The sequence below is a fragment of the Protobothrops mucrosquamatus genome, unplaced genomic scaffold (assembly GCF_001527695.2).
Source record: "Protobothrops mucrosquamatus isolate PMUCROS unplaced genomic scaffold, P.Mucros_1.0 scaffold_277, whole genome shotgun sequence".
In the NCBI taxonomy this organism is placed as follows: domain Eukaryota; kingdom Metazoa; phylum Chordata; class Lepidosauria; order Squamata; family Viperidae; genus Protobothrops; species Protobothrops mucrosquamatus.
The window spans coordinates 733549-871843 of NW_015386353.1; the positions used below are offsets into that span (position 1 = coordinate 733549).

The 138295-nt window shown below is 38.1% G+C and overlaps 1 protein-coding gene across 1 annotated transcript; it reads left to right on the forward strand.

The window, feature by feature from the left end:
- The first annotated feature begins 30605 nt into the window (after positions 1-30605).
- CD82 (CD82 molecule) lies at positions 30606-101693 on the forward strand. The gene is made up of 9 exons (XM_015831715.1): positions 30606-30801; positions 64123-64206; positions 79517-79589; positions 81305-81429; positions 82688-82762; positions 88447-88554; positions 94395-94583; positions 98138-98221; positions 99651-101693. The coding sequence occupies exons 2-9, from the start codon at positions 64144-64146 to the stop codon at positions 99726-99728; spliced, it is 795 nt and encodes a 264-aa protein (XP_015687201.1). The 5' UTR covers positions 30606-30801; positions 64123-64143; the 3' UTR covers positions 99729-101693.
- Positions 101694-138295: the final 36602 nt, after the last annotated feature.

The following is a 138295-nucleotide window of genomic DNA, read 5'->3' on the forward strand; positions in this document are numbered from 1 at the left end:
TCAAGCTGTCTCTGCTCCTTATCTCTCTCCCCTCTCATTTTGGAGCGATCTCTCAATCTGCATTTCAAACGCCCTGTAGGGCTATCATCCTCCCCTAAGGCCACAGTTGTTTCGCCCATAGCTCTCTCTCCCCCATACTGCGAAGAGCAGCTGTTCGGATGTTCCTGCTCCCTATTCCCCCCCTTTTTGTCTCTCCTTCCGAGCCGCTTCCGTGCGTCCATTTCCAACACCCGATCTTGTCACATCGTTAGTTTGTCATCTCCTCCCATAGCAGCCATTGCCGCCTCACCTGTAGCCCTGTCGCTCCAATCTTGCCGGTTGCTATCTCATTGTGGTGTCCCCTGGCCCCTCCCCTTTTGCCACTCGCTGTCCTCCCTAGGGATTGCAGCTGGCCCCCCACAATGTGAGCATTGCCCATAGACCAGAGCAGACCCTAAGAACCAAGATCATGCATCCCAAAAAGCCGTTCCCCAACAGTGAACAGTCTTCCATAGTCTATAGAATTAATTGCAGGAACTGCCCCTGCAATTACGTTGGGGAAACAGCTAAAAGGCTCAGGACTAGGGTCCATGAACATGAACTGGCAATTAAAAGGCAGGAGCAGCGCTCACAAGTGTGGGCCCACATGGCCAAGTTGGACCACACATTTGATCTGGAAAACGCACAGGCCATATCCCATGAGACCACTAAGGGTGGCTGCCTTCTTAAAGAAGCCTGGCTTTCAGATGAGAATTCCATATAGACCTCCTACCGGCGTACCAGACTCTTAGAAGGTGGGAGAGACAATGTTGCAATCCACAGAGCAGATGGCCACCCCGCACAGTGCAAAAGCAGGACCATGGCTTTGCAAATGGGGAAGCTGCGATATAGATTTATCTATTTTGACAATTATTAACAGGGTTGAATGCCATCTGTAAAACATACCAGTTCTCTCTCAAACGATAGCTTGGGTTAAATTTATATTCTTGTTCCAGAGTTCTTCCCATTGTTTGTTAGAACGGTTTCTTTGAAGTTTTGCACCCAATTTATCATACATGTTTTTATTTACTCTGTTTTCGTACCATATCCAAGTAGAGGGTTTTTTTAATATATGGGGTCTTGATTATTCATAAGTATTGCAAATTCAAATTCTGATTTTTTTTCTTAATGTCTCTTCCTCATTTTAGAGGTCAGACTACTTTTCCAACAATGTGTAGATACATCAGCCATGTTATAACCTGGCCTTCGCTAAGTAATTCTTGCTGTGTTCTTAATCTGTTCATGGGGTTTGGGTGGTCCATGTTTGCATATGTAAATTGTATTTTTGTTACTGTATCTTTAACCAGAGAAGCATTTAGAGAAGAGGCTAATGGTGAAATTGTTGACCTTATTATTTTCCATAATTTTAGCAAGCTTCGACTTATAATGTGTCCCTTTAGGCTTGATTCTCTTTTGTTTCCTTGTATCTTTATCTACGGTCCCCATTAAATAGGCCAGCTCCTTCCATTATTGATATCCTACTGTTTAGGGATTTAATCAGCTCTGTTAAAAAGCTTCATCTATAATACAATCTGAAATTTGGAAGAGTAAGCTCTGTAATATTTCTTCATGAGTAAAACAGCTAAATATTTCTAACGTGTTTTCCAAAAATCTTGTCCTGTTGGCAGAAATTGGACTGTCCTGCAAAGACTCTCATCAGTGAAGAACAAATAGGGGATTCTACCATTTAGAAAGCAACCTTCAGTGAATTGACAAGGGAAGATTCTTTGAGTATAAGTGGTTTCACCAGAACTAGTGTTTTTGTTTAATGATGGATTTGCTGTACAGCCATTTAGCTTTTTCAGAAGAGTTATTTTCTACTTCCAACAGCATCCTCTGCTATTCATAGCAATGTCAGATGTCCTACACATGTGCTAAATCCCTAGGGTTTCATCCCAGAGTGACAGATGTGTGGCATGCAAAGATGTCTTCAGTCATGTCTTGGAGTAGTTTATATATTGGTTTGGGTTCAATGCACCGAGGACTTGAATGTTCATGTCATACTCCTAATATTTGGCCTCATCTATCTCTTTTCATCTCCAGAGGGCTGGGACTAGTAAGATCATCCTAAAGATACAGTTCAGTGCTAATTAGAATAGCTTTCGTATGGTTGGTTTTATGCAAATCACACAAAACATATTTTTAATGGATGCACCCTGGTAATCTAATCTCCCTCCAAGATGAAATTTCTTGAGTGGCCTCTGGAATAGAACATTCCATTAGAAGAATCCCTCCAAACTTAAATGCACCTCTGCAGGGCAGAATGACAGACGTATCAAAGTCTTTGATTGTGACTCCTTGCATCCAGATGCCTCCTCCTTTCTAAGCCCAGCCAAGAACTGGCTCAGCATGGAGTTTCTCCCCTGTTTCCTAAAGATGTCAGTCAAATGCAGATCCTTGAAAGTTCAAGCGTGGCAAAAGGAAGCAGATTTCAAAACACCCCCTTCCCTCCTACTCCCCATCACACTCTATCTCTCTCCTCTTGGTCTTTCATTTCTTCCCTTCCCCTGCAATCATCAAAGGAAGAAAGAAAAGAAGTTTGGAGAGTCATCAAATTATAATCTGTCACTCCTGTGATATTAATGCAGGCAACCCTCACTCAACTCCTCTGCTTCCCTAGGGATCAGCTGCTCTAGATGGGTATTGCAGGTTTCTGAAGAGGTTGGGGGGAAATTCCTTAGTTTTTTTCCTGGCAGTATTGGATTATAGTTCAGACCACTGCCAGATTTTCAAGGATGTTAGAAGATTAATGGCTTTCTTTCACTTACAGCCATATTGCATTAATGAATAGAAGAGATGAAGTTCTTTCTCATGATACTTACATATATATCTTATGTATGTCATTCCAATTAAACAGACCACTATCTGTTTCTGTATTAAATGGTACTCTGTGGATTCCAAGTTTCCCTCTGCCTGAAGGATCTTCCATGGTGACCTGAAGAGAGACGTAGGCTACAGCTTAACCTATTCTTCACTTCTTGGAGAGGATTTTTGGACAACAAGAAATAGGACATAGAGTGACCCTTGTTTGTTTGTTTTTTTTTAATCCTGGAGCAATGTTTTTCACCTTTGACAACTTTAAGAGGTGTGTGGACTTCAATTCTTAGAATCCCCAGTCAAGGTTGAAAAATACTATTGTAGAGCAATAGCTCCTATGAATCTGAAACTTGAGGGAGAAAAAAACCAGTAAGCTGTGTTACGATGAATTGGTTCATCCATCTAGTTGGTTAGTGCACCCTTGCTTTCTCCAACTTGCTACCTTCTGGAAGGACTGGGATTACAGCTCCCATAATCCCTCACAGTCATGTTAATAATATTGGTTCTTGAGTTATTTATGCATTTTTTATTTTTTTAAAATTTTTATTTATTCTTTTTTCACTATACAACAAAAATAAAAACAAAAATGAAAAAATACATTTTTTCCTTTAACAGAACTGTGTTATACATCTCATATATATTATTTACAATTTATTTACATCAGTAATCATATCTTTTTCTTTCTCTGTTCTAGCCAATTATAACATTTGTTCCATATTTCATAAAATTCTGTTGCCTCCTTGTCTTTTAATTTATTTATGCATTATTACAGGGATAGGCATGTCAATAAATCATTCTTATTTTTTAATATTTCAGCACTTACTTGAAATGCTCATAGCAAGAGTGCTTCAGTTAATTGACAAATTTTGGAAAATGTATACTATTTTTACTGCATGACAATAATACATGCATTTTATAAACATACTTTAGAATTGCATGCAATGACTTCCATAAATGATATCTGAAATTTTCAAGGACTCACCTCTGTATCTTTTGGCAATATGTTTTATTTCCATGGCTAAAGGAGAAACTGGACATGCTCTTGAAATGTTACATATACTGTAGCTACATTATCTTTTCCATTACTTAAAGGGCTTTTTCTAAAAACTCAGTGATGGGAGTAGGAGATTTATCCCCTCTCCCCTCCCCAGTGCAATCAACTTAGTGTACCCCACCTGGAAGACTAGATCTGGTAAGCTGATAGATGCCTTAGGAAAAATTGGTTTTCAGTGGTGACCTAGGTGGCCTTGGCTGATCTCAGAAAGATAAGCATGACAGATATTAGTAGAGTCTCGTGAATATCAGTGGATGTCTAGAATATTGCAGAGCATGAAAGTGTGGTAGTTAAGGAAACATTTACATAAATCAGATGCATAGAACTATCAGTACAAATTGCTAAAAGCAAAATATCTGTTTAGTCTTTATAAATTCCCTTTGGCTCCTTTAAACATGTTCAAAGCCTCGTAGTATTCTCTAGTCAGGCAGCATCGGCAGAGTGAAGTAACAGTCACAGGAAGGCAGAATGCAGATTTTATATGTAACAAGAAAGTATAGTTTAATGCAAGCCAATATTTGCAAAATAAATTCAGACGATGGTTTCAGATCCTGTTTTGCTAGCAAGAATTAATTTTGACAGGAACAGACTTCAACTATATAAACTGGTATTTAGCATTGTGTCTTAATCTGGTCTACATCTGAAGAAATGTAACATTTTTAACAAACAAGGTCTTTGGATGAGCAAAATTGTGAGCGTCTGCAAAACTCTAAAAAAACCAGCCAAAATAAAAAACAAATGTTCTAAGCCAGGTTTTGTTTCCATTATCATTTGATGTGTGTGTGTACATATACATACACATATATGAAGTCAACAAACTTCTTTATTTATTTCTTTTTTAAGCGATATAGGCAGTCCCAAGAATGTTTTCTTTTAAGAGGAAGAATTCTGTAATAGTAAAAAAGAATCTTGCTGCCAGCATTTTTAATATATTCCTTATTATATAAGACAGTTCGGCTGACAGCCTTCTGAATTATGTGGTTAACTGGCTTCAGGCATGCATCATTATACTATATTAATGAGATGTGAACATTATTTTGCTGGACACAATTCTCTAATATAGTCTTACGGAATACCCTTTTCTCTAATGTTTCTCTAAAGCCCCAGTTGGGCTCATTCCTAGTCATTTAAAATTTGGTACTGATTGGAAGGAAAGAGGGCAGTTTGTTTTTGAATTCTAATTTGTTACAATGAGATGCTTCAATAATCGTGGCTTGTGACCATGTTTAGAACAAGAAGAAACAGCAAAGCTAAATTCTGGGTTGGAAAAAAAAACTTTTTAGTAAGCTGATATCTGGCTTTACTCATCATGCCAAGCTATTATTTGCTTTAGCCACAGTTTGGTGAACAAACCATGATGGCCTGGCTCACCAAAATGCTAAGCCATAAAGTATGACTTTCAAATTATAACGGAGGCTGATGGGAAGGGAATAAATCAGAGGTTATACTGTGTTTAGTTGTATCTATCTATCTATCTATCTATCTATCTATCTATCTATCTATCTATCTATCTATCTATCTATCTATCTATCTATCTATCTATCTATCTATCTATCTATCTATCTATCTATCTAGTTGCATATGGTTATATAGAATATGTCTCTAAATTTAAGATTAGTATCTTTTCTCCAACTGCCAAAGGAAAGTTAGACAGGAAAAAAGGCTTGCATTTCCATTGCCAGCCAATCTAAAACAATTACTGTACATCCTTATTTGGGGCTTGGTAGGAATAGCCCTTTTTTAAGTTAAAAAAAGCAACTACCATTTGCAGATAAAGCCTACTATATTCTTAGGGATTAGAACAATCAAGAGTCTATTTGGACCAGTATCAAGGGATAATTTCCAGTAAATCTTTATTTTCCCATTTTTCTTTCTGTCCCAAGTTGCCCAGTAAAGTTTAACAAGCAGTATTTTAGCTGTTTGGTGTGTATCTGTTCATAAACAATATCATCTCTTCCTGAATTGTGCTATTCCAAAGTGGTGTGTAATAGCAACATTTGTAGAATTCTTAAGCTTGAATCCTTTTTAAACCCTTATATTCTTTCTTTGTTCTTAGTTGAAAAATGTTGAATAGTATAACAACATTTAACAACAACAACAACAATAATAATGTTGGAAGGGACCTTGGAGGTCATCTAGCCCAACCCCCTGCTCAGGCAGGAAATCCTATACCATTTCAGACAAATGGCTGTCCAGTCTCTTCTTAAAAACTTCCAGTGTTGGAGAATTCACCACTTCTGGAGGCAGGTCGTTCCACTGGTTAATTGTTCTAACTGTCAGGAAGTTTCTCCTTAGTTCTAGGTTGCTTCTCTCCTTGATTAGTTTCCATCCATCCTGCTTCTTGTCAGGCGGACATTTTATGGAGGATGAAATGGTCCTCCTAGTATATTATGTTGGTGGAGCAACTTATATTTATAAGTTATATTTATAAGTAACTTATAATTGGGATATGAAAATTATTTGAAAACAACCAATAAGTGCATACTTTGGAAACAATATTTTAGTAGGTTAGTCATTTAAAATTTTTGATAAATATCTGTTATAACCTAACCTAATAGGTAAAACCCAGTGTTCATTTTCCATCCTTAATGGAGGTAGGAAGATGCTATTTGACCTTCCTTACTTTTCTTCAAAATTTACTCTGGAGCATAGAGGAACGATCTACAACATACTGTAGGTATCAAACTCGATCACATCACATGACGTGTCATGACATATTGTGACTTTTGTTTTGCCTTTGTGCAGCCATGGTGGGCATGACCTGTGTGTGACACATCCAGCCCATGGGCCACCAGTTTGACACCCCTGATCTACAACAAATTTGATGACATAGGAGTAATAGCCACCTCCCATTGCTTGAAGTAATTCCATCATCTGGAGGCTTATGTTTACTCCCTCTATTGCAATGAAGTTGCTTTCAATATGTTCCATTTCCATTTTAGAATGAAACAGGATTATTCCCTTGGAAGTGAATGACTTTTAATGATGAAATTATTCACATTTCTTTCCATTTCTGTTTTCTGCTGCTCATCCTTTATTTGTTGCAGATTTTTGGAGATAGTTTTTCCGTTATAGCTTCTACTTTGGGGGCTTAATTACATGGACCCACAGCCGATTAGCAGGTACATTGTCTGCTAATGCTGCCAAAAGGTGGCTATATGTACACTATGAGACCTTGGCACAAGCTGACAAAAAAAACATAACCAATAGAAGAGAAAATTTGTAGCTCAGGGCTTAATTGTGAAATCCTTGGTTCTCTCTGAGCTTGGTTGGTTCATGCAGACATTTCATTACCCAGCTAGGTAACATCTTCAGGGCTAGAAGGGAGTGGGGCTTGCTCTCTTATTTATTTACAATTGGTTGCCCTATCAGACCTGGTGGAAGTGTTGTTTTCTCCTTCATAGTTCCTTGATTAGGCTGTTGTTTACTGCTTGGTTGTTTGTCTGAGTGGGTAATTCCTGACTAGGGTATTGTTTGATTGTTTCTTGGTTGTTAAGCCTGCTGTCAATCCCTGCTTATCTGGTTGTTGATTGCTGGCGATAAGGTGTTCTAGTCTTTTATTTCCTTTTTAGCTTTTTGATTGTTTCTGTTGAGTGGTATGTAAATGTTGTTTACATACTTGTACATTTATACTGTTATATACGTGCCTGTTGATCGCTGATTTGTCTGAGTTTCCAAGAATTCCCTAGTCATTTTGGATTTAGTTTGGTTTATTCAGTTTCCCAGCTGAAACTATGGTTAAGTCTGTCCATATTTTGTGAAATTAAAGAGTTTTCATCATGTTTTCTGACTGCTAATGGGTGTTCATGGATACGCTCTGCTAGTCTTCTGCCTGTTTGTCCTACATAGTGGCTGTTACAGTCCTTAAACTGTATGTTGTAGAGGATTCCTATTTTTTCTTCTGAAGCTCCTGTGTCTTTTGGCTTACTTAGGATGTTTTGGAGGGCTTTAGTTGGTTTTTGTGCTACGGTGATGCACTGTGCTTATAATAATCTGTTGGTGCTTCTGATGTATGGCAGTGTTATCTTTTTCATAGCTTGTGTTAATTGTACTGCTGTGGGTTGGATAATCAGGCACTTTTTGATAAAGTTGTGTGGATATTCATTTTTTTGGAAGATGTTGTATAGGTGAATTGTTTCTTTACTGGTTTTCTAGATTACTATAGTGTATTTGTGCTCATCTGAATAATGTTCTTACATGCCTCTTCTTATAGGATGTTGGGTTCTTACTTTGGTAGTGGAGCACTAGAATGGGTGGCTTTACAATAGACTTATGTTTCTAATTTGCTGACATTTCCTCTAATAAAGAGAATATCCAGGAAAAGTAGTGTGTTGTTGTTTTCTTTTTCCCTTGTGAAAGTTACAATAAAATACAATAATAAAAAACTAAAAAGGAAACACAAAGACTACAACACCTCATTATCAGCAATCAATGATCAGGTAAGCAATGATTAACACATGACAATCAAGCAGTAAATAATACCCTAAACAAGGAGTTACCAACTCAGACAAGTAAGCAGTAAACAATAGCCTAGTGAGGGAACTATCAAGGAGAAAACAATAAACCCACCAACACTGACAGGCAAGCTACTGTATGTAAACAGAGCAAACCCTATTCCCTTCTAGCACTGAAGATGTTACCTAGTCAGGTAATGAAATGTCTGCACAAAAACAACCAAGCTCAGAAACTCAGAGACAAAAATAACCAAGCTCCATTAAAAGCAACATGTAACGGACCCCCAACAATTCTGAAATATTTCTTTTATTTAGTGGTTTTAACATTCTTATCAAAAGAAGCACCCCCGTGGTTCTGAATGCCTTAATAGTTCTGGAGCTAATGTTTACCTGATGCTGCAGATGCTCTAGCTGCAAAATATGACACCCACATTGATGGCAACGAATCTCCAGCCATCAATTTACCACACACACCATAATTTAGGAAGACCTCCAGTGTGTTACACCCAAAATGCTGGCACTGAGCCCCGACTCCTTTCGATTTGTACCATAATCTGCATATTTAACACTTCATTGCAGATCCTAGCCAAGCCGTAAATCCCTTTTGGGAGCAGAAATATGAACGCTTCAATTGGCACACTGCATCCACAGCTTGAAGTACTTCTGTTGACCAGAGTAGTTGCAAACTGCCCCTCCTTATTTCCAGACATGTAGTTGTACAGTGAGTAAAGAGAGAACTGACAGCTCTGTGCCCTACTGTTTTGTCTTCCAAATTGCACTGAGCAATCCTATCTGGGATAAAGCCATCAACCATACAGAGCAATTGCTTCTTGGTGTTAGTTTCTCCATTTGTCCAGAAGCTGACCACAACATACTGATACAGAGTTTAGCTGATTAATAATACATAAAAAAGGTGAGGAAATATTTCCAAACCACCAATATTTTCTGGATTGAGGCATAGAAATCCAATTATTAACAGCTATTCTTGGAATATTTTAGGTTTTGGCCATTAGTTATTGGTTTTATGGCAGTGAGTTTCAGCTGCTCATACTTCACATTATGTCAGATGCAACATGTTGGGAGCTCAAAAAGTACTGCATTGTTTGAAGCTGTCCTATCTTAACCCATTAGTTCATTTTGTTGTTATTTACTTGCAGACATTTCATTACCTGATTAGGTAATATCATATGGGGGTGGTTTTTTCCTTGATCATTCCCTGATTAGGATATTGTTTTCTGTTGCCTGGTGTTAATCCCTGCTTATCTGGGTGTTGAATGCTGGCAAGGAGGGCTTTTGGTCTTCTTGTTTCCTTTTTAGATTTTTTTATTGTCTTTTTCTAATGGCATGTAAATGTTGTTTATGTGTCTGTGATGGCTGATTGGTCTGAATTCCAAGCTTCCAGGAATTCATGTTTTTGGGAGATAGTTTGGTCTAGGATATTTGGTTTCCAGTTGAAACTTGGTTGAGTCTGTATTGTGAGATTTAAGGAGTTTCCTTTGTGTCTTCTGACTGCTACTGGTGTTTGTGGATGCACTCTGCTGATTTTCTACTGAAATTTCCTACATAGTAGCTTTTATAGTCCTGTATACTGTAAATGATTCCATATTTGTGTGTTTCTTTTGCATTGCCCCGCTTTGGTGCCAAGTTGCCCCATAGATTTTCCGATGGCATGCCCATGAAAGGAAAGGCCTGATAAACTTTTGTCCTTGAGATATTGCAGCTGTTTTCTACGTGCCAAGGAAATTGTCGTCACAATGATTATCCTTCTCAATCTGAGCTTCTTTCAGGTAATGTTTGTTATCAACAAGGTGATTTTTGTGTGTGGCCATTTTCATGATTAATTGCTTATATAAAAGAGCAACTTTCTCAAACAGTGCAACATTGGAATGCAGGCTTTCACACTTTTCTAGATCAATCTCTCTGGGCTGGATCCACTCCAGAAGAAGCAGTTCCTGCAAATGCTGAATTTGTCAATGTACAGGTCAATGGCTGAATACAAGTAGTTGAGGACAACTACAATTGAATCCAAAATTTCCAGTGCTAACCAAAACAGTTGCTAATTGTGTTTGCCCTCATTTTATGACCTTTCATGCCACAGATGTTAAGTGAATCTCTGCAATTATTAAGTGAATCATTTCATTGTTAAACGAATCTGGCTTCCCCCATTGATTTTGCTTGTTGGAAGGTCACCAAAATTGACCATTGCAATAGTCATAAGTACATGTCAGTTGCTAGGTGTCCAAATTTTAATTAGGTGACTACAGGATGCTGCAATAGTAGTAAGTGTGAAAAAGTCTCTTTTTTCAGTGCTGTTGTAACTTTAAATGGTCACTAAACAAATGATTTTAAGTCAAAGACTACCTGTAGTTTATTTTCAAGGCATTTCAGTGTTAAATATAATTGTCACAATATGACAATGAATGTCCCACTCCAGCTTTCTGAAAATGTTCTGAATCAAGCTATTCTTTTTTCTTTTTTGCAGAATATGAAGCGTTTTTTTCAATCTCCCTCCATCATATTTTAAAGGAAAAGTGGAATGCAGACTTTGCTTCAATTAGTCTTTTTCAGCTGGCAAAAGAATTCAATCAACTAAACAAAATGTTGCTTGGACCATGACAATAAGGACGGGAATGCAGGGAAATTGATAAATGAGGATGTCATCATATGAAAGATATCCATAATTTATTGCAAAGTAAGGATTGTACATAATAATATTATTAGCTTCAATTAAGGAAAATAACTTTTTTTAAATGAAAACCATTTTTATGAGCTCTTTACACTCCACACAGTTTAACATAAATTTGCAACCAGCTGAAATGAATAGAATATTTCACTTGGGTGGCCTTTAGTAAGCATTGGCATGGATAATATCTATTGTGGTCTCTGATCTCCTCATCCTTGATTATTTTTCAGGTGTTTTACAAGAAATTTCAATTGTTACTTGTCCTGTTGCTTGGGGTCCCAATGTGGGAGTACCACACTGAAGGTGGTTGATCGTCCAATAGCAGCTCCCATGTCCTCCTCCCCCCACATTGTTCTCCTTTCCTCCCCACCTTTTGCATTTAGTTATAATTTGTAGATTTTTATTTTGATTTTATTGTGAATTTATACATTTGTATGCATGTATGTATGTATGTATGTATGTATATGTATGTATGTATGTATACATATACATTCTAACTGCTGTGCTTCCAGGGCTGTTTAATATTAGAATAAATAACATTTTCCTCTGCCATTCACTGTCCTCTTCCTCTCAATATGATAAACTGGCAATTTTATCATATGCATTTTAATGTGGAATAATTGATTGAAAATTAATTTTTGGCAAAAGCCAAAAAAAATGAACAAAGAGAGTATTAAACAACAACAACAACAACAACAAAATCAGAAAATTAGAGTACAGAATGGACATGAGGTACATATTTAATGGCTCATCTCCTCTGCTGTGTTCCAGTTGTTACTGACTCTAGTTTGTAACTTCATATATAATTGGAGGAAGCTATGCCAAAATGTCTGGAATATGGTTTATGCATTTAAAATAAAAGCCGCTGAAGCCAAATTGGAGATGGTAAGGAATGATAACAATAGTAATTATTTTTATCCCTAGCCAAAAGAGCACATATCCCATTAAAAAGAATGGAGACTGATTGCAAATACAGATCTGAAACCCTTGTAATTTGTTCTTAATTGTATATATTTCAAAGAAAATCTTTTCTTATTTAAGGTGGTTCTTGTTATTATATGGAGAGGTAGTAGGTTGAGCAAAATGGCACGATTCCGGTTTGTCAAGATGCTTTCTCCTGACGTCCTATGGCACTCTGCCTTACCCAGGGATTAAACTGAGATTGATTTTTCATGACTGTTTCCCTCAGTAAACAAGGTTTCTCTGCGTCTACTTTGCATTCAGGAAAGCCTTTTTCTCTCTTAGACTATCCAGTTTTCAGAGGAGAAAGACCATTCACCTTGTCAATAGACTTTGAAAGATCATTTGAAAGGTCATTTGAAGCTCTGCAAATCTCTCTTATGTAGCAGTTGTACTAACAGCTGTTCATTAGTTGCTGGGCTGCCCATTCGACTACATGGCTAGGTCTGTGTTATTCTGGAAGTGCAGCAGCCCTAAAGTTTGCGTCTGAAAAATTTTAGTGCCGTCTTCTGTTCTCTAGCACAAGGGAAATTTAAGTGCTTAATGGTGCCTTTAGTCGTTCCAGCTTTTTTTTTTTAAACCAAAAGTGGGCACCATTTGCTAGGATGATTAAATACTGAGGTGATAAAATTTCATAGCAATTGATGCTAAATTGACGTACATTCCTTCAAATTCTAGTTTATTCAAGTAGCATAACTGGTTTTTTTTTCTTTTTTTGCTTTTCTCTCAGAACATAGAGAATATTGCAGGACATTATGAGGGACGATTTATGGCAGGGTTCGTAGAATTCAATGGTTTCAAGCAGCATGGCATTTTGGCTGCCACAATCTTATCTTGCGCAGCATTCTCAAAATTGATCAGTAATCTTTTGCTAGCACAATTTGAGTTGTATGCACAATTCTCACTCTCTCCAATTACACTATGCATGCATGGACAGACTTACACACATACACGCTTTTAAAAAAAACAACAAGCAAACTAAGGAATTACAGTATCTGTGAGAATGATTAATGAATGATTAATGAATGATTAATGAACAAGGGAAGTCATGCAAGAAAAAAAGAGTTATGCAACTCCAATTGTTTCTACTGATACAGGGAGATTAGGCACAGGTTCCAAGTCCCTTTGATTAAATTGTGTCACCTATTGGGACTTAGGAGGTGTGCCTTCTCTGTTGTGGTCCCTGTCCTCTGGAACACCATTTACCAGTGGTGGGATTCAGCCAGTTCGCACCACTTTGGCAGAACCAGTCGCTAATTTTTTGTTGCCCAGGCCCAGAGTGGAGTTTCGGAAGCGGCATCCACACAGACAACCGGTTGTTCACATATTTGAATCCCACCACTGCCATTTCCCCAGAGATCTGTAGGGCTCCCACCTTGATGACATTCTCCCAGGCCTTGCAGAAGGTGGGTTGCTGGGCCTCGCTTGGTTGTTTTTTGTTATAGTGCATGTTTTTTTTCCTGGATATGCATAGTTCCTTTCAGTTTTTACAAACCTCTCTTAACTGTAATTTAGAAGCTGTCCAGAATCATCTGGAATTGAATGGCCTCTAAATAAACACCAAATAAATACTCTCTCCTCCCCTCTCCAAAACCTGGAACAGAATATATTGCAAAAAGAAGAGAAGGAAGAAAAATAGAAGAAAAAAGAATGAAAGTTAAATAAAGAAACACACTGAAGGAAGATCAAAAACAAACCAAATATGTTACAGAGAGAGAGAGAGAGAGAGAGAGAGAGAAAGAGAGAGAGAGAGAGAGAGAGAGAGAGAGAGCGCCTGGGAAGGCATCAATGAGATATGAAGTACTGCACTGAACATAGACTTAGTTCTCCTTTCCTCTGCCTCTTCTGATGTTATCACCCATCCGATTACAACTGGGGCATCCAGTCACAACTGGCAGTCGGATTATTATTATTATTATTATTATTATTATTATTATTATTATTATTATTATTATTATTATTATTATTATTATTATTATCAATAGCACTTAGACTTATATACTGCTTCACAGAGCTTTACAGCCCTCTCTAAGTGGTTTACAGAGTCAACATACTGCCCCAACACTCTGGGTCTTCATTTTATCAAACTCAGAAGGATGGAGTCAACCTTGAACCGGTCGGGATCGAACTCCTGGCTGTGGGCAGAGTTTCCTGTAATACTGCTTATTAATCCGATATTCTTCTTTCCTGTCCTCCCCACTAAGTTGCTTGCTTCTTTGCTTTCTCTCCTCCCGTTAAGATTTTCTATACAAAAGTGCCTCTGTTGTGGCAACAGCATAGTTATACAATAGGCAAATATGCAACATTGCTGGTTCAAAATGATGGCAAAGCTGTTAAGAGGCTGGCATTTCAGATTAGCAGGGGTGGCAGACAATGGTAATTAACACTGGCTTTATCCCTGAAGGAAAAATTCTCTCTCAACATTTGGATCCAGCATTTCCTATGGTCCTTTAGATGTTTTTACAGAAGCCACACAATTGCAAAACCTGTCTACATCCAGCTGAGTAATTACTGAAGATTCTTGCTGAATACAGTCTCCAACAAACCTTGGCTTGATGCTATCAAATGATTTGGGACTTGGAAGAAGAAACAGTGATGGATGGATTTGCTAGGACGGTTAGACTACTGAGATTAGAACCAAAGACAAGTTTTCTCACTTTTCACTAGTACTTTGGAAATATCATGGAGGGATGAAAGATGGCTTGCCCTGCAACTATGCCTATAATGGGAGAAGAAAGGCAATCCAAAACCATGAGCTACATCAGCACAACTGATTCAGCTGTGGGAGAAAGCCTTGCATTTCAAAGTTTCCACAAGCATCAGTTGCTCTTTAACCAGAATTGTGCTTGCCAGGCATCATCCCAGTTCCTTTTCCATTGTGGGAACTGAGCCTTTCAAACTATTTTGACTGTAACCAAGGAATTAGGGAGATGGATGAAGGCAGCCGAATGTGTGACAGTTTCCTAAAGAATCACAGATGGAGAGCAGGCTGTAGGACTAGAATCATCCAGGCACATCTTGGGCAGAATTCATCAGGAAAAAAAAATGACATGGGAAGAACTCACTTCTCTGCCTGAATCCTGAGAAATAAAATAGCCTTTCCTCTTCCTTTTGCACAAGACTGGGATAAGTTTATACATTTTCTCTCTCTCTCCCTGATTCAACCCATAAATATTTACAGCATTTTCCCCTAAACTTGTGCTCTCCAGATGGAAGAACAACTCCCAGAATTCCTGACCACAATTTAGTGCCCCTTTATATTTCTACTTTTAAACACCCCACTTTAAAGAAGCACCCATCCCTGGACTCCAGATTGTGATAGTTCCCAAGTGAGTCACTGCCTCAGAAATTGCAAGATGGGGGAGAGCCTTCTTGGTGGTTCCCATCCTTCTTGAATTGATACATGGGAATGTTCCAATATAGCTGAGCAGAAGGTTTGTAGAAACAGTGTGAAATACAATAATTGCTGCTCTTCTGCTCAGGGGCCTCTGCTGGTGGCAAGGGGGTGGTGGTGGCTGTTTCACCACATCTAAAGACCTATGCTTAGCAGTCTCAGTGCAGTGAGGAAATGTTAACAACAATTGTTTGGTATATTTGAAGTATACAAGTGCAAAGGAAGGAGAGGAGAAAATAAATGCATAGAGTGATCCAAGTGAGCTAAAATAAGATGATGTAGAAAAAAAAAGCAGGCATGGAGGCTGGATTAAGGGAAGAAATTCTGTACAGGAGGGCAACAATCATAGTCACCTCTGGAACACTTCCTTCCTTCTTATAACATCAAATTTAGTTCACTTCAATGCTTTCATAAACAAGTGGGACTTGTAGCAACCAAGAAGCTTATGTACTTATGGCCAGCATCAACATCTAAGATAATTAGGTCATTATTAAATTCATTCACTTCAGAAAAACAGGATAGAATGACGACTCATGACCTTCTTCTACCGGTCTACTATTGAAAGCTTTTTCACATATTGTATTGTGGTTTGGTATGCTGGCCTGACAGCCGCGGACAGGAAGTATTGCAGAGGGTGGTGAGCACGGCACAAGACATCGTGGGCTGTTCCCTGACTCCACTGGATGACATCGCCAGGGCCCGTTGCCTTGGCAGAGTGAGGAAAATTCTCAGGGATGACTCACACCCTGGTTGGTACCTTTTTATTCTCCTACCATCGGGTAGGAGATACAGAAACATAGCCAGCTGTACCAACAGGCTGAAGAACAGCTTTTATCCATGGGCTGTCAGGCTTTTGAATGGGACATAACTTTATAACTTTATGCATGACAGACTCGTGAGGCTGGCATGATGTGCAATTAGTTCACAGGGTGAAATAAGTTGGGAGTTTGTAATCACCGCAAGTTTGTGGTGGTGGGGGGGCACAGATGGAGGCTCAGCCAATTTCACTGTATACATGTTATACTTTGATAATAAAGGGTTTATTATTATTATTATTTGATAACATCCATAAACAATTTCTTGGTACCTGGTTCTCTCACATGGGCTGAACTCAAATCCCACCAATACCAATATGGCCTGTGAACATATTCCCTGATGATCACTAAATTGTTATTCCAGACATCTAGAAAACATCCAGTCAAATCTATTGATTCTAGAGCAAAGATTGGCAACCTGCAATCTGTGGGCTACAGGTGACTCTGTTTTGCAGTTCTGTGAATTTCTCAAAATTATAGACTGAAATTTGGTGCAAGCCGTTGAATAAGTGTAATACTCTTTCTTAACGGTTGTCAATAGGAAATAAAATAAATGTATCTATCTACAATAGATTCAGATTCTGACCCCAAAATGATCTCCCTCCCTAATGATAATGCACCCTCCAAGGAACTAGTAATAATAGTAAAGGAGTAATTGTAACAGTAGTAATGCTATCTGTACTCCTAAAAATATTGGCCCCTTTCCCCTTGAGGGTTTGTTTGTTTATCAAATTTATATGCTGCCCATCTCACTGAAGAATTCTGGATTACAACCAAACTCACCCTCTAGACCAGGGGTAGTCAACCTTGGCTCTTTTATGACTCGTGGACTTCAATTCCCAGAATTCCTGAGCCAGGTTGACTACCCCTGCTCTAGACCTCTTAAGTCCCTTGATTTTAATAGATCCACGCCCTTAATTCTGCATTACATTATAGCTTTTGACAATTATCCACGTAATATTTACAGGGCTTTAACTGGGATTAGGATGATCCTAGCCCTGTTAGCCTTTCATAAGACCATAAATACTTGGTTATGTGCCCAGGCCTGGGGGGGGGGGCAAAGCTGCTAAGGCCCTGTTTCAAACAAACAAGTAAATAAAAATCCCTATATCACTGAGTCAGAATAGTTCTAGAAAATTAAGTCTTCAAAATTAAGATTTTGAATGGCTTAGGCGGCCAGAACTTAAAGGTTTCAAACTGAGCAAGTAAAAGTTTGACTACAGAACATGACAACATCAGGTGAGAGCATAAGTACTGGTGAAAAACAGAACCATTACATTTCTGCCTTAACATTTCTTCTGTTACATTTGCTCCAAAGATCACACAGCACAATGTATAATTATCTGCCTGAAAAGATAAAATGAATATCAGAAATGAGAAACGTTTGTACTTAAACGTTTGAACGCATTTTAAATTTCCTTGTCTGCTACTATTTGGTTTTACTAGAGTCTGAAACCAGGGCAATTTTCAGATGTTTAAAACAACCTTTCTTTGAAGTTGAGCAGTTCAGCTTGAAATATTTGAACATGCCATGATGCAAGTTCCTTATTTCAGTAAATGCTCTTTTAGCATCAGGCCTTTGGTCTTCTGTGAATGGCTAAACATTAAGCAAATGCATATGGTTGGAGGAAAAGTGAAAATATGGAAGCAAAATAAGCTAATATTTTCTCTATAATGCTAGGGAACTTGCAGGTAGCCTGTTCCTCTCTTTTGTTGGGGGTCTTGCCTTACTGAATCTCTTTTGTTGGGGGGGGAGTCTTGCCTTACTGAATTCATTTCAGCTGCCATAGCAGGTTTCCAATGGGCAAAGTGGCTTCTCAAATATCTTTGCATAGAACCAGAATCAGAGAATATACAGAGACAATTATAAACCCTTTATTTTCCCTTCGGCATGAAGTGTGGTAGAGAGTATGATGTTTTTTTAATTGACACAAGACCTGGGGAACTATCTTGCGCCTCATTCTCACTGAAAGAGAAGAAGATAGTAGATCAAACTCTTTCTTTATTTTTATATTTTAAAAATAAAAAGCCACAAGCTAAAAAGATGCAGAATTAAAAATACTATAAAACCATAATAAAACAGAAACTTAGAAAGAAACATAACATTGGGTATGTACACACACACACACACACACACACACACGGGTATTATAGATACGTACATATATACATATAATCAGTGAACTACAGAAAAATATAAATATTTTAATCCTTCACATTTCTTATTGTGAATGTTCAGAATGACATTTCAATTTAATTTGTTATTTTGTCAATGTAGATATTAAATAATGAGAACAATTTCCTTCAGCATAAGATTTTTCAAAATCCCTTATTGTTATATTAATTTTTCAGCAAAAGTAGTTTCCTACATGTTGAAATTCTAGGAATCTCATAAAAAATGTATTTTACTTTTCCAGTGTTTTAACAGTAACACTTTTGGCATATAACACCAAGAAGTGAATCAATATGTTATATAGTAATGCATACCAGCAAACAGAATAAATTATGAAAGTTTGTTAATTTTTCCATTTTTTTCAGATGTTAAACCAAAAGGAGAAATTATGCATGCTCACAAAATATATATGTAATACATCCTATCTTGCCTACAACTGCATCAATAGAATCTAGAAGGACCAAAATTAATGTGGTACATTTTTAGTGGACCTTCACACCCCCTATAGGTCATCTTTATGATAAATTCCTGATAGCTTGTTAAAACAGATTTAAAAAGGGCTTGAGTGAGACTCTTATTCAGAACTCAGATCATTCTCTCAAGATAATTTAAAGATTTCCAAGAGGACCTATTGCGATTAATATATGAAACTGCAAAATATGTTTGCTCGTAAATCATAGAAATATACACAATTCTAGGTCTGTATCAAACATTGTTTCAACGCTGGTTTTGAAACTTTCAGAAGCTGCATCATGAAGCAACATGCCTTCTTGTTTCCAGAATGAAATAAAGCTGTTTTGTTTTTTCGATTCACTTCACACTGAGTGATTGTCTCCTCGAGCATTTTTAGTAACTGGAAATTGTCTCCTAGTGCTATGAGGAAATTTCTGGCAACACAATATCACAGTAAATCGCTCTTGCTTTATACAGGCCTAGACTATTCTTCAAAGGCGGTTAATGTCTTTCATAGATGTGACTCCAAACTTGATTCATTTGAAACCTTATTAGTATTTGTGTTTATTTGAGGGTTTGGGTAACAGAAAAAATGATGCTGTTGAAGGAAAAGTCTTCATCAGGATCCAGTCCAAGCTGGGAATAAACAACATGGTGACTGATTCAGAAAGAAGGTTGTAGTTTATTGAAGAGCAGAGCCAGACAGAAAGATGGCTCTGGAAGAAAAGAGAGAGCATATGTAGTAGGGAGTGGGTTTTTATACCTTCTTGGGCTTTTGTTTGGAGTTGTTCCTGTGTCATGAACTTTGACCAGAGTCTGGGTGTGCCTTTCTGATAGTGTTGGGTTAATCCTATTATGTCTTGTCTTAGTGTTTGGGTGGGGTATGTAGATTTTAAGGGTCTTTGTCTTCCTGATCTCTTCAGCTTCTAGCTGGAGGGCTCCAACTTTCCTGAATGAATTATTACATCTGCATTTTTAAAAGCTGGTTTCTGCTGAGTTGTCTGGCTGTGTGTGTGTGTGTGTGTTTGTGTGTGTACGTGGAGAAGTTTCTGCCTTTTAAAAGATCTTCTCCATTATTCCTTTGGGGAAATATATTCTGCCTTTTTAATATTCCCCAAAACATTTCTTTTCTCTGGATTGTTCCCACAATGCTTTAGAACAGGAGTGTCCAACTTTGACAACATTAAGACTTGTGGACTTCAGCTGGGGAATTCTGGGAGTTGAAGTCCACAAGTCTTAAAGTTACCAAGACTGGACACCCCTATTTTTGAAGCATTCCTAGAGGTATTCTGGTACTGAGGTATTGTCAAAAATGGTAGCTACAACTGCATGATTGATGCCTTACCATTTTTTACATATAGAACTTTCATCACATGGTCTGCTGCCATCCTGACTTTTTTGACCATCTCTCTATGGACACTCTCTGCACTCTTAGAGGGAAAATTAAAAGTGTTCTGTTCACCATTTGAATCTGTATTCTGTTTATCATCCAGTGAGCAGAGGGTGTGTTCTGTGTGGTTTTTATGTTGTCTGATAAAAATTCTAAACCTAGTGGGTTAGACCAACAGAAAACGTATGCCAAAAGTAATTTGCTGATCCGACTCAATAAACCTGAGAGTACCATTTGCAAGGCCAACATTTTAGCCACACCATTCTACTACAAATACCAATGAGTTGTTATACTTCTTTCTGTGATTTTACAAAAAGGATTCATAACCATATTTATATCATTCCATTCCTGTTTGTCACTTGAATTAAGGTCTCAAAATGAATGCAAGGTATGCTTAGGATTACATAGTTTTTTTTAATAGTATACACTGTCTTATTATAAGTTGTGTTTTAAAAAAACACTTACTTAAAAGGCAGGACAAAAACTAGATAGATAAATAAAAAGATAAAGCCAGTTTGATCTGATGATTAAATCACCAAGCTGGAAATGATGAGTTTTAGGCCAGCCTTAGGCATGAAAGTTGACAGGGTGACCTTGGACCAGTCACTTTCAGCACAACTCACCTCACAATAATAACAATTACAGTCTGAGTTGGGCTTACAGTTTGGAGTTGATTTCACAGCTCAATATATATGACACACACACAGAGACACACATATAATGTATTTTTATATGTATGCATATATTTAGTGGGTGTATATTGCAACTGATTAGAAACAGACCTGTATAAATTATTGTAAAGGTTATTCTAGTGTTTTGTAATATATTAACGTGTAGACAATTGTAAACATTGCCTACCCAAATTCCTTATTTTATTAAAGGGGGAACCTAGTTGTTTAAGATAACATTTGAGATTACAGAGTGACACCCAGTGAAATTTGAGCAAATTGCAGCTACTTGTATAATTTGCTATTTTAAAAAAATCTCAGTTATACAGTACACAAACACTAAAAGCTTTTCAACCCGTTCAAAACAACATAGCAAGAGATAAGCAGATGTGGAAAATGCAGACTTTATACACAACGGAATAGCTTGTAGTGATAATTATATTTATAGTATTGAAATATTTTAACCATTAACTGGGAAAACATGATGACCAAAAGAGAATGAAATAGATTGAGAGAAAGAGAAAAAAGGTTTCTGGGCAGAATTCCAGTAGCCTCTTTTTTACAATTAGATAAGTGCACTTCACTGAAGAATGAATCATGTTTTTCTCTATTTTTTCTCTCCATTCATATGATTATAAATATTTTAACACATGTGCAAGTTAAATTTGACCAGAAGGTGGCATACATTGCTATCTGGAAAACAATTGTGTTATAGCACTGAGGAACTTTGAAATGTTCCAGTTGTCTATGGGGTGGACAGCAAAGCCAAAGGAATCAATCAAATGCTTTAGTTAGTATGAGCAGCACGTAAAGATACCTGGAGCACAGGTATTAGTAGGGAGTAAGAACAAATTCCTAGAGGCAAGATAAGGCTTAGGAGGGGAAAACAAGAATGAGCAGATGAGTTCTATTAAAGCCTTCACATTTCAGCCCCTTTTTGCTTTGAAAGTAAACACAAATGATCACAGTTGAACAACAGATGTGAACAAAAGGCTTTATGTAGGGGAAGAATAAGTGAACCATAGCACTTATTGATCTTACTCTACCCTCCCATGATATTATGAGCAGCTAAAAAGTACTAAAGACTTCTACACCTTTCAAGAGACATGCTTCAGGTCCAAGTCTTTCTGGATAAACACAGAAAAGCAGATAAAGTCTGCAGTAATGAAAAAGAAAAAATGAGATTATTTTCCCAGAACGCTCATGAAAGTATTGTAATGATTTTCTGCCATCTGTAGGAGCCTAACTTCTTAGTGACTCTAAAATAATTTTATGATATTAAAATACCTCTACTGGGAAATTCCTGGGGGAAAAAAAACAGAAGTAACTATCTCAAAAGTACAAGAAAAGGAAGCCCTGTGGCTTTTTAAATCTCTGTCGGAAATATTAATGTAATAGATCATCTGCAGTTTTTTATTGAGCATATAGTTGGATGGTTATTAATGTAGTGAGGGGAAATTCAGCACTAAGATTGAAAATATATTTTCCTCCATTATCCAACAAAGAACAAATTCCACAGTGCAATAAATATTAACACTTTTATTACTGCTATTCATTGACAAGGATTTATGTGTATAAGCTGTAGTTTTCTATCCACTGAAGTCTCATTCCTTCATAAAACATAGAATAACAGGATTGGAAGGGCTCTTGAAGGTCTTCGAGTCCAACCCCTGTTCATACCATCCTGATCAAATGGTTTTCCAGTCTATTTTTATAAACTCCAGTGATGGAGCATCCACAACTCCAAGAGGCAAACTATTCCACTGATTAATAGTTCTTACTGCTGGAAAATGTTCTCCTTATTTCTAGGTTGGATCAGTCTTTAACAAGCTTCCATCCATTACTTCATGTCCTGCCCTTTGGTGCTTTGGAGAATAAGTCAATCCACTCTTTTCTGTGACAACCCCTCAAGTACTGGAAGACAGTCATCATGTTTCTCTCCCCCCCCCACATTCTTCTTTTTGATAGGCTATATACCTAGCTCCCTCAACCATTCTTCATATGATTTAGCCTCCAGATCCTATATCATCTTTGATGTTCTTTGCACACTTTCTAGGGTCTCGATGTCTTTTTTCTACCATGGTGATCTGAACTGTACACAGTATTCAAAGTGTGACTTCATTCGTGCCGTATAAAGCAGCATTATCACATCTCACAATCTTGATGTGATGCAGAGGGATTGCATTGGCTTTTTTGGCAGTTGCAGCACATTGCTGGCTCATACTTAAGTGGTGGCCCACTAGGACACTTAGATCTCTCTTACTGTTACTACTGTTCAGCCAGGTACCATCTATTCTGCACCTATACATTTGGTCTTTCCTGCCTAAGTGAAGAACCTTACTTTTCTCATCAATGAACTGCATCTTATTGGATAGGGCCCAGTGTTCAAGTCTATGAAGATTGTTCTGAATCTTGAATCTATTTTCCAAAGTGTTAGCAATTCCCCCAGCTTGGTGTCATCTGCAAACATGACAAATTTCTCTTCTAGCTCCTCATCTAGAACATTTATGAAGATGTTGAAGAGTACTGGGCTTAAGACAGAACCTTGAGATACCTCAGTGGATACTTCCCTCTTTGTAGAGATAGTTCAATTGAGGACTACCTGCTAAGTGTGGTTGGTCAGCCAATTGTGAATCCATCTGCTAATGATGCTATCTACGTTTTCTAATGCCCTACTGAAGTCTAAGTAAACTATGTCCACAGGATTTTTCTGATTCACTTATTTTAGATATTTTATCAAAGAAGGCAATATGGTTAGACTGGTATGATCTGTTTTTAACAAACCAATACTGGCATCTAGTAATAATCTTGATTGCTTCTAGGTGCTTTATTTATCTCAGGTCGTATTATAATTACAAGATGGATACACCATAGTAACAGATAACTTAAACATACCAAACAGTCAACATTATTTTAAATTATGTAAAGAAGAAGACATTCACTGGCAAAGGTTGATGAATATCCAAAGGAAAAAAAATACCAAGGATCACAGAAAAACAGAAACAATTAAGGAATAGAACCCTGTGTTTGTGAAGCCATAATAGAAGTAAAAATAGGGAAAATGTCTGGTGAGATTATCAGCCTCATTATAAATATTTTAAATTATTACATCTGCATTATGAATTACATTATGAATTTTATTTTACAGACTGGAGAGACACCAGACAGTTGAATATAAACTAATATACTATTAATACTTAAGGAAAGTCAGCATCTTACTTTACCAAAAAGCCCAATATCATTATTAAATAATGACAATAAGTTATTTATGATGATTTTAGCTGAGAGGATGAAAATAGTATTACAGGACCTTATTGGTGAAATTAGTGTGTATTTTTACTCAAAAGCTAATTGAGAGACAATAGTAGAAATATATTAGATAGTTTGGAATACCTAGAACAACACAATGGGTAGCAAGCTGCATTGAGTTTTTTTAATGCAAAAAAGGCCATTGGCAATTTGAACTGGACACTCTTGTATACAATTATGGAAGATATGAACATTGGTAAGGGTTTTATTAAAATCAATTTATGTCCCACAAAGGGCACAGAAAATTGTAAATGGACAATCAACAAATTTTGTGAAATACAGAAAGGGACAAGACAAGATGTCCCATTAACACTGTTATTCATATTAGTTTTGGAAGAATTGAACAGAGACATAAAACATTAGATGAAAGAATTGTTGAAATGAAGATTAAAAGGGAAACATGTAAATTGTTGGTGTTTACTGATGATTTGGAAGGAATAGAAATGTTAATGGAAAAACTAAAGGATTTTGGTGCATTAGCTGATTTTATAATTAATAACCAAAAGACAAAGACATTTTTAAATTTGGGGTCACACTTTTACACGAAAAATTTAAAAAAGATTTTCAATTCATCAATGATTTTTTAAAATAAAGAAATTATTTACCTTTTGCACGTAGTGAATCACTCTACACACACACACACACACACACACACACACACACATATCAGTTGTGTAACGAAACATAACGGTCAGGTGCCTGCAGTAAGCATTCAGCATGTGGCCACATGACCAATCACAAGCCTAGCAATGCCACAAGCTGAGCAGCGCCATCACAACCAGTGCGGACGAAGTACACATACATCAGACTCGACACACAAGCAGCCCACATGCACTGTTTTAATGATTTTGCTGCTGACCTGCTATGCTCGACAGGGCGATTCAAGTCCACGTGGACTAAACATCTAATTTTCAAAAGTTACTTTTAAAACTTGGAAAATCCATCGAAAAAAGGTCCCGGAACTCCATTTCAGTGCGTTCTATGACAAAAAAAAAAAAAGCACTGGCAGTAAGATATATCTAGATTTGCATGGCAAGAGGAGAAACCAAGGATTAGATATAAAGTCTTGCAAGATGCAAAGGAATAAAAAATATTGGGATTTCCTGATTTAAATTTAAATGGCTTATAATGAAGCATGTGAGGAGTACAGGCTGGAATGCAGCAAACATTTGGAGCATCATCGCTAATATAAAACATTTTCTGGGTACTACAGTTTCAGACTGTAAATAAACATATGACCTGTTAAAGAAAGAGTGAGAAATGTTTAGTCTGAACTGGGCTGCATGTATCTAGATGTCGGGCCCTTGGTTTTCTCTGATCTTGGTTGCTTTCTTGCAGTCTGTTTCATTACCTAACTAGGTAACATCTTTAGTGTAGTAGATATCTAGATGCCCATTAGATGGCAGCAAAGATTTAGAGCAAGCTATTTGATACTACCTACTGGTGCTCTCCATTTTTGCAGCCCATTTAATGTTTGGGGCCAATATTTCTGCAACCACATATAGATAAAGAAATTGAAACATCATTTTTTTTCTTTTCAGTTTTCAAAAAGTAGAAATTTATCAGGCAGACTGCTCTGATTTAAAGAAGTGATGAGAAAAAAAAAACATTGCCTGTTGAGTGCCTGCTGATTGTGCAGCTGTTGAAGGCAAAGGAAGACCGTCAGATGACAGCTGGCAATTCTTGCTTAAACATGCACTTAATGGTAGCACAAGCAGCCAAGCATTTGCCTGTTTGTGTAACAACTGAACAGCTTGATTTTGCCTCCAAAAGGTGGAATCATCCTTTAAGGGACGATCTGGAGAGAAAGCCTTGTAGGGAAAGATAGGGGGAGACCTGTGCTGGTCTATTGTAAACAAGGTTCACAAGGAGTCTAGTAGCGCCCTTTCAGGCAAACATTCCTTTTCATTAAAAGGCATTTCTGATATCTTTTTCTTAAAAAGCATCAGCTTTTTTTTTAAAGATATCTATTGAAATGAGCTGCAGTTCACAAAAGCAAAGGTCTTTTTAACCAAATTTGGTAGTCTGAAAACTGCCTGATTCCTCCTAAATTTTGCAAAACAAGATGGTTGCCAGCAAGCCAATTACAGTACGGCAATAGCCCTTATCGCCTTGATGAAGTAAACTGAAATTAAAAAAAAAATCAAACTATCAGTTTCTGTAACCCTATTGTGTCTCTTGAATTTGCACTTTAGTTGCAAAGTTAAGTCCTCCAAGCTGGAGAGATGATAAATTGACAACTACTATTATTGCCCTGTTGCTAGGAGGCAGATTTTTCAGCAGAAGATAATGTGAAGTTGCTAGCCTCTAGATGAATCACAAGTACTGGACTGACAAATAAAGATTATGTGTTCAGAATATTGGTCTGAATTGGTTTTGTTTTGTTTTTTACTTAAAATAGAAAAGGGCATTTTAGCCTGGGGTTCATGGATTCCTTCAGAGTCTGAATAGCTTTCTAAAGGTCTGTGAACCTGAATGGAAAAAAAAAGTTACAACTTTATTTTCTCTAACCTTTTACTGAAATTTCGCTTTTCATTCAATTAAATGTAGATAAACAACCTAATTTATGACCTCCAGATTCCAAAACTGTTAACTTTAATAAACCTAATTTATAATGTTATGTATTCTATCCTATTATAAATTTGAACATTGATTTCCTTTGTAAAGCAATTAAAAACATTTTTCAAAAAAAGGATTCACGGATTTCACCAGACTCTCAAAAAGCGCAAAAAGAAAAACTCTGAAATACCCTAATTAGGGATATAGTATATTAATGGAGAAAGTTTGTTCAGTTTAAATCTTTGCATTTTATTTCAATGAAGCCCCCTAGAGGCTTCTCCCAGGTCTGGGGTTTATTTGGCATTTACCATGTCTGGGTTGCACTCTCAAAATGGTTGCCATATTTGTTTGAATTATATCCAAGATCTCACAGCACCAAGCATAGCCCTGTCCCAAAGGTGCTTTTCCAAAAGGCAACTGGACTTCCTTTGTTTTTTCCCTTGAAGACGTTTCGCTTCTCATCCAAGAAGCTTCTGAACAGAAGAAGCTTCTCGGATGAGAAGCAAAACTTTTTCAAGGAAAAGAACCAAGAAAGTCCAGTTGCCTTTTGGAGAAGCATCTTTGGGACAACCATGACCTGGATGAGAATCTCCATAGACAAGCATAGCCCTGGACTAAAAGAGGAAGTGTAGCTTTAAAACACCTAATGTATTTCCATAACTGAAGATGGACTTGAACATGAACTTCCCTCTCTACAATGCTTGCCCAGCACTTCAGCCCCTGTGCTACTTTGTGTTATTTGCAGAAAGCATATGAAAGAGATTGTCCCCAGTTACAAGCTTAACTTCTCCTGGACTGACACCAAAGGTCTGCTTCACCATATGATCCACAGCAGCCTTTCCCAATCAGATCCCTCTGGAACTTGGACTTCATGTTGTCTATGGATTCTGGAAACAGAAGACCAACCCATCTAATCAGTACCAAGATGCAGAAGGCTGCTTTGGTGTAAGACAGCTACAGAAGTAAGACATATGAAGTAATTGAGACTGTAACCTGTATAGGTTGCCCTTGAGGCCCATAATCTTGATAGCTTTAGAAAACTGATTGTAAATTGTTTTCTGGAAGCCTCCCTCCCTCCCTCCATCTATCCATATCCATATCCATATCCATATCCATATCCATATCCATATCCATATCCATATCCATATCCATCCATCTATTGATTCATATCATTTATCCATCCATCCATCCAGTTCACCTCTCTTGCCAGCACTTTCTAAGGTCCAGTTACTGGGAACACAGAAAATGTCTTCTCTTGTATTGCTCCTAAGCTATAGAATACATTCCTTCTGATTTAAAAAACAACAACATTAAAATCTCCATTATTAACCTGCCCTTTTCAGTCTGGTTAAATTCATAGTTGATTTAAAATTTATATTAATTTTTGGAATCTTAAAGTTGGAAGAGGCCATTTAGGTCCCTTTGTTCAATCTCCATTTGGGGCATACATTTAAACAAAGGCTATGCAGAAAGATGGCTATCTACTCTCTGCCAACATCCAGTGAAGGGATCTGACCACCACCCCACTCTCCCTGGATAGTTGGTTCCTCTGTTGATCTGCTCTTTTACCTTTTGGTTGCAATCCCTCTTCCTGTAATATTAACCCATTTTTACACTCTCAAACAAGAGAACCTATTTCAACACACACTTATGTGGAAACTTACAATACTTGAATTTGTTTTTCAAACATTTGTGAACAATGATAACACACTCAACCACCCTATACATTTTTGGGTATATACCATATGTAAAAGCATAAAGCCATTCAGATGAACCCATTTAATGGGGTAATAAGTAATATAAAGTAATAGTGCACTGAAATCACTGCAGAAAGCATGTTTGATAATTTACCAGTTTTGAGACATGTTGGTTCCTTTTTGCGTTACTTCTCTAAATGTCTCAGTTTCTTGGAGGCTAACACATGACTTCCCACCAAGGATTGGAGGTCAGAGGTTTCTAAGGGCTGCAAAAATGGGTTGAAAATGGAAGTTGTTCAAGACAGTAAAAAATTATATATTGGACGGTAACTGAATAGTGAAAACCAATTCAACAAAAATTATAACACACATCCCATCCTGAAAAGAAGAGTTTTTTTTAAATACAGTACAATAATTCCCCTATTTGGGGAAAGGCATGGAAGCCACAGAGAATTCCCAAAATTTATGTAACAGTGAAGAATCTTCTCTTCCTGGTTTTCTCTAGTTATTTGGACCAAGGAAGATCCCCAGATTGAAGCTTAGAGGGAGAATTAATGCTTGGAATTCTCTAAAGTGCCACACCCACCACTTACTTGCAGGTGCGAAACCAACCGATTGGAAGGAAAATAGGATAAGCAACAAGTGGTTGTTTCGATGAATCATAGCACTTGCCCAGCTGTTGGGCACAGTTGGCAATCAAATACCCACTTGACCCAGAATAGATTTTTTTTTTTTATTTTGGATTTGCCACACATCCTCTCTGATGGCAGCTGCTGGCATATTTGTGACCCAAACCGATATTCATGAAATATTATGCACAGGCTGAAAGAAAACAAGGCTGCAGCTGCCATGACCTCCAGCTGGCAGCAGAACACGCCCTACTCATGCATTTTAAAAACCTCGGGTGCGTCTGTCAGTTTATACTTTATAACTACAAGATTATGAAGCGGCCATGAAGGTTTCCCCCTCTCCCCTCCAAAAAAATAAGCAAGGTTTAGCAAATGTTTAGCATTCCAGAAAGTTAGACATTCCCATCCCCTGTTGAAACATGTAACTCTCCCCATCCCGGCGATGTGTTCCACAATGGGGGAGCTAGCACTACGATTCCCAGAATTCTCCTCTGGCATGGCCACTGACAACCACAGGTTGCATCCGCAAGAAGGCTGCTGCGTGTCGCCGTTGGAGCAACTCCGGAGTCTTTTTTTACGCCGATCCTATCAGGCATTCTGGTGCCCATCCACCCACCTACACTCTGGATGACGCGCAGGCATATTTAACTATGCAAAGGGCATTTCTTAACAGTTTGTGTCTCTGCCTGGAGGGAACGTTCAGGATATTAACCAAAGGTGCATATATAAATCGAGGGACAGGAGGACGCCAGGCTGTGACCTGGATCGCAATGTATTTAGTTTCTTCTGAATGACCGCCTTGATCTGTATAGCTGTTAATTGAAGTGCTGGAATCTATCTATAAAGATTCTGTTCCATTCCTAAAAATATGAAATAAATGCCCAGATCTCAGCGGGTTTGGGCTGTCGTCTAAAAACCGCAGGAAAGAGTCCTTCTCGCCTCCAAGGCTACACGGTGCACCTGCAGAGACGCCGCCACGTGATCGAAAAATTTGTATAATTGTTGATGCCTGAATTCCCCGCCCCTTTCCCCGCACCCCACTGATCGTAACTCCTGGTTATCCGAAAAGACGATCTGTCCCTGGTTTGGTTTGACTTATGGGCGGTGAATCTGGTTCTTAAGCCTGGAAATCCGCGAGTGCAGTGTCGTGTAGCTACCGTCGTGGTTTGTCCTGCACGCGCGTAGGTCAGCGCAAGGCGCGAACGAGGCCCGCGGTGTGTTTGTAAGCAATAGGCTTCAAAATGCTCCGAAATACCCACGCGTTATAAAGGGGGTCAGAAATGTTCGTGTAGACGCCTAGCGGGAGAAGCGAAAAAGCGGCTGTTCTCCAAGACTGGAAAAACCCGATTGACAAAAGGAAAGAAGGCAAAAGAGCGGAGGCGGACGGGAGGTCCCCGCGGTATTTGTGACACCCGATCGGCAGCACTTAAAGCCAACGTGAAAGCATAAGGCGTGTGGCTCTCCTCCTTCCCTGGCCTCCAGCTTACGAGCTGAGTTGCTGGCTGCCTTTGCTTCCGGGCAAGCAAGGGTTAAGCGTGGAAGGCGTCTCTGGGCTGCCCTAGAGGTTGGCCCTGGCTGCAGCCACCTCCTCCGCCCGAGCGGACTGAAAGCAGCTGGGACTGAGAAACGAAGCCAAGCGGAGCCGAAGCCACCCTCCGACTCGCGTTATTTTCTGAGCCCGCGAGGCTAAGCCAGGCGCTTCATTGCACGGCGGGGCTTCTGTCTCAGGTAACGCTGGCCGGCGTTGCTGCCCCTGCGAGGAGGGCGATTCTCGGCTGCGCGATTGCGGGACTTCGTGGCGAAGGGGGGAGAGAGGGAGGGAGGGCGAGGACGGACGGGGTCCGTGAAGTGGGGGCTTTCCCGCCCTTGCTGGCGGCTGCTTCCTTGGGGGGGGGGTTATCTGGACCGAGGGAGCGTCTCCCCTTCAGTTTCCTCCTAAGGATCTTTCGTCCTTTTCCCTTACGTCTTCCCTCTGTTAAAATCCACTCACCCCACAACTATTATTTTCGACCGGATAGATCTCGTGTCTGAGCATTCTCACATGACGCTGAGGTTTTTTTTTCCTGAACAGAGTCCCCCCCCCAGTTTTTTTTTTTGCTGAAGGCAAGATTGTGTAGGACAACGATTTATGTTTCGAAGGGACTTGGGAATGAGAGAGGAGGGGGGGAGAGGGGCCACGTCTCCGCTTCGGAAAGCCAGCTTGAGAACTGATACAAAAAAAAAAAAAATCCGAAGGCCTCTTCTCGGCTCTTTTGGTCTTTTTGCCTATTTCCGAGGACCCGAAAGCTTGGTCGTTTCTTTATTCCACCTCTTGGAATAATGGACTGTTTCTTAAGGGAAGAAGGGAAGGGGATAGGAGGAAGAGAAAATCCCTCCCCCCCCCCCAGAATAGTTTTGAGGCTGTGTTGTTTTGGCTCTGCTCCTTCTGCTTCTGGACAATAGTGACAAGACAAGCAGAAGTTCAGTTGGTGAAGGCTGTTCCCGGCATCGGGGGGGGGGGGGGCATTGCTAGGAAATGGTTCCACTTGAGAAAGGAAGGGATTTTCCAGGTAAACAGCATGAAGAAGGGTTGGTGGGAACTTCCTCCCTCCCATGGGCAACTGGTGGATTCCTTTTACACTAATCCTCTCCCTTGACTAGCAGATAGCCTTTGGAAGCTGTCTGGCTGTTATTCAGGGTGTAAGAAGGGAGTGGGTTCAGGGACTGTCAGAAAAGCTCTCCCAGAAAAGCAAGTGTGTGCGCAGGCACACACACACATACACACCCTTCCCTATTTGAGCACGAAGGCTGAAGTCCAGCAAATTGCCAGCCCACAAGTTGCTGAAGCCAAAATGTTGGCTTGTTGCTTTCTTCGGTGGTGAATGAAAAGCAAGCAAGTCAGTTTTTTTGAGGCCCTTATGTTAAATAGGCTTTCCGAGTTTCTTGCACACTCCTCCTGAAGGTAAAACAGCTGATTGGGAGTGAGAGGCAAACCACTAATAAAGAACAAGGTGCTCCTCTTTACTGCCAGCTGAGAAGGGCAGGGAGCTTCCCTCTGCCCTAGGCTGGAAATTCCCAGGTTTCTCTCTCTACTCCTGGCTGAGCAAGGAGGGAGGCGAACAATAGATAGTTGTGTTTGCTTGCTCACTCTCTGGGGTATCTCAGTATGGAGAATCAGTTCTGCATTCTGTAGACATCTCATCCTGCTTATACCCTCTCTCGGCAGGCAGGGCATTTTAGAGGTTAGGTCACCACAGAAGTGGCCATCTGGCCTCTTGGAACTGCTTGTGCTAAGCTCAAATTGTCCAGCCCTTCTTATTATCTCTTGAAAAGGTGAGTCATCAGGTAGAATGTTCAGTTTAACATGGAGGGAGAGTGGGCAACTAAGCAAGTCTATTACTTCTTTCCTGTCATTTTCTATTAAGCCTCTTAGAAGGACTGAGCATGCAGATATTCCAGTTTTCCCAACAGTGGTAACCTGCAGTTATGTCAGATACTAATACCGATCATTCAGTAGGGATGATGGGAGCTTTAGTGCAGCACACCTGGAAAGCACTGCATTGGGGGAAGCTGTGGTTTATAGCAGAGGGGAGAGGGCAAGTGAGGTAAGCAATTGCTGAACAACATTACTATTGCTTGCTCAAGTCCTACCGAGAAGGTCAGAGAATCTCACAAGGACTGAGCAAATGTATAGATGTGACAGTTCTGTTTTTGAAAGAGCAGCTGTTTTCTCTTGCTCACTGTCCTATCACTTGGAATAACACAGTAGGAAAGATTTAGACTGCTGGGCAAAATCTCTTCTGCTATCTTAGAACACAGGATAATGTGGTTGGAAGGGACCTTGGAAGTCTTCTACCAGTGAGAAAATTGTTGTTTCTTTAGTGGCCACCTTTTATGTTGTGTTGCCTATTTGGTTTGCAGAAGCTAAATCAGAATGGCTTGATTCAGCTGGAGTTTCCAATTCATAAACCAGAGACCAAGATTTTGAAATCATGGCACTGTAGTTGACAAAATTCAACCAAAAGTAAGCAATCTCCTTATAGTTCCATACAACATGTGAACCCTACGGGATAGGATTACCATATTATGATTAAGTTAGCTGTTGTTTTTTTTGATGGGTGCATCAGTGTTATTTGATTTTGGCACTGTGATTGTAACAACCTAGTCATGAAGATTGGTAAATCATGGTTTGTGTATAAATGAAGTCATTACTGTATGCTCAACACATTATGGTTAAAGTAAAGGATGGTTTAATATGTAAAACAGCTGCTATGTGGTGGGAAGCTCTAAGTATTTGGAGTAACAGGTAATACATGAGAAAATGAATGGAGGGCCAAATCTACATGCTACTCTGCCCAGAATAAAGCAAATCAAGAGCACAACAGAGGCTGTTTGCCTCTTGGCTCTTCACCAGAGCTGCCATATTGGGCCTGCAATCAACAACTTTGATTCTAGTGATGATGGAAACTGTTTCTTGCCATCTAATGGTCTTCTACATTTTTGCTTTGCTTGCTAGATCACTTCATTTTTTTTGTCTTTAGAAAACTGGAGGAGCTTGGAAAACTGGCTGGGCAAGGGAAATTCCAAGATTTGATGAAAGATCTTGCTCTTGCTTTCTTTTTCAACCTCCATCTTTTTGGGGAGAGGGGAGGGAAGAGACAGAAGAGTCACAATTACAATAGATCATTTCCGCAGTTGCCTCTTTTTCTTTCAGGATAGAACTGAGAAGTATACCCATTTGATTGTTTGCTGTCCTGTATAGTTGGACCTTCAGGAGTGTGTATATGTCTGTGGAGAGAGTTAGTGGGTTATTATGCCATAGAGTTGGTAAATGCAGTCAGTCTTCAAATTGTAAGTAGGCTGATGGTACTGGTAGCAGACTGGAAGTTCATAAGACATAATTGCTATAATAGCTGGCTGTTGGGAGTCTGAGGATATTTGGAGGGAGTGGAAAATAATCCCAGAAATCATCTTTTTAGATGTTGGGGTGGGGTTGGGGGATTGTATGGGATCAATTGAAGAGGAAAAATGAACAAAAAGGCCTGGTCTTGAAACTATACTACTAAAAAACCCTTAGGTGTGACACAGAAGTTGTATACTGAGGCCTGCATCTGTGAATATCTCCACCTGCCCTATCTTCAGCTAGAGGTGTCTCCTGATGATACATTCATATTTTGCTAATGAAGTAGCCTAATGTGCATGAGCCTCTGAAATAATAGTGATAATATTTGGCTTAGGTTTGTATGCCATTTGCAACTTGGAGGTATGAAGAAACTGAGGATCTTCAAAATCAGGTCTCATATATAGAGATTTTGTTAAGGTCAACTGGAATGCAACAGCAACACTGTTCTGTGACACTAGGACAGAACTGTGTTATGTTCATTGTTTATTACAACAACTGAAGTGGGAGTGGTTTATAAAGTCCCAACAAAGGCAGCTTCTCAGGTGAAGTTCCCCTTGTTCAAAGTTGATAAACCAATTAAGTTAATTGGGCAAATAATTGTATGAGTTAGTACATTTTGTAGCTAAATATGGTTGTTCTCCTGATCCAATTTGAGTCACCTCTATCCATATTGGTTAAAGTTTTCCTTATCCATCTTGATTAATGTGCTTAATGAATTGTCCTATGTAACTATAGCTCAGGAAAGGATATCGTTCTGTTGATGTACTTGGGGACTGTTGTCATGTTGCTTAGTTGAGCGTCTTGTCATGTTTAAAATTTGGGATAAAATTGAAGTGTTTGCTAATAGAAAAATAGGCTAGGAATACTTTAAATATATAGATAAATGAATTCTTCTGCAAGGAATGAAAAGAATATAGCTGTTGTCTTCCTATCTCTAAAGTCTGTTAATTCCTCTCTTTTCTCATCCTGTGGAATACAAGTCGGCCAATGAGGTATAGTGATTAAGGTATTGGATTCGGTATTGAACTATAGTTCAAGTTTGCTATCATATATGGAAGCTCATTGGGTGATTTTTGGCCCTGACATTGTTTCTCTGGCCAATTTACCTCACAGGATTGTTGTTGGGATGAAATGAAAAGCCTTTGTAAGCTGCCTTGAAATCTTGGAGAAACATGGGATATAAATCTAATAAATTATAGCAACCTGGATGGTGTGAATAGTTTAATATGGAGAATTGTGGCTTGAAAGAAGTAAAGCATCCTTGCCTAGAATTTTATATGCTTCAGTAGAAATAATACTTTTCCCTGTAGATTTGGATCACCACACATAAATTACATGCTTTCATTTGGTAACTCTTGAATGTACTAACTAATCTGTCTCTTCCATTTAATCTTTCACAATGGCTTGCTTTCATTTGTGGGTGCATTTACATTTTCTGATCAAAAAACTTCTGCCCTGCTGTCTCAAATCATAGCAGCAAGAACTAAACTGTATTCCATGAGGATGAGGTTGGCTTGAACTTTTTGCCTTTTGTTTTGTTGCTATTGTAGTCTTGGATGCTTCTTGGCTGGGCACACCAATATGCCAAATAGGCATAACACTGAAATGGAAACTTCAAGAATTAATGGCTTGCAGTTTTATGGATGGACTTAAGCCAGCCTTGGAAGGTTCAAAAGATAGCAAGTAATTTTCTGAAACCATACATGCAAAGGGATCAATAATATACAAGGCAGAAACTAGCTTTCTTCAAAAACATAAAAATATAAGCATTCTCAGCTGACCCATTCCAGAGAAGTTGGTTTGTAATCCTTCAAATTATCTACAGACTGTATAAAGTGGTGAGTCAGAGGCAGTTCTTACGTGAAAAACAATTGCTTTAGAAGCATCTCTGCTTCATCGGAAAGGGAAATAAATCTTTGTTTTTCTTGAGCATTTCAGATATGCCATAGGACAATTATTGACCTGTGGTTCCTTCCAGATATGTTGGGCCTACAACTTCTATAGTAGCATCATCTTGCCAATTAAGATATATGAGGAATTTTAATGTTAATACACATGCCGGACACGTTTGTGTTATAATCAGATACCTCATTATTGCATATGCATGTACTGTTCTCTGAAGCAGTATGAATATTTCAACTTAGTAAGAAAATGTTTATCTTGTGCAATAAACATTAATGTAGTCATTACTGAGTGACTCCAGACATTAGCTTTTGATATTGTTCAAACTGTGACTTGTGCCTAAATAGAGGGGGAAAAAAATCCCTAATACTTCCATGAACTAGTGTTGTGGCTTTAAGGCATCAGACTACAAACCAGGAGACCCTGAGTTCTAGTCTTGCCTTAGGCACAAAGCCGGTTGGGTGACCTTGGGGCAGTTGCGCACTCTCAGCACTAGGAAGGTGGCAAGGGCAAACCATTTCCCAAGAACCTTGCCAAGAAAACTGCAGGGACTAATCCACACAACTGTCAGCAGTCAATACTGGCTTGAAAGTGCCAAGAAACAAAACAAAACCCACCTTCCACAGGGCTGGATGCTAGAAAAAGTAAAGCTTTCCCTGTCAATCATGTCCAAATCTAAGGCATAGTGTTCATATCTGTTTCTTTGCTGAGAGAGCCAGCATTGTCCGAAGACAATTTCCGTGGTCATGTGGACAGCATGGATATACGCCAAAGGTGCACAGAACATTGCTCCCTTCTCACTGAAGTAGTACCTATTAATCTACTTGCATTTGCATGCTTTTGAACTGCTATGTGGGCAAGATTGCTATTACAATAAGTAAATGTTAATCTCTCCAATGTTGACCACTACAATAGAATGAAGTTATGCACCTGGACAAATTTACTGTAATATTCTCCCATCTTTTGTATAGCGTTAATAAGGCCATCTATAGCACGCGTTGGAAACAACGTATATCAATGCCTCCTGTGTGCCTGCATGTGCATCTACACTTTACATTCAGTTGTAACAAGACCTATGCATTATTCATGAGGGATGTTTGTTTTCCTTTAATTCATCCTTGTGAATTAAAATCTGAAACCCAAGAGAACAAGCAACGAGTGAATTTGGCAGGTATCTTAATCATAGACAGCATTCATCCTGGCATCCTGCTTGTACCTGTTGCCAAGGCTGCTGTATCTGCCTATGAGAACTGAGTGGTATTTCAATTCAGATGAGTGAAGGATTGCAGCCAATCCTCCCTGTTCCTCCCAGCACTGAGAAGTTGAGTTATGAAATTTTATTATCTTTTCATTGTCAGCTTTCATTTTGCCTCTCCTTACCAATCTTCAGTCTCTGTTCTCTTGTCCCCAGCTAAGGATTTTGCTGCTTAGAGATACCTTTCTAGATATAGTGATTTAGAGTGAAATACTTTGGGAATTGTACTGTAATATTGCATTACTGACTTTTCCTGAATTGCAATCAAGGATTGAGAAGTAGGCAGGAGCTTGGCAGACCAGTGTTCTGGGTACTGGACACCTAAGGATGCCAAATATATGTTCTTGGTTACCTGAAAACAGTGCTGCTTCAGATCAAAAGACTGGCAAGGTTCAAGCAGCATTTATTTGATTTCAGCCTAGTGTTGTGGGTGAACTCAGCTGCTGTGGTTGTAAATATGATGTAATGTAAAGTGTGAATCCAGATACCTGTGGCCTATTCAACAAACCATGGTTATACAAACCGTGAGTTAAGCCTGGTATATGAAGTACTGCTTCTTCTCTTCCACCTGAAATTACATTAAACTTTGCCTCGCCTGCATGTTGAGATTTCTTGAAGTTTAGACACCCTGAGTTTGAAGATTTTGGCTACTTGCCAGTGTGAGTGGGGAAAATCAGCGGTGCATAAAATCTTCAGCCACAGGTTGCTATTTTGGTCTCAAGTAATTTACCTTAATTTTTTATGTTCAACTTGTTTTTCTAGTAGACTAGGTCAAACTGTGTACTGTGTACAGTATTCTGAAGAAGTCTCTGCTCTTAAGCCAATGCAGTTCCCTCCAGATACATTGAGGTTAGAATTCTCAGGCTGACTGGGACAACGACATTAACATTGACTGGGAATTTGTCGTCTCAGCACAATTGTTGTCTCAAGGGTTGGGAATAGCTGGCCTATGGTGTGAACAGTATTTCGTAAAATTTAGGATTTCTGCCAACTGTTTTTTTTTCTGCCTCTGTTATTACTCTGTTTTTAGGGTTGGTGTGTATCTAACTTCCACTACATGGAAAAGCCATCTAAGGTACAAAAGGAGAGATAATTTCAACTCTTTAGGGTCAGATCTCAAGCTGACTTTGGCTGCTTCTGTGACTATTGTGTATTGTGCCCTCTGAAGACCAGCCAAAGCTATGCCTTGTAACATTCACAAACATTTCCTGTGCACGCAGTTCTCTGACTTCAGTCAGCAACTGAGACCATCCGGGTAAAGGGTATTCATTTTAAGCAATGAGATATACTCATCCATTTAAAAATCTGGTTTGCATATTTACCCAGCTATGTATAATGATGCTGGATTCCATAGTGATTTCTGAGTAGCAAATAACACTAAAAATGCAAAAACAGTATAAAGAAGAGACAGCAATAAAGAACATCCAGACAGCAATAAAGAATAAAACTTAACATAAATATTCTCATAAGAATCCTATCACCCATCCATGTCTGGAGGAAAAACTATTTTTTTAAGGACTGTTGGAACATATGCAGGCTAGGGGCCTTAACAGATTTCTGGGAGAATACTGTTCTATTGTAGAGGATGGATACTGAAACAGAGAAAGTTCATTTCTTGGGTCCCTTTTAACGAAAGATAACAGTCGTTAGATAGGACCTGGAGCATGCCAAGTGACTGATTGTACAGGATAGTCAGAAATTATTAGAAATAGATGGAGATAGATGGATCTATGCATTAAAATTGTGTCTAAATTCAAAATGTAATGCATTTGTGCTATTCGTATCCCCTTTCTCTTCATAAGTTCTGAACTGCCTTCAAAATGTTTTTGCCATCTCCTTTTTGTATGGACTTCATTTGGCTTGCATGCCTATGTTAAACACTGTGTGCACTGATAGTGTTATGGAAAAGACAGCCTGCTAAACAAAATGGTAAACTTGGCAGTCTCTGCTCCTAATGACACACCTCTGCACTCTGTTATAAACACCCTTCAGTTTGGTTTCATAGTTGTGCAATTAGGGATGGTTTGGTTTAGGCTTAGTAGCAGTTTGAACCTAGTCATTTTAAGTTGTAAAACATGGCTTAGCAAGATATGTTGGACTCTGCCAACTTTATCACTAAACAATGGATTTACACAGTGTGTGAAAGTTGCTTTGGTGTCTGTAGTAGAAGAAATTGTTCTTGTTACAGATATGAAAGTTTAGACAGAGGAGAAAGAGGAACGTTTTATGGAAAAAATTCATGCTGTTGAAAAATCCAAACAGCAGTGTTTTCTGCCAAGTTACTGATAATTCATTGTAGAGAAAAGTGGTTTTTTTTAAAAAAATGTGATGGTTACAAATGAGCGCCTGCATACACTTCAGTTTTTCAATAGTTCCCCCCTCTCCCCCCCCCGGGAAATGTAAAAAAAAACCCCAGTCTGTCACTTCTGGAAATGTTTCATCTCTGCTTTTAAACCTTCTAAGGTTTTGTTTGAGGCCTTGAGGATAGTTCAGATCAACTGCAGTAAACAATGAGTCAGATATGGTGAATCTTACAAAAAGGTAACAATCTGGAGAAACTTGTTATTCCACATGACTTCAATCTGCTTATGACAAAAAACCTCTCTGGCCACTTAGAGGCTAAGAATGAGGGTGTCCTTCATGCAGACATTCAGCCTAAATGCAGTGTGCTTCCCCTCTTTGACAGTGTTTTCCAGAATCTTATCCACGCCTGTTTCTTTTTAAACTGGAGACACCAAAGATTCAGCCCGATTGCCAATATGTCAGAATGTTTTATGCATATATGCAGCATTCCTAGAGTAGCATAGCATCAAAAAAACAACAACAACCCCCCAACAACTTCTGATTGAAGGCCTTTGTAAATGCACAAATGCTATGTTAGCTTTTGCAAGATCAAGGGAAAGATGAGATGTAGGCTAATTGAAACAAGGTAGGGATTGGGAATATGGTGCTGATGACATCTCTAATGTGGGGCCTTCAGAACTGAAATAGTGGCTGACATGATTTGAGATGTTATCTCAGACACATTTTAATTTTGCAATTAATTTGTAATGTTCACATCTAAAAGGAATCTGATGATAGTGCAACTTGAAAAGAGAACTGAACAGGACATATTGTAAAAATATGTGGAGCTGTTGAGAGAAAAAATGATATTCACAAATATTCTGATGCTAAGTATCTATCAAATATTAGCAGATTTTTAATCTTGGGGGTGGGTGGGGGGAGGGGGTTGAAGAGATTGGAGTCTGCTATCCTAAGCTGACAGGTAATAGATGTTCATACCTTATTTCTTTGTCCTAACCTCCTTATGTGAATCTTCATGGCTGTTTGTATTAAGGGGAAAGAAATATCTGCACCTTCCCGTTTTTAAAAAAATGCTATGCTATGATTTTGCTGTTTTCCAATTGTAAAATTTGGGGTTTTCCAAGTGGAGCACATAAAGTCTCTAACAGCTGTTATTTCATTTGAGGAAGAATGTTGCTTTGTAGTCCAGGATTGTAAATTTCTAAGCATGTATTCAGCAAGTTTTAATATGAGAAACAAGTGGAATAACAAATTCTGTAGATGAGGAGAGAAAGCTTGCAATGTTACTTTACATCCAACTGCCATCAATTGGAAAGTATGGACCAACAGCAAAAATGAAATAATATTCTTGAAAGATGCTGAGAAAGCGTGTAGTAAAAGAAAATGAGTTTCATGTGGCAGTTGTTAAAAAATGCATGTGGAAAAGACAACTGGCTGAGCAAAATTTCCCTCTTTCCATGCAAGGGAACAGTATGAAACAATTTTAGCTTCTGCTAATTATTTAATAATTCCCAGATTTTGGCTAGTTTATAAATATTTTCCAAATGAAGAACCGATGAAGGAGCAGTGAGTAGCTGCAGCAAGTTGTGGCACTGAGTTCTTGATTTGCACCAACACTGTGAGACTACTGAAATGCTGAAATACTTGGGATAATAGGGTTGCCCCCCTTTTGGCTTTTCAGGTGTCTTTAAAGACTAGAGCTAAATCAAAAATCATTTTACCTTAAGAAAATTACTTAATTTTACAGTTTTTATTTTGAATGTAAACATTGAGCGACTTACGCAGGCAGTGCCCAAGAGTCAATACTGACTCAAAGTCTTACTTAGATGTTTCTTAGCACTAATTTGTAGTTTGCTCCTGATTGTCCAAACCAGATATTTTGCACACACTGACTGACCTGCTTTTCCACATAATGCATAGCAGTAAAACCATTTGTTTTGTGTTTGGTATAATATATCTGTCCATACATCATGGGCACTGCATTATGTGTAAACAAGGCCAATCTGAATTTTTCAGCTAACTTTGCTTTTAAACAATAACTTGGCTTAGGATTATGTTATGAGTGGCAGATTTTTATTTTATTTGCTCCATATTTGTTAGAATAGCTTTCTTAGGATTTACAGAGACTTTCCACTGTTGTCATCATGGTGACAATCTTGTTGTTGAACCTCAGACTCTGCCCCTTTGGAGTGTGCATGTGATACATTAATACAGTCATAAAATGGGCAAAGATTCTGGCACAAGTCTGCCCTCCCAGCCTCCCTCTGCAGAAGCTGCCAAAAGCTTATTTTATCTCTCTTCACGTAGATGTTTTGGAAACCTGTTGAACCTCTTGAGTTAGGGGTGGTAGTTTTGTTGCAAGACGGTCCCTCTGTATTGAAAGGCCTGGGACTGAAATAGTGTGCATGCAGTCAAAAAATATTAAATTGGTCTGATACTTTTTGCTTTAAATACCTGAACCTGAATATTCTAAGTACCTTAAACCTGAAATCCGATACTTAACTGCATTAAATACCTCCTTCACACTTCTGGCAGAAGAATGCACTCCTCAAATCTAGACCAAACTTGCTTGCTTGGAATCACTCAGCTCTCCAATTATACGATCAGCACCAAGTTTTGCCAGTTTGACTGCTATTTGCTGGTTTACTTTGAAAGTATTATTCTGGACTGGAGACTTTTATCTGCCGCTTTCAAACCTATTTTTTCCAAATATTTATGAAATAGACAACATTTTTTTCTCTCTCTCCTCACTGTTTGCTCCAGGTTCCTGCACAAAGTGCTGAGGTGTGTCAGATGAAACGTCCACCTTGATGGGCTCATTAAGGGCCCCTCTACAAGAAAAGACACTCATCGGTATAGTAAAGTCAGACTGTGCTACTAATTTTGGGGATTTAGTTTGAGCTACTTGAATGAGAAGATAAAAGATAACATAATTAACAGTCCTGCATATGTTTACAAATACCGCAAGTTTATTTATGTTATCTAGTATTAGTTTCCTCAGGGTTTGAAGCTTGTCTTACAGTAGTAATAAGATACTTTTTTTTAATTTAAGGAAACTAGCTTAATAACTAGAGCCTTGTTTTTGTCATGGTCTGTAATTCCATAGCCAGATGATGAAAAAAGCAGCACACTCTTAAGTTATCTGAGGGGGTCATTGGTGCTCTCTAAGCTTGGTTGGGTTTTTTTGGAGACATTTCATTACCAAACTAGGTAACATCATCAGTGCTAATCCTCATTTCAGTCCTGAACTACAAATAGTCTCCTTTATTGATCTAAGTTATCTTTCTTTCATGTGAAGAAGAAGAGGAGTACTTATGTCCTTAGAAATCTTCTAAGGTCATAAGAATGTATGAAACACTCAAAAGATGCAAGATTAAGAGGAAGCAACCTATAGGGACAGCCTCATAAAAAAATAGGTATTGCCAAGGGAATCCTTGTCAGTGCAAATAGACACAGCTTAATGATTAAGTTTTTCTTAAGGTCATTTCCACTTCTGAAATGTTCTACTAATTCTTACACAGTATTCAGATCTTTCTGATCAGCACTCTCTTGTTCTAGGAGCATCAGATAAAAGTATGGTATCAGATCAGCAATGGTTGCAATGTAGATTGGGGCCAGTCTATTCACTTTTGTTGTTTCCCCTTTTCCCTCTCTCTTGTTTTTCTCTCTCTTTCTTTTGCCATAGCCTGTGAAGTTCCTGGGAGCACTGCTTGCATACATTTCTTGGCACTACAAAAGAATCCTTCATTTAATATGCAGCATGTGTGGTGGTCTGTAGTTTCCCCTCCTCCTGGTTTCCTGATTTTACTGTTGCCCTCAGACCCTGAGAATAGAACTTGAATGATGAGCAGGGGATAATAATGGGAGTCAGCCAATGGCCTGGACCCACACCAGAATTTGTCTTGCGGAGTGAATAAGGGAAAAAGAACTTTAATAAAAAGCAAATGGTAAGGCCTGGTAGGCACAAAATAAAGTTCTCTGAACACAAGTTTCTGTTTGTGTTCCCAGGCCAACCAAAATATCAGCTTCTACGTCTACTTTGCAATGATACAGTGCAAAGTGTAGCCTAGAAAGAGAGAGACCTGCATATTTATCAAACAATTGATCTCAGCTAATTACACATGTTTTTTGGAGGGGAAAGGAGCTGCAATTTGAGAAATAAGATGAATGAAGAATAACATCGACTTATTCTAAGAATGAGGGACACATTTTTTTGAATATTTTTATTCTAACTTAATAGGAAGGAAAAAATTAAGTAATTGTCTTCTTCCATAACAGATTTAAGTACCTTTGCAGTAAGTTTAGATTGTTTGTTTATGCTCTGTATTAAACAGAAACATATCTCCTGGTTAGGAAATCAAGTCTTGGTGCCTGAAAAATGCTGATGCAAGGTTGATTTTATTTTGCCTGTACATTTTCATCAACCTCTTCCCTTCCTTTAGAATTGTAATGCATACTACAAACCAAATATTTCAAAAAGTAAAATAATAGTGTATTTTGAATCTTGTTAAGAACGTTCTCATTCTCTTCATGTGCTAACTTAAAGTCTTTGACATTATTTAATGTGTACATTAATATTCTGAATTGGGCCTCTGGTGAGTTAAGTAGTCAGAACTATTCTCTGGACATACGACCGAGGTAAAGATTGCCTGGGAATGAAAGCACTATAAATATGTTTCAGTGAATCAGTTGTTCAAGCATTGAGGAGCTTCAGTTCCATTTCTTTCTCTGTCTGATTTAGGGAGAGTAAAGGGTTGAATTTTTAGATTAGGTGAAATCCAAAGAATGACAGGAAAGTGCAACCTTCAAATGTAGGCACTTGATTAGGCATTCTTTGCAGGAAATGGTTTTCATAGATCCATTGTGTCAAAAGTAAATTGGATCATTTCTTATCTATATGCTGTTTATGTGTTTGTGTGTGTGTGTTTATGTATACATATATGTATGTATGTATGCATATACACACACACACACACACTTATTTAAGCCTCCCAGGGAGTCTGCGTAGAGGGTTGCTGAAGAGAAGGACCCTGCTGATATATATTAGTGATCCATAGAGGTAAGCATGCTGTTTTTCCTTATGGCCAGCCAGCTATCTTTGGGAAGCAAAATATGATGGGGAACTATAATCTGTTCCTGCCCATTGTCATAGCATTGAAGATGTCTTGTTAAACTATGTTTTAGCATTAGACTTCTTCCAAGCCTCTTCCTTTCTCTAACCATGAAATACGGTTTCTTATTGTTCAGCCAAAATCTTTTGTGTAACATCCAACAGGCTTAATTTTTTTAAAAGTTAATGTTAAACTCCAGCTGTCTAAATTAAAGTAATTGCAAGGAATTCTAAAATGGTGTTTCTGAGTGGCACAGAATAATTGGTTACTATGTGATCAAGAAAAGGTAGACCATACAAATAGGAGGAAGGCTCATTTAAGTAGTATTAAGCTGTAGTTTGGTTATTTGAATGTGACCACTTTTTCAATTTGATTTCCAGAAGAAAAAAAAGCTATAAACATCACATCGCATATTTTGAACATCCTTTAATATTTTAGGATAATTGTTAATATAACTTTTTTTTAAAATTAACCAGTGTAACCCCATATTCTGTGCTGATGAGGAGGCTAGTTTGTTTTGCTTTTGCCATCTAATCTAAAATAGTAAAATAAACTATTTTAAGAAAATATAAGCTATATTCCTGCAATACTATTTTTATTTATTTAGACTACTTCCAGTTCTAAACATTGTATTTCACTTAAACTTCTCAAAATGATTTAAAAATTATTAAATCATATGAATCTCAAGTACTACATTTTTTAAACAAACAAACAAACCAGTTTTTAAAAGCTTGATGGTGCAGATTTATTGTTAGTGCCACACTTTTTCTCTCCTACTGTTTAGCTTATTTTGATGACTGTCTTTCTAAAAGAAATTGGGTTAACAGTCTTCAGGGTTGGATTGGATTAGATGATTGATTCATGAATAACTGTCTTTCTAAATAAAATCATTCAACTGTAAGTAACATTAAGACCTGCAGTAAGTTAATAGTTTAGGCTCCTCTTTTATAATTATATCCCTCCCCCATGAAATGTTACATATCTTCTTCTTAATAGCAGAATTGAATTGTGATCCTCCCACCATTTTACAGCCAGCTCCTTGGGTAACAGTTCTTGAAAGAAGGCCAACAGTTATCTGTTTGATTTGAGAAAGTGGTTCTACTTCTTCACTCTTCTTACCACCTACACTGTTGCTCTGTTAACACCATAGGAGACAGCTTTATCATCAGATATGTAGAAGCTGGCCCAGACCTGAGACCTGTTATTTCATCAGTACTGCTGGAAAGACAGTGCTGAGTAGACTGTATGTGTAGCTCTCTCCCTTCCATTCATAATTTCAACTGAGAATGAAGACATTCCCACAAGGCAGAGTATTTTCTTGAATAGTGAGAAAATTGTGCCCTTGATGGTCAATCCAGTCCCATAATGGCCAGCACTTCTGTGGGCAGAAAAATTGGAATTGCAGGTTCATTTAAAATTGCAGGTTCATCTCTTATAGTGATTTCTCTTAGCTCACAAAAAGGAATTCACCAGGTATGAGTACCCATGGAGTGCATTGTATTTTTAGAGGGAATTAACTTTTTAAAAACCTTTCAAAATAATGCCCTTAGTTATTCTCCCTCCAGCAACTAAGAATTGTGCCACCCAGAATTGCCTTTGGATAACTATATAAATTTGATAAATAAAAAAAATTATAATTAAGTCTATAAACAGAACTTTTTTTTTTAGATTAAGGCCCACATTTGTTCTTTGAGTACTATGCTGGGGGAGACATGCTCTGAAAAGAAGGCTAGGCCAGGGCATACATCTAAATTTAAATGTAATGAAATGAATCTAGTGAATATAATTATTCCTGTATTCATTATTTCCCCCCTTCTGCCCCTTTAAAAATTATAATTTAATTGCAAGTTAAGAGTTGCTTCCAGTGATTAGGGGAACAGCAATGGGGTCTTAGGGAGTCAAGTTGTGCTCCTCTGAGTTAGAAGGAAGATACAGTATACATACAATAAAGACTGATCTGTCTTTAAGACTGTAGTATGGAGAGTAAGCATGTAGCTTTATTCTCCAATTGCATCATAACACCAGCAACAAGATGCCCAGAAGTTCTTACTCACTCTAGGGCAAATTCTAAATTACATGTTATGCCATATAAAGTGTAATGTAATTAAACCTTACAAAACATGTGTTCTCTTTGGAATGGAAATAAGCAAATATCAAGAGGCTTGAGTTTAACTCAGTAACATTATAATTAGTTTCTTCTCTCTGTCCAAAACTGTGTTAACCGGGATTATCTTTTGCTAATAGAAATCAAAGAATATTTGGGGTTAGTAATGTAACATGTATCATTCAGGTTTCATACACAGATTCTAAAAAATAGTGATACTAAATTGCCCTGCTCTTATCCATAGTATTATTATATTATTTTATAATATTTTGAACTTTATGAAATATTACTGGAATAACTACAAATTTTAGTACTTTTTGTGGAACCTCCTACATCAAACATTCTTACCTTTTTGGTTGACACCTCAGGCTTCATGCATCATTGAATAAAACTCAGTCAAAGCAATATCTGAAGTCAATAGAAAATATTCTGTAACTTTTGACTTCCGGTCCTGCGCAGCAGCGCAGCAGTCGAGAGGTTCGGGACTTTGTGCCCTTTGACTGAGTTTCTTCCTGTTAGGGGACCCGAAATGGGCCAGAAGCTGCCCTGAAGGGGCAGCAAAGAAGGAAGGAAGTCCCGGGAACCTCGGAGAGATGGCAGTCGACCCGATCGGTCCAGAGAAGCCTTCCAGAAATTCAAATAACGATGATTTCAAACCACAAAGAAATCCAAAATAACTTTGAAAATATAAACCAATTCATCTCCAATTTAACTTTACAAAAAAAAAATAATCCCAGGAAACAATGCCTCTCACAAAGATATTGTACTTGACTTACCTTTTATATCTACAGTAACACCTAACAAGAATATGGAAAGATTCTTTGACCCAGCAGAACATATTGATTAAGAAAGATACTAGGCAAAAGAAAATGGCAAAAGTGAAAATTAAGAAAATAGACGATTGGGCCTATCAGAGAGAATATTTAAAAAAGAAACACCTGTTTGAATATGGTTAAATAAATAGAAAAATTTTGGATGTGAATTTGACTTTAAGAGGGAAGAGCCCCTCAAGTAGCATAGTACTTTCTTTTTCTTCTTTTATTTTATTTCTTGATATGAGTAATATAAAAGAGTTGGAATGGCTTATATAAAGGAAATGTTTTAGATATCTAAAGGTGATTGACTTTAAGAAAATTACAATGGATTAAAATGTTTTGAATAAGAATTAAAAGACTAGAGGACTAGATTTATTAAATAGAATATTTAAAGATTAAATATATTTTTTAATTATGGTAAAAAAGAACCAATTTCTTTTTGGAAATAAATATGTATTAGCTTATAGGAAATAGGGATTTTAAGTAGCACATTATCTTTTTTATTTTTTTTATTCTTATTCTTATTTCTTTTTTTAGTCTTATTTATTCCTTAAGAAAGGTAAAAGTATTGGGTTGGCTTACATGAGAAAAAATAGACTTAAATATTTAAATGTAATTAATTTTGAGAAAATCGTAACCAGTAAGAATGTTTTGATCATTGTGGGAAAAACAAATGTAAACAAGAACTGTAAACAGGATCTATGATGAGACAACCAGAATGACTAGATAGAAAAGGAATATTATATTGATGTGATTATTATCTGTAGAAATATTAGAAAACTTTTATACTCAATCATTCATTAAAACAACAAGAATTGTATTAACTTAAGGTTGGTAAAAAAGAACATTATGGGAAAACGAGGAAATCAAGTAAAGTTATTATGTGGATTATAGATTATAGATATCAACTGTTAGTGAATGTTTCTTAAATGTAAACCCAGACAACACACTGCTTACCGAATATTAAGGTGATTATGTTAAAAAATTAATAAAACATTTTTTTAAAAAAGAAAATATTCTGTAACTTTTGTATTTTTTTTCAGGCAAATTTCATACTTAATGTTATTTAGGAAATTGTACCCTTGGAGCCTAGGAATTAGAATTGTGCGAAGACTCATTTTGAAGCAATGATTTAAAAGAGATTCACTCTCAATGTTTGAAATGATGATTTGATTTGAGGCATTGAATTGAATTAGGTACGTTTTAAATGCTTTGGGGAGATTTAAATTAATTCAGTGGACTTTCTGATGCTGCTGGCATTGGCAACAGCTTTATGTTGTAGCTTTCTTTGCATTTTTTAGCTAAAGGAGAAAAAACACTGACTAGTGTGATGGGCTCCTTGAAGTTGTCATGAATAGCAAGTCAGTGAACAGTCTCTTCCTATCAGCAGATTTCTTTGTTTATCCCACAGCCCTCTCCCTCTCTCTCTTTTTTGTGTTATCTATCTATTATCTTATATTGAATAAAAATTGTGCAAATGAATCTTTAGGTTAGCTCATGTGTGCATGCATTAATCTGTTTTCTTTATATCATAAGCACTACATATATAAGAGCTGTGATGGCACAGTGGTTAGACTGCAGTATTTCAGGCTAATTCTGCCAACTGCCAGGAGTTCGATCCTGACCGGCTCCAGGTTAACTCAGCCTTCCATCCTTCCGAGGTTGGTAAAATGAGGACCCAGATTGTTGGGGGCAATATGCTGACTCTGTAAACCGCTTAGAGACTATGAAGCATACAGTGCATTCAGAAATATTCAGACCCTCTTCACTGTTGTCAATTTTGTTATTCTGCAGCCTGATTCTACAGTGGAAATTGAAATTCATTTTTTTCTCATTAATCTACACTCAGTACCCCATAATGACAAAGTGAAAACAGAATTTAAATTTATTAAAAATAAAAAGCTGAAATATCACATTGCCATAAGTATTCAGACCCTTCATTCAGTATTTTGTTGAAGCACCTTTGGCAGAAATTACAGCTTCGAGTCTTTTGGGTATGGTATGACAAGCTTTGCAAACCTGGATTGGGGGATTTTCTGCCATTCTTCTTTGCAAATCCTTTCAAGCTAAGTCAAGTGGTGGCGATCGTTGGACAGCTATTTTCAGGTCTCTCCAGACATGTTCAGTAGGGTTCAAGTCAGGGCTCTGGCTGGGCCACTCTAGGACATTCACAGAGTTGTCCCTAAGCCACTCCTGGCTGTGTGCTTAGGATCATTGTCATGTTGGAAAGTGAACCTCGGACCCAGTCTGAGGACCTGAGTGCTGTAGAACAGGTTTTCATTGAGGATATCCCTGTATTTTGCTCCGTTCAGCCTTCTCTCAACCTGACCAGTCTCCCAGTCCCTGCTGTTGAAAAACACCTCCACAGCATGATGCTGCCACTACCATGCTTCACTGTTGGGATGATATTGATATCCTCTGCTCAAGCAGGAGACCCTATACTATTTCAGACAAGTGACTGTGCAGTCTCTTCTTAAAAACCTCCAGTGACAAAGCACCCACAGCTTCCGACAGCAAGCTGTTCCAGTAGTTAATTGTTTTCACTGTTAGGAAGTTTCTCGTTAATTCCAGGTTGCTTCTCTTCTTGATTAGTTTCCATCCATTCTTTCTTGTCCTGCCCTCTGATGCTTTGGAAAATAAGTTGATCCCTTCCTCTTTGTGGCAAGCTCTCAAACACTGGAATACTGCTATCATGTCATCCCTAGTCCATCTTTTCTCTAGACTAGCCAAACCCAAATCCTGCAACCATTCTTCTGTTTTTGTCTCCAGGCCTTTAATCATCTTAGTTGCTCTTCTTTGCACTTTTTTTCCCCCTCAGAGTCTCAACATCTTTTTTGTAAGATTGGAAGCCCCAACTTTTATATTGTGGTTTTGTGTGTGAAATACATGTAAAAAAGTGGCAAAAGTTTATCATGCTATTGCAGCTGCCATGTTTGCTTTTTAACATTCCATGGGCACCTGTGGTAAAGTGGAAGTGTATGTATTCTCCATATCGCTTATTCATTCATCTATACATTTCCTTGAATTCAGAAGCTACCCATTTCAATCATACTCTGGTCAGCTTACAGCATTAAAAGCAAGACCCAAAGATGGTTTTTCACAAGGCAACTGGACTTTTTTTTTTTTGAAGATGTTTTGCTTCTCATCCAAGAGCTGAAGAAGCTTCTTGGATGAGAAGCGACACATCTTCAAAGAAAAACAAGAAAGTCCAGTTGCCTCCTGAAAAAGCACCTTTGGGACAACTATGACCTGCATGACTGAGAATCTCCATAGACATTAAAAGCAGGAAAACAATGGGAATGAAGATCTTGTGCCTCTGGAAGAGAGAAGGTAAGTAATTTGATAACATTCTACAGGGGCTCAACATCACCCTACCTCAAGGCCTAAGAGAACTGCCGTATGTTTTCAAACCTTTCCAAACATCCTCATACTGGGAGCCATCTCTAGATCTCAGAGTGGGAGGGTGAGATGAGGTGGGGTGCTATTCCAATGAGCAAATACTGCAACAGAAAGGGTGCACTGATGCTGATAGGTTGCATTTTGAGCAAAAGGACCTGGAATACAACCACTCTACTTGATCTTGTAGGACAGTTATTTGAACTAGGTGGTCTCTCCTATGAAAGGTTGTGTCCTGAAAGGCCACCTTTAAATATAGCCTTCCTATTTTAATTGTGGAACTTCATATTTTATATTTCTGAAATTACATTGAAGCCTACAATGGCAATAAGCCTCTATTTAATGTAAAATCCAGACTGAAGACAAGTCCTGTCAAGCTTGCTATTGTAAAATCCTAATAACGACATCCTTTCAATGTTCATTTACATTGTAAAAATCAATTCAGAGGCTTTACATTTTCTTGGCATTTTGCCCTGTCTAATAATTATCTCCCTAGATTCACTTTTCATGCAGCATTTAATCTTATAGCCAAATAAATAGGTGCTTTATTCATTCTTGTACATAATAGAATTTCTTGATTTTTTGATGAGTCCATCTTTAAATCAAATCACTAACTCTGGGATTACTATTACAGCTATTTGTATACCTTATTGAACATGCCTTTCCCTTCCAAGCTATATATAGCTAATTCTGGGGCTAGAAGTTCTTCCCTAAACCTCTTGCTCATTGCTGCATCTTCATTCTAACCTAATAAGCATGCTCCATTGTGGAAAAGAATTTGCTGACTCAACTAGTATAATTGGTTTAAGTAAATTGCATTTGATCTGCAAACTCATACAGGGAAATAAATATGTCACATATTTTTGCTCCCTTTTTTTTTCTTGTGATGAAGTGGTAACATAAGTAGGCGTTCCTGGATCTCTCAGCTGCCTTGCCCTGCCCTGGTTCTTGTTTTATCCAGTTATTTTTTTATAGTCATTCTGTGTGCCTATGGTTTTGAAACTCTTATCATAAATTTTGAGGCTGTTGATTATGGCCTTGCATAGATATCGTCTTCCAAAACAAAATCTTTTAGTGCTTTTTCATTTAAAAATAGTAAGATGTTTTAAATGGTTGCACAAAAACTATATAAAATCATTTTGAGTGTCGCAACTAATATTCATATTATAACATGAAACAAGTCAGTGGTGGTTCAAAAACTCCATCTTATTGTTTCAACAAAAAGCAGTTTAAAAACAAAGTAACTGCCAGCCTACCATAGAAAGGAATGCTTCAAATGTCAGACAACCACTGAAAAACCTCTGACAGTTTGTACTAACAGGTATAGATGCAGGCCTCTGTGGATTCAGTTAGACATTGATCGTCTTTCAGTGAATAGTTTCATAGCCATTTATGGGTTCCAAGCTTATCAGCACTTTAATTGAACCTAGAATCAAACTGGTGTTGGTGTAGCTGGTATCAAATTAGTGTAGTATGGTTTGACCCTGCAACTATCCAGATCTCATTTTGTTCTAACGAATGCTTTTAATTCATTTTGAAGGCAGCTTTGCTTAGAACATAGTATACAAACACAAATCTTACTTAGTTCTAGCATCACTAGATGCTTGGGATATGTTAACTGCGGAGAATAAGAAATCCTGAAGTTCTTGCCATGGTTTCTTGTGATGCTTGTAAGCGTTTAGTGCTCTCTGTAGAAGAAAACATTCACCATGCAGATGGGCAACATAGTTCCAGGCAATAAATACTTTTGCCAACAGATAGATAATAGTTTGGGGAATTGATTTTGAACATACACAGGAAGTTTTTTATAAAAACTTCTGGATGCTTTCAGACTAGGCTTTTGTTGGCAATCACAGAGGATCCAAACGAGGCTGCTTTCTATGTGTAATCCTTCCATGTCTTCCACTTTTTATGAGCCTCCTTCAGCTCAAGCTGAATTCCTGTGGATTTCATGGATGCATCCATATTTTTTTCTTGGCATTAATAGGGAAGCGATTTGCCATTAGCCTTTTTTTGGGATAATTTTCTGATTCCCGGTCTAGCCTACAGCACTGGAATGTTCTGATGGTCTGCTGTTCCCGAGATCCAAACTTGTTTAGTTTGCCAAAATCGTCTAAGTACCAATCTGTATATCTTTTTTATTTCTAAAAAAAAACCCCCCAACCTGTCAAAGAGAAGCTGGAATAGGTGTGCAGTGTTTTTTGGTTGTTAGTGCTAAAACCCTGTGAGTGCAGAATTTAAGTCTATTCAGATGTGGAAAAATGTGGATGTTTCCAGCTATTTATTGACTAGAGTTAGTAAATACAATGCTTGATTTGGATACATACACCAAAAGTTTGTACTAAACATGTTTTTTTTGTTCTCTTATCGCCTCATCCTTCCTTAGAGCTCTCCACTCTCTGGCATTCTTGATGGCATCAATTTCCTCAGTGTGAATTGCCAAAGGCTAAATTAGGAACAAATGCTTGAACATGCTTATTTCTTCTTCCTTCCCAATCTCTCTGCCTTTTATGCTAGGTCAATTACATTTTAGCTCGAGAGCAAGAATGTGCCATTAAGTCTAAAAAAAAAACCTCTCTGGTAACCTTTTGGGTTGAAGAGTTATACAAAATGCCTATAATAGTTTTTATATTTTATTTTTTTGCATACAGTATTCAATTGTAGAAGTTTTTTGCAGCCATTCCAAGCCATCCTTTGTTGTCTCATGGGTCTTGAGAATCCTAGGTCCTCCTATAGTTCTCTGCCAACTTGACTTACTGGCTTATTATTAATTTAGGACTAATAGAGGGAGCCAGAACTTTTTGAGATTACAGTCCTCACACATCTTAAAAAGCCCAGTGTCAAGTTGGAGTTGTGCAAACCTGATTCTATTCCGGCTTGGTGGAGACGTGATCTCCATGTTACAAATTTAAAGCATAATGCTCTGTGCAATTGGAAGAGGCCACCCAGCCCGCTTTTGTTCTTGGTTAGCCCTTCTCCAGACGATCTGGACCGAAACACAGCATCACATATGCCTGTCTGCTTGGATTCCCTCCCGCCCCACCCACCCTGGCTTTCCATATGTACTTCCCTGTATAAATCCAGCCTCTTCTTCAGCTGCCAAATTCCTGTGGTACTTGACACCATATGTATATTCTTCCCCAGCCCCTTGCTTAGCCAGAGTTCCATCTGCTTAAATTCTTCCGGTCAAAGTGATAAATGCTCTTGTGGCTTTTTGACCATGGTGCAACAAATGGTAGAGGAGACTTAGGATAATACCGAAAAATCAGTGCTGGGACTTGGTTATGAAACTCACCAGTTCTTTAAATAACTAATGTATTCATGCTGTTCCACTTTAGTGCATTAGGATCACCCAACTACTCAGTAATGGGCTCCATTCTGTTCTCATTCCCAGTCCAGTGAGGATAAAAGTCTCTTCGTCAATGTGATGTTGCTAATAAGATTTTCCTTGTTTCCTTTGTTAAAAAAAAAAATATCAGAAATTTTCCATTTAGCTTGAGATAGCCTGAACAACATCTTCTGCTCAACATAACGACATGACATGTGTTGCTTTAGAGAAAATTGAGTACTGATGTCAGAAGTTTGTTTGAGTTAAGGCAGAGAGATGGGGGAAATGAGGATGGAGGCTATTATTAGGAAAGAATGGAAAGAAGTAATGTGGAAGAATCCAGAAATCTAGCGCTTGCAATGTTTTTAAGCTTTTGATTAATGTTTGATTCTAACAACACGTTTCCCTTTAAATCATGCAAGCTAGAAATATTAAATGTATACAGGCTGCACTTGGATTGAGGCTGACACAGATAGCCTCCTGTGTCTTTTGCTGTATATGTGACTCAGTTATTTCAGAGATGGGATGCTAAGAAGCACATTTAACCACATAGAACAGCTAATGGGACTGACTTTAGTCCTGGCTCAGGGATATGGTGCTTCTAGGTGATGGTGTATAGTAGCTAGGTGATGGTAACACTACCTATCATGCTGATATTTGCATTTTTAAGCATCCTATAAGCTTTGGGGACCCGGGCCAATGCTGACATTTAATGTACAACTTCAGTGTCATTAGTTGGAAACCCTTTATGGACTTTTTGATGAAAACATTAAAAAAAATGAAGTTGTGATTTGATAACTAGAAAGTATAGAAAGAGTGGAAAGAAGGGATCCATGATGTAATCTTAGGATAAAATATAAGTGCATTTAAATTGATTTAAATTAAGAAGAGACTGGACAGTCATTAATTAATCAGCTTGAAACTTGACAGTGGACAAGTCATGTTGGGATTTTCCAGTGCATTGATAACAGTAAAATTGGAGGATTAAACATACTATGGGTGTTTCAAGGGTATGGAATAAGCCTTTTAGTTTTACAATATTAGTTAAGGAAATGGGGCAAACAAATTACCTCTTGGGTTTAAGCTTTTGTGCATGGGATTAAATCAGTTCACATAGCCAACATAATGGTTTTAAACTGTGTAGAACATTCTATAGCAGGGTGTCAAATTGCCGGCCCGTGGGCTGGATGTGTCATGTCAAAACCGCGCCCATGTCATGTGACATTGCGAGTTTGATACCCCTGTTCTATAGTATTAATGTCTTCTGACTTCATTCTGTGTGGCCTATGTGCCTTCTTTGAGCAAAACAAATTGCTCAGTGTAGCAATTAGATTAAACTCTTGAGAATATTAATTCTGAAGAATTAAATGAAAAATTTATGAATTATGAACATTAAATTAGAAAATTTTAAAGTTTAAAGTACAATTGAAACCAGAAACTTTTTTTTTTGCAGCTAATGGATAAGCAACTACAAAAAAACCCCAAAACCATGGAACATTTTTTATAACTACAGTGATATAATTATATGCTCAAAAATGAAAAAGTTCAACACTAACCACAATGGAGAAATTATTGGTGAATATGATTAGAGAAGAATTGATACCTACATTTATGCTTGACTAGAAACCCAATCTGAAATGGGAAAAATGTATTTATGATTTGTGGGTTTGATGATCAGAAAAAAATGGAAAATAGAAAAAACATAGTTTTCTTTTGTAACCACGCAGTAAAAGATAACTTTGTAATTTTATATACATTTGATGGAAAGGAAATTGGAAACTATTTCTATTTCTTTTTATTTTTTCTCTCTGCACTTTTTCTTTTTTGTTGTCCCTTCTTCCTTTTACTTTTTCTCAGTTTTTAAGTTCTTTGAAGAATTTTCAATAAATATTCTTATTTGAAAATCCTCCCTCCCTATTAGAATAATCTGAAGAATCTCAGTGAAGTCTACCTTTCTATTTTAATTTATGGATGCTTCAGCTGTGCATTCCCAGGGAACTACAAAACATTTTCCTATGTTTTGTAGCTGTGTGTCTGTCTTCCCGTGCTTTGGTCTGGATAACTTCCACCAGCTTTGTATATTGTAATTATGTCAGCATCTCCTTGATACAGTTCAGTAGGCAAGTAGCTAATGCAGATGATACAAAATTTTCTTCCTGGGTTGACGAACTGAGAAATAATGGTCTTAACCCTGTAAGATTTTCCATATTGACTATTTCTATGTAGTCTACATACAGTAGTTTAACCCACAGGAAGAACCCTTTCTCTATTTACATGTGATAAAGCCATTCCATATTTGAGATTTGATAGGAAACCAGTTCAAACTGCTTTAAGATCTCTGTCAGAAACCTTCATTACTTGCATCAAACCTCTGTATGAAGTATCTTCCAGCTGTGTCCTCATGGTGTTTCAGTCATATGATCTTCAGCCCATGCCAGAGACAGCCTTAAGTCATCCTTAGCTGTATCTTTGTTAAAGTAATGCTTTCCCTTCTCACACATTTTTTTACAGTGATTGCAACCTGACATGCTTTGACTGATCCGTCATTGGCACTATAAGATGAACCCCCAATGGGTAGGATTGGCCCAGATTCTATCTTAGTCTGATGATGGCATATCCATTCTATACTGAGCCCTGTCCTCTAGGGCTAGTTTGTTTTGCAGAGCAGGAAAGCTAGTTCTTTCAAATTGGGTTTTCTGTATAACAACTGTGCAATGGCACAGGAGGGAAACTTTTTCCCACCAATTTAGTGCCCAATTAACAGCTGAAGGACCCAGGAGAAGGACTGTAACATGGGGACAATCTCAGTTCATGGTGCAACCCAAGTTACCCTATCAGCTGATAGGTTAAAAGTGCTCAACTCATGTTTAAAAATAGCATGATGGGCTTCCCATGGGTTCTGTAGTGTAGTTTTGGTGACTCTTTCTTGCAGAATCATTCACTGTTTCCCACTGCCTTTCAGCAGCTGCTCAGTGCAACAGATAATGATGTTCAGCTGACAAGGTCACAGACTGGAGAGGTTGCACAATGCAATGAGAAAAACTTTTTGTTTGTTTTTTGCTGCATCACTCTGCTTGGTATTGTACTGCAGTGGAAATCTGTTTAATATTGTGTCCCACATTCCTTCTACCTGTTCCTTCCGCTTCCTCTCTCCTCTTCCCATGTCTCCCAGTTTGGGGATCAGCTGATGGGACCGGGAAAGGTGGTAAGAACTTACATGGAAATCCTCAAGATTTGCAATCTTGGGGCTTTGAAAAAGCTGCCCTATTTCTATTCTATTCTATTCTATTCTATTCTATTCTATTCTATTCTATTCTATTCTATTCTATTCTACCTGATCAGCTGTGGGAAGCAAGTTTTCCTACCTAGTTGCTGGTAAGAAGTTTCCTAAGGTTGTTTCAGTCTCAAACCAAGAGACTGGTTAAGAAGCCTGATTGGTAATTTGTTTTTTTGTACTTAGTTGTTTTTGTACCAGATGGTATTGTTTTACTTGAGGAGAGGAAGCCAGGAAAAATCCACTAGTCTCTTTTATCGATTTGTCCAAATACCGCAATTTGGTTCTTCCTGTTGCAAGATAAGAATCGGTAGGGGGAGATGGGCAGAAAGTTGTCTGCCAATATAATTATAAGATTGGTGCATAGCACTTGAAATGTGCCCTGGGCAAGAACCCTATGTTGGCTGTTCCTATCTTAAAGAGAATATGCTGTGGATTCAAGGCTTTGCCTGCCTGCCTATCTATCTTTCTGTCTGTCTTTGACTAATAATTGGCATGGGGGAGTTTCCAAAGGGTTACGTATCTAGGAGTGGGTAGACAGCAGTGGAAGTATGTATTCTGGGTGTGGAAAGATTCCAATTCAGGTCAGGAACAAAATAATTCAAGTTTCCATTTTTACAGTGTTTAAATAGAATTTTTTGATCAAGACATTGTTCTGCTTGCGAAGAGAAAATAAGTCTGCAATCATCCGTTCCTTTAGTGCAGTTCAGATTCACAGTTAACTTTGCAGCTCACTGGAATGAGAAGGTGTGAAAGATCATTATACAACGAACTTTTCCATTTGTGACACATTATCCACGACAATAAAATTAGCTATGAAGAATGATAAGTATTATTCTTTCCCAATCTTTGTCAACTATTTTTGTTTTTTTTAATTTGATGACTCTTGCCCGAATAACTTCATGCAAAAGAATCTAGTTCTTCATATCTACTTCCCATATGTAAAACTTTTTCCTCTCCTTGATTCTCTGTTCAGCATGCTTTGTACAATTTAGACTGGGGGATTTACTTTGGCATAAAAGTGAGTCCTTCCTTTTGGATTTATTCTATATCTAGAAATATTATCAGATTTATGCTGTAGATCAGGGGTCCCCAACTTTTTTGGTTTTGTGAACCAGCAGCGGCAGCAGCTTCCATGATTTCAGCGGCCGGGGAGGAATGGTTTCGGTCACAAAACCTAAATCCTGCGTACGCCCAAATGAAATTTTGCACGCTCACCTACTGCTTTGACAGCCAGATTCCCAACAGGCCGTAGCCAGTCCACGGTGGGGGGTTGGGGATCCCTGCTATAGATTATTAAGAATTGAAATATGTTTCTGGACTGCTATGGACATCATCCTTTACTGCCTATGGGACTTTTCTTTGTCTTGTAAATGAAGATTATGCTTCTAGCATAAGCCATTAGGTCTGTAGTCAGGGGAAAAATCCTTATGTTTTGATGCTATAATAAATCTCTTAGCTTTTTTTATAATAAATCTCTTAGCTTTTTGTGAAAATGTATTCATGTGTGCTTTTTTGTTGGCACTATTGACCCTAATTAGGGGAGAAGCCATTCAGAGAGGACATTAATTGTATAGAGGAATTGGTTATGTCTAGTTTAACGAAGAGAAGGACGAGGGGGGACATGATAGCAGTGTTCCAATATCTCAGGGGCTGCCACAAAGAAGAGGGAGTCAAGCTATTCTCCAAAGCACCTGAAGGCAGGACAAGAAGCAACTGATGAAAACTAATCAAGGAGAGAAGCAATCTAGAACTAAGGAGAAACTTCCTGACAGTTAGAACAATTAACCAGTGGAACAACCTGCCTCCAGAAGTTGCAAATGCTCCAACACTGGAAGTTTTTAAGAAGAGACTGGACAGCCATTTGTCCGAAATGATGTAGGGTTTCCTGCCTGAGCAGGGGGTTGGACTCGATGACCTCCAAGGTCCCTTCCAACTTTATTATTATTATTATTATTATTATTATTATTATTATTATTATTATTATTATTATTATTATTATTATTATTATTATTATTTGAATCCCCCTCCACACTCTGCCTATGACATTCTGAAAGCTATTCTACATGCAATTGAACATCTCAAGCTTATACACTTCAGGTGCTACCCGAAGAACAAATGGAGAAGACAAGTTATTACCAAGAAAAAGCAGGAGGAATAATCCAGATATAGGGAATAGTGTAGGGCATGGGTGTCAAATTCGCCGCGTCACATGACGTGTCGTGACGCATCACAACTTTTTTTGCATTACATTGCGCGGTCTCCATATGATGCAACCAGCCTGCAATTTGACACCCCTGGTATAGGGCTACAGTTGAGTATAAATGATGTCACGATGTTGGGAAAAAATTCAACACAGTGCATGCAAATGTTCTAAGAATATTTCTGACTTAGTACTGCAAATAAAGGGTTGCAAAAAAAAATAAATAAATAAAAAAGGAATAGAAAGTCTCTGGTTGGTTTCAGAAATAGATTGGAAATTGTTCTTTCTGTAAAAGAGATGTTGCAGAGTATTAACTGAAAGGGTGTCTAAGCTCTACACCTGCTATATTATTTCTGCTTCTAAACAGCTGAACTCAAGTATACATTCAAATTTGTGATGTTTAACTCTGTTCCTTATATAGATTGTGTCAGCTTCTATTCGTTTAGGGATTCAGTGATGAATACAACTTGACCAGGTGCCTAACCTTTTGCATACAATTCTGCAAAATTCTTTTTCTGTCACAAAGAAAGTGGCATGCAGGAACTGGGTTTTAAAATAGCAGTGGAATTAGATAGCTGTTATGATCTCTGTGTGTTCCACCAGGTGCCACAGTTCTTGCAGACATTATGCCTTCTGCATTTAGAATCCAACTTGCAAATATAAAATTCAGTTAATTCAAACTAGAAATCTCTCCAATTTCAAAATTCCTGGATGTTTGGCACAATTCATTTTTGCAGTTAATTTAACAGCTAGGTTTCATTGGTAAATGATGAAACAGTTCTGATGTGGTATACTTTTTAATTACTGGAATTGTCTTCGCATATTTCATTTTGACTATACTTGACAAAGCTAATCTGATTGGTAGCTACAAACTTCCTGGCTGATTGCCCCTAGGGATGTGTTAGCTCCTATTAATAAACAAGGGGATTATTAATTCTGCCACTGCTTATTAGTTTGCTGCAGGTAAAAGGAAAGTATATAGAACGCTTATTCAAAAGATCACTATACTTACTCATTTAGTTGCTTTCTTCTCTAACTTAAAAAAATATAACTTGATTACAGAGCTTGGAGATAAATCTATGTTTATAAATCTTTTCTTTGGAGCCCCAGACAGAGCCAGGACTTTAGGCTCTTACACAAGATCAGCAGGGTTAATTTATATGTAATACAGAAACAAGCCTTGTGCACAATGGGTAAGACAATGCAAGCTCAGACGATCCCTTTATGTAGTAATTTCTTCTTGAGTGTACCTAACGTGCACACACTATAGAAAACAATGTGCAGTTGTGGAGTTTCAGAGAGTTGTTTCATTTTTCCCACTGGCCCAGCTGAATAACTTTCCCAAAGGATTACTGGGACAAGCAGATAACTTGTTTACAGACTTGAAGATTTTAACCACAAAAATAAGTTTTCATTAACACAAGGAACAATCTTTCTGAATGGAAAAGGAATGTGTATACACACACATATGAGCAATTCAAGGTTTCCAAAAGTTTAGTGGGCAAGAAATGGTATTTTCCCTCTTGATTGAAATCCAGTTTTCACAGTAAAGGATGTAATTATAAGAAATGTCATATCATAAGAACAATTACTTTGAGAAAGGTAATGCCTTTGTGCAGTAGTTTCTCTATTTGGTTTTTTTTTTTAACTATAGCTTTTGTGAATGTCTTATTTCTGCATGCAAGCATATACTATACCTCACGAGTGAAGGCAAATATATGCATCCCGGGATAATGTTGCAGGAACATATTCTGGTAGATAGAAGTTCCCTGAGGACGGGCTCCAGCATGAGTCCAAAGGCTTGGAAGACCAAACCTTTGGTCCCAGTGACTGACCCAGATTGGATCCTGTAGTTTACTATACCTCTCATATGGGAGGGCCGACAATAGTTTGTGTATAGAAGTGTAAGTTGTGTTATAGGTTTGTGTTATATCATGCTATTGTTCATTGGTGAATTGATAATATCACGGATTCTGGCCAAGAAAAATCAAGCTATCCAAAAAATAGCCAGCACCTGTGCTGCTGTTGTCCTGTCACTTTAAGCCAGTTACCAGGATGATGTGCTGTGTTGAGAGAATGTGGTGTGTGTGAGAGAGAGAAAAGGAAGGAGGTGTGTGTTTGTGTGTGGAAGTGAAGCAGCCTGAAGCAGCTGGGAAGAGATAATTTTCTCTAGTAAAACTCACAAGGAGTAGGAATTAATAGGACTCATGAGAAGTAGTTGGAGTAGCAGGAGTAGAAGTAGTAGCAGTAGTAGTGGGCAAAAGTGGAGCACGGGTAAGTAGTAAAAATAGCTGTGAATGCTTGTTTGTGTGTGTTGTATTGGTGTGTTGTTGTTGGTTCTTTTGGGTATGGAGCTCAGTAAATTGAATATAGGTAAAAGAACCTGTGACATTCTGGTGCTAGAGATTTGTGATGGTTCTTTCAATAACTTAGGGCTAAAGATAATATGGTTTGTTAAATAAACATGAGGATTTAATTCTGTTTAGGAAAGATTCAGATTCCGGCTGAGTTGAGTTCAGTCTATGGGTAGATGCTTATACCAATTTTTGTGTATGAAGTCCAAAGTTGGCCTTTTGACTTGTAATATTGTATGTGTTTCAGGATATGATAGCTAGGCATTAACATGTGAAACAGAAATTTGGACTAATAATGCAGTGCTAATTCAGATTTGCTGTAGTTTTGTTTAATAGATTTCTCTGGGGTTCGTGAGGAAGGTTTCAACAAAGGCTTTTGAAATTCTTTTATTTTTTCCATTGAAAAAAAGTTGGAAATTTCCTCATACCCTTCTGGCCCTTTCCCACAGTATCTTTTTACACTTCTTTCAGTAGGCTATTTGGAAATTGAGGCGGTGGAGGAAGAAAAAGGTGGAGCAACAAAACATGCTATGTGTTTGGTCTTACTGATGTATGCTTTTCTAAAAAGAAGACTAGCTGGGTTTATATTACGAAATCGGAATGAATAGATTGTGAATTTTCTTTCTCTGACCTACAGGAAAAACATCTCTTTTCTGAAAAAGCCCAAATGAACAAGATGTGCATTATAGTGTGCACTCCAAGTATTGAGTTAAATGTGTCCAGAAATCCTGCATTTAATGTCATCCTAAACAAAACAACCTGTTATACCATATTCCATGGGAAACCATTTTGATGCCCAACCTTGCATCCTCCAGATGTGTTGGAACTTCAATTCCCAGAATTCCAAACTATTGTTCCTGCTGACTAGAAACTCTGGGAGCTTAGGGTTTTTTGCTGAAGGGTGTCTGCTTAGAGGAGTCTAGTATGGTGTATTCTTCAAAGTGGCGTTTGCAAACTTCACTTGAATTTTGCTCAAGCAGTATCTTGAATGGAGGCTGAGCTCCCAACTGAATTCTGCTTACATAAATAGCAGTTATACTTACACTACTAAAATACATGGAACAATTACCTTTTTTGCCATGTGCATATAATTTAAACTTAGGAAAATGTTTCCTAAGTTGTCTTCCTCCCCCTCTCCTTATTTATCTTGGAAAGAAGAACAGTTGTTTCTGAAATGCTTAAGATAGAAAATACCAATTTCAGAAAACAGGCTGACCATACACTACCACATCTTATCTGCATTCAAGTTTCACTCAGCTACTCCCGTAACATGTTTCCGTTTGTTTATCCTGTTTAAATATTTTCATCCTTAATATGGAATATAATAATATGTAATGTAGCCTATAAGATAATGGGCAAGATAATGCAATGCGCTAGTGCCTGGGGAGAAAGATGTTCCAATTCCATTCTGATCTTGGTATTGGCCTAAATAACCTAACAGGATTAGACGCAGGTTTTAGACAGGAGCATAATATCTAGCTTTATTCCACTATCCTTTGCTGAATTGTTATCTCACACAAGGAAGCTCTGAGCTGATATGCTGCAGGTTGAAGGGCTAGCTGCTCTTAAGACTGTCATGTTTTATTTCCTGTTGCATTGTTAAGGAAGGTCATTAAGGATGTTGTCAGATTCTAGTTGCTCAATACGGATCATGAGAATTGCCAGCTGATTTCCTATTTTAACAGCTAGTGAAAAGGTAAGATTTTGGTGAGTCATAGAAAGTGAAAGTCTCTAATGACTGACTAAGTGAGGCAAGTACACATTGTCTCTATTCAGCATTGGTCTCCAACTCTCAAATATCAACACAAACTAAGGCATATTTCACAACTGTTTCATTTCTGTTTGTATAGGGTTGGAAGGTTTTTTTTATTTTAGTTCCAAACAAATTTTGAATGTAAATAGGAACATAAAAACATTTCCTTTTAACAGTTGAAAGCTACATACCTCTATCCAACACTAAGGAAATCATCTATTGGAAAACAAATACCAAAAAGGAAAGGCTTTTCAGTTTTTCTTTCCTATGTTGTGTTACCTGGCATATCTGGTATGCAATAGGGGTGGGCGAGAAAAGCAGAATAATATCAAGGATGACTACTCATCTAGTTCTTTCTACTTCCTTAGGTCTGAAGAAGAAAAAGAAAGATGGCATCAGGCTGCTTGAAAGTCACAAAATATTTTCTTTTCCTCTTCAACCTCCTTTTCTTTGTAAGTATTTGCAGACAAGCTTTTAAATTTTGCAGACTTTGCTTTTAAATTTTAGCACAGAGAGGATTTATGCCAGAAGAAGTGAATCAGTGGCCCTCCAGTTGTTGCTGAAATATCCCTCGCTCATTCCTCACCATTGATGACACACATAGCGAATCTTCTGGAAGTCGTAGTTCAGCACCATTTGGTGGGCCATAAGTTGTTCTTCTCTCTCCTAGCCTAATAGCACAAGTAAATTATAAGATTTATTATAGAAACAAGGGTTCCAGCTATCACAAAATCATTGCCATAAGGCACCAGCACAAGAATAAAGGCATACATTGAATGTGATGTTTAATGATCATATGGGGAAAAATAAATATGTTTATATTCACTTGAATAGAGGAATATTTACCAATACTGAAGGTATGGAGGGCTGGGTAACAATTTGGATATTAAGGATTTTTTTTCTAAAAACATTAAAGAAGAATTAGGCAACATGGTGGTCTCCAAATATTTAGGAAATAGCCTCAGTAACCATAGCCCCAGCCACTGGGAGGAATAGTTAATGACTTCTGGGAACCCTAAACATTTGGAAGGGTATTAAAATGCTATTTTATTCAGAAATATTGTTAACTGAAGTCAGTATACCACCCTACTGGTAGGATGTTTGTTTTATGATGACCCATATAAAGGGGACATTGCAAATGAAAAATAATACATAACAGAAACATTTTATGCACTCTAAGCTAATCAACTCCGTGAGGATATCTTTAATGGGGTTACAACAATGTAGGCTGGATGATTAAACTTCATTAAGAACTTTAGACTTATTTAGCATTTTGATATTATTGAAATCATCAAAATATTATGTTAATGGTCTTATTTCACAACTCAGTAACTTGTTAATTAGCTGGAATAATGAATGCCTTACATTTTTCCCATATAAAATAATTCTCAAAGAAAAAAAACAGTGGCTAAAGACATGGTATTGATTGTATATAATCTGTAAAGGTTTTGGTTTAAATGTTTTGTGAGTTGTACACTCTCTTTGGCACACAGCCAAATTGGTGGCAATGCATGTTAATCAAGCCCATTCTAAAACGATTTTCTGTTTTATGCAACATCATTGCAGTGGCCAAGATGAGCAGTAAATCTATTTCTAGGACAAAAAAGGTCAACTATTCTTAAAGATGATGTCTATGTCAAAGCTCTTTATGTCACTTTTCAGTAGCAGAGGGCCTTAGTATAGTTAACTGATAGATCTCTGCTGCTCTTGCAGTGGCCTAGTCACAAATATTGATAATTTCCCCTTTCACTCTCTTTTTAGATGGGTTCCTTTGACAAAAGTACTAGTACCTTGATTTTTTAATTAAGACATAAATTTATGCAAAGGGGCCACATAGGAAATGCATGGAATCTGGGAGTCTCCAAAAGCTGATGAATTATGGCTCTCTGCAGCCAGTATCAATATGGGCTTGGTATGAAAAGTTTGGAGAAATCTTGATATATTATTATCTGTTCATAAGAATGTGAAGTCATAGCTGCCACTTCTTTAGCTGGTGTTGGCTTTCAAAAGCACTGAGTCCTTCTCAAGAACCTAGCATGTCATAATACATCGGCATAATATATGTTCAATCCAAGCAGAGTGGCTGTTTGCAATCAACAGCTACAAATTTTGTCAATGTGCAGATTTTCTAAGGGCCATCAGGATTTTTTTAGTATGGCACCTAACCACCGTGACTGGTTTATGCCATAATCTTTCAATATTCAAATATTGATCTTCTCCAATTCTTTGCCTTCTATTCTACCATTCCTTGGTATTGCCACATCAATTACCCATAGATTCATCTTTTTAAACAGTTATATCTTAAGAGCCAAGACTATCAGTCTGTATTCGGAAATCCTACGATATTTTAACCTCATTGTTTTCTATTACTTTTTTTCAACTCTGTGTTCAGTTTTTCATTCCTGGCGCCCATGATATTTTTTACAGATGTTCCAGGGAATAATTTTGGTGACTGTGTTATGTGGTTTTTATAATCGGTTTATGTGTATTATTATCATATTCCTGCTGCAGAAGACTACTGGTCAAATACTACCCATACTGTTGATTTCTAACTTAATATTTCTACATTATTTTAGTTAATTAAAGATTGAGTATATTCTAAAGAAGATTTTGTAACCCTTGCTTTCTCTCCTGGCTGTTGATAAGAACAAAATCTTTTAAATGATAATAAGGAAATGAAGATGCTTTCAGGCCTATTTGGAACCCCTATTTTATTTCTATCTTTACTTTTTATTTGTATTTATTTCATCAAGACTCGGGTGAATTATTTTATTTAGATTATAGCAGGACTGCTCTTTTGCATTTGTCTAATCATAAAATATGGTGAATCACAAAGTGGAAATAAAAATGAGATGTGAAATGTATATTATTTCTGATTTGTTGTCAGAGTTGCATAATAGCTAGTTTCGGACCTATATTCTACTAGTTGTTAGGACTATTAAGATATTTTCATATTTTTTTAATCATGGTACACCATATTAGAATACACCAACATCAAAATATTTTTATTGAGATGAAATGCATTCCTTATATTTAGAATGAAGTGGTTTCTCTGCTTGTTTCCTTTCATCTGTTCAGTCACATCCAACTTTCAGAGACTTTGTAGATTATTCTTTCCAATATTTTACAACTTTATTTAATATTTCTAGGTTTAAAGCAGTATTTTGCTTGATGGAACCTCTCAAGGATGTTATTTGCTGGTCTTGTTTTATAGTTTCTTCAACTGTTCCTAGTATAATTGATTTTTCTAAGGAATTCAAATATATGACATGATCAAAATAAGTCAGTCTTAGTTTGGTAATCTTAGCTTCCAGTGATATTTCTGGTTCAATGTGGTCTTCTTATTCATCATTTTTGCTGTCAAAGGGATGTAGATAATCATCTCCAAACCCATAATTTGAGGGAGTCCTTTTTTTTCAATTTACTTTTCTTATTATCCAAACTGTGTTTTGCATCTGTAGGTAGTTATAGGAAAAAATGATAGCATTCATTATTCTGCATTTGGTATCAAAACATCGCTTTTTGAAATCATTTCCATGATAGTCATTGCAGTGCTCCCATTGTTTAACTTTGAGGTCTTTGTTTATTCAGTTTTGAATCTGAGGAAAATAAAGTCCTGGACTGATTAATTTTCTTACTGATTTTTATCTTCCAGTTATCATCACTGCTAAATTGTTTTTGATGTTCAAAAGCAATCTAATCTTTTTAATTTCTGCTTTCACTTTTATATCTTACTCAGTTTTACAGTATAGCAGTGTCATCTGCATATCTTTGATGCTTTTATTTCAATTTTCAGTTCATCTAAATAAAGGTTCCTCAAAACTGCCTTAGTATATACATTTAAAAGAAATAACGATAGAATAGTAGTAGTGAACCAAGTGTTTTGGAATGCCCCTTTTAGGGATTTCCATAATTTTTCATAATCAGTACAATGAAAAGTTTTACTGTAGTTGATGGATAAATATAATTTTGAAATTTACATGCATGTTACGTAAAATCTAATTTTTTTTGGGGGGGGGGTTTTCTAGTTTTATGTTAAACTTCTCCATTTAGCCGTTTTGTTTCATCTCTATTGCCCATAATTTTAGCTTTCTTTTTGGTTCAGCAATTCGGCTAGTTTCCTCTGCTCACCATTTATTTCCTTGTTTTCAGTTGTTTTTAATGTTTATATGCAACATATTTCTGAACTGATTTATTGAGCTGGTTTATTGATGTTTTTCATTTCATGCTTTCTCCTATCTAGTTGTTCTTCCATAGAATTAAGCACATTGATATTGTTCCTTAATTTCAGCTGCATATAAACTTTTGTTGATATCATATTTCCTGGGTGTTCAAATTTGAATCTGAACCAGACTTTGGCTACAAATAGTTGTGGTCCAAGCCACAGTCTGCAGCAAGTAAAGAAATATGTTTTTTCCCCACTGTTGGCTGTATAATATGTAATTGGTTTGGTTGCAGTACAGTCCATTTTGAGATGCCATGTATTCAAGTGACATTCATCAATTTTGGTACTGAACTCTTCCATAATGAATACTATATATGTTTTGGCACTCGATGTAGCACTTCATGAATGTCTGCACAGAACTGTTTTATTTCTGCTTCAAATGTATCTGTTGTTCCTGCATAAATTTTGGAAATTGTGACATTTGGCTGTATATCTTGGACAAAACAACCTGTGACCCATTGGGTCATCCTTTTAGAAACATTTCCTTATTTAAACAGATAAACAGAGTGATTGCTGCTGTTTTGGTTTTAAAATTAAAGAAAATGAAACCATCATTTTATTAAAGAAAACAGATCTGTAGCAAGACAAATATAGATGCTTCTTGTTTAACAAAGGATGCTTTTGATGACAACAGTTGTGACTGATCTGCTATATACAGCTGACTATGCTGAAATACTGGTTTCTCCAAATAAATCATTCTCCATGGTTTGTTCTCGCTCTTTATATATAGTGACAGCAAAGCATGACTGTATTGAGAACTGTGTCCACTGAAGAGGAACATCTTCACCTTCTGATGAATTGAGTGTAATTCTTGGAATCATGACAATGTCATTTTTGAATGCATCCAAGTTTATCTTTGTTACAATGATATTATTAGAGTTCTTCCAAAATCATCTATATTCCATTTCAAACTCTTGGAAGAATTCCCTATTAAAGTTTGTTATTAAAATGACAGGAGATTCTATCTTCCATGCTATGGAAAGTGAGTAGTGTTAGCTCCTTCACTGAGAGCATTAAAGGAACAATATTCTTTCATCATTCTGGGGAAGCAATCATTGCACGTGGATGATGTTTATCATCATTTCATTGAGAGAAACCATGAAAGAGTTTTCTTTTTTTTTTCAATAAAAATTTTATTATTTTCATCATAAAAAAAAAACATCACAAATATAACACAATATAATATAAAAAACACCCACATCCCCCACCCACCCACCCCCCGAGACTTCCCAAACCTAATCCCAGGATAATATTCAAATATAAGTAAACAATTATTAATATCTCTAACTCCACAAGGTATGTAAATTTTACATAAATAAGTGAAATATATATATGAAAAAAAGAAAAAANACCTTACAAGTCCACCACATATGAAAAAAGGTTGCATCTTGTTGTCCACACCTCCAACACTTGGATTCGTAATTCTCATAAATGCGAGACATAGTTGCAGGGTCCAAGTGCCATCTATAAAACATCTTATAAAAATTCTCACGTAGATTTTGAGCTTGCGTGAACTTCACATTTCTCACCCATATCAACTCCCAGGTATGGTTAACATTCTCCCAAAGTCCTTTTTCTTGTTGCATATATTGTGAAGAGAATGGTATGGCTTCAAAGCTCTCCCTCTTAACCATGGGACTCTCATCTTAGACAAGAAGTCTCACATGTTGAAACAAATTTACAGTATTGGAGTTTTCTTCTCCCAATCCTCCTTCATTCCATCTCCTATTAGTCCAAATGTAGAATCTTGGAATATCCATATAATACAGTGTTTTTATAAAAGTGTGGTCCTTCCCATATCATTATTCTGTTGCACAGCGACATTATCTTGAAAGAATATTGATTCTGTTTTGGAAGGTGCACTTGAAGATGAACAATGGCTGGTTCCCTCTTGTGAATTCGAAATGCAAATATTAATGCAACAGCTTCAGAGGGCCCACTATATCTGCCTATCAAGTACTGTGTGATTTTGTCTTCCCTTTCAGTGCAAAAATTGCCTGATCATTCCCTGTGTGGTATACTTGATGACATATTTGATGGATTTGACAGATGAGCATGTTTTACATTGAGGTGAAAAGGGATATCTTCAATAGTTGTACTTTATAGGTACCACCCATTGAGAAGGGTAATTGAAGTCTGTCATCCTACTTGATGTCCTTCAAATCCTCCCATTTCTGAAGACTGTCTGCTGTAGACAGGATATGAATCATCACCACACCTTATATGCTCATTGAATGCTTTGGGGTACCTCTTACTGCATATACCGTGTTTTCAACATGCTGAGTTTCTCCTGCAATATGGACCATGGATCATAATGCTGGCTAGAAAAGAAAGAGTAAGGTTAAACATTTGCTAGAAGTTCCCAATATATTTGTTAGAGTGAGAGTAGTAAGGTTTAGTCTGGCAAGATTCTGTCTATGGTGTAAGCAAACAAAGAACTGAACTCTGGCTGAATTGTTCTATGTCAGAGGTGTGACCTACTATTGGGCTGTAATGTGTTTGGAACTGGGCTGCATGAGCAGCTTGGTTCTCCTCTCCCCCCCCAACAGGCCGCCAAGCCATAATGATGTTCTACATCAGTGTTTCTCAACCTTGACAATTTTAAGGCATGTGGACTTCAACTCCCAGAATTCCACAGCCAGCATTGCTGGCTGTGGAATTCTGGGAGTTGAAGTCCACATGCCTTAAAATTGTCAAGGTTGAGAAACACTGTTCTACATCATTCTTGGGCTTAGCCTGACATATGTGATGAGTCAATTCCCTGCTGCTGGGTGAGGGAGAGAATGAAGGATTGCAAGACTGCCTGGAAAAACTGTCTTGGAATGTTGAAAATGGGTATCATGTGACTGCTGCAGCAGCAGCCCAGTGGCACAGCAGCCAGTAGCACTGAAGCAGCCACAACTTTCCCAAATTTCATTTGCTCGAGAGTCATGGATCCTAGGTTTTGAACACATTCTGTAATTTAGCCCATTTGAGGTATCTTGGTTGCCCTATTTTGCCCTATTTTGCACTGTTTGCCCAGGTAAAGGTCATAATGAGAACTTTAGTAATATATAGATTCAAAGAGTCATTGATCTACCTTTTGCTGCTCAGAATTGTTCGATTCATTTGACAGTTTTCTTTTTCATTGCCAGTTCCATTCCATTCCTTCTGATGTTGTCATTTCCAGAATATCATATTGTAAACTTATCTAATTGAACATAGATATTTTCAGAAGTTGATGTTATTAATACCAAAATGTTCCATGTCATTTCTTTCTTGCTAATATTCAAGTTCCTACACTTCATGTTTCATATATTCCATGTTCTAGCCCTGATTGGTTTTTTTTTCAGCATGATTTCTTTTGCCATAGGCTTTATCCACTGTGACACCCAAGCAGAGGTACCTTTTCTGCATTTTATTCTTTAGCTTACCTGTACATGCTTACTTTGTGCTGGTCTTATTCTTGGTTATGTAGATCACGTGTGTCAAACTCACCATGTCACGTGACATGTCGCAATGTATTGCGACTCTTTTTGCATTGCCGGCAATGGGGTGAGCACGGGTTCGGTATGATGAAACCGGTCTGCAGGCCGGCAGTTTGACACCCCTGATGTAGATTAATGGGGGATGGAAGTAAGCGTCCTTATACTATAAATCTCCACCAGTCTATTCATATGCCTAGTCATTGTCTATTGAAATTCAGCCAGAAAATGTGCTAACATTTCTAGAGAGTATAAAACCTTTTCTCCATATAATCCCACGTGAAATAAGAGCTACCCCACAGTTTAACAGTCTCTTTTGATTTTTCCCACACTTTAAGTAGTACCTGATCTTAACCTCTTTTTTTTCCAAATGTATGGATATCCTTTCATCTTTTTTTCCCCCTTGTGTCAGTCATTATTTAAGGGGTCTAATTGTTTGACTGCACCTGTCATCTACCCTGATTATCTGTTTTCCCACCAGCAGCATAAATGTTAATACAACAGCATGGCAAGTACTCTATTTGGGTTATTAAACAACCTTTTGATCCCATTTCTGCAGTATGATTTGCTAAGCTTTTCCTTAGGTATTGCTGAATGTAGTCCAGCATGTTTTTAATTTTATACATAACAAAATTCAAGCAAATAAAACTCATTTATTAAGAATGCACATTTTCTAACAAGGTTTTGTGTACATCATATTCAAAGGTCTCTAAAATTAGGTATTTCAATAGTATCATTCAGTGTTGACCAGTATATTCAAATGTTAATTTCTGGGAAGTCGAGAATGACAGTATAATTGTCATAAGTTGCCTTTAAGACATTATTTTGAAGTGCTATGTTTGCGCATTAATTGTATTTATAATGACTAGTGAGTCATATGTTGCATTTCAAAATAATATGCGATGAAATGTTTGAATGTAGGATCAAAACTCTTGGCAGAATGACCTATTTTCCAATATCTATTTCTCAGTAAAGAAAATGTCAGTTGCCTTTTATGGACATTCTGATTCGTCTTTCTCTTGCAGTGTCTGTCCATTTTTCTAGGTAAAGATTTCTCAAGTTTGGCAACATCTAGATGTTTTTATTTTAACTCCCAGAGTTCTGAGCAATGGTGATGCCAACTGGGAAATTCTAGTCTGGACTTGCCAAGCTTGAGAAATATTACTTTCAGTCAATGTAGTTTCAGATACTTCAAAGTATCTGAAACTTCAAAGGGCTGTAAAAATTCTATATGCCCAGAAATGGAAAGAAGAAATGGAAAAATGTATTGAAAAGACTATGGAACTGGTAGGGATGGCAAAGTTGACTGCACTAATTAGGGACAAGAATGAAAATAATTGTATGGCTACTTGGAAACCACTTCTGGGCTTTCTGAACGAAAGAGGGGGAAAAATGAAATTCTGACTTTGGGTTTTGACAATTAAGTGGGTTACTGCTATAGAAATGGCTAGTAGTTATTATTTGGTATAAATAAATAGTTGATACTTTATCACGCATCTTACTGCATCAGAAAAAGAAGCTATTTTTTGTTTTGTTTCTCCCCCCCCTTCCTTCACTCTTTCTCCTATTCCTTTCCCCCTTTTCCCATTATCTTTATTTCTATTTGTATTTTATATTAAGAAAAAAAGCTTTTAATAAAAATACATTCAAAAAAGGAAAGCTTCAAAGAAGGATTATTACTTAAATGGATCTTAATGGTGGCTTAACTTATTACAAGAAACAGCTTAAAAAATAACATAAAATGATAGAAATAATATTTTTTAAAATTTATATGACCGCCCAATTCACAGTGATGAATAGAGGGACATAGCAAAATGAAAAATAAAGTGAGATTCAAATACCATTTAGAGCTGGTGCACCTTCATTGGAGAAGATGTTGTGGTATTTAGATTTCACTTGAAGAATTGCTTTGAGTTTTGAGCCTTTTCATCCATTTAATTGTACACCCCTTTTACAGGCTTGGCGCTGCCCCACAACTCTACTAAATCACTAGCTAAAACGAGAGGTTTAAGTTGTGGATAACCTCTCTGTCTGCCACTTTCTAACTCTGTCCTATGTAGATTCTGCCTACAAGAAAACTTGCCCAGATAGTGCATCTGGCACACATCTGGAACTACTTTTCAATTTGCTTTCTGTACTATTTCCCCCCTCCCCTCCTTTTGCTGTATGCTTTGTTGTTTTTAACTTCTGAGCAATCAGGATTCCATTTAAGGCTGCCAAGGACCAAAGGTCATTTATACATGGTTTTAGCATACAAAAGAAGACACTCTTTAAAGAGAAACTTTTACAAGGGGATAGGACTGAATTTGTGTCAATAGGCGGTATAAAATTCATTGGATACTCATTTGAACTTGTCCTCAGACTAATGGACGACACAGTTAATTCCTGTATATAGCAAGCCTGTGTTCAGAAGCTCTTTAACAGAGTGTCCATTGTCTTTATGTTTGTTTTCAAAGAAGCATAATGCTTAGTTAGGAGAGTGTGTGTAATTACTTTTTTGTTGTAGCTCCAGTCTGAGCTTCTCAGGATATGAATACCATTCTTATATCTTAAAAGTCTTCTAGTGTTATTGGAATCTGTAATGCTATACTAGTAAACTCTGGTTATGGAAGATATAGGAATTAAAGCAAATCTGCAGGCAAAAATTATCTATATGATTACTGGATATTATGGATATTAGGTTAGGGAATAGTTGGGTAATATTAGGTCAAGGAGTAGCCTCCTTGAATAACCTGCGGATAAAAAGTGTGATGCAAAAGGAAATAAGAGTAAAATAATGTTTAGTCAACACAAAAAACATGCTTATTTCTCCCTAGTTCATCATCATCCATAGGCGAATGGCAGGGAAATGACATACACTGTGTTTAAGATATATACCTTAAATTAAATGTTACTGTAGTAAATAGGACATGAAGGTTGGGACGACCCATACATTCCCTTGCAGGGTGTGAGGGACAAAACCAGTAAGTTATTTTCAGCATCCTATTTTCAGAACCAGAAGAGCAGGTAATTCATGTTTACTTGATGCTTTAAAATGTTTTGAATGTTGAAGCTTCAGGTGGCACATAACACCAGTCTCTGTGGCAACTTTTTCATGGCAAACAACAAAAGGTGAAAGGCACTTCAAGGAACTTAAACTGAATATTGCAGGAGTAGAAGCTGTCCATCTACAGTGGTCTGCAGAAGAGCATTGTCTTCTGATAATCCCTGCTCGTGATTGGATCACCACAGCACTTCAGTGAACTAGATATTTTCAGTCTTTCCCTCCCAGCTATCCCTTCCCTCTGACTTTAGCTAGTGAAGCCAAGTATGTTCTCGGAGCTCTGTTGAGATGGCTCTGAACTGACAGGAGGTGGATCAAAGCTGTATGGCTGAATAACTTCAGAGCTGAGCAGCAAAATATTTTCCCACAGCACGAACAGAAAGAAGTGGGAAGTCTCTTGAGGGCTGGCTGAAGAGGGAAACAAGTAGCAGGGAGGAAGAAGCTAAAGGAGAATAGACGACTGAATTTTTTTTCCATCGAGACTTTTCCACTGGTTAGACTACAGGAAGCAGCTGGTTTCTGGAGTTCTTCTCTTTGGCTCCTAGCATGGCCCTACTATTTGCCTCAGGATTTGGAAATCTGGGCTTTCATCCCATTTTAAGGCATTACAGTATGGGAATTTGAACCAGAATCTTGTGGGTAATGATGAACTAAACAAAGCTAGACTTTTATGTGATATGATACCTTAATAGAACAATGTTGTATTCTCTCAATAGTTAGATTTTATTGAGTTCACAGGCAAGTGTACATAGGATTTATTTTTTCACCCTGTGATGTTCAAGGTGTCTTTGTGAACTACTCTTTATCACTGCTGGTACAAACCATTTGGGACAATAGCCCTATCTTGGAATTTGTAATGCATATGGTATAAGAAGCACATCCTAATAAATTATACATATAACTGCTGCCCATTGGGAAAGGCTTTAACAGGAAATAAGGCAAATCTACTAAATCAAATGGATTCATCACTAGTGAGTTTCAGTGTTGATTTTCTGGAAGCCACATCTTGTCTACTGGTCATTGTGATGCAGCTAAGCTATGATCCTTTGCTCAGCCCATTCTTTTTGAGTTGGTGTGTCCTCAAGGCTACCCAAGACATAGTTATAATAAAAACTTGTTTTACATAATCTGGTCTAATGATTATTATCTATCCATAGTTATGGAGGTATGTGGTTTTTAAGTTACTAGTCATTACATTTATAAAAAGCCTCTTGACCATTTAGCTTCTAAACTGAAGGCTGCAGGGCTGGCTAGCAGTTTCAGCTGTACATATGAAGCATTCTGCACATGTTCCAAAGTACAGTTTATATTATCTGGAGTGCCTATGGGCACAAGGAACAGACTCTGGAGGACTTGCCAGAATGTTATTTATGAATGTGTAACTTATTTCACTCAACAGTACTGCAAGTGGTGTACAAACACAATCTTGGCAACCAAAGCAATAACAGCATCCAAGTCATTTCAGAACCACGGCTGGAAAGATCTGTCTCTGCATTTTAAAGTGTTGTTGGCACACTGCAACATTAAAAGAAGATTGCTGTTCATATTTCATATAGTGTTTCTAGGATAACTATATCTGGGCTGCAGAAATTCTTACAGTCAGTAGATCCAACAAACAAAATAAAGAAAACTCTCTTTTTGCTGTCATGTAATAGTCATCCAGATTTTTGCAATCTAGTTCATAAGCTTTTACTGAACACGATATTGTGTTTCATTAAAGGAACAATACTTCTCATAATTATTCTGCTCACTGCAAAATTAAAGCTGTTCTATTTCTCTCAATTCATTACGAGTAGCTGTGGGGGGTTTTTTTAGGTTTTTTTTTTAAGTCATGAATTTGTCCCACTACATATATCATTGTAAGCATGTTTGCAGATTTACTGCTGGTACAGCTTTTCTTATGCTACATTTTTTTTTTTGCTTGTAAGAAATTTGTTGTTGTTTTCAGAAAGGAAACATTCCCACCCGGCTGTAAAGAAAATATAATCCTATAATGCTATAATTTAACTAGTTACTTATTTTTCCTTTTTGTAAAATACATTAGTCATGTATTTTTCTCAAATCCTGAATAATTGCCATGACGTGACCAAAATTGTATGATGAAGGCACAAGAGACAACATAGTTAGAGATACCTCAAATTTTGCATTAACATTCTTTATGGGGAAAAAAATGGGGTGGGTGGACAGCAAGAGGGCTAGGAGAGGTAAGTAGAAAAACTGGATGGACCAAAAGAGAAAAACTTTTAACTATTGCAGCATTGTGTTGACGATCCAGGTAATCTTCAACTTAGGACCACAATTGAGCCCAGATTTTATGTTGCCAAGTGAGAAATTTGTTTAAGTGAGTTTTGTCCCATTTTACCACCTTTCTTGCCACTTTTGTTAAGGGAATCACTGCAGTTATTAAATTAGTAATATGGTTGTTAAGTGAATCTAGCTTCCCCATTGACTTGGCTTGTCAGAAGGTCGCAAAAAGATGGCCACATGACCCTGGGGGACACTGCAACCATCCTAAATATGAACCAGTTGTCAAATCACGTGACCATGGGGAGGCTGCAATGGTCGTAAGTGTGAAAAAACGATCAAACTTAATTTTCAGTGCCGTTGTAACTTCAAACGGTTGTTAAATGAATTGTTGTAAGTTGAGGACTACCTGTACTGCCAAATATAAATTGATTCAGGAGGAGGAGGACATTGTGCATTTGGTTTTGTTTCTTTTGCGTGGCAACAATCAGCCCTCTAGGAATGTAATGCAGCAGACATTCTCCCTTGTGCCTAAAACAATTAACTTAGTTATTGCTCCAGGATTGTACCTCAAATGACATAACAGTACCATGTCTTTTCCAACAGTGAAAAGTTCCTCATTTGGAATTTTACAATTCCCAGAGCGGAGTCTCCTAATCATGGGAATAAGGAAGGAGAGCAAGATTTGGGAATCCAGGTTGGAGGGAGTAAAAAGGATCAGGGTACACTTTTCTCTTGGTTTCTGTTGAGATGGATCCTTTCTGATGTCTCTTGGAGTGCAACAGCTCTCTTGTACTATTAGTTTTGTCAAACCTATTAAAGACAAGATCTCTCTTATTTTTCTTTACTATTCCTTCTAAGAAACCATTTTCAAAATCCCGATGCTCCTATTTAATCATAAAATAAACCCTGGAATACAATTTAACAGTTGTCAGTTTTGATATTATTCATCCCTTATACAGAGGAGGCATAATACAAAGAAATTCTGACTTTTATCTTCTGGTGAAAGAATTGGGACTCCTCCCTTGTTGAGGTCTCTCTTGTCTTGCAGCCGAACTCTGTTTTGACATGGAAGTCTATAGAATTGTCCAGATTTATTTATCCATCCCCAGGAATGTTTTGTGATTAGCTGAGCAAAAATGGATTATAGCAGCATAATAATTGCTGCCCTGTTCTCAACTGTGCTGATGGCAACTTCTGAGGTTGGGTGGAGATTGCCAGCTGGCAGCCATTTACAGCACACTGCAGCACTGCAGTGTGTTTGCAATCTGCTTGCCAAGACGTGGCACTGTGCCACGGGATTTACTGCTGGTATGACTGTTGTATGATTTGTAGCCTCATTGAATTTAGTTGGTAGGCAAATATTTAGCGTATGTATTCTTTGTAAGGGACTGCAGAGCTGCTTCCTGTTTCTATACAATTATACATGGAGGGCCTTATTTAGTCCTCCTTTAGCTGTTTCCTTGTATTCTTATCATTTATACAAAGGCTGTAGCCCTATTGTGTACTTCATTATAAGCATAGTAATTGGTCTGAGATTTAATGACATGCTAGAAAGAGAAAGGATGGCCTGATAAACTTATTTTACATGCATGCATTTGAGAACCTGTGGAGTGTTGTTAAGCCTATGCACAAAGCTTGTCATCTAATTTTTCTGTCTTAAAAATAGAGGTGCATAGCAAATTATAAACTTGAATGTCTATGGAGATTCTCAGTCATCCAGAACATGGTTGTCCCAAAGGTGCTTTTTCAAGAGGCAACTGGACTTCCTTGTTTTTCTTTGAAGATGTTTTGCTTCTCATCCAAGAAGCTTCTTTAGCTCTGACTGGATGGTGGGGAATGGAAGGATTTATATTCCTTGCATACAGCTGGTCATTTGCTTCCTTTTAAACTTGAATCTGATTCTCACTGAACATATGAGTTTGTACCTGTGTGACATTGTATGCTGTTTGAGAAGGCTTGCATGGTGGATTGGCTATTCATGTAAAAAATTAAAGCACACTTCTCCACTCATTTAAATCAGTTTATACTTCTGTTTAGGCATTCATGTCACTCTTTAACAGAGGAACAGGGAAGCTTCACTGGCTAAAAAGGCTGAATGGAATGGTAACCCACAGAAATATTCTACTTTTATTGAATTGCACATCATAAATAGGGATTTTCCTGAGTGCCCGGAAACATTTGTATGGAAGCCAAGAAATGGGGGGGTGGGGAGTGGGAAGAGAGAAGAACTGTGATATGACAATAGAAAAATGGCAGGGAGTAATTGTTTTTTTCCCCAATTTTTAATTTTATGTTAAAAAGAATGCTTGGCCTGATCTGGTGAGAAAATTGGAAGGGTTCTGGCAAAGTTGTAAGTTTGACTGGTTGATTAAGTGCCAAGTCGGTGACCATTCCTATTTTTAATTATGTCTATGCATCACAGTTCTGCTATGCAAGACGTGACTGGGTTCAATATATTTGTCACATGTGTTGGAAAGACCAAATACATTTTCCCCCTCCTTACAAAACAGTGCATTTTCATAGTCACCATCAGTCTTTTACTACTGGAAATGCTTCACCCTGACCCTTTGTAGAAATAATTTTGATAAAGGCATGAAACCAAAGAAGCTATGACTTTTTGTACTTTGTAACCTTATTTCCATTTTTTTCCCATGGTTCACATTTTAGGTTTTGTTTCTGTGTGCTGTTTTGGAGACTCTTCTCATTAAAACTGTTATACGAATTCATGAAACAAAATTTAAGATTAGTATGATCTCTTTAAGTAACTGATTTTTCTTTTCCAGATCCTGGGTGCTGTCATCCTAGGTTTTGGAATATGGATTTTGGTTGACAAAACAAGCTTCATTTCAGTTCTACGTAAGACAATGTTTAAGTTTCCTATTGATTCATGTATATTTTTCTTGCCTTTGAAAGTAAATTCTAAAAGGAAGTATTGCACATCTAAAGAGCAGTCAATCTTTAGATCTTAGTCCAAAGCAGGGATGGCTTCCTGCTAGATTTAGAAAAGCTTTCTAGAGCTAATCAGCTTTTTTGTGTGAGGCTACATCAGGTCAGACCAAGGGCATTATCCTTGAAAAATTCTTTTCATGATAATTTTCACCCTTTTTAGCAGAAATGTGAGGGGAGTTTTGAGAAGCTGGCAGATTTCATGATAATTTAAAAAGAAGCTATTTGCCTGTTAACTCTATGTGCTATTTCTGCTTTCTATATTTGCATAGCTAACTATTCTTAGCTGGATCACTTCTGCAGTGTAATCTATAAGGAAGAATTAGCCAGAAACAAAAGTGGCAAGTTGAATTAAGCTGTGTCCCTTTTCCCTCTCCCTTTAATACTCGTATACATTTTTAAAAAGTAAAAAAAAAACCAGAGTTGGAATATGATCTGGTTTTCTCTTGTGATCTGATCAAAGTAATGCAGTTACTGCTACTGTATTCTTGGAGCCTTTAATATGTGAGCACCCTTTTTTTTCTTTTTTTAAAAAAAGTTTTCTTCTTCTATCTTGTAATCAGACTGTACATGCAGTGTTTCCTGTTTCCTTCCCAGAGATTTCCAGATGGACTCCTTTTTTTTTTGCAACTCTCTTGTTTTCTCCTCCCCTTTTTTTCCCTGGTAACCTTAATAGAGAGTTTGGGAAGGAACTTGACACAGCAGGGCATTCCATTTTGTTGCCAAAAAGACCTCCCTCTTGTGTTAGTCTGGAATTTTTCCCAGAAAAAAAAAAGTAGGGGAAAATGCTACACGAGGGAATAGAAATTAGTAGCCTTATGCCAGCAAAGTCTGGGAAATTTTTCTCGACAAACCAAGAAGTGCTACAGATCAAGAGCCCAGCTGAGGCACTGCTTTTCTGCAAGGGTGGTCTTGAAGTTTCTGCTTAGGATGCTTTGTTGAAAAGGCAGCACCATTTGGCGGGACAAACTTTTCAAAGTGTGTAGAATTTCCAACTGGGTACTGTGCTAAAGTTGAAGATCTTAAAAACAGAACATTACTAAATATTTCACATGTGTTTTAAGTCAAAGGTGCGTTATATGTAGTAATCCTACCACATTTTGAACTGGATATTATATCAACCCCAACCAGCATGGCCAATACTTGGGGATACAAGAATCAATAAGAATTTATCACTATGTAAGATCTGGGAAAGATATGCAACTTCCAACCATGGCTAATAATATTTTCCTGTTGTATTAAAGTCTAAGGTACTAACCAGTATTCCCAAGTCAGCAAACCTACCAATTGGGGCCTATGTTTTCACTTCCTGGAACACAAAAATGCATTTTCATCCTCTTCCCATTTTTCTGGGTCAATTCCTTCCCTCTCCCTGGACCACCTTTTTAAAATACAGCTTTGTGTTCATCTCCTCACTGTCACATGACCAATAAGTGAGTGCTCAGTTCCCAGCACAATATGTCCATGTAACAGGATTTAGCTGTTTGTTGTCCAGTGCTTTGATTTCTTGGCTACAGAACTTAAAGTAGAGTGCTTTATCTCTCTTGAACAATTAATCTTACTTTGCTGGAACATAATAAATGTGCATCTGTTATATGTAGTTTTTTCCCTTGGGTTTTCCACAGAGACCTCATCAACAACTTCAAAAGTTGGAGCATATATTCTTACTGGAGTAGGAGCTCTTACCATGTTAATGGGGTTCCTGGGCTGTGTTGGAGCAGTCAATGAGATTCGCTGCCTCTTGGGACTGGTAAGCAGTACATGTAGATGCTGGTAAAGTCTTTCTGTGACAGAGAAGCATGTAGAAAGCACAGAAGACATGCATGTGTTGCCACATCTGTGGCATCTCAGTATATACCGTATGTCTTTGGAAGTTATTACACAAGGAGCCCATTCTCTGATTGCAACCTGATGGTGGAATACTTTCCCAAGAAAAGCTTTCTGCATACCCTCTCTTACAGTCTTTCTGATGTCCAATTTTCAAACTCCTTGCTGATTTTGATGTTGCTGTTTTGTTTGTTATTGAGTTCTTGTTGATTTGTTAGGTTTTGCATATTTGCATTTGCCATCTTTAGTTTTAAAGAAGGTGAAAAAATAGTCTGTTTCTTATAATCATTCCAAGATTGCCAGAATTGCCCTGTCTTTAATTGTGGGGAGGGATCTTCTAGTAGAGGCAGAAGGTTGCAATCCCACCCCACACAATGTCTTCCAGGGTTAAACTGAGACTTTCTTCAGAGAAAGACTGAAAGTCTGGGATGTTCAGGGAGGATGGAAAAGATCAGTTAGAGACTCTGGCACTATTTTAGACCTGTTCAGCTACCCTGTCTAAACCTGTGCCAGGTTTCCATTAAAACACCTCATGGAAGCAAGCTTAGCAAATCCTGTTACCTTATTGTGCTCAGACAGGCAGAAAATGGAAATAAATCTCCTTCAGATACATCAGCAGATACTCACTGGGCTCCTGGCAAGAAAGCATTCTGGCTTTGGAGCTGAAACTTCCTATTACATCTGTTTATACTGTATTCCGTAAGACACACACACACACCCTTTGAAAAACTTCACCTCTGAGGTAATACAGAAAGTCCTCAATTTACGACCACAAGCCCAAAATTTATGTTGCTAAATGAGACAGTTAATTGTGCTTTGCTCCATTTTACGACCTTTCTTGTCATAGTTGTTAAGCGAATCACTGCAGTTGTTAAGTTAGTAACGCAATTGATAAATGAATCCGGCTTCCACATTGACTTTGCTTGTGAGAAGGTCACAAAAGGTAATCACATGACCCCGGGACACTGTCATAAGTATGAGCCAGTTGCCAAGCATCTGAATTTTATTCATGTAACTGTGGGGATGCTACAAGAGTTGTAAGTGTGGAAAATGGTCATCAGTCACTTTTTTCAGTGCTGTTGTAACTTTGAATGGTCACTAAACGAACTGTTGTAAGTTGAGGACTACCTGTATGCCAAGTATTAGTGTGCCAAATGTGAGAAATGCTCTCTATTTTGCAGTATTTTACTTGCCTGTTGCTGATCCTCATAGCCCAAATAGCCGCCGGCCTGCTGATCTATTTCCAGAGGAATGCAGTAAGTGACACTTTTCTTTCCCAATTTCATTTCCCTGTTTCCTTGCTAAGGTTGAGTTGTTGTTGTTCTGATTCTTAATGCTTTTCCAAGTAATGACTTATAAACAACATTTAGACATGCAGTTTTTCAGCAAATATCACAATGAAGTCATTGTTCTTTTTAAAAAAAACACTCTTCTCTAACTTCAATCTGACATTCTTCATTTGGGTTGGGATTGCTACCGTTCTTTGTTTTTGCATGAAGTAATAAAAATAAAACCGGTGTTTTAATGTTAGTATCTGATTTGTTCCTGTTAGATGGAAAAATGTTATATGACTGATAATCTGGTACTTTCTGTTACAACCATTTACAATGGCAAAAATCACAGAACTATAAATATTAGCTGCGACTTAACCAAAACTGACTTTTCTGGTTTATTCTTTGCATATTTTTGAATTTCTTAATATGTACTTAGAAAAATAAGCAAAAAAAAAAAAAAAGGAAAAGAAAAGAAACAAAACATGTAATTTTAAAGAGGGGTAGTTGAATTCCTGTTTTCAAAACAGCTTACGGTCATTCTTAAAATAGGAACTAATATCAATAATTAAATAGCAAATAATAGAAAAAAGAAAATAAAATATAGATACCAACTAACTGTAAATACTTTATAGAATTTAAGAAGGGTTTTTTTTTCAATAGCTATTTTTACTAATCATCTAGAGTTTAATAATGTTTAATTGCCCAAAGCCCTCTTTGCTTAAAAGATATACTAATAAGCTGGGAAATAATGAATAACTAGTTTCTTGCTTGTTATATACAGTTGCGTTGGACAAGGAATCTGGGTAAACATTAATAGAAATACTGGATCTATTTTTCACTATTTATTACATGTTTTAAGTGTTTTCCATTAAAAGTAATACAAGTTCAATTCAACAAGAGGTGAAATTGTACAAAATTCAAATTTAAAATACAAACTGTACAACAGTTCAGAAGTGAAAACCACTACAGTAAATGAGATCCTGAGAACTTTAGGTAAGAAACTGATCAAATAAAGTTTAATTTGGGCAAAAAGGTAGGTTTCTAGATGAAGTATAAATGGACAAAATTCACTGCAGGAATGAACAAATAAAAATAATACAATCTGCAGGCTTGAAATATGTGAATAAAGCATTCAGACCACTTTTCTTTCTTATAATATGCTTCTTTCCACTATCCCGTTTCTTAGGAAGAACCTCTAATTTTTGGTTTATAATCTTAGTAATCTCCGTACCCATATTTTCTATTTTGAGATGTTATATATAGCTTGTGTAGAATTTAAATTTCCAAACAAGAAAGGAAATGAATTTTGCCTTTAATGTCCAGAGACAACAAAAGACCAGGAAAAATGGATTGCCATTTCACTTATTCGGCTGCAAAACTGTCTTTCAGATTCTTGAATGTTGAGTTTATATTTTAATTTTAATGTAACCTTAATTAATTTGCACTTCGCAAACCTGGGGTGCCCCAGGGCTCTGTTCTGGGCCCAGTCCTCTTCAACATCTTCATCAACGATCTGGATGAGGGGATAGATGGGGAACTCATCAAATTTGCAGACGACACCAAGCTGGCAGGAATAGCCAACACTCCAGAAGACAGGCTTAGGATACAGGAGGATCTGGACAGACTTGAACACTGGGCGCTATCTAACAAAATGAAATTTAATGGTGAAAAAAGTAAGGTTCTACATTTAGGCAAGAAAAACCAAATGTACAGGTATAGTATAGGGGGTACCTTGCTCAATAGTAGTAACTGCGAGAGGGACCTCGGAGTGTTAGTGGACAATCATTTAAATATGAGCCAGCAGTGTGCTGCAGCTGCCAAAAAAGCCAACACAGTGCTAGGCTGCATTAACAGAGGGATAGAATCAAGATCACGTGAAATATTAATACCACTTTACAATGCCTTGGTAAGGCCACACTTGGAATACTGCATCCAGTTTTGGTCACCACGATGTAAAAAAGATGTTCAGACTGTAGAAAGAGTACAGAGAAGAGCAACAAAGATGATTAGGGGACTGGAGACTAAAACATATAAGGAACGGTTGCTGGAATTGGGTATGTCTAGTTTAACGAAGAGAAGGACGAGGGGGGACATGATAGCAGTGTTCCAATATCTTAGGGGCTGCCACAAAGAAGAGGGAGTCAGGCTATTCTCCAAAGCGCCTGAAGGCAGGACAAGAAGCAACGGATGGAAACTAACCAAAGAGAGAAGCAACCTAGAACTAAGGAGAAACTTCCTGACAGTTAGAACAATTAACCAGTGGAACAGCCTGCCTCCAGAAGCGGTGAATGCGCCAGCACTGGAAGTTTTTAAGAAGAAACTGGACAGCCATTTGTCCGAAATGGTATAGGGTTTCCTGCCTGAGCAGGAGGTTGGACTAGATGACCTCCGAGGTCCCTTCCAACTTTATCATTATTATTATTATTATTAAAAGAGATAACAGTATACTTCAGTATTTACAATTTTATGAATGTTGTGCTGCAACCTCTAATGAAGAAAGAAATGCTAATATTAATCTGAAAAGCATACTGAAATCTGAGTAAAAACTGTTTTGGTGCAAAATTACATATAGAATACATAGCAATTTTTGTTCAAAAATGTACTAATTTTTCTACAACCTTTTTTGCAAGTTAATGTATAATGGAGGTAAAGTAAATATCTGATAATAACATTAGAACTGAAGGAGTAATCAAACTTAAACTTTAGTTTAAATTAAAGACATTTTTAGACTTTTAAAGACAATTGTACATTTTTAGACCCCTTCCGCCCAATATCTTGACTTGCAGAACAAAACAATGTGGCAATGCAGAGTAATGAATTCAAGTATGTGTGTAGCCTAGTGAGGAGAACTTTCAATAATGCATAATGTTGGAAAAAGTGAGCAGTCATTGGGAAATTCTACTTGTGAAATCTGGAAGGTTTTGTACGGGTTCTTCCTGGCAGTAGATTTAAATTGCCTCTATCACTCATTTCTTTTCTTTTTTTTTCTTCCATCAAGGTTTTGGTTTTAGCATCTGTGCAGTAAAGATGGAAGGCTACGTGTGGCAGTGTTTCTTCAGGCTTGCTTTAATAACAGGGATTGATGAAGTCTCGTTTTTCTTCTTGTTTTGCCTACTGTGGGGAAACGTCTGAGGAAACTTAATGGAGATTCTGTTGGCAGGAGACCTTTAGAATACCCAGACTGTGTGCTCCTTCCCAGTCTTCTGGATTATGAAAGTGGGCTGAGTTTCAACTACAATGTGACTGCTGGGTAGGAAAGCAGCCATCTGTCCCCTCTTCCACTGGGGTTGACCCATATTCCACATTTTTGCATTTAGGCTGGAGAAATTTAATAAATTCCATATATTGTTTCTTTATTTTCATCCAGAGATATAGAGGCATTAGATTCCCCCTCCTCTATAATGCTTGCTTTAAAACTTCATGAGTGTGTTTTGTGCTTAGATCGAATGAATTATAAGATTCACTGGAGATCCCTATAAAATTTTAAACAATATTTGAATTAAGTTTTATCCAAGTAGAGTTTGTACCATTCAGTAATATATGTTATTCTGCTCTTTGAACCCAGATTCAGTCACTTCAATTCACCAGCCGGTACCCAATTTGTGCAAATTACTTCCATTTGTTAAAATAGTTAATGGGAAATTCATTTAATGTAGGATGAACATGTCACAAATTGTCCAGTGCTTCCTGCATATTCATCCATCTGCCCCTGCTCTGATGGGCCAGCATTAGAAGAAAAGATTAATCTCTGAGTAGCTCTCCATGTTCCTCAGAAAATACTTTACAGGTTTAATTTATTTAAGATTTTTGTAGGTTGCCTTAACGTTGTCATAGGACAGTAGAAAACCAACATTTGTAAGTCATCCTGAAATTGAGAATTGTGACGTCCAACACTTCATTGTGAAAGAAAAATAAAAGCACTGCATTAAATAAAAAAAAGAAGAAGAAATTCTCTCATTTGGTGCCAATAGTGTCTAATGTTAATGCATTTTCAAAAATCAAATAGTCCTGAGTTTGTGTTAATGTTATTAATTTTTCCTGATCATAGTAGGTCTCTGCTGGACAGGAACATTTGCGTTTCTTATCATGTTCATTATTATAATAAAGTGGAAAAGGACAAATTCCACCCTGATCAATTAGAATATGCCCTTCTATGTTTAACAGGGTGCAATTTATTTATTTATTTTTTTAAAAAAAACCTTTGCATGATATTCAAGTAACTATAAATTGTGTTCTTTTTACATTCTTCTGTGCAGCATCAGGTATACCTTAGTTTTTGACACTAGTAGATAAAGTAAAAATTGAAAGCATAGACTTGAACCCGAGAAAGTTCATTTTAAATGGAAAACTTTTTGACCTTTGTGATAATTTCCAGTTTCATTAAGAGGAAATTGTGAAACGTTTTACTGTTCTTGTCTGACATGGTTTTTGCAGTTGTCAGATAGTAATCCAGACACTTGTGCCATTCATCGCTCAAGAAATGAGTTTGCATTTTGCTGACTTGACACTTGCTGGGCTCACACAGCAGGAGGTTTCTGCCGTTTGTTCAGATGTGTGTCCTGAAAACAAAAAGGCAGATGGCTGCCTTCTTTCCAAAACTGTAGCAGTTGGCAATATTTTGCAGCAACTCTTCTTTTGCAAGAAGAACTTGTTTGTTGTTGCTTGTGTTTCTTTCTTTACTCTGTGGCTGCCATATTGTCTAATTGCCACAATATGAGCCCCGCGAGTTTAGTACTCAGCACCAAAAGGCATTCATACTTATTCTTAAAATACCAATAGAATAGCTAACAGTTATTTCACCACATCTTAGACATAGGTTGTAGCCATTTTTGCCTTTTCCTTGTGCAACCTGCTGTAAGTCCCACCTTAACCATGAAAGCCAGCTGGGTGACTCTGGGCCAGACACTCTCTTTCAGATTGTTGTTGTGGGGGAAAGAGGAAGAAGAAGGTGTGTTGGATATGTTTACTGCCTTGTGTTATTTATTAAATAACAAAGGTCGGATACATACAAATAAACCTTAAGCCTATTTGCTGTGTTTGAATTCCAAGAGAGCTATGTCACTATGATTTCTTCAAAGCCATGTAAACTCATCCCTTGTTTCAGAAAAAAATATCCCTAAGGCATCTTAAGGGTGACATTCTTTGCTTTATCATTTTTCCACAAAAGGTGACATCTTTCTGAAGTCCTGAAAAATGTGGCAATCCAGCAGATTCGAAGAACAGCCAGCATGATAGCAGACTGTAGGTGTCTGAGGCTGTTCATATGTGCATGTGGGTGGGTGGGGTGTGTGTGTAAGAAAGAGCTGCCATGAGAGGAGATGAAAGGAATTCTCTGGATGGATTACAACCTTTGTTCTTTGGAAAAACAGGTTCATTTTAAATAAAACATAATTCTTCAGTGTTGAATGAAATGTCCTGACCTGTCCCTTTCTTTCTTTTCATTGATTGAGAAAAATGTTGTTGTTGTTGTTCCTCCTTCTCTTTCCCTCTCTCCAGTTCTTACTTGCAGGACATGCTGGAAGACAAATCTGGGGCTACAGCAAAAAAGGAAAAGGATTCACTTATTTTGGAATAAAGTTGAAATAATTTATATATCTTCAAATGTAAGGTGGGATCAATAATTACAAGACCAGTGCTCAATTAATTTTCTGCATTATTTTTACTAGCTTGAAGCAGAAATGTCTGGGATTGTCAGTGAACTCGTTCAGAATTACGATCCTTATGATGGCAACAATAAGACTCTTGAAAATGCTTGGGACTATGTCCAGTTACAAGTAAGTTGCTATGCAAGAGTTAATGAGACAGTTAGTGGTATTGCCAATAATACATATAGTAAGCTTTTTCTTGAATGAGAACATCTTATTAAACAGTGGTCTTCATCTAATTTAATCATAAATTAATATTGATGTTTGAAGATTGGCTACAGGCAGAAGTAAGTGGGTAGAGAACCTTATCAGTCAAGCAAAAGTTCTATATATAAGGAACAAGTTGCTTTCATATAGTGGGTCATGTCATCAATATACTGTCTTTTTGGTTTCCTCTGGTATTGCTCTTCAGATGTACTGTTGAGGTACTTATTTGTTAACATTTATTTTCACCAAACACTGCTTAGAATATGGAGTTCTATATCTGAGGAAGTTATAATCAGTCACTGCACTTACAACCTGTCTTTTCTCTAGAGCAGTGTTTTTCAAACTTGGTCTGTTTAAGATATTTGGACTTCAACTTGAGGAATTTAAGATGCGTGGAATTGAAACCTACACATCTTAACTGCTTTAGAAGCTCAAGGCAGTACACATGGTTTCCTCTTTGTGACTTAGATTAGACTGAGAGATGAGATCACTGAGTTTCTTACTTGAGCAGAGATTTGAACCTGAATCTCTCAAGTCCTAGTCCAATTCAAATTGAACATGTGTGGAGAATATGGATCCATTGGCATGTGTGAATAATTATGCAATATTTAGTTTGCCAGATGTAAAGTTTGGCATATCCTGTACATGAGATCTACTTTGGGTGTTACCACAGAAAAATGAAGCATGCCGGAATTGTCCACGTGTTCAATTACTACAGGGTGCAAAGCTGCATCGTGGCAATGTATTTATATATACATTTTCAACACTGTGACCGCATTTACTAGTGAGTTCCATATGTGAAAACTTGTTGCCATTCAAGATCTACAGACAGTTTTTTTTATAAATTCAGGCACAGTTTATTTCATATTTTTAATTGTAGGCTTCACATAAACCAGGAGTCTTGAATCATTCAGTGACAAAGTTAGTATACATTGTTGAGGTTGGGACTGGTGGCCACCATAATCTGCCTACTACTGATGGCTCTTGACAGCAACCATCTCTGTACTCCTGTCATTCTTACCCAGTAAACACCAGTTCTTCTGTATGTAGCCTGTAGTGCCCTCTAATATAGTTTCAGCTTATCACAGCATCTGGTTGGTAAGAAGCCAACAAAAACATAAGACTGGGGCTAGTTAGCTCTAAGAGGTTACCAGTTATATTGACTTGGTCCAGATATTTGTAGGATATTAAATAAAGAGCTGGATTATGTGCCATCAAGTTGATGTTGTCTTTTAATAATCATATATGGTCTGTTCCCAATCTGGTCCTTCAGGTTCTCCGATGATGCACCCATCACTGCTCTAACTGAGTGCATCTACCTTGTTATTGGCCTTTCTCTTTTTCGCTATCCTTCCTTTCCCAGCATTATAGGTTTTTCAAAAGAACTATAAAGAGTCTTTTGCATAAAGTATTCAATATATGATAATTTGACCCAGATCATTTGAGGTCTGAATGAGAGTTCAGAGTTACTCTATGATGCATTTGTTTTTGGGTTTTTTTTTCTTTGCTACGGTATTCTCAGGAATCTTCTCCAAAACCAAAGTTCAAATGCATTAATGCTCTTTCTACTCTATCCTGCTTTTTCAAAGTCCAAGGAGATGTTGGCTTTTAAGGCTTTATGTAATCTTTACACCGGAATTAAGGATGAATTTCCCTCAGGAATTACCTTTTTCTGCTAATCAGAATGCCTTCTAATAGGAAAACTGTTTTGTATATCTGTTCCATTCCTTCATCTGAGAATTAAAAAGCATATATATAACTTCTCTTCAGTCAAATAAAGCTGTATTAAAATGTGGTGTGGAACTTGCTTGGACTTTTTAACAAACCTAAGAATAGCTGAAGACTTGTATTAAATGTAGTCAGCATTTTTCCTTGGGTAAGAGAAGTTGCTTACTCTACATCAGAAACAATCTCCAAATTGATAGTATCATTCTTTGCAGACTATATGATTTGATTTTCTGAAAATTTGTAGCCTTTTTCCAGGCCTGCTGCCTCTTCTAGTAGACATGGCAGGGGTCTGAGGTATTGACAGCATGTACCAGGATTGTAGCTTAAAATCTCTTTTGACACCAATAAAGTCAGGTTAATTGGACATTGGTGTTTAATAGGTTCTCTATCCACTCAGATTATCATCGCTTTGTCATAGAGATTATATTGCATTCATTCAACATGAGAGAATGAATTGTTTTTCCTTCCTAAACTAATTGGAGATATTTTAATTGAAGCTATTAGTTCACAGACTCCACTTTTAAGGTGTGTTTTATCATAAAGAATAAACTTGTACACTATCTCCAAGTCAGAACAGAACATCAGTTATGGTCTTTGTAAACCACAAAGGAAATAAGCTTGAAATTCATTTTAGCTACTTAGGACTAAGTAAACTTTCAGTTGGTCCAAAAGTTGTATTTTTTTCTCACCATTTTGTAGCTATTGCATATATTACTATTACCATTTTCATCAGGTTTCTATTTATATCCTATTCCCAACAGCAACCAGGATCTTATTTACATATAGTACATTATATTATATAATTAAGCCCTACTTAGTCTTTCTTCACAAATGAAAAGTCTTACTATGTTTTTATATAATCCTATTTCAACCACAGGCTAAGAGGAGAGAATAGTAGAAGAGCTCCATCTTTTGGTGACTGGCTATTCTTAACAATTGGCCTTTTTCATGCTAAAGAAATAACCAACTCCCTCAAGCTGGTGATTCTGAGTGAGGCTGGGAAGTACCTCTATAACAGAGGTCTTCAAATTTGGCCCTTTTATGACTTGTGGACTTCAACTCCTAGAATTCCTCAGCCATGCACGCTGGCTGAGGAATACTGTGAGTTGAAGTCCACAAGTCATAAAAGGGTGAAGTTTGAAGACCCCTGCTGTATAACATACAGTTTCAAAAAACTAGCAATTCAGGGCACTGCATTGGATCTAGAGATCTTCAAGCAGAATGAAATCTAACTGCCTGTTTTTTTACAGAATACCATTGAGTGAGAACTAACAGGTGACACTGTGCAGTCTTGTGGAAGAATATGCAACTTTATGAAAGCATCTATTATTTGGTGGCTTTGTTGAGCTTTATAATTGCTACCTTCCATTTGAAACTGGCTAGAAAGCTCACAAGCAAATAGTGTGCTGGAAAAGTTGCATCCAGCTTCATTGTACTATAATGCCATTTTGTTATATAGAATCCTTAATAGACTTTATATGGAGGCAACTTCACAGTCAGCAGTCTTGTCAGCTGATCTGAAAGCCATTTCCATACAAGCCCTTGGGGTGTCCATATAGTTCAGGGGTCTTCAAACTTGGCCCTTATGACTTATGGACTTCAACTTCCAGAATTCCTTAGCCAATGTGCCTGGCTGAGGAATTCTGGGAGTTGAAGTCCACAAGTCATAAAAGGCCAAGTTTGAAGACCCCTGATATAGTTCTTATTAAGAGCACATTTGAAGCTAGCCTGACACAGTTTTATCGCAATGAACTTCTTATACTTCCAAACACGGGAAGTAGTTTCATATATAGGGATGTGCTTTCATATGAAATACCTATTCTGCATGTAATAATAAAAATTGTGATAATGGCTGCAAAATATTACATTCACCTCACATCTTAACAGTGAAAATTATAAGATTTATTTATTAAATAAATGTATACGGCTGCCCAACCTACAAACCATGACTCCCAAAGTTACCTAAAGGAAAGAAAAAAAACCAAACCAATCCTACTTATTTTTCTAGTATGGCAAGAAAAAATATTTTAAATCTCTAAAAGAGGGACCATTTTGTTAATTGTACAGACTGAAATGAATTCTCTAGAATTAATACCAAATGCAAAGGTGCATTTGGCAAGGCAGCTGTAAATGTAGGGATCCTGCAGATACTGCCTCAATAACAGTTTTTGATATACAGTATTTTGCCTTCAATGTGACTAAAGGAAGGGAATGTAATGGGATGGGGAGGATGATTCTGCTTTTATGAGACTTGCTACTATTTTTCTTCTTCTTCAAATTTATTCCAAACTCACAAAATAGCTAACTTCATCTTATTTACTGAATCAATTAACAAAGCATTGGCTGTTTGGGTTTTACCACCTTAGATTGTAGAGGAAGTGAATTTTGCTATATTGTGGTGAAGGTGTGGTTTTTGTTTGTTTTGTTTGTCAGTTTTTACTTTTGGCAACCACATGGGCAAGTCCCTGCAACTTTTGCTGTTGTTTTTTTTTCAATATAAAATTTTTATTATTTTCATCATAAAAAAAAACATCACAAATGCTACACAATGCTATATGAGAAACCCCCCACCCCCCACCCCCCCGGACTTCCCAAACCTAATCCCAGGATAATATTCAGATATAAGTAAACAAATATTAGTATCTCTAACTCCACAAAGTATATTATTCTACATGAGTAGGTAAAATATATAAAAGAAAAGAAAAAGAAAATTTTTTCTAAAAACCTAAATTATATTCCACCACTCTATGCTTCTTTTGAATATAAACAATCCATCTTCTCCATATTAATAAAAATTGTTCATTTGAGTAATTCTTCAAATAAGCCGAAATCTTTGCCATTTCAGCAAGATACGAAACTTTCAATCTCCAGTCTTCCATTGTAGGTAAAATTTTACTCTTCCAGTTTTGAGCTATCAACAAACGGGCAGCAGTTAAACAATATAATATCAAATTCGTTTCTTTTACATCCAAGTTTTGTGTAATACCTAGGAGAAACAACTGAGGCGAAAAAATAATTCTTCTTTTAAAAATTTGCTGTAAATTCCACCACAATTTTATCCAAAAGGCCTTAATAACCTTGCAAGTCCACCACATATGGAAAAAAGTTGCGTCTTGTTGTCCACACCTCCAACACTTGGATTCATAATTCTCATAAATGCGAGACATAGTTGCAGGATCCATGTGCCATCTGTAAAATATTTTATAAAAATTCTCACGTAGATTTTGAGCTTGCGTAAACTTCACATTTCTCACCCAGATCAGCTCCCAAGTATCCATAGATATTGTTTCTCCTATATTTTGGGCCCATTTAATCATACAATCTTTAACTAACTCAGTTTCTGAATCCAATTCTAATAAAACATTATATATCCTTCTAATGTGTCCTTTGGCACCGTCCCTTACTTGTTTCAAAAAATTCCCATCTTCCGTAGAAAAAATAGTCTTTTTATCAGTTCGCCATCTATCTTGAATTTGTCCATACACAAGCCAAGAAAAATCTGGGTTTTTCTGTTTCAAAACTTCTATTGATTTCAGGCACCAGTTACCACTACCAGTCTGGTACAACAAGTCTTTGTATGAGGGCGCTTCCATCACCACACATCTAGGTATGGTCAAAAAAATATGTGATGGTATCACCCAAATTGGGAGCTTAACATCAAACTTAAAAAAATACTTTTGCCAAACTCTTAACAAAGCAGCCCTTATTATATGATTTCTAAAAGTTTTATCAATCTTTTTCTGCATAAAAAGATAAGCATGCCACCCAAAGTACAAGTCCCATCCTTCAACGTTCAATATCCTTTTGTTGGACAAGTTAATCCAATCCGTCATCCATGTTAATGCACAAGAATATAATAGAGTGCTGTTTTTTTTTTAATTGTAAGCTGCTCACAGAATTTTATTAAGCTAGATAGTTCTACTAAAGAAAACATAATATTAAACAAAAGAGAGAAGCAGAAGAATCCTCTCAGGCAAAATGGCCCTGTGACACTGAATAGGAACTAATAAGGTGATGTTTTCCTTTAAACATAGCTGCAATGCTGTGGTTGGACAGGGCCAGAAAATTGGAAAAACAACACCGTTCTTCAGGAAAAAAATCAGACATTCTATCCTTGTTCTTGCTCCAATGGCTCCTTTACCTCAACGGCCGAAGTGGGTTTCTGCTCCCTGGATATTATTTCCAACTCCACAACAGTGGATGACTGGCCAGTTAAACAGCAGGTGAGTGTCTCATTTAGGAAAGTTCTGTCCAAAATCTCTTAATTTTAAAAGAACAGAGAAAATGCCAGCAGCTTTTATTTACCTGCTTTCTCTTTCTCCATCCACTTTCATTTTGTTTGGCATTTGGTCTGAAAGGTTTTCGGGAGCAGAATATAAAATCTTGCATTCTTTTTAATGACTTTTGAATTGATCTCAGTTGTCTTCCTGGTTGAAGGGAAAGTGTTGAAAGAGGTATGTGAATATAACCATGGACAACATATAAGGAATGGTTGCTGGAATTAGGTATGTCTAATTTAATGAAGAGAAGGACGAGGGGTGACATGATAGCAGTGTTCCAATATCTCAGGGGCTACCACAAAGAAGAGGGAGTCGAGCTGTTCTCCAAAGCACCTGGACAAGAGGACAGGACAAGAGGCAATGGATGGAAACTAATCAAAGAGAGAAGCAACCTAGAACTAAGGAGAATTTTTATGACAGTTAGAACAATTAATCAGTGGAACAACCTGCTTCCAAAAGCTGTGAATGCTCCAACACTGGATGTTTTTAAGAAAAGACTTGACAACCATTTGTCTGAAATGGTATAGGGCTTCCTGCTGAGCAGGGGGTTGGACTATCAGACCTCTAAGGTCCCTTCCAACTCTATTATTATTATTATTGTTGTTGTTGTTGTTGTTGTTGTTTTGTTGTTGTTGTTTTGTTGTTGTTGTTATTTGCAGTATCAGCAAATAGCCCGAGCCTGCAAAGATGAAGTGAGGAAAGCTAAGGCTCAAAATGAACTAAGACTTGCAACCAAAGTCAAAAATAACAAAAAAAGCTTCTTTCAACATGTAAAAAACAAAAAAAGTGAAAGAAATGATTGGTCCATTGGTGGGTGAAAGTGGCAAGAAGGTGACAAACAACAGGGAGAAAACAGAACTATTTAACTCGTTTTTCGCATCTGTCTTTACACAAAGGGAAAAAACAGACCAACCTATCAAAAATAGTGCCATAAAAAACAGATTAGAAACACAAGTTAAGATAGGCAAGAAAATGGTAAGTGAGCACCTATCCAGTCTAGACGAGTTCAAATCACCAGGACCAGATGGATTACACCCCAAGGTGCTCAGGGAACTGGCAGATGTGATCTCAGAACCACTGAACTATATTTTTCAAAGATCCTAGAGCACTGGGGAACTATCAGAGGACTGGAAAAGAGCTGATGTAGTTCCCATCTTCAAAAAAGGGGGAAAAAAGGATCCAGGAAATTACAGACCTATCAGCCTGACCTCAATACCTGGGAAGATTCTGGAAAAGATAAACAACGAATCAGCGAACACCTAGAGGCAAACAAAGTCATTACTAAAAGCCAACATGGGTTTGTCAAAAACAGATCATGCCAGGCAAATCTTATAGCATTCTTTGACCAAGTGACAAAATTAGTGGACCAGAGGAATGCTGTAGATATAATTTACTTGGACTTCAGTAAGGCATTTGACAAAGTAGATCACAACCTACTACTTGATAAGATAGAAAAATGTGGGTTAGACAGCATCACCACCAGATGGATTCGTAGCTGGCTGACCGGAAGGATCTGGACAGACTTGAACACTGGGTGCTATCTAACAAAATGAAATTCAATGGTGAAAAAAGTAAGCTTCTACATTTAGGCAAGAAAAACCAAATGTACAGGTATAGTATAGGGGAGCTAGCAGTGTGCTGCAGCTGCCAAAAAAGCCAACACAGTGCTAGGCTGCATTAACAGAGGGATAGAATCAAGATCACGTGAAGTATTAATACCACTTTACAATGCCTTGGTAAGGCCACACTTAGAATACTGCATCCAGTTTTGGTCACCACGATGTAAAAAAGATATTGAGACTCTAGAAAGAGTACAGAGAAGAACAACAAAGATGATTAGGGGACTGGAGGCTAAAACATAGGGAACGGTTGCTGGAATTGGGTATGTCTAGTTTAACGAAGAGAAGGACGAGGGGAGACATGATAGCAGTGTTCCAATATCTCAGGGGCTGCCACAAAGAAGAGGGAGTCAAGCTATTTTCCAAAGCGCCTGAGGGCAGGCCAAGAAGCAACAGATGGAAACTAATCAAGGAGAGAAGCAACCTAGAACTAAGGAGAAACTTCCTGACAGTTAGAACAATTAACCAGTGGGACAACCTTCCTCCAGAAGCGGTGAATGCTCCAACACTGGAAGTTTTTAAGAAGAGACTAGACAGCCATTTGTCCGAAATGGTATAGGGTTTCCTGCCTGAGCAGGGGGTTGGACTAGTTGACCTCCAAGGTCCCTTCCAACTACTACTACTACTACTACTACTACTTATTATTATTATTATTATTATTATTATTATTATTATTATTATTATTATTATTATTATTATTATTATTATTATTATTATTATTATTATTATTATTCAGACAGTCAGCCAGATGTTCAGACTGGATTTGGCATTTTTGTCTACCTATCAAGTCCTTACCAAGGACCTGGGATAGGCAGATGTGGATGTTTGATGGTATTACAGATATCATCGCAGGATGGAAGCAGTTCCTAGTAAGGCTGCCTTTTGCAATTGACTAATGGCAAATTTGTCAATGCCAATGGTGTTCAAGTGGTGCTCCAGTTGTTTTGGGATTGCACCCAAGGCGATTATTATTATTATTATTATTATTATTATTATTACTACTACTACTACTACTACTACTACTACTATTATTATTATTATTATTATTATTATTATTATTATTATTATTATTATTATTATTATTATTATTATTATTATTATCTCCTTGACATGATTACAGACTGCTCATTCACCCACCCACCCATCATTCTGAGAGTACATCTTGACTGCCTTTTTATCTTTCATTTTAATTCTTGGAGGCAGTTTTGAAGTCCACTTTATTTGCCTCAGTCTCTCCTGTCTGTCGGTCATTCATGTATGTAGCTAACTATTTGTTTGTACACAGTTCTGATTTTAAAAATGCATCCATTAGAATAAATGGCTATGTTTACAGACATAGTGTATACTCCAAGACAAAAGTCTTGGCATTGCTGTTATCTTGGCAGTATACTTTGTGAGTTTCCAAAACACATCCTAATAATGGCTTTTGGTGACAAAATCCTGGAATAGATTTTTACAATATGCAGTTCTTAAGTTTAATTTATTGGCTCCAAAATTTAGCTTTTAACTTGGAATATATACCGTAAGTGCTGCTGTTTCCCCTAGTGCAGAAGTATTTCTGATGGGTATGGTTCAAATTCAGTGTCCAACGTCCCTTAGGACTCTAATTGGGCCATAAGCCAGCAATAAGGAAATAAGATATTCTGGAAAAATCCCTGTTTGTCAGAAATAGAGAATCCCTGGACTAAAGAGAAAATAATAACTAATTTCTTTTGGCCTTATCCAAAATAGCCATTATAAGTAGAAAAGATTTCAAAAGTACTCATGTTCTAACTCGATAACATTGTCCTGCTTTATTATCCTAATAAATAATATTGTCCTAAGTATTATCCATAATCTTACAATCTTGGTAAATCAGATGTGGTACTTATCCTCCAGGGATGTATGAAAGGTGTGCAGAATTGGTTGCAAGACAACCTTGGCGTCATCCTTGGAGTGTGCACGGGGGTTGCAGTCATTGAGGTAGGTGTTCATTTTCCTGCATTTTGTAAAAAGCCTTTTTGCTCGTGGCTGTTTGTAATTACAAACAAAACAAAATATTCTCCAGATGTATAATATATTGGCTCCTTGGCCTGTGAATACATAGTACTTGGTGGAAATTAATCAGTTTTTCAAAAAAAATATGAGTCACCCTTTCTATTCTTTATTTTTTATTATGTCTTGGCTAAAAATAAATTTAATTTAATTTTTAAAAATCTAGATGGTATCTGACGATTGGAGCCTTTTAAAGAGGATAGCTTTGATTAAATGTTTTTCCCCTGGCTTCAATTTATTCACACTAGCAATATTGTTTATGATTTAAAACAAAGATGCAAAAGGGGAAATGAGAGAGAAGGTGAACCAGATGTAAACAGATCCAAACCAATGGACAAAAATATCCGAGGAGGTCTGGTTATTTGTTCCATCTACGTCTTTTCTGTAGTAGTCTTTCAATTAGAATGATCGTTCTATCTCCCGTGGCTGATTGAGGTTTATTTCATCTCAGCAGGTTTCTTATTTCCATTTTTATTATGTATGAATTCCTAACTGTTGATGCTGTTGTTTTGTCCAGACATATTCCAACATGATGACAAATTGAGTATATTGATCACGGCAGGCTGAATATGGTTCATTAGCTGCTTCTCACATTTTTATTTGGAACATTTTATTAAACATATGAAACTAAATGCAGCAGTCCACTCATTCGGTGCCTGTTCAAAGTTGATGCTGAACAAAGGGTACTTGGAAGGGGTCCTTATAGTTGTGTTCATTGCAGCATCTGACAATCATGTGGTCACTATCTGGGTGCTCAGCAACCTGCACACAATTACAAAGTGCAATATCCTGTGGTCATGTGATCACTATTTGTGCCAGCTTCCAACAAGCAAAGTGAGTGGAGAATCTGGCAGGAGATTGCAGATGGCAATTATGTGACTGTGGAACGCTGCAACCTCATAGGCTTCGCTCAACAGTTCCCAGCTATTAGTGGAACTACTGGAACTATCATCATAAATTGGTGCAGTCATATTATGCCCCACATTATGAATGCATTGCTTAGCAATGGGGCTCCCAGTCCCAATGACCGTCAGTAAGCAAGAACTAACTGTAGCAAAACTCATCCAAGAACAGAAGTGTTTCTCACAGTAATGCTAGCAAAATGTAGCTCCCTCTCTGGAGGAGCTTATAGCTGCAGTTTTGACGGGAGGAGGAGAACCAAGAAGACTGAGAAGGCAAAGGGTGTTGAGATAAAACCGAAAATGCACTTAGACTTTATCTTAGGTTCCCTTATAAAAGTGTGTTTGGTCTAAATCTGAACAATCGCTGAAAAGCTAAATTCTGTCCAGGGGATTCCCCCTTTCTTTATAAGTACAAAAGATCAGCCTTTTCATCCTTCCTCCTTTTTCTCTTGCAGTTGCTGGGAATGGTGCTCTCTATCTGCCTCTGCAAGAACATTCACACTGAAGACTACACCAAAGTGCCCAAGTACTGAGAGACTGCTGGTCTTGAGAGCTGCCCCAGAACACATGGAATGTCCCTTTCTTAAACCCAGACTGTCTTCATCCCTCTGGTGACAACTCTGCAGTGTTGCTGCAGTTCAATTAGGTTGTGCTGCATTGACGAATTATTTGAGGGACCAGGGGCTTGGGCAGCCTCCTTTTATCTCCTGACTGTTCTTTTATGAAACAGGCCATTTAAATCTTCTTCTCCTTGTGAGATACCCTGCACCTTTATTGTCAGCACCTCTTCCTTCCCTTCCTTTTATCCACATTTGTCAATTGTGACTTAAGCTTAGAGTATTCCCATATTTCCAGTTGTTGCAGCTGTTTGCTATATGTACATAATCCTTATATTGTTCATTGAGGAAGAGTTGGAGGGGGGGGGAAGCTTTAGCTGTTGTGGTTTGATATTTTTTTAATCACATGCTTTTAGAAATACACGCTGTAGAGAGGAACATTCTCTCCTCTAAAATGAACCTGATGCCTCTATCTTTTTTAGCTTCAGTTCCTCTGATCTATTGAATTGACACCAGCCAGATCAAGAATTGGACTGTAAGGCACCAAGCTTAAAATACCACCATTTACCTTTTGACCAGGGATGTATAGTATAGAAAATCTGATATCATTTTTTATCATTTCTGCCATACTCCTTTCTTTGGGAGTCCATTACATTGGAGACATTTTAGTGACTGCATCTCCAAGGATGAATCTGTCCTGGCTCTCTGTCATCTGCTCCTGGTTTGCCAACTTCATTTGTGGTGATGATGGAGACCATATATATTTCCACTCACATTAACATGAATCTTCTGTAATTTTGTCTTCTCTTGGTTATGGTGAACTTATACAGAATTGATTATTCTTCATGCCAATAGTGGCAGGGAACACTTTTTCTGGCCTTTAGTTTATATGTACCAAGGAAAGTACATAGCTCTTCTTGCCTCCCTGGGTGGGGATCATGTGACCTTGGAGTCACTGTAGTTGCCACCAGAACCCATGTTGCAGGAGTCACTGTGAAGAACTTACTGTTGATATTTTTACTGGGAGATGCTTCTCTATTCAAAAGCCATCCGAGCATCTATTCTAAGGTGAATGCAAGGAAGCAACCTGGTTTTCTAAGGGAAATCTCTCCTTCCAGATTAAGGAAAGGCTGCTAGTACGTAAAACTGTGAAAAAGAAAGTCAAAATTGTAGTCACAGCATGATTAGCATTCTCTCCTGACACCATGGCTCTGATTTTGCATGGAGAGCTTCCATTTGAGGTGTGCCAAAGAAGGCAACCAGGAAAAGTTACATGCCCAAAACTACAAGTTCCTTACATTAACAATTATTAATGTATAGATCAAACCATGAATGCTACGTTCCATCATCTCACAGCACAGAAGATACTTTTTGCAAATAGGAAACTCGATCTTTGTCTACTGAGGGAGAATGAAATGGGTCTGAGATAATCTAGAGACCAAATCTAGTTAAGAGCACCTGCATTCCCATGCTTCCCTACCTTTCAAATATTACAATTTCTTCACTATAACAAGAGGTGATTATTATCATTTTGCTAGATTTTGTGCAGTAAGACAGTTGGACGATTTGTGAAGGATGTTCCAGGGTCCATCACTTGAATCATTTCACATTAACATTCTAGCAAACATTGGTCATTTTATTGGAAATAATGGTCCAGGTTGGTTCTTGTCCTACTGTCACCATCCACCAGTCTTTGTTTAATTTTTGAATGGATTGTAACGTTAGGCTGTATAGGCATCACTTTGTGCTTCATTTGATAAACTTCACTGATAAGGTGTTTATATGATGGTTCTTGTTCTCTTGGCTTCAGCTCTGAACAGAAGAACATATGAGTCATTTTGGAGGTTTTTTTTTGTTTTTAGAAACCACTTCCAAATGAAACAAATGCATGTACAGATTTAACAAATAATGGGTGGGTATTTCAGTAATAAAACATTTGCTTAAAAAAAAACACAAAACACTTCTATCTTCATTTTTGTTGTGACGTCCACCTATCTTTGTTTAGGATGCTAATGATGCAAATGGGGATCTCCTGCCCTCAGCAAGAGTACTTGTGTTAATGAGTATTTGTTGGGCAATAGAACTGGATTGGCCACAATAAGTTATAGCAGCATATTTCAAACAATGACTCTTCCCTGATGTTCTCTTATGTGTGGTGCCTCCCTGCTCTAGTCCTAACCTACTGATGCTAAATGAGAAGAAGCAAAAGAGACTTCTATTGATCTAGATAAGTTCAGAAATATCTGCCCAAAGAAAATGTGATATAGTATATCTCATAGGATAGAATCACAATTAAAAGGAAAGAAAAAAGTTTTGATAACTAGTTAACATTTTCTTTATTATTACTTTTTGCCAAGCTTCTAAAACTGAAGTCCACTAGAGGGTGCTGATGCTATATTTTTCATGATGAAGTGAACTGCAGCTATTCTTAATCCTAGTAAGGTAATGTTTTGGACAACTTTATGTATTGCCTGGAGAATACATAGAATTCTTGCATTTAAATTATTCATGTTTAACTTAGATATTTTTTTACTGTGTTCATAATTCCTTGTTTAATTCTTTACAAGAAGTTACTTTTCCCAAATCAAGAAATAAATTGCCACAGAATTCAGACTAATACTGTTTTTATTTTACAGAGTTTAAGTGCCACAACGAATTATCTAAACAGTTTTCTTTTAAATAAAAAAAATGAGTTAAATTATAGAATAAATAAAAATATAGAATTTAAATTTACATTTAAATTATGAAAGTTTAAAAATACATAAAGGTACATATCACCAAAATTTGGACAACTGACGTATTTAAGGAGAATTTTAATTACCATTGTTTGGGGCTGCTGCAGTAGTATACCTTACATAGAGGGCAGGACTGGATTAAGGTTACTGTCAAGTCCAAGTCAACCTGGATTCAACTACAACTTTGTAAGAGGGTGAGGAAAGCTGTCTGGGTGAAGGATAGATGGAAAGGTAAAATTGCTTTGGATTTCAGTTGGTGAGGTGAACACTGCTCGACACGGTTTATAGAAGTGAAAGCAAATAGTGCAGGATTTTCCTGTATTGGTCAGTCCTCAAGACAACCATTAACATCCTTGTCTACTCACTGCCTTATATAGAGAACTAAAACATGTACTCTATGTGGGGCTGCCCTTGAAGACCACTCAGAAACTTCAGCTGGTCCAGAATGCAGCAACTCAAACAATGATGGCCTTACCTCATTATGCCCATGTGACACCTCTGCTCTACAAGATCCATTAATTAATGTGTTTTGGGAAGCAATTCAATAAGCTGGTCATTACCTATAAAGCCCTTCATGGTATAGTATAGGGCCAAGTTATTTGAATGACTGTCTGTGTCCTATGGTTTCTGTCTGGTATAATCTGGCACAGTGTTTATGCCATCTTTCAGGATTCAGGATGTTTACCTTCTGTATAGCACACCTACCCTTTGGAATGAGGCTTCCACCCTAATGATGCTCCAGAAGGTGTTGAAAACCTGCCAATTCTCCCAGGCTTTGAGGAAGAGTAGAAGAGACTTTCTGGTTGTTATGTTCTATGTTTTGATATGTTGCCTGGAGTGCCATATTGTGATTATTTTGTAGTTACTTTGGTATATTTGGTAAACAAGTTACTCTGTCATATTTTGTTTTTATATTGCTCTATATTTTTTGTGAGCTACTCAATTAAATTCAGTCACAATGAGAACAGAATTAATATATAAAAGATCAGGTAGATCCAGGCTCCTTTTACTGGTAGGGAAGCTTTTTTCCTCCTCTTCTGCCAAGAAGACTGCATCACTCTTGAGTGAAAGGGGAGGGAGATGCAATCAATATAAAGCTTCCTGACAGTGGAGGTGGGACTAGATTCAAGAATGGGTGGTTCCATTTCCCCGCCTACCCATCCCATTGGATAGTGAGAGGAGCCATATGATTCCTAACAGAATGATAATGTTGACTTTGAGGATTACAATTTAACCAAGAATTGTACAACAATGATGAAAACTGTCTTGAATGCATTTGGGTCAATATAAAAGGGGGGGAAATGACATTGCCATAGGCCACCCAACCAAACAGAGGAAATAGATGAACTTTTTGCTAGTCAATTAAGGTATGTAGGAAGCACATCATAATAATGGGGAACTTTAAATACCCTGACATCACCTGGGAGATAAATCCCACATTAAGTGGAAGATCAAATAGGTTCCTGACAAACCTAGCAGACAACTTTGTCTCCCAAAAAGTAGAGAAGGGAACTAGGGGATCAGCCATATTGGATTTAATTTTCACTAACAGAGATGAAATGATATTTGGTGTTGAAGCCATAGGAACCTTGGGAGGAAGTGATCATGCAATATTGGAATTCAACATTATGGAAGCACAAGCAATAGAACACAGTCAAACTAGAGTCTTGGACTTTAAGAGAGCTAATTTCAATAAACTTAGAGAGGGCTTGGGAAGGATTCCATGGATGAGAATCCTCAAGGGGAAAACAACTCAAGAAGCTTGAGAAATTTTGAAAAGGGAGATAATAAAAGCCCAGTCCAGCACAATACCAATGAAGAAGAAAAATAACAGCTCTCAAAAGACACCAGCATGGCTGCATAAAGAACTCTGATAAATTGAAAGACAAAAAGGACAAGTATAGAAAGTGGAAAGAGGGGCACATAACTAAGGCAGAATATCAGCAAATAGCTGGAGCCTACAAAGATGAAGTGAGGAAAGCTAAGACTCAAAATGAACTAAGACTTGTGACAAAAGTCAAAAATAACAAAAAAGCTTCTTTCAACATGTAAAAAACAAGAAAAAAGTGAGGGAAATGATTGGTCCAATCACACTTCTTTTTAACTTACAGTTAGTAGCAATTCACAGCAAGCTCTGGGCAGTTTAAATGCACTTTAAATGCAATGGAGATCCAATCAGGGGCCTCAGCTACTTTCCTTCTCCACCCTCCTTCTTTTTAACTTACAGTTTGTAGCACTTCACAGCAAGCTCTGGGCAGTTTAAATGCAGTTTAAATGCAATGGAGATCCAATCAGGGGCCTCAGCTACTTTCCTGCTCCACACTCCTTCTTTTTAACTTACAGTTTGAGTTCAGATCACCAGGACCAGATGGATTACATCCCAAGGTTCTGAAGGAACTGGCAGATGTGATCTCAGAACCACTGAACTATATCTTTTAAAAGATCCTGGAGCACTGGGGAACTACCAGAGAACTGGAAAAGAGCTGATGTAGTTCCCATCTTCAAAAAAAGGGAAAAATAGATCCAGAAAACTACAGACCTAGAACCCTGACCTCAATTTCTGGGAAGATTCTGGAAAAGATAATCAAACAATGAATCAGTGAACACCTAGAGCAGACATGTCAAACTTGCGACGTCACGTGATGTTGCGCAACTTATCAGAGCTTTTTCTCCATTGCTGGCAATGGGGTGGGCGCAGTTTCCTGGTGATGCATCCTGCCCACGGGCTGGCAGTTTGACACCCCTGACCTAGAGGCAAACAAAGTCATTACCAAAAGCCAACATGGGTTTGTCAAAAACCGATCATGCAAATCTTATTGCATCCTTTGACAAGGTGACAAAATTAGTTGACAAGAGGAATGCTGTGGATATAATTTACTTTGATTTCAGTAAGGCATTTGATAAAGCAGACCACAACCTACTACTTGACAAGATATAAAAATGTGGGTTAGACAACATCACCACCAGATGGATTCGTAATTGGCTGACCAACTGCACTCAAAGTGTAGTTCTCAATGGAACTGCATCTACATGGAGGGAAGTATGCAAGGCTCAGTTTTAAGTCCAGTACTCTTCAACATCTTCATAAACAATTTGGATGAGGGGATATATGGGGAACTCATCAAATTTGCAGATGACACCAAGCTGGCAGGAATAGCCAACACTCCAGAAGATAGGCTTAAGATACAGAAGGATCTTGACAGACCTGAACATTGGGCGCTATCTAACAAAATGAAATGTAATGGTGAAAAAAGTAAGGTTCTACATTTAGGCAAGAAAAACCAAATACACAGGTATAGTATAGGTGGTATCTTGCTCAATAGTAGTATCTGGGAGAGGGATCTTAAAGTCCTAGTGGATAATCACTTAAATATGAGCCAGCAGTGTGCTGCAGCTGCCAAAAAAGCCAACACAGTGCTAGGCTGCATTATCAGAGTGATAGAATCAAGATCATGTGAAGTGTTAATACCACTTTACAATGCCTTGGTAAAGCCAAACTTGGAATACTGAATCCAGTTTTGGTCATCACAATGTACAAAAGATGTTGAGACTCTAGAAAGAGTACAGAGAAGAGCAACAAAGATGATTAGGGAATTGGAGGCTAAAACATAAAAAGAACGGTTGTTGGAATTGGGTATGTCTAATTTAATGAAAAGAAGAACTAGGGGGGGTGACATAATAGCAGTGTTCCAATATCTTCTTCAAAGCACTTGAGGGCAGGCCAAGAAGCAATGGATGGAAACTAATCAAGAAGCAACCTAGAACTAAGAAGAAGTTTCCTGACAGTTAGAACAATTAATCAGGGGAAGAACTTGCTTCCAGAAATTGTGAATGCTACAACACTGGACGTTTTTAAGAAGAAATTGGACAATCATTTGTCTGAAATGGTATAGAGCAGTGGTGGTGAACCTATGGCACAGGTGCCAGAGGCGGCACTCAGAGCCCTCTCTGTGGGCACACGCACCGTCGCCCCAGTCCTAGGCCTTCAGCTGGGTTTTATAAAACCTTTTTGCTTTAGGCCTCCACCGCCGTGTGCAAAAAAAAAAAAGGTTCAATCAGTCAATTTCAACTTCTCGTGGAAAAAGAAATATCTTGCAAAGTTGGAATTGATTGATTGAACTTTTTAGTCCCACCCAGTCTGCCGTTACCACCGCAGCCATGCCCACCCAATTGGCCACACCCAGCCAATGGGCCACACCCACCTGGCACTAGACGATGCATAAGTGGGTTTTGGGTTGCAGTTCGGGCACTCAGTCTCTAAAAGGTTCGCCATCACTGGTATAGAGTTTCCTGTCTGAGCAGGGGGGATGGACTAGAAGATCTCCAAGGTCCCTTCCAACTCATTCTATTCTATTCTATTCTATTCTATTCTATTCTATTCTATTCTATTTGAAAAGCTGTAGCAAACAACTGGGTGCCATTTCATTTTCCCATCTTTCATAAGAATCTTCTAATTATATGAAAATGACACCAAAACTACACATACCATGTAAGTTTCAGCTGCATTAAATCCAATCCAGTTAGTAGTAAGAAACTGAGCTCTAGATATGCACTAATCTCTTAACAATTAGACACATGGGAATTAGTGCTGGTTTAGGAATTATAATATGTGCCAAAATCTCATATCTTCCCAATATTATCCATCTCTAGTGCAACATTAACACCACATTGCACAAATAATATGTTTCTTGGACCTAGACATTAGTAAATTCTTCCATTTCAACAACTTCCAAAACTAGTGGTGGTAGCAATCATTATTCTGTGCAGGGAAATGTTTATGTACAAGCTTTACTACAGCTTTTCTTTCTGTTTCATTTTGGCTGAAGAATAGGATCTATTTTAACTGCTTTTTGGTGGGCTTTGGAATGATTTCTCCTTTGGCTCTAATTATAACATAAGCTTAAATTCCTTAAACATGAGCTTGAGCAGGAAGAAAAAAAGGAAGGAAAATGACTAACATTCATTCACTCAGCAATAAACAAGGTGAACATATTGAAAGTTTCCATGAAATTGTACAGCAATGGAGCAGAAAGACAGTAATTTAGCCAAATATCTGGCATTATTGTCTCCTCTTTAAAAGGGCATCTGCTTGCCTCATAGTTGCTTTTCCTAGTTGTTTTCTCAGGCGGAGCGGGGGAGCGTGGCCCACTGGGTGGACATGGCCTCTGGGTGGGCATGGCCGCTGGGTGGGCATAGCTGTGGTGATCACAGCTGCGGTGGGCATGGCAGATTGGGTGGCCGGGGTGGGTGGGCCAGGACCAGGCTGGCGGGGACCAGTCCCTCGCCATCTCTGGGCCATCCCCAGGGGGCCAATGCCACTTGCTTGCTCACTTCCTGCCCCATTGCTTCCAAACGCCATGTGCTCACTACTCTGGCGAACTATGCTGGGGCGACGGTGTGCATGCCCACAGAGAGGGCTCTGAGTGCCCCCTCTAGCACACGTGCCATAGGTTTGCCACCACTGACATATTATACCCCTAATTTTATCAACTCAATTTTTTTTTGTTTACATGAGACACTAAACCAGCGGTCTTCAAACTTGGCCCTTTTATGACTTGTGGACTTCGACTCCCAGAATTCCTCAACCAGGCATGCTGGTTGAGGAATTCTGGGAGTTGAAGTGCTGGCTGAGGAATTCTGGGAGTTGAAGTCCACAAGTCATAAAAGGCCAAGTTTGAAGACCCCTGCACTAAACTATGAACTAAACACATTGCCTGAGATTTGGTAATGGGCTTTAGTTAAAATGCTGTCAGTCAATAACTCTGTAAAGCCGGATTGTTCTGCAGTCTGCTTAATGCTGGGTTGAAGGAGTGACGGAAATCCTACTAGTACCTCATTTGTAAAAGCAAGGTGCTGGTGTCTGCCTCCACACCCCCAGATCAAGCACTGATATTGGGAGCTTGGTCAGGGGAAATAGCTTCTGTGTATATGTCCATGTGCATGGAGGATGGTTATATGATCAGGTAAGCAGTGGTCCACAGAACAACTCTAAGGAAAGCTTTGATTAAGGTTTTGGTTTATTTAAAGTTAATTCCTCTTTCTCTGGTTGTTTGTTATTTGCTTTCCAAAATGTGGTTTGGAGTACACAAACTTATTTTAATATCCAAGTGCAATTGTCATCTTTCCTGGGATCATAGAACACAGAATAATAGAGTTGGAAGGGACCTTGGAGGTCTTCTAGTCCAACCCCCTACTTAAGCAGGAGACCCTATACTTACATGTACAACACTTACAGGATGTCAGGAAAGAAGTTGTAGTTGCTTTCAGATGTTACAAATGAGAGTGCTGGGAGTGCTTGTATATTCTGAAGTCCCTCATAGGGAAAAAAATAAGGAAACAAATATATTTTAATTGGCCACAAATTCTTTACACAATTAAGAATCAAAGATGTCAGCGGTTGGAACTGCTGGAAGTTGGACTTGAAATAAAAGAAAAGCAGGGTATATGCTCAGCTCAATACAGTATTATTTATTTAACAAGTGATTGAATAGAATCCCCCACTCTGAATGATTGATCATGGCTACTGATACACAAGAAAGAAAGAACATTAAGCCTCTTTGTTACTGATCCAGCATGTCTTAGAAAGCATTCATTCCCTATTTATTTGTAAAATTTATAAACTGCCTCCCTCAAAAGGCTCCAGCTGGTACACAAAATAAATCAAGCACAATACAGAAAAATAATATAGCTGTAAACAGTAACCAAACAATGTTTGGCAGAACTCCTGATTGTTTGATGAGTAGCAATTTTCACAGAAAATGTAAACTTATCTTGGCCTACATGTGGGTTCAAAGTAATAAGATAAAAATTCCTCCAGTGGTATCAGCAGGCTTGAAATACCATCAATAACTCTTCTATTGCCACAGCTTTAACCTGTGTGAGACAATAGGATGGAAAGGTGTTTTTTTTTTTTTAAGCATGCTCAGAACTCTCTTGAATAATTTCCATTAACCAAATCAGGGCAAGTTCAGATAGGAAATATAAAGGTATGAAGAAGAATGCTATGTCCGATGTATAGGCTTTTGGCAAGGGCTGCCTTTAAATGAGGTTATATCCTGGAGCACCTCTCTAGTGTTCTCTTTTAGGAACCCATGTGCATCCTGGGGAAGGAAGCAGCAGATGTACAAAGGCCAGAGAACAGACAAAACAGGAAAAGGACAAATGTTGAGGACCACAGCAAACAACAGTGGCCTTCAGTCAAGGGCTCTATTACTTGGCATTATTCAATAGCCCTGGTTTCTCGTCCCCTCATCTTCCTGTTGATCCTATTGCACTTTCCACTTTTTGTCAGCAGGGGTCATCCCCAGACTCTATAACTGAAAGGAAGGCCATTTTGTCTCAAGATTAACTTTAAAAATAAGAGGGGTCTTCATAGATTTTGCAGGAATATATTGAAAGAAGCCGGTTAGTTTTTCTTCCCTCTCCTTCCTTTGGCAGGGACATTCATCTCAAATTCAGGCTTATCTTTTTGAGCAGATGCGGTAGATGATTTTCCATTCATTTCAGGAAAAATGCAGTGTGAGAACTAGCAAGCCTCATGATGAAACTTGGAAAAACGATACTATATACTATTTAGGATTTTAATCATTCTTTCTTTTGAAATGGAAAGAAAAGAAATACAGTATGCAAATCCCATAAACTGCAGATGCTGGAAAGATCAAAGCTGTGTCCTGTGCTAACAGTGTTTCATCATCATGTTCTGTGTGATGCAAGTAAAGACAATAATTTGGTGCCTGAAAGCCAAATTTAATGTTTTTAGGAAGGTGGTGGGAGCTGCAGTAAATGTGGCAATGAAGGCAAATAGGGAGGATTTAAAATTGATTTACCTGGATGTCCTGTTTTTTTTTTAAGTATGCTAAAATTATTTGGGAATTACTTTCTAGGGAGGTGTTTTTTCTTTTCTTTTTAAATATACTTCCTGTCTTAAAATAGTTGGAAACTTAAGCTGATAGGAGTAGTAGTTAGAGAGAATAAAGGGACTTAAACAGTGCTTGACAATCACAATTGCCAAGATTAAAAAAAATCATAAAAGCTACAATGAATATTTTGCTGATAAAAACTGACTCATCAAAAAAGCATCATATCTTGGCATAATCTAAGTTTAAACCAAAAAACTACTAAGAAAAGAATAAGAATAATTGCAAATGATAGTTCAGATGTTAAGTGTTAGGCAGAGGTTTTTACTGCTATCTCTATGAACTGAAGGTTCTCAGTCGTCCAGGTCATGGTTGTCCCAAAGGTGCTTTTTCAAACTGGACTTTGTTTTTCCTTGGATGAGAAGCAAGACTTCTTGCTTCTCATCCAAGAAGCTTCTTCAGTTCTGAAGAAGAAAAAATAAAGAAAGTCCAGTTGCCATTTGAAAAAGCACCTTTGGGACAATGGGAGAGACAGTGTATGGATTAGAATGGGGAAGAGGGAAAACCTTTGGGTGAAAAAAAATCATTCCTTTACTATTGGACTGAGTTGCTTAAGACTGCATTTCAGCAACATCTGAGAAGCCTCAGATGGTGAGAGGTTGTAATCTCCCCAAGTTAGAATAGAATAGACCTGGAAGGGACCTTGGAGGTCTTCTAGTGCAACCCTCCCGCTCAAGCAGAAGAACCTATACCATCTCAGACAAGTGACTGTCTAGCCTCTTCTTAAAAATCTCCAGTGATGGAGCACCCACGATTTCTGAAGGCAAGCTATTCCAGTGGTTAATTGTCCTCACTGTTTCTCCCTAATTCCAGGCTGCTTCTCTCTTTGATCGGTTTCCAATCATTGTTATCAAGATCACGTGAAGTGTTAATACCACTTTACAATGCCTTGGTAAGGCCACACTTGGAATACTGCATCCAGTTTTGGTCACCGCGATGTAAAAAAGATGTTGAGACTTTAGAAAGAGTACAGAGAAGAGCAACAAAGATGATTAGGGGACTGGAGGCTAAAGCATATAAGGAACGGCTGCTGGAATTGGGTAGGTCTNAAACTTCCTGACAGTGAGAACAATTAACCAGTGGAACAACCTGCCTCCAGAAGCGGTGAATGCTCCAACACTGGAAGTTTTTAAGAAGAGACTGGACAGCCATTTGTCCGAAATGGTATAGGGTTTCCTGCCTGAGCAGGGGGTTGGACTAGATGACCTTCAAGGTCCCTTCCAACTTTACTATTATTATTATTAAGTACTGGAATACTGCTATCATGTCTAGATCAGCTTGTCCCAAAGTCTCTTGTTTGGCTCATACCCAGTTCTTCTTGTGAGTCCTCAATCTGCCCATCAACTACCATTTTTGGAGACCTTGTTTTGCTGGAAGGGAATCCCCATTCTTCACCAATGTGCCTTGTTAATGTAACCTACTACTTTCAGAGTGCTGATTTGCTATCAAAAGCTCAAAATCTTGCTCTCTTCATGTATTAGCCCGTCGGAGTCATTTTCGAGCCAAACAATGCCTAAGTCAATTTCAATCAGTGGTTTTCAAACTTGGCAACTTTAAGATGTGTGGACTTAGGAATTCTGGAAGTTAAAAGTCCACTCATCTTAAAGTTGCCAAGTTTGAAAAAACACCCATTTAGATAATAAATATTAACAAATATTAAAATTCTTACATCCCATATATCTTTTGTTTTTTTTAAAAAAAAATATTTGTAAAAAGAGACCAAAGGAAAAAGGAAAAAGCAGCACAAGAAATGAAAACAGAAAAAGACAAAAAGCTTATAATTACGAAAAATCTAGGAAGCAAACCAACAAAATACTACATCCTTATTGGATCCTGACTCATAATGTGGCCAACTGCATTCTTAGCCCCACTTCTTTTTCCTTCCAAATCATGTGATCTAGAGCTAAGGTAAGCTAAAATTACTAAAAGAGTAATGTATTTTACATGCTTTCCCTACCTAGTTTTTCTAAAGCAATTATGACGGAAGGTTTGGTCCCAGGGTTTAATATATTAATCTATTGGGGAAGGGGCTGTTTTAATTTGTGTTGATTTTAAGATCATTTTAGTCTGGCTTGTCTTGTGATTTTATGTTTTATTTTGTATTGAGTGGTTGGGTTTGGGTTTGATTTTTTTTTTTGGGGGGGGGTTATATGCTGCCCTGAATCCATTGAGGTTGGGCAGCTATAACAAGTTTGAATAAACAAAAATAAATAAATAAAACTTCTCTCGGAAAACATTGATGTAAAAGAATACTTGTTCATGTTATGTGTGATTATTTTATGCTAAGGATATGAATTGATTATCATTTGTTTTAAACCTAGTGAACCAGTGGTTTAATCCAGAAATTATCACTGACACAGTTTCTGCTAAGAAAGCCACACACACACACACACACACACACACACACACACACACACACACACTGCAGGGACTTGTCAGAAGACTGTCTATGTCTCTCATAAATATCTATGGTCAACCAGGACATGGTTGTCTCAAAAGTGCTTTTTCAAAATGCACCTGGACTGGGTTGATTTGTTTGTTTGCTTGCCTTTTGAAAAAGCACCTTTGAGATGTTGCTATCATAGTTAATCACATCAGAATCAGAGGAAAACTGCAATGTCTACATGTGTGTGTTTCCTGTACAGTGCCTGTACAGGAGCCAGCCCTAGGAAAAGACACGTAATGGCTAGTTTTCCTTCTCTTTTCTCCTGTCACAGCATGGATTCCCCCCACCCACCCCAAAGCGGTAGTGAAACAGGCAGCAACAGAAAAAAGAGGAAGAGTTGAACCACGGGGTCAATGATTTGCCTTCTGCTGAATGGTGGACATCTAGCCTTCTGCTGAATTGCCGACATCTAGCTGCATCAGTCCTCTGCTCTTTGCCTATTAGCAGCAAGATATAATACAAACATTAAGGGAATAATTAAAAAAGCTTAATATTACTAAAGTTAATGATAGGCAAGGTTGTAAATCTAATACTGTGATAAAAGACAAAGAAGAGTCACTTACTAGATTCACCAGTCACACAATTACGAGAGCCATCTTCTCTCAGACATGGTAATGCCTTTCTGTTCCTTGAACCTTTGTTTTCAAAGAGCTGCTGGAAAGTGCTGACTATTTCCTATCCTTTTTCTCTGGGTAGACATTTTGGTGAATTCAGCAAGTTTTTCAGGGTTCACAAAACATTGCATGCATCTAAAATGAGGGTGGTTCCTCATCACAGGAAGTAACACAGTAACTGCATAAAGCTGTCCTGTGACCTTCTCATTATAGAGAGATTTGGCCATTTCTGAAATGTAATTTCTTTTTTTATCGTTTGTTATGTCCAACTTTATTGACTGTTAATAAACTATCTTTCCACTTCCTATTCCCTGGGATATTCGTGCAGTTTTCTGGCTTTAACTCTGCTATGTTAGCAGACCTAGAAGACGTAATGAAAATTCTGTTGTTGGAAGAAACTTTGGTGCATCCAAAAGCAAATATCCTCAGCTTAATCATACAAAGCACTTTTAAGTCACTCATGACCATCTTTCACTAAATCAATAATTTAGATGAGGGAATCAAAGGGGAACTCATCAAATTTGCAGATGTCACCAAGCTGGCAGGAGTAGCCAACACTCCAGAAGATAGGCTCAAGATACAGATGGATCTGGACAGACTTGAACACTGGGCCCTATCTAACAAAATGAAATTCAGTGGTGAGAAAAGTAAGGTTCTACATTTAGGGGAGAAAAACCAAATATACAGGTATAGAATAGGTGGTACCTATTCAATAGGCTCAATAGTACTAACAGTGAGAAGAATCTTGGAATCCTAGTGGACAATGACTTAAATATGAGCCAGCAGTGTGCTGCAGCTGCCAAAAAAGTCAACACAATTCTAGGCTGCATTAACAGAGGGATAGAATCAAGATCACGTGTAGTGTTAATAACACTTTATAATGCCTTGGTAAGGCCACACTTGGAAAACTGAATCCAGTTTTGGTCACCACGATGTAAAACAGATGTTGAGACTCTAGAAAGAGTGCAGAGAAGAGCAACAAAGATGAATAGGGAATTGGAGGCTAAAACATAAAAAGAACGGTTGTTGGAATTGAGTATGTCTAATTTAATAAAAAGAAGGACTAGGGGCAACATGATAGTAATGCTCCAATATCTAAGTGAAGAAGAGGGCGGGGTCAAAGCACACAAAGGCAGGACAAGAGGCAATGGATGGAAACTAATCAAGGAGAGAACCAACCTAGAACTAAGGAGAAATTTCCTGACAGTTAGAACAATCAGTGGAAAATTTTGCCTCCAGAAGTTGTGGGTGCTCCAACATCCACAGTTCTAATACTCTCTAAGAAGAGATTGGACAGCCATTTGTCTGAAGTTGTATAGGGTTTCCTGCCTGAGCAGGGGTTAGACTAGAACACCTTCAGGGTCCCTTCCAATTCTGTTACTATGTTAAAATAAATAAAAGGATATATTCTTATCCATCAGTCATATATCATGCTCCCTCCATCCCAATGTTTAGAACAGCCCCAAACAGCAATCCCTAGAATCTGTTTTCAAATCTATGGCTTCTTATAAATAATAAGCTCGGCTGATCGAGGGAAAAATTGTACATGGAAATGGGGATCCATCCATCCATACCTCTGCAGGACTGCACTCAACATTTTCCAAATGCTAGGTGGAACTCTATGATTACAAGTTGTGTACCTTGGCTCTCTACTTAAGAAGACATAGTTCCCTAAATTACAAGATTAACATCATTCAAAGAGTTTACTTGTTCTGAAACTCTAATTAAAAAAAATCAAAAGATGGAAAGACCTGTTCTCATTGAAGGCTGCCATCCAGAAACTTCATTAACCTACATGTTTGAATTACTAATAATCTATTTGGATGCCTGATCATCACTGGGCTGGGTATGGAGAGTGATATTAACTCTTTGGCTCCTGTATTATTTTTATGAGCTCAGTCTCATCTTCTTTGGGAAAGATAGCAGCTTTGAGAGTAGTAATTTTCATCAAGAAAATTATGGAAAGTCAAACAATTCCAAGGTTGCTTTCTGCTACTTACATGTGTTTATATTTACAATCAAGTGCATATTTTTTGGATTCCCAGTAAATATTCATATTGTCCCTGAACTGAATTTGCTTAAAAAAAAACAGATTTAAGAATTGTTTATTGCAGAACTATTAGAAGTTAAAATGCAGATGCTTGAAGTAATGTGTCACACATGGGTATTAAATTCAAATAAGCACCTACCCACTGCCCAGAGCAGTTGCTTCATTATCCTAAAATTGCACAACTCTTGGGATGCAATGTGTGCATTGAGTGACTTGTTGAATGGGCCTGTATGAGACTCTATAGTGGAGAACCAAGGCTTGACAGGTTCTGTCCTTACAATGTAGGAGCCAGTGTCCTCTCAGATATCTGCATATGAGGCTTAGAAAAAGCAGGACTTATAAGTCTGAAGTAGTCATGCAATCAGCCATCTATCGTAGAAGCACAGCCACAGGCTAAGCCACTTGACCTAGAGCCCAAACAAGAAAATATTCTCAGCCCTCACATGCAGAAAGTTTGAGTGAGTAGAATAGGTGTGGAGTCCTTGGTGCTTTCTGAGTTTGGGTGTTTCATTGCCAGGTAACATCATCAGAAGGGGGTGGGGCTTGTTCTCTATTCTTATAAAGGTTGCTGCTAGTGTTGGTGGAAGTGGTGTTTCCTTCTTATAATTCTTTGGTTAAGCTGTGGTTTGCTGCTTGATTGTCTGAGTTGGTAGTTCCTGGATTAGGATATTGTTTACTGCTTGATTGCCTGGTGTTGAGCCTGATGTCAATCCTTGCTTATCTGGATGATGATTGCTGGGGAGGTGTTGATAACTAATTTGTCTGAGTGGCAAGCTTCCAGGAATTCCCTAGCAATTTTGGATTTAGCTTGGGCTAAGATTCTCAGTTTCCTAGTTGAAACCATGGTTATAACGCTATGTGTATGAAATTAAGGAGTTTTCATCATGTCTTCTGATTGCTAGTTGTGTTCATGAATGTCCTCTGCTAGCCTTCTGCTTGTCTGTCCTACATAATGGCTATTACAGACCTTAAACTGCATGTTAATGATGACTCCTGGTTTTTTTCTTCTTGGCTGCTGGGTCTTTTGGTTTACTAAAAGTGTTCTGGAGAGCTTGAGTTGGTCTGTGTGCTATGATGATGTTGTGGGGTTATAATAGTCTGTTGGTTGTTTTTGAGTATTTTTTAAATGTATGGCAATGTTATCCTTTTCATAGCTTGTGTTGGTTGTACTGTAATGGGTTTAAGTGGTCAGGCTCCTTTTGATAAATTTGCATGGATATCCATTTTGTTGGAGACTGTTTCCTTTTTCTGATGTTCTGGCTTGCTGCAGTCCATTTGTTCTCTTCTGAATAATGTTCTTGCACAGCTTCTCTTGTGGGAGGTTGGGTTCTTGCTTTGGTAGTACAGCATTTGCTTATTGTGGATGGCTTTTCAATTGTGTTTCCAGTTTGCTGCCATTTCCTCTGCTGATGAGGATATCCAGGAAGGTAGTGTGTTGTTATTTTTTTTCTTCCCTTGTACATTTTATTCCTTTGAACATGTTGTTGATAGTTGCATGTGTCTTCTCTAGTATTTTTAATTATGACAAAAGTGTTGTCTACATAATGGATCCATACTTTTGGTTGTATACGTGGGAATGCTGTGGTTCTAGACACTGCATTACAGGTTTTGCTATGAATCTTAAGAATGGTGATTCCCTGTAGGTGTTCTTCTGATTAGAATAGATGTTTAGTAAAACTCAACTCTCACTTAAAAAAAAAGAAAAAGAATGCTTTGGCCAGTGCTATAAAAGGAAGAGCCTGGGAACCAGACTTCTGTTGTCAAACTATTTTCCAAAATCATACTTTACTTCCTGAATGTGTGTGGCTTCTAATTCCCTGATTGATTTTTGACAAGTATGCTTGGCTCTAATTCCTGGATTTGTCTAGATGGAACCTTGGTGATTGGTTTGTTTTTCCTGAGCTCTTGCATTCCTGCTCCATGGTGAGATTTATAGTTACAGTAAACATCTTTGATCTACATCTGCACTTGCAATTGGTAGCACAGGATGTGGAGTTATGGCAACTATCTGCAGATCTGCAGGTAAAGTAGCCAGAAGACTAGAGAAAAAGGCAAGTAGCAGAAGGGATGAGTAATGGTGGTGGGGTGGAGGAAGAACAGATTTCCCTCACATTTTAACTGCTGATAATTATGTACATAATAATAATAATAATAATGTATTATGTGGAATTACAATTTTATCTGAGCAGGCTGCAAAAATTTAAGGGCAACAAAACTAAAGGGCCCTTCTTATGCACAATGGACTTTTTATCAGGTGGAATAACAGAACCATGAAAGCCTGGCAAAGTATCTCTTTGCTCCCTCTTATACCAAGCAGAATCAAAGTGGAGTTATCCTGAGTTTCTTTCTCATCCCCAGGCCTAAATTGACAATTATTTAATGGTTCTTGCATTATTTCTTCAAAGCTTATCTTCATACTCTAGTAGTAGTTAGTATGTATCCTGATGAATTTAACTATTGTCCACTGTGGACAATTCAAAAATCGGCCTATAGGCACGCCTTTGCCTTGAGAGATGTTGTTCCCAAATCAATCACAGGCTTAAAAATTAACTCCTTCCTTCCCATTTGCTTAAATTCAAAAATATTGCCTTTTCTCTCAAAAGTTTCTTTTGTGTGGAACATCTGTTTGCAAAAGGGTTAAGGAAAAGAAATGGTAGGGTTAAGGAAAAGAGCAGGCAAGTTTGATTTCAAGTCACCAGAGAAAGTTCTTTAGTAGCCAGCCAGATTGCCTCCCATGCAGCTAATACTAATTGCAAATGGCAGGCATCTGTCTTATGATCTTGAGCTGCACTGCTGATCTGTGCTGTTCAGATGAGCCCTGGCAGATGATGGCAGTTCACGCTTGACTGTCATTGCTCACTCGCTGATTAGTTCTGGAGGTTTCTCCTCTACACTGAGTCTGCATTTGATTGTTGTCCCCCAGACATTAGTGTTTTGCTAGAGCAGCATCTTTTCTACGGGCAGCATCCTGCTTTGGTTCTCATTTAATCTAAATGGAGGCTCATTAGCCTCCCAATATGTTTCTTTTCAGTCTTCACAATTAGCCAATGTTGGAAATAAAAAAAAATTCTTCTTTTCTAGGTGTAGGCTTGGGATTGCAACTGCTCAAAGCAAAGGCATTGTTGAAACTTGGCAAGCAAGCTGGTTTGCCAAGGTGCTGATACAGAAATTGCTGTGATTTTACACGTGCTTTACACATATATGCACATACACAATATTTAGATAGGTTATGTAGCTGGGCTAAAAAATAAATACAGAAAATATAGAATTTATCTAGAAACATACATGAAAAACATAACTTTCCTAACAATTGTTTTCTTAGGGAGATTGATATTGACAGAGTTTTGGCAGACGTGTTCCTCTAGCAGTAGATTGGCTTCCTTTCCTTGTCTTGACTAAAATTTCTATGATAGACTGCTGCTTAAATATCATGGGCTGAACAAATACTACTACTGAGGAACATAACGTGGAGCAAAGATGCTGTCTTTCTGAAAATTGGGTATAACTCTCTGTTTCTCCCAGAACACTTGAATTAGTTGGGAGAACTGCAATTAACTTGGGGCTGAAACAAGAACAGCTTGATAGGTTAAACCCAGCATTTTCAATTGCACTTCTAAATGAATAGAAGCTAATGCAAGGCCTGTAATATGGGTATTACTGACTGTCAGTGCACATTTGGGCTTTGATATCACTTGAAGGTTCCTAATGGTCTTTAAATGTAGCTCCACGTAGAGTGCAAGGCGGTAATTTAAGTGAAAAATGATGGTGGCGTGTACCACAAAGGCAAGTTCCTCATGTCCAGGTGCGGTAACTAGTATACCAGGCAGAGATGGACAAAAGCCACCTTGAGTATAGCTTCCATTTGCTGATCCATTAGGAACCAGGAATCCAGGAGTACCCTGAAGTCATAGACTGACTCCAAGCACAGTGCAACTCCATGCAGAGTTGCTGCTGGACCGGTAAGGGAGCTCCAATGTATAGGCAGTCAATCTTGCTAAGATTCAGGGTTGACTTCTTATCTACCCAGAGACTCCCACCTTTCAGGTACTGGGACAAGACTTCGACACCATCTCCAGTGAGACCTGGAATAATGGTGTAAAGCTGGGTACTATCAGCATGCTGATGACACTTAAGCCTAAGCTGCTGGATGATCTCTCCCAGTGCCTCCAAGCAGACATGAAATAACAGAAGGGAGTTAACAACCCTTGTGGAAACCTACAAGAAAGCTACTGATGTATTTTCCCTCCCCATTCTTGTATTTTTCACTGCTTAGAAACCTTTGGAGTGGAGCAATTTCTAACTCTTATGTAGTCAATACAAATTTTAAAATAATAGTTATTCTTGATGCATAAAGTATTTTCAAACATAGAGATTTGCTTCAGACACATTTTTTAATAAAAGCTTATGCTTGTTCTTTAACATTTACAAATAATGAAAGAACAGACCTGTGTATCGTGAGACCTTAAAAATGTTTCATAATAAAGGCTTAGCACATACAACCTCACATCTTGTAAACCATGACCTGTAAATGCGGTAAGATGGGTTTTTTTTACACCTGACTGGGAAGTGGATGATCCTGAGCTTTTTGATGTTTCTTGCAGTATTTGAACCATGTTAAATAAGATCAAACACTTTTCTAGTATGGGGGGTAGCAATGCTTGAGGTATAAGACCAATGTAATTTACAAGAGCTGTTTTGCAAGAAAGAGTTTATTTTCTCAGGGACTAAGGAAATGGCAGGAAACCATGAGTATCGCAAAGTGTGATGAATTAATTTGTTTGTCTGTGTAGCATGGCAAGAATTGCCCAAGGACTATCTCATGAACAGAGGTAGAATCCTATATGTGCTGCCAAGGTAAAATAAGGATAATGTCACTTGGATTGCAACAAGCATTTGTGAAGCCGAATACATAAAACATCATACAGGTTGATAGAATCTGTTAATCCCCCTCTATAGTTTTTTTTTTCTTCACGTCTATACAAACTCTGTAAAGTAGTTTGTCTATCATCCAAAAAGAAGAACTTCTAAAAGCTGTTGGAGCTGTTGGAGCTGATTTGAAATGAGACTCATAGAGCATATATGAATTACAATTTCAGTCAGAAGCATGCTGAAGAATAGGCTCAGAAAAGTTTATTTGCCTTTGGAATAAAAAAGATGCTTACTATTATGTGAGTCATTTTGATGGGGAAATGTCTATCAGCTTGGGAGAGACTGACTGGTGGAAGAAAAATGGCAACAAGTTAACCAGTTTTTATAGGAAGAGGGTGGAAAAGATGACTACCTGCCTTCCAAGGATTTGGACTGTCGCTATGCCTACAAACACACACACTTTAAATGTGGCATTCTTGAAAGATAAATTGGTGAATAGAAACTGTATGACCTTCTAGAACTAAGTTCTGGAGGGGAAAGCTGATACTGCATGCTTTGTAGTGATTTGCCTATACAAAGACTGAGGGAGGCATATGCCTATCAGAAAGAGGCATTTAGAGACTTTTCTCCTATTTTGCTACTCCTGCTAGTTCTGATGCTTGTTCTTGAGGTTTATGAACCAAGATAGAATGGGAACATTGTTTACAGATGACCCATCCTTCTGCACAACAGTTTTCTATAGAAGTTAGCCAAATGATGTAATTGTGGAAATCCCCAATACTGGTAGTTCTAGATAGTGTTGAGACCACCATAACAGGAGTAGCCCAAAATTTTCTCATCTTCTCTACAGCTCTTGCAATCAAAAACTGTTCTAAGAGCTTCCAAACCCTTTGAAGCATGTTTTCTGCAAGGAGAACAGAGAATCAATTTGAATAAAGGGTGACATTCCGATTTTTACAATCTTTAACATACTATTACTGTTTTTATGCAAAGCGGCTAGGGCAGTGGGGTAGGGTGGGGGAAAGTAACTATTATTTTGAATAGTAAAAATTATTTACTTGTGACTTGATTTTCTTTTTTAGGATGACCCCGTTACACGACATAAAAACTATTATGTTGTAAATTGCTTTGCTGATCAGTTTCTTATGTCTTTTACAGCTGTGTGAGAAGCAGGAAAGAAGTACTTCATTTACCAGCTGCATCATGTGAGAATTATGGAGAAGACAGCATGAGAGAGTGAGATGAGGATGACCAAGGATCTGGTAGTTATGATGAGACTTTACAAGATTCAATGGGTCAGGAGGATTCATAGCTGTGGTGCCAAAGATAGCAGATGCTTGTGTAAGGATGATAATAAACAGTTTCACCGAAATACTTCTTAGTCTGGAGCTATATCTGCCGAGCAAAGGGAATTCTCTGGTGTGTTGAATTTTCTCAAATAAGCTCTTTGCCCTTTCACATTTCTTTAATGCAGAACTAGTTACTTTATGGAAAGAAATGAACTTTCCCAAGACTTAGTAGAGAGAGAATGAGCCTTTTTCATGGCTTCCCTTGGAAAATAAATTAGCTGTTATTATTTCAATTATCATCTTTTTTTTACTATAGTTTCCTTGGACAGGTGCAAAGAATAATTTGCATTGCTCATCCTAAATATAATATCCAACATGATTTCTCTGATAGTGTCACAAGCACATAAGTTACAAAATATGCACTTGTAGATTTTCTTTATCATTGATTTTTGGCCCTGGGATTTAGTGTTTTCAATAGAGGAGAATATTTGTAGTTTAGGGCTGAACTGTGGAATCCTTAGTGCTTTTTGAGCTTGGTTGTTTTCCTATAGACATTTTATTAGCTGATTAGGCAACATCTCCAGTGCTAGAAGGAAGTGAGGTTTTCTCTCTGTTTATATACTGTGGCTTGTCTTATCAGTGTTGGTGGGACTGTTTTCTTCTTGGTAGTTTTTTGATTAGGCTGTTGTTTACTGATTGATTATCTGAGTAGGTAGTTCCTTGATTGGGGTATTGTTTACTGCTTGATTGTTGGTTTGGCGTTAATCCTGGTGCTAATCCTTGCCTATCTGGATGTTGATTGCTGGCAAGGAGGTGTCAAGATCACGTGAAGTATTAATACCACTTTACAATGCCTTGGTAAGGCCACACTTGGAATACTGCATCCAGTTTTGGTCACCACGATGTAAAAAAGATGTAGAGACTCTAGAAAGAGTTCAGAGAACAGCAACAAAGATGATTAGGGGACTGGAGGTTAAAACATATAAGGAAAGGTTGATGGAATTGGGTATGTCTAGTTTAATGAAGAGAAGGATGAGGGGGGGACATGATAGCAGTATTCCAATATCTCAGGGGCTGCTACAAAGAAGAGGGAGTCAAGCTATTTTCCAAGGTGCCTGAAGGCAGGACAAGAAGCAACGGATAAAAACTAATCAAGGAGAGAAGCAACCTAGAACTAAGGAGAAACTTCCTGACAGCTAGAACAATTAACCAGTGGAACAACCTGCCTCCAGAAATGGTGAATGCTCCAACACTGGAAGTTTTTAAGAAGAGACTGGACAGCCATTTGTCTGAAATGGTATAGGGTTTCCTGCCTGAGCAGGGGGTTGGACTAGATGACCTCCAAGGTCCCTTCCAACTTTATTATTATTATTATTAAAAGACCTAGTCCCCCCAAGAAGAGAAAAAAAAACTCAAGTCATCTACAACATGCAGTGTAAGACCTGTAACAATAGGACAGTAGGATAGACAGGCAGAAGCCTAGCAGAGTGTATCCATGAACACCCATTAGCAGTCAGAAGACATGATGAAAACTCCTTAATTGGACAGACTTAAAACCATAGTTTCAACTAGGAAACTGTGAACATCCTAAACCAGGATAAATAAAAAAATGTTAGGGAACTGCTATAAGTTTGGTACTCAGACAAATGAACCATTAAAAAGCATATAGAAATAAACAACATGTACACATAATTCAAAAGAGACAATGAGAAAACAAAAAAGGAAATAAAAAGACTAGAACACCTCCTCTCCAGAAATCAAAAGTATGTAACTGAGAATTGTTCCTGGCTATTTAATCCACTTAGACCTAGAATTTGCCACCACCATATGGATGCTTAGCACTCAGTCTTCCTGAACTTCCCTTATAATTCATGATTTTATGATTCTTCTACAAGAGAGCGTCTTCTTTTTTCAGCTCACTCATTTAGCCTTCTCAAGCCTCTTAAAGAAATAGGAAAAAGTTGCTTCTGGAATTTGACTGCCTTTTTCATTATTGGAGAATGGACGGATTAATTCAGTCCACATTCGGATATTTTGGCAGAAAAAGCAAACATCTGATTTCTGTAACAACTACTAAGAGTAAACCAATAAAATGGTTTGGCTAAAATTTAACAACTGGCAGTTTAGATTACTGGCTAGCTATACATTTCAGTGAAGGGGAGGAAATAATATAAAGGAAACTAAATAGTGTTGGTAATACAGCTAAAGACATAAGGTAATAACTAGAATAGAATGGAATAGAACTGGAAGGGACCTTGGAGGTCTTCTAGTCCAACCCCCTGCTCAAGCAGGAGAACCTACACCATTTCAGACAAGTGACTGTCCAGTCTTTTCTTAAAAACCTCCAGTGATTGAGCATCCACAATTTCTGAAGGCAAGCTGTTCCACTGGTTAATTGTCCTCAGTGTTAGGAACTTTCTCCTTAATTCCAGGTTGCTTCTCTCTTTGGTCAGTTTCCAACCATTGTTTCTTGTCCTACCCTCTGGTGCTTTGGAGAATAGTTTCTTTGTGGCAGCCCCTCAATTACTGGAATACTGCTATCATGTCACCCCCGTTTCTTATTTCTTTAGACTAGCCAAACCCAAGTCCTGCAGGTCTTTGATCATTTTAGTTGCTCTTCTCTGAACTTTTTTTTTGTAGTATAGTATGGTGACCAAAATTGGTTGCGGTATTCCAGGTGTGGTCTTACTAGAGTTTTATAAAGCGGTACTAATACCTTGCGTTATCTTGATTCTATGCCCGTGTTTATACAACTCCTGTTTCTTCTTTTCTTTAGACTAGTCAAACCCAAGTCCTGCAGCCATTCTTCATGTGTTTTAGTCTCCAGGCCTTTGATCATTTTAGTTGCTCTTCTCTGAACTTTTTCCAAAGTCTCAACATCTTTTTTGTAGTATGATGGCCAAAATTGGTTGTACTATTTCAGGTGTGGTCTTACTAGGGTTTTATAAAGTGGTACTAATACCTTGCGTGATCTTGATTCTATGCCTGTGTTTATACAACCCAGGATTGTATTAGCTTTTTTGAATTATTTTCTTTTCCACCTAACTTTGGAGGGTTGCACATTGAAGTTTATTAAGGGTGCCCCTTTAAATAAAGGAAGTGCTCATCTTGGCTCATTTTATTCAAGACTTTGGAGCTGTGTGCTCATGATGTGACCAGCCCTCTGGAATGGCCTTGTGCAGGAAATGCCATTGTCTCCAAAATTCTCCATCTTGCAGAAATGGCTGATGATGGAAGGCAGTGAGTGTGCGGTGGGGTATAAATGTAATAAATAATGGTGAAGTTCTTACTCAACTTGGGGTTACAGGTAATCCTCAACTTCAACGGTGTATTTAGTGACTGTTCAAAGTTACAGCAGTCCTGAAAAAAGTGATTTATGATCGTTTTTCAAAATTTTGACCATTGCAGCATCCCCATGATCACATGATCAAAATTTAAATGCTGGGCAACTGACTCATATTTATGACGGTTACAATGTCCTGGGGTCACATGCTCCACCTTTTTTAGACCTCTTTTGCAACCTTTTTGCAAGCAAAGTCAATGGAGAAGCTGGATTCACTTAACAACTATGTTACTAACTTAACAATTGCAGCGGTTCACTTAACAACTGTTTCACTTAGCAACAGAAATTTTGGGCTCAGTTGTGGCCCTAAGTCAAGGACTACCTTTTGTTGGACTATGCTGCTGTAAAAATTCTCTTGCCATTAGGAGAGTGTTTTATTATTATTATTTGTGTGGCAATTATGTAGATCAATATAAAGTAGATCAATATAAAGTTAGTAAATTAAGCGTTTGATTATTATATTTTATGTGGTGCATTTTATTTTATTGAAATGTATTTATAAAATGTGAACACCACCTGCAGAACTCTGCACAACAGATGACCAAGACATGTCCATACATTAATCATTTCTGAGTTTGTTGATGAAGTATTAGATCTTAGAATGTTAGTGTACATTTTATGGAATCCTTTCCCAATACACCTGTCTAATACACAGGATCCTTCGAGCAGAAAAGTTTCCTTGCCCTCCACTCCAGAATAACAAATTCTGCAGCATTTTCACCTGTCACACAGCTTTTAAAAGCACAAGAACCCTGCTAGGAAAATTGTACATCAATCCATCCATCTCTCTATCCATAGGGATTTAACTACTCTCAATTAACTTTTCTTTCCTAAGATAGACCTTTCTATTCTAGACAGAACACCAAATGGATGGCTGTAGAAATTGAATAAATAAAATAACAAAATAAAAATATGGTCTACAGAGAAATAATACTCTAAAATAAAGTGAGTTTTCAAAAATGGGGGGTGTGGGGAGGAAACAGGATGGGAAATAATTTGCCATAACTAATTATACTACCTGTTCTCTACCTCTTTTTTAGACCTCTTATTGTATACATTTCAACATGCGCATATAGCTGAGTGCATCACTAAGCAGGTGGGGGAAAGGGAAGCAACATTAGGCAGAGGTATCTGATTATGGGAAATTATTTTTGCAGACCTGAAGGAAAAGGAGGGAGGTGCTTAGTGGCAATCCTGGCCATCATTATCCTCCAAAGAACAATTAGAGAAGAACTACCCAACTTTCTGCTAGTCTTTACAATCCTAAAGAGCTGGAGGGAAATCAGAGATTTCTAACAACCCTCCTAGTTGTTAGAAATTGAACCCACAGATGTGTCTAAATGCAGAAACGGATTCAAAAATTTACTTTTAATGGAAATAAGCACATCAATCCTTGCAACTCACCTGAACACTTTCATGCAGTATTTAGAGACCTATCAGATTGCCAAAATGGCAATCTGGATGATTTTTTTAAAAAAAAATTCTGTGTTTAATTCAGCCAATGTGACTCAGAGTTTGAGGGTCTAAGGAGTGCTCAGTGGTTGCCACCCACAGCTATTCCATCTTTGGTATTTTCTGTGGATTTCCTATCTATGTTTATTCAGCTACTATCTCTGCTAAAGGTTTCGAACAGAGGCTAGATGTCCATCCACCAGAGATGCTGATAAATGGGGGTCTACTATCTGTACTGAGCAGAGGGAAGGACTAAAAGATCTTCCAACTCTGTACTTTTATCATTTATGGATCTATCATCATATTGGTGTCCTTTTGTTTGATATCTCAGCTTTCTTCTGGTTTTTTTTTCCAGACCTCATAAAATCCAGTTGTCATGGGGAGGAGCCATTGTTCCACTGCTGCCTCTATTGGAACCCCTCTGACTGGGGTTCTTGTTTATGCTCCTGATAAAATCCTACCCTTTCCCAGTCTGTTACCTTTCACTCCTTATTTCAGATTGATCTGAAATTTTGTCTTGTCTTAGATGACACAGAAAAATAGATGAGATTTTGAAATGTGTATGTGTGTGAGAGGTATGTGTAGATATATACCCGCAGTTCCATACATATATAAATGTGTGATGAGTGAAAAAAAGTATTTATCTGTCTAAGTGCATACTGTAGGGTGAGCAATTTGATGTAGAAAACAGATGTACTCAAAACAGGAAGGAAGTCTCTCCGGAAGGTTGAAGCATGACCAAGTTTATTTTTTAAAAAAATCTGATTTTTGTTTGAAACTAGGAAATCATGAATGAAGGCATAAGCATGGTAAGGGTGTCTAAAGGTCAAGATGGTGGTTATTATTGCACGATTGTAGCCCTGTCTCTCTTTTCACACGTCACACATGCAATAAATGGAAAAAGGGAACAAGACTTTGTTTGCGCAGTCACACAAACTCCTGGTTTGTTTAGAATTATCCTAACCAATCACCTAGCCCCTTCACAATTTCTTTTGTTCATGGGCCTGTCCAGTGATGTCACTGCAATCTTGTGATGTTAATGCTGTCCTCAGCTTCTCTTTTGCTTCAAATAAAAGTGCAAACTCCCCCCCCTAAAACTGATTTGCTCCTTAATTAAATAAATCCCATTTAGTGTACTGCTATACAAGTTGTCCATATACAAGCATGCCTAAATTAATGCACGTATGTTTCTAGCAGTGCAAAAATAGTTATTGTTCTTTTAAAAAGACAAATGGATTAAAATCTTTAAAAAGATGCCTAGTTGACTTGCCCTTTCACTTGCCTATCTGGGCATGTGGTGTTTACTCAAATGGCTAGAATACACTGCTCAGAGTTGCCAGCAGGCATAACGTAGCATTTGGGTTGGTGCCATGCAAGAAGACAGCTGCTGACCTCTGGGGTAGGGAGATATTTGCCAGCAGTCTACTCAGGACCCTGCTGACTGTCTCTCTTGAATGAAAGGCAAAGTATTTATTTCAGGTCATTCCACTACTGAACTTATATCATTGTTCTTTAATTGGGCATAACCCACCAATTATATAATTAGGAAAGTAGAACTAGTGTCCTTCTAATATTTAGAATGCCAGCCAGCCATGTTCTTTCCAAGAAACTCTGATTCCATCCTGTCTTACCCAGTTTTTCAGCCTCCCTCCAAAATTGGTCAGCATCTGTCAGTCCCACTAGGTAGACAAGACCAGGAAATTAACTCTGCAGGAAAGCTAACACTATTTTTATTGAGACTGGTTGCAATAACAGAATCTTGCAAGTCTGATTGTGCTGTATCTCCTCCTCCTTCTTATACTCCAGTGAATTAGGGGAGCATTTACCTGAGGCATTTCCAAATGTTATCTCATTGATCCAGACATAAAAATAATAATAATTCAGCTTCTTTTGCTGAGGTAATAGTTCCTGCATATTTGTCAAGGACATTTTCCATACTCTCTATAGCACCTTACAGCTATTGAACATCCTCAATTGTTATTGGAGTGTTTTGGTTTCCTTCTCTTTTAATGTTTTTCTTTTTCATTCTTGTATTTCTGCAAACCTTAGCCTTCCCTGCTGCTACTTCCCTCCCTCTTCTTGTGGGCTCATGGTAAGAGTACAAGTTAGATATTAGAGCAGAAAAATATGAACATAGCTTTTCCTTGCCCGTGCTGTTCTACAATGAGCTGGCGTGCTTAAAGTAACCTAGAGGAATTCATGCTGTGTCTGGAATTCTGGCACTGATGCTTCTGAAAATGAAATATCTGTTGGAGAGTCCGGTTCCTTACACCTGGATGTGTACTAGTCTTTTTATGACCAATGGGAAAAATGATAATTGAAGATTATACTCCCTTTAACTTTAACACCCAAAGGAAACCTCAAAGATGCTTTTTCAAAAGGCAATTGGACTTTTTTTTTCTGTGAGAAAGTTGTTTTGCTTCCCATGCAAAGAAGCTTCTTCAGTTCTGACTGAAATTCATTCAGTCAGAACCTGAGAAGCTTCTTGGATAAGAAGAGAAATGTCTTCCTTGAGGAAAAAATAAAACAAAACAAAATAAAAAAACCAAAGTCCAGTTGCCTTTTGAAAAAGCATCTTTGAGACAACCATGACCTGGATGACTGAGAATCTCCATAGACATCACAAAGGTGAATACAAAAATTCTTTTGTCACCCCAAAGTTTCAGCTGGCTCCAGTATGAACCACCAAAGCTCTTCCCCATTCAGAATCCAGTTTGCACAGGTTTTGCTCTAAGAAAATAAAGGGGAGAAACTCACTGATAGTCAGCTTCACCTATTGCTGCCTCATAGCCAACTTCATTCACAGCATGACAGCAAGTCAAGTCAATTGCTTTGAAGCCATCCTCCAGCCACTTCCTTTCACTAGTTGACCTTACTCCAGTTTTCTTGACTTGGCCATTCAAGACTTGTTTAGGAAATGTGCTTTTTAAATGTGGAGTGGGACATAGAGGTAAGGCTCCATTATTGTTCTTAAAACACAAATGCTACAAACCGGAGGACTTAGTTGCCTTAAATAAGCAAGGACACTTATTTCGAAGGGGATATTTTGGGAAGGGGCATCTGAAAGAAAAAAACAGAGGCAATTCCTCTACCATTTTCCTCTTTTTCCCACTCATTCACTAGACTGTTATAAAACCAAAATTAAAATGAAGACCTAACATACTATTACTAATATGGGGTGGGAGCTACATCACAAAGACAAGCAACCACAAACCAAATTCTTCCCAGCAGTAGTCATCTAGTGAGGCTAATGTTTCTTAACCTTGGCAATTTTAAGATATGCATGTAGGGGAAATTCTGGGGAGCTGAAGTCCTCACATCTTAAAGTTGTTAAGGTTGAGAAACACTGATTGAAGCCATTGTTTATCCCCCTGTAGTGGTCTAGACACCGGTCCTGCCTTAGTTTTCTCGCTCTACGGAAGAGTCTGCGATGCAGAATCATTCTTTATTGTACTATTGGCTGGTGGAAAGCATGCAACTCCAGCCCCATTCCCAGTCATCCCTGGTAGCCTAAGCTGAGAAAAGCAGGAACATGGCTGATTCTAGGCAACAAAATGTAAAAGCAGCCCTTCAAGGCAAGCTTCAAGGCAATACTCCTGCCCCACATCCCCAAACACTGAAACAACATAGCTTAAGGTTTTGTTTTGATTGAAGAATGTATTTCAAACCATGTTTGTGAACAACATCTCTCCATCCCAGTAAAACCCAAGTTGAATTTTGAGCACAGATCACTTGAACTGCTTGTTTTGCATTCAAATAATTTTGTATAGTTTAGTCCAGCGGTTCTCAACCTATGGGTCACGACCCCATTTGGGATCGATCGACCATTTCACGGGGGTCGCCAAGCAAGGCTGTCCGCCATTTTTTTCCCCTTTTCCGGCGGGTGCCTTACCTCCCTTGAGCTGGGCCAGCTGGTGGTCGGCCTGCTCCGTCTCTGCCGCTTGCCAGCTACGCCTCGGCCGGCGCAGGGGGCGGAACCACACATGCGCGGCGCTCCCGGGCAGGGAAAGTCCTCGACTTATGACCAATTGGGTAGTCCTCGACTTACGACTGGTTTAGTCCTCAACTTATGACCGGTTTAGTCCTCGACTTACGACCGGTTGGGGGTTGCGGCATTAAAAAGGTTGAGAACCACTGGTTTAGTCATTCTGTTCTATCGATTGCTAAAATATAGACAAGAAATTCTGCTGTCCTTAATGTAGACAACTTGGTCACTATTTCCCAAATTGCACTTGTTCTGATTATTTTGTCAAGTTTATTTACACTCTGTAAATACCACTTTTCCTAATATATTTGTTTGTTTATATATATTTGTCAAGAAATTCCAATCTTCCTGGTGTTGGTCAATCTTGGTCATGCTAGTCTATGACCAAATAAAGATTTGATTGATTGATTGATCAATTGAGCAATCAATCTTGAGTTGAACATAAAGTATCTAAGCAAGCAAAGTTCTTCCAATGTTGCAGACTGGGAGATGGGTGGAACACCCCACCTCCATTTATGCCAAGGTTTGTCTTTCACCAAAACGTGTACAATTTTGCACTGATTCAACAAAATAAGCCCCTCCCCCTTCAGCAGCTACTGCTGAATGCTGTATATTAAGTTCAGTTCCGCTGAAGCGTAATGAAAATATAGCTGCATCCAGGGTTTACATTTCTGGTTCAGTATCCATTTGGGGGCTTTCTTTCCACCTTTGAAGATATGCTCTTTGTACAAAGTGCCATCAGCAAAGGAAAACCACAATATTGTGGTTAGGAGAAATGATCTTTTTGACAAAAGTTCCTCAAAGCCAATATGCAAAGCCATAAAGGAAGTCTGCACTGATTGAAGAAGTCTGACTGCATTTAAACAATACGCCTGACTGATAATGGAAATGGAGGGACACAAAGCCTCACTGGGTAAAATGTGAGAGAGGAATTGGAATAAAAAGAATCAAATGCTCTCTTTTTCCATGTTGCAGTTCAGAAACTGTATCTGCCTTTGAAGAACGTTTTGCACATAAAGAGAAAAGATCAAAAGAATGGACTCTCTATTTCACAAAACGTCAGATAACACACCATGAATGATTTAAAAAAGCAGCTGGAAGTAACTTAATTCTTTTTCTGGTATATCCAGCTACCCACCTCCCACCCCAGCTACCTATTTTTGAAATTCTATCTACACTTCTTTCTGGTGAGTGACAATACTCATTTAAATAACTGGGGAACATAAAACTAATATCTTGGTGTTATGAAAGACACCGTAAAATAGAAAAATTAGTATTAGTTCTCTATTTCATCTATAAAAAGAATTAATTTGCCTGTGCAGGTTAATATTATTCAGCCATTATTCAAATACCTTGAAAATAATACATTACAGCAGGAAGATGCAATGCTGCTATTGCTACTATGGTGTATGTGTGTGTGTGTTTGTGTGTGTGTGTGTGTGTGTGTAGTAAGTGCTTTTATGCCACCTCAGGCACTGTACAGGGAGGTTCCCTTGAAGACACTTGGAAGCTACAACTGGCCCAGAATGCAGTGGCACATTTAGTAGCAATAGCAATAGCACTTAGACTTATATACCTCTCCATAATCTTTCTAGCATTCTCTGAGCAGTTTACAATGTCAGCATATTGACTCCAACAATCTCATTTTACCCATCTCAGAAAGATGGATGGCTGAGTCACTCTCAAGCCCTGTGAGGATCGAACTCCAGGCTCTGGGCAGAGTTTGCCTGCAATACTGCATTCTAACCACTAACCAGGGCTCTTAATAATGGGAATGCCTCAGTATGCTCATGTAATGCCCAGAGTTACCCTCTTGGGGAGATGGGTGATAGATAAATTTAATAAATAAATAAATAAATACCACTGTTACTACAAGAAACACTGGTGGCCAGTAGGCTTCTGGGTACAATGCAAGTTCCTGGTTGTCTTTGATGGAACTTAATTATTTAAGGACCTGCCTATTCTCCAACTGTCTCTGCTCATCCTATGAAATTTGATAGGCAGACTTTGGGTCCCATCTATTAGCAATGCCATCTTGTGAAGACCAGAAGGGATATCATCTCTGTTGTACTACCTGATGCATGGAAGGACCTTGCTGTCCTTCAAAACAGCCTTGAAGAAAAACCTGCCTTTTACTTTAAGCACTGGACTAGGAATAGGATTGATGTGTATCTGCTGTGGTGTATACTATGCTGTGTAACTGGTCAAGAGATTGTTTTTTTTTTTTATCTCTCCCAGTACTTATGAACTTACAGGACTTGTTTTTTTATTGTACTTTACTAATAGTTTAATGTTTCATTCTTGTTCTTAATCCTTGTAGGCTAACCAGTCTTGTTGAGTGGGACTCACTAGAAATTAAAATTATACATTGCTATGCATTGCATTAATTTATTTCTGAGAATGCATCAATACAAATTTATTTATTTATTTATTTATTTATTTACTTCTGCTGATGCAATACTTTTTTTAAGTCATCTTCCTGAATGGAATCACATGTCAGTTAGTATCTTTCTTAGGGGATTTCTAATCTCATATGTGGTAAGAAAACAAGAACCACTTTCTTTTTTTAGCACTTCTCTTCTCATTCTGTTGGCCGTGAAAGGTTGAGCAACTGGAGCTGGGGAAATAGGTTTTATGTCACCTGCAGATTTAAGATCAATTTATGTTGGAAGATTGCTTTCAGACTGCCAGTCCAACTGCAGTACTCTTAAATACTAAAGCTCCACAGGGCAGGAAAGAAATAACTGTATGTCAAAAATAGGCAGCTGTTTTTAACTAGGACTGCTTAATGAGGAATTTATCAGAAAGGAAGTTCTAAAAAGAAACTGAATATTAGACAGCCGCAGGAGGGACTGTAGACATTTTCTCAAAGGAGAATCCATCAACCTGATTTCATGGAAACCTCACTGCAAGTTTTAACTGATGGCCAACGGAAGTGTTGACATGTACTCAACATTATCTTTGTTATATGCAGTGTAGAATATTAATCATGACCAAACTGGTAAGCTAATAGAGTGAAAAAGCAGATTTGTTTTTCAGGTTTCCTGAAAGCTACGCTTATAAATGATCCCATGACCTAGTGAAGGTGAATTATTCTATGATTTGCTTTGATGTATTTTGCTGTTTTCTTTTCACATTCCTGGTCTTGGATCAAAATCAGAGATCTATCTATCACCTATAGAGAACAACACAGCAACTTATATATTCTGCCCATCAAGTATACTTTGTAGGACCTAGAAGAAAAGTATACCACCCTTTTCAAATTGAGGAATAACTTTGCTAAGGAATATACTTCTGAAAAAAACTTGAAATGGTCTAGGAATAAAACTCCTCCTCACCTCCGGGGTTAAGATGTTCCAAAGAGCAGGGACAATGGCAATGGCAGAGAAAGCTCTTTTCCTAGATCCCATCAGTCAAAATACTTTAACCAGTGAGATCTGCAACATTCTCTCAACATCTGGGTGAGATAGGTTGAAATAGTTAAGTTAGACAGTTCCTCAGGTAAGTTGGTGGCCTGCCATGAAGGGTTTTAAATGGAATAACCAGCACCCTGAATTGAACCTAGAAGCAAACTGGCACCCAATGCAGCTTTTATAGCAGTGGTGTTACATCTGCAACCCTTGGGCACCCCAAACTGCAATTCTAAGGCTGGTTGTTCTACCTGAATAGGTAGATAGACCATTAGTCTGGTCGTACTTATATTTAATTTTAGTCCCATTTCATTTTGTTTAATTTTTATTGCTAGAACTTGCTGTATTTTCTGCTGTAGTGCAGGTTATCGATGTTTCTTCCTCCAGTTTCAAAACTACACTCATACTCTTCCAATCTAGCTTCTCTTCATATATATTCAGCATATAAATAAGGGAAGAGTGCACAGCTTTGTTTTACTCCTTTGCCAACCTGGAGCCAGTCTGTTTCACAATGTTCTGTCTGTACTGAGACTTCATGACCTGTAATTTATCCAAATTATACACTAATCCTACCAATATGACTGTTGTTTATGTTGAACAAAAGCGTAAAGTGATGAGACTGATTGTACTCAGAATAGGAACAGTCAAATCTGGTGGAGCAGGATTTTACAGGGCATACAAAAATGTCATGTCCCAGAGCCCTAACTTTTTCAATCTTAACTATGTTTGCTTGCCTACCCTATCACTTTTATTGCAGAAATATGAAACTCACAGTTTCTTTGGGGAGTACTCATCACAGAAACAGGAATGGGGATGGACTGTACTCACAACCTATTTACTTTGAGGGGGATCTTCCACATAGTTTCTTAGTTCCATCATACTTTCCCATTTCCTCCAAGTCCAGCAGCTGCTAGTCTGTTTCCTGTGCAGAAATGCTCCATGCTCAGCTTATTTTCCACTTCCATGTCAAGAACTGAAAGAAATAAAGCTGAATAGCCCAAGTAGATTGCTTAGGCAAAGATTCAGAGTGAATGTCTTTTTAGTACAATATTGTTGCCTGACTTGTGAACCTGAAGCTCTTTTTGTTGCAATTTATATCTTCTGGGAGCTAAGGTAATGTACTTCATGTTCTCATTCCAATTTTATCCTCACAAAAGTCCTTTGAGATTGGGCTACCCGTCTTCATTGCTAAAAGTGGGTTGAACCCAAATCTTTTGTCTTAATTTTTAATATGCTAATCACTGAAAGAAGCTCTGGCTTCTTTCAAAGATGTGTCCTCTTGTCAGGAAGCATCTAACAATGGCCTCCAGAAGCAGTGAATGCGCCAACACTGGAAGTTTTTAAGAAGAAACTGGACAGCCATTTGTCCGAAATGGTATAGGGTTTCCTGCCTGAGCAGGAGGTTGGACTAGATGACCTCCGAGGTCCCTTCCAACTTTATCATCATTATTATCATTATTATTATCTTCAGTACAGCAAAGAGCTCTCTTCCATGTGACTAACTTTACCAGGTGGCTACTTCAGGCTTGAATTGTTTTTTTAAGGACATACTGGCCGCGGAGACATTTTTAGACGACCGTGGCGGTCTTCCTGCGGCCCTCCCGGACCTGAGGGCCTTTCTGGTAGCCTCGGCGGCCCTTTAAGAACTGGACCAGCGGCCCCGATCGCCCTCCCAACGGCCCCTTTGGCAATCCATTCTGGCCTCGGTGGCCTTCGGGCGGCTCCTCCAGCAGTCCCGGTGGCCCCGATGGCCCCTCCAGCGGCCTTTGGTGGTTCGGGAGGACTTAAGGACTACCCCCTGAGGTCAGACTCTTTGTCTCCCCGGCTTTGGTCGGAAGACCTGAGATCCACCAATTCGTCTCCCCTCTGTGCCACGGACTCCCTTCGCCGGACCTATGCATTCTAGGACGGTCCTGTTGGCCCTGCGCGACTCACCCCTCGCGCAGGCCTGGCCCAGCAACATTTCCAGGGCCTACCTCGAGGACGGGGTGTGGAACCCCGAGAGGTGGCATGCAGTGGGCAGCAACAAAAAACTNTTCAAATCTTCTTGTGAATCCTCCTTTAATCCTCTTATTCGCAATGCAAATTCCATATCTCTATATTGTGAGATGGTAACTTCATCCTCTGTTATATCAATCTTATTTTCAACTTTAGCAACTCTGCTTTCTAGCTTTTCAGTATTTTCCACAACTTCATCCACCCGGTCATCCAAACGTTCAATATGTGTAGCTAACCTTTGAAATGCAAGCAATATATCTTCCCTCATTTCTCTATTTTTATTCTCAAGAAGGTCAGCCATCTCCTCCTTTATTTCTTGTGTTGCTAACTTTAAAGCATCTTGAATATCTTTAAGCGTAAATGCAGGTGGTGGGGGAGAAGATGGGGGGGGGATCTTGGTTTAGATTGCACTGCAGGATGTATTACAGGAGAGGAGATTGTACCTTTAGAAACAGCAGAAATTCCCAAATGCTTTGAAGCCATTTTCCTGTCTGTAAAAATCCACTTCTTATAAGTTTCACTTTCCCCCTTTCAAACAAAGAAACAGCATTCCGGTGCCATTTTTCCCTTTTAAGTCCAATTAGAATATGGAGAAGATTATTTCTCCCCGAGTTAAAGTTTCCAGCACTTGCAATTTTAAATTCTCCTGGTCAGCTCTGTCTTGCTTTTAAATTACTTACAAGTCCCTTTAAAATGCAGATGTGGATGCAGCGTCTTGCTTTGCTCCTGAAACTCTGAGCAAAGGCGTCCTGGAGTGCGGAGAAAGCCTCAGGGTCCGAGGGAATTCACCCTCCGACCTCCAAATAATTAAGGAGGTCTAGGGGAGCTCTACCTCTACCCGAGGAAAACTCTCCTCCCCCTCTTTTCCCGAGGAGGAGGTTTCAAGCCGCGGGACAACTGATTTTCGCTGTCTCCGCGTGCTTTTCACACAATCACAGGGCTGGCAGGTAAAAGAAAGCCACCATCAGCACAGCATCACCACCGGAAGCCAGTGGGAACCAGTCTTAAATATTGCTTTTATCAAAGGCTATCCAACAGTAAACATGAAACTGATGTTCAAAGACAACTCCCTAGGTGGATTGTAGAGTTCAGTTATTAGTTTTGTAAAAATCAATAACAGTGGATATCAAATGGGAAGATGCCAAAGTTGCTGCCGCAGATGGGGTTCATTGGAAGAAGCTTGCTGCCCTATGCACTTCATGTGAAAGGAGCCACATGATGATGATGATAAAAAATAAATAATCATTCACCTTTTAATTATCCTTTTAGTCACATTATATTTTTCAAAGTTTATCAGTGATTTTTAGTCTCTTTTTAAAAAATACTTAAATTAGTACTAAATAGTGTCAAGACTCAGCACTGACTTGAAGACCCCTACCAAACGTAGTCAGTTTAACGGATGCCTCCTGCATTTCCAATTATTTTCTATATGGGCAGTGTCTATATGATATTCCTTACCATCTCTCATTGTTTTACTTGTAAGGCACAGAACAGTTAACTCATATGCCTTCTCCTCGCGTGGTGAAGACCCACCTTCCAGTAAGCTTACTTCCCAAGTCTTTCTGGGACAAAGGCTGCAAGGTAAATATATTTGTCAGCATGATACATTGTGAAAGGGTCTGGAGGACGTCTAATCCAAAACAATCCAAACCCTTTAGAAGTAAATTTCCCTCAAATACTGTCATCAGAGATGCTCGTTACTTACATCTTTTTCTGGGATGTGGTGGTGTAGCTCTCCAAGAATAAATGTTATTTGGGGGATGTCAAATGTCAATCCATACACTAGCACATTTGACTTATTTAACACCAGAACTCTTCATGTCATTTTGTCCTTTAGGTGGGAAGTCTTGCTAAAATGACAGATTTCTCCACCTCTTCCTTACACCTCATTAGTCTAACAAACTTTATTATGGTCCAGACCAACAAATAAACCAGCCATGTCTGGGGGTTGCGGTGTAGAAAGGGTGGGGGGGGAGGTCGGGGGGTTGAGGGAGGAGGGAGGAATCAGTACGGTCAGTGGGAGAGGCAGATATGGCGGGAGCAGAGGACCATATCAGGTTAGGGGAGCACGCACACGCTATTTACAAGCTTGTGGGTGCTCCAGTCCTCAGGCCCCCACTCGGTTTCCAGGGGACGCAGACCCCCCGGCCCGGGACCATCGGCTGATGTTATGTAATGCCAGGTCCGTGGTAAATAAGGCCCCCCTCATACAAGATCTTATTTTAGAGGGGGGCGCAGACCTGGCAGGTATTACTGAGACCTGGTTGGGCGTAGAAGGTGGAATACCACTGGTGGACATCTGCCCACCAGGTTTTCAGGCATTCCATCGGCCAAGGACCCGGGGTAGGGGCGGAGGGGTAGCGGTCATTATAAGGGAGAGCCTTTGTCCAAGGGAGACCACTGTGCCTCAGATAGACGGCGTGGAGTCGCTCTTTG

Coding starts and splice junctions, on each gene's coding strand:
- CD82 (XM_015831715.1), top strand. CDS start 64,144: ATGGCATCAGGCTGCTTGAAAGTCACAAAATATTTTCTTTTCCTCTTC. Junction 64,207..79,516: donor TCTTCAACCTCCTTTTCTTT/GTAAGTATTTGC, acceptor TTTCTTTTCCAG/ATCCTGGGTGCTGTCATCCT. Junction 94,584..98,137: donor ACTGGCCAGTTAAACAGCAG/GTGAGTGTCTCA, acceptor CTTATCCTCCAG/GGATGTATGAAAGGTGTGCA.